This window comes from Eleutherodactylus coqui, chromosome 9 (assembly GCF_035609145.1).
Source record: "Eleutherodactylus coqui strain aEleCoq1 chromosome 9, aEleCoq1.hap1, whole genome shotgun sequence".
Taxonomy (NCBI): domain Eukaryota; kingdom Metazoa; phylum Chordata; class Amphibia; order Anura; family Eleutherodactylidae; genus Eleutherodactylus; species Eleutherodactylus coqui.
In genome coordinates this window covers 77,810,003-77,954,181 of record NC_089845.1, presented here as the reverse complement: position 1 = coordinate 77,954,181, position 144,179 = coordinate 77,810,003, and the positions used below count along the sequence as shown (strand labels likewise).

At 41.4% G+C, this 144,179-nt stretch overlaps 1 protein-coding gene across 2 annotated transcripts; it reads right to left on the bottom strand.

Moving 5' to 3' along the window:
• Positions 1–44,033: 44,033 nt before the first annotated feature.
• On the bottom strand, positions 44,034–96,228 carry TMEM200C (transmembrane protein 200C). 2 transcript variants are annotated; one of them, XM_066578966.1, is made up of 2 exons: positions 96,045–96,228; positions 44,034–46,190 (listed from the first exon to the last, which is right to left on the bottom strand). In XM_066578966.1, exon 2 carries the CDS (start codon positions 46,152–46,154, stop codon positions 44,523–44,525), a length of 1,632 nt encoding a protein of 543 aa, XP_066435063.1. In that variant the 5' UTR covers positions 46,155–46,190; positions 96,045–96,228; the 3' UTR covers positions 44,034–44,522. The 2 variants fall into 2 exon arrangements, with proteins under 2 accessions (XP_066435063.1, XP_066435064.1); XM_066578967.1 differs by lacking the exon at positions 96,045–96,228 and adding an exon at positions 94,803–94,871.
• Positions 96,229–144,179: the final 47,951 nt, after the last annotated feature.

The following is a 144,179-nucleotide window of genomic DNA, read 5'->3' as shown; positions in this document are numbered from 1 at the left end:
CATCACGCACAAACTGTACAACCAATTGACGTGAAATTTTGCACATAGTATAATCTCGACCCGGAGAAGGTTATAGGTTAAAAAATTCAGAAATGTTGTTGTCTTGACAACCTTATTTGCATTTTTTTGCCTTTGCTTAAATTTTAATGCCACAACCCCCAAATTTGCTTTCACCAATGGTTTCCCCAATCAAACCGTTGCTTTCAACGTACTCTATTTAGTGTTCCTGGTTATTTCCAACAAGTAATGCCCATTAGAAGAGTCATACTGAGCGTTGACTTTTTGTGTTTCAGGGCTGCTTTTTAGCCCCTGTCTAACCCTGGTGGAGCCACCAATCATTGGCCCATTTTGTCCTTCCTAATTCTGCCTTGGATGTCCACATGAATAACAATTTGCAAAAATGATGTCCCCAGACAGGAATACATGGAGCAAATTTATGAACACCGACTCATTTATCAAAACTGTCTAACAGGAAATCAACAAACAGTAAAAAACAGTTTGGGGGGCCCATAGCAACCAAACACAGCGCAGCTTTCATTTTACCTCATCATTAAGAGGATTAAATACTGTTGCCCATAGCAACCAATCATAGAGCGGCTTTCATTTTATCTCAGCACTAAGAGGAATAAAAGCTGTTATCTATAGCATCCAATCACAGTGCAACTTTGATTTTATCTCAGCATTATAACGAATGCAAGCTGAGCTGTGATTGGTTGCTATTGGCAACAAAAAATGCCAAATTTTATTCAATTCGGGCCAGAACTGGGGATTTGTATACGACACAAACAAAAAGATTTTATGCTTTAGATATAAGATGCCAAGCAAGCGAAGGACCTGTTTGTGTAGAAGGACAACAGACACACTTAAAGTAGCAGCGACCTTCGACGTATTTATGAGTACGTTCTGATATCCTCTTTTCTTACTTAAAATACACGTTTGATATTGCATGTTTTCTAAACTGGGTACCCGGGCTAGTATTGTATATAGCAATTACTTTTATGGGGCAAGTATTTACATAGTTACCCTAATAATACTAGTTCTATGAATCTTAATGGAAACTAGAATTAGCATGAGGTTAAATAGCTGTCAATCATTCAACAAGCTGAACTGAACACCTACATCCCCGTGATTATGGAATCGATAGTCAGCAGGTGCCGCGTTCATCTACTTTTGATTCCAAGCACAAGCTATTCCTATTCGCAAGCATCACCTGAAATATGAGTCATCACACTGCTGCATTTTACTTGGGCTTTATTTTAATCCAATTAGCCATTTCATGTTGTCATTTTGACCTACTGTGTTTATTACAGCAAGAAGGCAGTCATCAAGTGTTACAGCAAACTGAATTATTTATATCAGCCTCTAGCAGAAGCATAGCTTGCATATCCTGGGCATTCTACGGAACCACCAATGACTTCATATCCAGGGGGTTTACTCTTTCCAAAAATGCCAGGGCTCTAGGATCTGAGACAATTGTAAGTGGAACTAGCAGTGCAGATGAAGCTAATAGCTCAGTTAGAATTAGCACTGGAGGTAAAGTATCCAGTTAGTATCAGATTTCTGAAAATAAAGGATGTCATTATGTAAATGGGGATGATTATAAGATATAGCCCCATATAGTGACTATATAGTGGTAGATACCAGCTCTCCATTGGCACTTTATACACTATGTAGCAGATTACAGTACAGTTAAATCCAATGACTCACAGGTGAGGTCTCCTCTGATTGTAGACTTTCTCTTTCCCTTTATTCTCCATCTATCCCAGAATGCTATGATGACTTGCAGAATTTACTGCTGAGATATCTATGGATCTTTGCTTCTGTAGCCATTCCCAGCCTCTGCAGCAAAACCGATATATTCCAATTCCAGACCAGATGTTCTATATGTCTGTCATAGACTAGTGCCTACCAGTGCTCCTATAAACCTCTTAAACTTCTGTGATGTATGCCCATCTTGCAACCACCTATCATGTTATAGCCCCAGAGCCTTGCAGTACCTGCTGACTTTTATGCACACATGGCAAGCAGGGTCTAAATTCTATCTTCAGGTGCCGGTGAGCATTTGGTGACACCAAATATGCACTACGACTGCTTAGTGTTACCCAACAGCTTATCTGCCATTTATTTCAACAACATCCATCCAGAACAGATGCCCAAGCAATAACCCAGAGTCTAGAGGTAAGATTGAAATATAGGTAGGCAATACATGCATGTAGGGTTTACAGCAATTGTAACAGGTGCGAGATATGATGCTGCTTATGAAAAGGCTTTACACAAGTTTAGTTAAACAGCAAAACTTTAATAATGATCAAATAGAACTATAAGGGTGGTTTCACATCTGCGCTTGGGGTTCTGCTTTCCTACTCCAATCAGTGTGCAGCTCGGGTCCTCTCAGTCCAAAGCAACAAAAATCAGAGTGAACCAAGTCATGTGACTTCTCTCTAAAGTTCCTGGCAGGAACATAAAATAGAGCAGTACTACATATATTTGGGCATTTTACCCCAGATAGAGATCAGAAAATCATTCCTATTCTATTAATCACATAAAACAATATAACAGCATTCTGTAAATTAATTTAAAGGGGTTGTCCCGCGGCGAAAGTGAAATTTTTTTTTTTTCACTTACCCCCGCATTCTGCCCTGTTAAAAAGAAAGCATGGGTTAGTTTTTAAAAAGCACATTGCGCTTACCTGCATCAGCGTTCTGCAGCTTCTTCTTTTCTTCTTGTGAAGATGGCGCCGCTGGTCTTCTCCCACGGTGGAACGCAGGTCTTCTCCCATGGTGCACCATGGATTTTCTTCTCCTTCCTTGCGTTCCATTGCCGATTCCAGCCTCCTGATTGGCTGGAATCCGCACACGTGATGGGGCGGAGCTACGATGACGACGCGGTGACCAGCTCTCCGGCACGAGCGGCCCCATTCACCAGCCAGAAGACCGGACTGCGCAAGCGCGTCTAATCGGGCGATTAGACGCTGAAATTAGACGGCACCATGGCAACGGGGACGCTAGCAACGGAGCAGGTAAGTGAATAACTTCTGTATGGCTCATAATTAATGCACGATGTATATTACAAAGTGCATTAATATGGCCATACAGAAGTGTATACCCCACTTGCTTTTGCGGGACAACCCCTTTAATTGCATTATCCTGCCCTGTTCTTTATTGTGTCCTCCATATCATTTCTAATGCCTAAATAAATGGGAAAAAATATTTTTCTTAAGGAGGTTATGCCAAGAAATAAAGTTATCACCTGTTGACAGGTTGTCAAGGTTAATGATTATTGGCACTCTATAAGTCTGCAGTTAATGATGAGATGGGTGATCCCAGTACTGCTTGGAATCAACATGAAGCTTGTGTAAGGGGATTAAACTCCTTTGATGTGCCTGTCTGTACATGGGTGGACCTATGTATGTTCAAGGACCTTCAGAGAGAGAGAGAGAGAGAGAGAGGTCACATGATTGCATTCACTATTATTTTGAAGTTGTGGAGTAAAAGGATCTTTGACTCTGACCCAAGAGGTTAAATTTCAGTTAGTGAGAGGAATAAAGGACCATGAGACAGGGGGTTGGACCCGATGACAACTGAGGTCCTTTCCAACCCTACCATTCAATGATTCTTTGTGCCTTGCTGTGGCCTACTGGGAGAAGATGGAAAGAACATGCAAGCACCAGTGGGTTATGCTGAAGGATGTAAAATCTGATTAAAGTCTCTTTAAGAAAACATAGATGTAGGATGTGATGATGAGTTGTGATAAAATGTTCAAATATCTGAACCATCCTATGGAGCGACTTATTGTAAATAATGTTATAGTTCAGTAAAGTTTATTTTTCATAAAAATGTGCCACCTCCACCTCAGTCTGTCATCGCTGAGCCATCACATAACACCCACCCATTCCCGTTACACTTGTGAGCCTCTTTTGTGAGGCTCATGTCCCTAACCCCATGACAAGCAAGAATAAAATATTAAATAAGGCAGCCTTGGATTTTTGACACTTTCTGTAAATGCCACGTATGTGATAGAATAGATCAGTCATAGATTACTTCTGCTTCATGAAATTCTCTAACAGTAGGGAATGGCAAGAAAGATATCAGAAAATCGGCAACCTCCTGAATGTAGTTCACATGTAAATAACTTAAGTAGAAAACTTTATTTTCAAGGTCTTTGCTTTATTACTAATTGTGGGTAATTCTGTGCACTAAACAATAAAGCAGAAAGTGCGGACCCTATTTCAGCAGGCCAGGTTGGTATTAAAGGTACAGCTCCCATGAAATTCAAGGGGAGATGCACAGCAATACCAACCCAGACTGCTGCTTTATGGTCAGTGCTTTCTGCTTCCTCCACTGACCATAGTAACAGCTGCATCGCAATCAGATGATCAGCAGGGATCCGAGAGGCAGGACCCCGATGATCATCTATTGATGACCTATCGATCTTCAATAGAAAAAGTTTACAAAGTCTCGGAATACCTCTCTAAGATAAGATAACTTGTCTCAGAAAGTTTTCACAGTCAAGTAATACTGTGCTACATCTCTATATGTGAGTAGGTGTCCATATCTGCCCATGCAGTAGCTTGGAGTGAGTATATGTGTAAGCAGTAAATGTGTGTGTGAATATTACATAAATCTATTTTGCTTGTCTAAAGTGTGTGTACATATGTTGCTCCTCACTTTGGCTCTTCTCTTGGGTTGAGATAAGCAGAGATAGGTGGAGCGGGAAGACCAACCTTCTACCTTTGAAAAAAAATGCCCAACAGAATAATGTAGAAGTTTTTGTTTTCGGGTCATCTAGTGCCACTCATCTCAGGATATCTCCATACAAGAGCCATTGTAAGGGAGGATACATCGGTATGTTCTTATTGAATACATGTGTAGACTTTTAGAATATGGCATCCAAGGCTGGTTTTATTCCAAGTCTAACTTTGGTGGATATGCAACAAATGTATATGATGGGAAGAACCTTTTAAGTTTTGATATACATAGAGAGCAATTTTTAGACTATGGGATGATGTCTACAAGATAAAATGGTAAATTAGGGATCTCCTTCTACAATTTTTTTATTCGAATGTATCCTCCATTGATATTGTTTTGTTAGAACTCCTTCTCGAGACTTTTTCACGCTAACATCAGATGTACAACACAGATGACATTGTTATTCCAGCTGAGCAGTCCTTTAGTCTAGCACCTGATGATTCTGAAATCTGGCTCTCCTTTAAGTACAAAATATAATGCCAAATGACATTTAATGTGATAAATAGCGGGTTTAAATATGAAGGACACAAATGAGGAACAGATTACATGGCGCAATAATTCACGTGGTAAAAGTCTTTTGAAAGAAAAATATATATGAAAAAGTTCAGATATTGTATTGTATGCGATGCTACAAGATTATTACAAGTATAGTTCCAAATGTCCTTAGTGTTTTACATACTCCATCATTGGCTTTACATAACCATTCACAAGAGTAGGCCACCTTTCTATGCTGATTTCTGTACAGGCCAACAAATCTTTCCATTTTCCATAGCTCTGAACTCCTTCTCTACTGCATTGGACATCTTTATCCTTTTTCTCAGTAGTAGCCCTAGATACGATGAAGCTAGTGGAGCATTACCAATTCACATCACCAAAGTTTTGGATACTGGTAGGTGACCCTAGTCTTGGTCTCCAGCTTTACGTTAGATGGTGCCCTGTGCAAAAAAAATATTCGGCATCCCCCTTCCTTCCTATCCTAGTAATAAACACTAGGTAAAACAGTGTTGGAATGTTACTTCAGGCAACAAAGGCAAGTTGCAGCTGTGCTAGCTGATCACACAACAGGGGCTGGCTCACGAATTTTAGCTTGAAGGGCAAACACAAAACACTGGCCCACGAGTAGTGGGCCACATTTGAGGATGTTTACACATAATGGATTTGCTGCAGATTCTACAGCAAATCCACACCAAAATCTGAACCATGTTGTATGTACATTAACACGTATTTTGGTGTGGATTTTGATGCCGATTTGCTGCAAATTGTTCTGCTATGTAAAATCCACAGCAAATCCACTATATGTGAATGCATCCTCAGTTTGGAAACACACAGTGCGACCAGCCAAACCATGACCAAAATTGTGGGGCCATTGGCCACCGTGGATGAGCATTGTTTGGCTGTGTGTAGCCAGCCCGACTGTGTTTTTCCACGCTTAAAGGGAACCTGTCAGCATTACCCAGCATGTTAAACCATCTTTACCAACATGTTGGTGAAGTTTACCTTTTTCTAAAACTGCTTTATGTATAAGTAATGGCCGCGGCATAACTTAGAAAATTGTGCCCCCTTCCAGTGCAAAGTGAGTGATGCCTGCAACATCATTCAGAGGACAAATGAAGTTTTCTGAGATTGGTGGATGGCGCATACCCAAATGACAGGGCAGGACCTCCTTAGGAAGGGTAAAATCCTGCACATGTGCCGGTCTGCAATCTCGGGAGATTTCATTTGTCCTGTAGATGATGCCACAGGCTCCATCCACTTTCTCATAAGAGTGGGCAGAGTTTGTAAAAGAATTTAGCAGGAAAAGATACAGGCTTGCCCACCCATCGGACCAGTGGATTCTTATTAGCATGCTAGCTTGTTACCCGCGACTAAGTCTGTGTGGAATTTGTATATTTTTATCTAATCTATGTTTTGCTGTATATTGAAACATAAAAAGGTGAAATAGTGAAAGGAATGTAACTGCAATATGCTATGGCAGCACAGTTCTGTACACTACATTTTTGGTTTTGGCATTTTTTACTAGGATCACTGGCATAACTATAGGGGAGGCGGTTGCACCTGGGCCCAGTAGTCTTAGGGGGCCAATAAGGCCTCTCTTCTCCATATAGGGAGCCTATTACTATGAATAAAGCATTATAGTTGGGGGCTCTGTTACAGGTTTTGCATTGGGGCCCAGGAGCTTCAAATTACCCTTCTGGCAAGGATATAAAGGTTTTGTGGGCTGTATGCATGTGAGCATGCCCAACAGTTGCCCATGAGAAGAACATATTTTTTTCTAAATGTACACCTGCTACCTTAAGTGTTTACCCTCAAGCTTTATTGATCGTGATCGCAAATGCTATTTTTTTAGAAGGAATTGCAGCTGTTAATGTGTCTTTCGCTCAAGTAGTAAGGCAAAATCTGTTTGTTTGTGTTGTACAGCCCAACTTTCATTTGTTATACTGCTGAGGTAAAATGAAAGCTGCACTGTGATTGGTTGCTATGAGCAATACAGATTTTCTTGAAAATCTTAATCCATGCTAATGTGTCTTTCTTTTAAGTTTTAATAAGAGGGAATGCCGGGTATCCCTGCTAGCTTATTAATCGCATGCGTGCGGCAATGACGTCTGCCCTTGTGTCTGCCTATTTGAGCAGACATAGTTTATGATGTGCCCTGCCTTCTCCTTAACATTGCGGCACGGTGTGGCAACGGAGGCGGAGCAGAGGTGCTCCTGGGCAATACCAAATAAATCTGTCTTGTTGCGCTCCCTAGAGAACTTTATAGATTTTGGGGATAATACATAGCCTATGCCCTTCCTTAAAATGCCATGAAGAGGTAACAGACAGACAGACAGTTACTTTTGCGCTGATAATATTAGTATGGATGGCATGGGAATTTTTTAAACACCATTTTCTAAGGTTTGCTGCTGCAATTACTTATATGATGAGCAGATTTGGAACAAGCTGTACTTTACCATCACGTTGGTACAGACGGTTTAACATGCTGGGTACTACTGACAGGTTGCCTTTAACCTGTTTGTAAATATGGCATCAGAACTAACCACAGTACATAAATACAACCCCAGAACTAAACTCATAACATGAATATAGCACCAGAAGCAAGCTCATGACATAAGTACAGCACAAACCAACTTCAGTACATAGATACAATACCAGAACCTAGCTAAGTGCATACATACAGTACCAGAACTCCTGAAAAAAATTATATATATTCTATAAGACAACCTTTTTAATGCAGCAGGCTTAAAAACAGTGGCTCAGATCTAGTATACCTCTAAATAATGAAGTTACCATATAATTTACCAAAATACCGGATCTACACAGTTTTGAAGTTGTCATATTCAGTTTTCTTCTTATACCTGTGTGGTTATTTCTTAAGTATCAAAGCATTTCCTAGACTAAACCTCAATATTCCTCTAGGTAAACACTATCCTTTGCATTAAAAAAAAAAGTATTTTTCAGTAATATATAGCAATAATAGGTATGAAAGAAAGCTCTATTAATATTACTCTCTTCACTACACGTTAGCATTTATATCCCTTTATACAAAGTCATTTTTTCACATACACTCTAGCAACAATAACATTTGACGATCTACTTGGGTTAACTTTTCTTATCCCCCTTCCATATTGCTATAGTGTAATTGATGATTATCCGTTTAGTCGCATCCGACCTTTGGTCACTCTATGGATCACTGCTCTCCACGCATTCCTGTCTTTCATGGCTTCTATTAGTTCAGCGATGGACATGTTGGTGGTGGCCATGATTGTATCTAGCCATCTTGTTCGTTGTCGTCCCGATCTTCTCTTCCCACTGACCTTGCCAAGCATCAGTACTGTTTCCAGTAAGTTAGCGCGCATCACATGGCCAAAAAAAGAGAGCGGCTGTTTGATGATTTTGCCCTCTAGTGATATTTTCGGCTTGACATGATCTAACACTACCTTGTTCATTGTCATGGCAGTCCAAGGTATTCGTGACCTTATCCTCCAGCACCATAGTTCAAACGCATCAATTTTCCTTCTATCTGTTTTCCTGAGCGTCCAACTTTCGTAACCATGCGTCGTTATGGGAAAGACGACTGCATTGACCAGTCTGGTTTTTGTTGCAATGCTAATATCTTTGCTTTTCTAGATCTTTTTCATTCGTTGCAATGCATTTCTACCAAGTGTAATCTGTCTCTTGAACTTGGGTTCACATTGCCCATTGCAATAGATTTTGGATCCAAGGAAGATGAAATCTTGGACCGTCTCAACTTCTTCGTCGTTGATGTTTATGTTCACTGTACAGTTGCTTACCTTGGTCATGACTTTCGTTTTCTTTCTGTTGAAATACAGTCCCATGCATTCGCTTTCCTTTTGCACTCGTTGGATATGGTATTCCAGTGCAATTACTAAAAGGTTAATTTATTTTAGCTTTACCTCTATTCAGTTATTGATTTAGCGTCATGGCTCTTCACACTGAAAATTTTTCTGTTAAAAGTAGTTCTTTTTAGGATTTAATTTACTATGTGTCTATGTATATATGTATGTATGTATGTATGTATGTATGTATGTATGTGTGTCATATATATAAATATATATATGTCATGCATTGCTATACTAAAGGTCCCTATATCAGATCTGCATTTAATTTCTTTGCTACTGGGATTGTCCCAGAAGTTCCTTAGGCTGAGCCTCCAAGATAGAGCCTATGAATATTTATAGTGCACATTACTTGCCATGCTGAACTGCTTCATTATGCTTCACAGTAAAAAATAAATGCTATGAGCTATAAATCACACTGACACTGTCTATCCCAAGCTCATAACTTCATCCTATTCCACCTAGGCTGAAATGCTTCAAGAGTACAAATGCAATTTTCAGTATAGATAACTAGATGGCAACTGCCTCATATTGTTGTACGCAGGTAATTTTATACCAGGCACTAGGCAATGGCTCTTTTGGACACAGTTTATATTTTCAATGATAGACAATGTGATTGTCAGTCAGCATAGTATTTAGACAAGAATAATACACCCAACAGTTCTTTAAAGCTATCACTTCTGATTTTAACGGTCATTTGCAAATGTGGACTTTGAAAGATGCAATAGTATTACAATATTAAATAATCCAAGATAATATTATGAATAGAGATTAGCGGACGTTTGAACAGTTTGGTTCACTAAATTTTGATTCAGGTCAAATTAATTTATGTGTTTATAATAGTCACCTTTATTTATATAGTACATGTAGCACAAGAAATTTAAACCTTAGATTAGTGATGAGTGATTAGTGGGATAGTTGGTTCGGGTCAATTTCAGAACGATTTCACCAAAATCATTGTGAACCTGGATGGCCAATTCCAACTTCTATTAAAGTCAATTGGATTAAAAATTGGGTTCACTAATTTGCCCTCCAAAAGATGCTTAATGCGGCCAAAGCTCCCGAAATTTCATGGGAATACAGTCACACATCCGGAGAACACTATGTTCCTTCCAAAAGTAAGTCAAAATAGTGAACAGTGCTTTGGGGGTCACTTGTAGCTCAGGGGTATAACTGAAAACAAAAGAAGACCCACATAGGGTCTCTTAGATCAAAAATTATGCCAAGGGAGACAGCAGGTGTGATTCTTGTTTTAAAAGCAAAATCATACATTTTCAAAGAATTAATTCTGCAAGGTGAATAGAACACCCAAGCTTGGGCCTTCTCCAAGAAAAAGCTACAGAGTGTGGGAGGACAGCTCGGTAGAGTGCGGGTTTGCAGCAGTCAAAGATGGAAATAAGTTGGTAGAGTCCAAGTGCAGGCGTGACCTGCATTTTTTTTCAGTCCAGAAAACTCAACACAAATTCAGCCTTAGCTTCAGGCAAGAAAATAACAGTCCAGCAATAGGTCAATAGGCAGTCCCTGCTCAGGTCATGCTCAGCAGGTGCACCACACAGCAGGGCTTTTACCTCTAGCAGGTATCACAGGCTGCCAGGGTCCAGCAGCCATCTTATATCCCCCTGTGTCAGTGCACACTGCTATTTATATGCACACCTCCTGCTGGCTCAGCCTCAGCACCTGTGCTGATTGACTTCGCACACACCCTGGAGTGGAGGAAGTGGAATGGATGGCCCCACTACCAACCTGACATCCATTCCAAAAATCCAGGCCCAAAGACTTTTAAAGGAAAACCTCCAGCAACTACTTGCTGGAGATTACATTGCCCTCCTGGACTTTCATGTCTCAAACAGCGGGACATGAACTTCCTCCAGTCCCCCCAGGCATAATACCGGAACCTAGGGGAGATGTAGCAACCATCCACTATCACGCCCCTCAGTACCTCACAAGAGCTAAAGCTGTATTGTTCCCTCATCTGCAGATGGACAGTTCACCCCCAGACTCTTCTTCTGTGAAGCCATGCTGTTGTGATGGATGCAGTATGTGGTTTAGCATTGTCCTGCTGAAATATACAAGGCCTTCCCTGAAAGAGCCATTGTCTGGATAGGAGCACATGTTGTTCTAAAGCCTCTATATACTGCTCAACATTGAGGGTGCCTTTCAAGATGTGTAAGCTGCCCATGCTGTAGACACTAATGCAACTCTATACTATCAGAGGTGCAGGCTTTTGAACTGTGCGTTGATAACAAGCTGGACGGTGGCTGTCCTCTTGAGTCCAGAGGACATGATGTCCATGATTTTAAAAAATAATTTCAAATTTTGAGTCATTTGACCACAGAATAGTTTTCCATGTTGTCTCAGTCCATTTTAAATGAGCTTTGCTCCAGAGAAGACAAAGACTCAATGTTTTTGGATTGTGTTTACATATGGCTTCTTCTTTGTATGGTACAGCTTTAAATTGCATTAGTGGATTGCACGGAAAACTGTGTTCACAGACAATGATTTCTGGAAGTATTCCTGAGCCCATTCAGTGATTGGCATTACAGAATTATGCCTATTTTTAATACAGTGATACCTGAGCGCCCATAGATTTCAAGCATCCAATATTGACTGCCCTTGTGCACATGAATTTCTCAAGTTTCTCTGAATCCTTTGATGATATTATGTACTGTAGATGGTGAAATATTCAAAGTCTTCACAATTTTACACTGATGAACATTTTTCTGAATTGATTTTTTTAGATGCAGTTTTTCACAGGAAAAACGTCCGTGTGCAGCCGGGATCTTCCTCCCCCTTCCCTGATGTCTCCTCTTAGGTTCCATGAGAGCAGGGGAGGAGGTGTCCGGCAGCACACACTGTTGTCACAGTGTACACCTAGGATCAGCGCTGCTAGCAGCGCCGAGCAGAGGAGCAGCGGCGCTTCCACAAGGAGGAAGGGGTAAATATATGGGTCTCAGGGGCACTATTACTACTGGGGCCACTGTGGGATATTACTATTGGGGCCTCTGTGGGATGTCACTATTATTACTGGGGCCTCTGTGGGATGTCACTATTACTACTTGGGCCTCTGTGGGGTGTCTCTATCACTACTGGAGCCTCTGTGGGATGTCACTTTTACTACTGGGGCTGCTGTGAGATGTCAATATTACTACTAGGGCCGCTGTGGGGGGGTCACTATTACCGCTGGGGCCACAGTGGGGGGGGGGGGGGGTCACTATTACCACTGGGGCCGCTGGGGGAGGGGGGTCACTATTACCGCTGGGGACAATGTGGGGGGGTCACTATTAATGCTGGGATCGCTGTGGGAGGTAACTATTACTGCTGGGGCCGCTGTGGGGGGGGGGGGTCACTATTACCGCTGGGGCGGCTGTGGACGGTCAATGTTACCATTGGAGTATGTTTATAAGAGGTGAAAATGCTGCAGAATTTCCTCAGCGGAAATTTCCGTGGCAAATTCTGCAGCATTTCCGCATCCAAAAAACTGTCAAAATCTGCACACTGTGTATTTGGAAGCAGCCCTGTCCTTTTTATAACAACAGAGGTAAAAATCATACGTCGCGATAAGCCCTGCCCCCTGACGTGTTGGCACTTTGGGTTTTGGGTTGTAGTTTGGGCACTCTGTCTCTAAAGGATTCACCATCACTGTCCTAGGTAAGAAGCTAACCCTCCATACTGTCACAGTTGCTAAAATCCATGCTGCCAGTCATTCACTGAGAATCTCCTTTATATACTTGCAAGTCTGAGTTGGTCATGTGACAATTACACATGCTTGTTGCAGCACAGTTATCAAAACTTTCTCTCTAACAAACTGTGCAAAATTCTTTGGTTTTACTTCTAAGAATTTGAAAACATACTCTATTCTTATATAAAGCAATACTTCTCTGCAAAACCCCTATACTTGTAGTCTGGTATAAATAACAAGTAATTTCTAGAGACGAGCGAGCACCAAAATGCTCGAGTGCTCGTTACTCGAGTCGAACTTTCAGTGATGCTTGAGAGTTCGTTTCGAGTAACGAACCCCATTGAAGTCAATGGGCGACTTGAGCATTTTTGTATATCGCCGATGCTCGCTAAGGTTTTCATTTGTGAAAACCTGGGAAATTCAAGAAAGTGATGGGAACGACACAAAAACGGATAGGGCAGGCGAGGGGCTACATGTTGGGCTACATCTCAAGTTCCCAGGTCCCACTATTAAGCCACAATAGTGGCAAGAGTGAGACCCCCCCCCCGCACTGTCAGCGTAAAGATCGTTCTCCTCTGCCACAGCTGTAACAGCTGTGGCAGAGAAGAACGATGTTAGCCCATTGAATTCAATGGAGCCGGCAATACAGCCGGCTCCATAGAAAGCAATGGGCTGCCGGCGATCGCAGGATGAATTGTCGGGAAGGGCTTAAATATTTAAGCCCTTCCCTGCAATTCATCCAGAAATGTGTAAAAATAAAAAAAATATATACTCACCTTGTCCCGGCAGAACGATGTTAGCCCATTGAATTCAATGGAGCCGGCAATACAGCCGACTCCATTGAAAGCAATGGGCTGCCGGCAATCGCGGGATGAATTGTCGGGAAGGGCTTAAATATATAAGCCCTTCCCTGCAATTCATCCAGAAATGTGTAAAAAAAAATTTTTATACACAGTGTATATACTCACCTTGTCCCGGCAGAACGATGTTAGCCCATTGAATTCAATGGAGCCGGCAATACAGCTGGCTCCATTGAAAGCAATGGGCTGCCGGCGATCGTGGGATGAATTGTCGGGGAGTTCAGGAGGACTGCAGCCGGCCGCGCTGAACTCCGTCTGCCGGGACCAGGTGAGTATATGTATTTTTTTTTATTTTTACACATTTCTGGATGAATTGCAGGGAAGGGCTTATATATTTAAGCCCTTCCCGACAATTCATCCCGCGATCGCCGGCAGCCCATTGCTTTCAATGGAGCCGGCTGTATTGCCGGCTCCATTGAATTCAATGGGCTAACATCGTTCTACCGGGACAAGGTGAGTATATTTTTTTTTATTATTACACATTTCTGGATGAATTGCAGGGAAGGGCTTATATTGAATTGAATTCAATCGTCAGTGCTCGTTTAATCAAGACGAGTACCGCGTGGTGCTCATCTCGAGTAACGAGCATCTCGAGCACCCTAATACTCGAACGAGCATTAAGCTCGGACGAGTATGCTCGCTCATCTCTAGTAATTTCTCTTATTTTTGAGGATTATTTGAATCATTTTCTGTACTGCCTACTTTACATAATTGTTGCAGTGAATGATAGGCGACACAGGTACCAGCATATGAAAATACGGAATTACAAAAATATAATTTTTTATTATAAAAAACTGTAAATGAGAATCAGTTATGCAATTATTTAGAATGCAGTTGAGATAATATATCAATTCCACAGATCCGTTTCAAACCCAGACAGTCGCTAACTAGAAATAACGGCTTTTATATATGTAGTACAACAGCTATCGCTTATAACATCAACAATGCACATCAAATATAGAGCAAAAAATGCATTTACAGCCTGAGTAAATCAGTAGTCGTGGCTTGCCACACACAGTCCGTAAATGACCCCCAAACTGTCCACAATTAGTGAATTTTGTAAATGCTCAAGCAGAGTCTTTAAAAGACCCGGGCTCACTTACATTAAAAACTCAGTCTCTTCACTATGTGTTTGACCCCCACTTTACTAGTGTCCACAGAATAGCGTTGTATGACTATCGGGTCTCCATAGTCCCTAATGGTCAGTTTCCATAGGTACACATTTGGCTTTTATTGAGGCTGATCCTCACTTATGGTCTGAACCCGATGGAAATGCTCAAGGATCTTCTTCGATAACACAGCGTCATTTGCTCTCTAGCTGTTAGCCTCCTCTTTGTCTCAATGGCAATTCTTTAGCTGCAGTAGGCAGTTCCTTAGTTGTTTAGTAAAAAAGTTGAGCATGTCATTGGCACCTTTCTATAAAACTTCTACAGTGCCTCTGATCAGTCCTTGCGCTGACAAATTTCTGTCAAGACGAAGGAAATCACACAGGCCATAGGGCTTCTTTACTTTGCACAACAGACACAGTCCTAGAGTCCCAGCACAGAGGAACAGATTCAACTCGTACTATGTCCTCTTTTAGTTTTCTGCACCGGTCACATGTCAGCCCTCACCCAATAGCTGGCACAACACTTAGTATATCATTAGTATAAACATTAACCCATTTGGCCACAAGCTGGCAGTAGAGCCTCATTAATGCTGCAAACAGAGGGCATATACAATAATTATGGAACAGTACATTTCCCACAATGTTCTTATTTTCTAAGACCAGCATTTCCAAAGCCAGTCTTAGTACAATTTCGCCTGGCACACAGCTAAATATATGCACACCTTTTTATGTATTGTATGCATCCCTGGCACCACCGCACGCCTTCTCAGAAATGTATGCCAGGCCTGAACTAGCATAAATTTCTGGTATAATTTACATATGGCTTCTGGTGTAAATTATACAGAATTCTGTCGGCCCAGGGCGCAGCCCCTCCTGACAAACCCACTTTTCAGAAAAGTGGTGGGGCTTGCGCAGGATGAAGAAAAATTGCAAATTTTTGCACAAATCCCAACTTGCATAAATCTGTGCAACTTTTTACGCCAGGAGCTGGCCTAAAAAAAGTTTATAAATGTCCTCCGATATCTCTGACACATAGGGTATGCCCAGTGGGCATTCCAACAGTCTCTTAACCCTTTGCTGGCACTAAACTTTTACTTGCTGGTGCTATGTAGTTAAAACCAAGAACCATAGATGTAACAAGCAAGGATGGTGTGGGTATAGCAGCTGTACTTATACCATTCCTAGTAGGTGATAACTGTATATTACAGCCGATGCTCTACAGCAATGACCGGGATAAGTGATAACTACCATTCTGGACATTTAACTACTTAGAGGCTGCGATCAATAGAGAACATCCAAGTAGTTAGACAGAGGGAGAGGGCTTCCTCTGTTACCCTATCGATACCCTGTAATCATGTTGCATGGGTTTCCATGGCAGTCAGGGGTCTAAAAAAGTTCTGTATTCTGTACATGCCTATTAGGGTCTGCCAGACATGATCACTTTAAAAAAAAGAAGCAAACTGTGATATAATAGCATCTTTTTAAATCATCCAATCTCTTAAAAAAAAGAATAACTGTAAATCAATACAGAATTATAATTGAATGGACTGCAGTGCAAATTGTCTGGGCCCTAACGAATTACATTTCAGTATGCCTAATACTGGTGTCTGGCAGTGGCTTACTCCTCTCTCCACTATAACACATGCACATTCTGCTAAACTGAGTGTGCATTTGTATGGGGATGTCAGGAGCATGCGGTCGACAGCTGTTGTATGTGTATGGCCACCTTTAGAGCATGGCTAATTCTGTACTGACAGATTTTAATTACTAACCCGGTGTAATATACAGTAGCAGAGTGAGACATACTCACAGTACTTGATATTGTGCCTAATAGCAGGAATTTATATTCAGCTTTTTTTGCAAATAATGTGTTCCTCATGGTACTGAAATGATGCCCTCGTCAGGGATCAGGACACAGAACAAGGCTGCAGTACATTTATCCTTGATGACATGAACATCTGTGTACATTCTGACACCTGCTCTCTGTTACTAGATTAAAGAGACAAAATGGATCTTACTGATTTATGACTTTCTTCTTCTACATCTGAAAGATGTACACTTTATTTGTGTTGATATGTTGAAGTCTATAGATAAATCATATGCATGACTGAAGTCATAGGCTTGCTGCATTGTTGAACCCACAAGCGGGAATATCTAGCAAATCGGAATTCGGCTATTTCCTTGAAGAGGATGTATCAGAAGGACAAATAGAAGACAATTAGCTGAGAAAATTGTGCTGAATAGAATATGATGCTTGCTCTTTTTGGCTCAGTTGGTACAAGAGCACTATATGCTCAGTTTTGTTACGGGATCCGACTCTTGGCACCACCGCTAATCAGCTAATAGAAGGAACAGCAGCACGCCAGCCTCTTCACTGTATACCTGGCACAGCGCTGTACATTTTGTAGCAGCTGTGTCTGATATCGCAGCTCAGTTCCATGCACTTAAACGAGACTGAGGAGAAAATCTCATGTGAGCAATGAATGTGACATCCTTAGACTGAAGAAGAAGCTGCAGCACTTTCCTGCAGGGCTCTTCAGACAGCTGATCAGCATGGGTGCCAGGAGTTAGGCCATCAATATCAGATTGGTGGGGGGCCACCCTAAAGGCCCTTTTATACAGAAAAATAATCTGTCAAATGACTGAAAGATTTAGCGATCTATTTGCACAAAGTGTTAATGGTTATTAATGACCATTAATACTTCATCATCTTCATTTGCATGCAAAATGAACTCCAGGAGTTGTTTGCAGAGCCCAGCATGTGTTTAAAAACACAGGTCCAGCTGTGTAAACAGCTCCCAACACATTCCATTGTTCTTTTTGCGGCTGTCTCCAGTTCTCAAAGAGTCTCAGGAGCTCATTTAGATGATTTAATTCATATTCCACAGGTGCTTTAAAGTTTCTCACAGAAAATGGACATGTTCTGGTCACGTGGTCCCTCCTTCGGGCCCACCAGTCCCACAGTGGGTCTACTGTACCATGCTGCACCACTGCAGTTAGGCTCCTCGTCATTCTAGCTCTATTTACTGCCCACAGTGCACTACATGGTGACTGTACTCAAGTCTGCTACCCAAACACACTCTGAGTTGGCTTCTCAGACATCTTATGCAGTCTGGTCACACACTCTGCTATGGATGCCAAAATCTGCCTTTTTATCACTTCCTCTGGCCTCGCCTAACCAGTGTTCTGGTGTAACACTCAATGCCACAGTGCTTATCGCCATCTCAGCATTGCACTGCATAAGCCTACGCTGATGCCCGGCACCTGCTCTTGCGATACTGACAGGGTCTGGTGCTGATGTTAAGTACTGCAGCCTGCTAGCCAGGGGTATAGCTATAGGGAGGGCAGAGGTAGCAGTCGCTACCGGGCCCTGGAGCCTTAGTGGGCTCAAAGCCCCTCTATCATATAAGAAAAGACCAGTATGGATGGTTTAGGGGCCATGCTACAGATTTTGCATTGGGGCTTCCTACACTTAGCCTCTTCCTAATCTTTTAAGATTCTAGCAATATTCCTGGCTGCTCGTGTTGCATTGACAGGCTTCTTAAGAGACCCAACTTTTGCTTCTCTGCCCTTTGCAATGTAAAGGCTGACAAGTTGTACAACAAATGTGTGACATCACAATGCCTGTGACATGTTTACAGCTTAAATTTAACCCTTTCCAATCCACTGCCTGACGTCTGAAGACATTCTGATTGAAGGCTGTACAGCTGCAATGTCAGAAGACGTCCGGCAGGGTATTCTTACTGTATATTACTGGCCGCTCTGTTGTCGGGGGCTTCTCCAGCATGTCCCATACCGCAGTACTGGTTCTAGCCAGCAGATGGCACCATTGTATAATGGCAGAAAGAGAAAGCTCCCTAGAAAACCCTGAATCCAAAATTGGATGGCAAAGGGTTAAAGTGAAGCGCACACAATTCTACATTACAGGAAACTATGAAAGGTATACCACCCCCTACGTGCTCTATAATGGACTGGCAACAACTTCCCATGACAAGATCCGGTGCTTTTCAATAGTGCGAAGAGAGGATCCCTGGGCAATCGGCTGATCATCCCGGGGACCGCATTCTAATGAGACAAAGATATTTGTTTATAGTATTCTTTATTATAACAAAAACAAATAAAATATTTTATTACAGAACTAAAACATTTTTGGTTCCCTGAGCCTCTCAATGCACTTCAATGAACTATAAATACTCTTCAATGAACTATATATACGTTATATACTCTTAGCTGGATTGTACAACACAACTGACCGTAGTTCCTGGAAACCATATTTTGCAGCAAAACAACATTTGCCATAAATTAGACAATAAATGATTTTTCATGCATCATTTGTAATTTGCATTCATGTATTCATCTCTTCAGAGAAGGCAGCTGCACGATTTCCTGTGTAACCATTCTGCTCTCCATACTATTACGTTGTGTTACATATAAGTAAGTCATTATTTCCCTAAATGAATACTGATCAGAATGAATCAGAATAACATCTTGAGCAACAAATGAGAGTATAAATAGGCAATAGTTCATACATTTATACAATACATTTACTTAAGAAGAGGCTGTTGGCACCAAAGGATAAAAACAGCACTATTCTTCTGAAACCAATACAAATGTAGGTCACTACATTATCCATATGGGTTTCAGCCAATGCTCCCAGCCTTGTAATGCTTCTTCAGAGATAAGTGAATTACTATTATTAGTTAACACATCAGTCATTAAAGGCAGTCTGTCTTCCATTCTTCTTCATAACGGGGGCAATTATCGCCATACGTTTTCCACGTGACTGTTTGACATACTAAAATAGTAATTTAATAATCCTTTATATCTTGGTCTTTCATGAGTGAAAATATATCTCAATGGTGATATTAAAGATTGTGGATTTATGGAGGGATGTCTACAGAAATAATTATTTTGTACTGCTGAGAAATACAAGGATTCTTGGTCCATTTACTGTTCAATAGACAGATTTATCAATTTTGTTGAAACATTTTTCTCAGATTAAGGTCAACAATGATATTCTAGGAGTTTCTTCTAGCTTTATAGTTCCATCATTTCAGAGAGAAAGTTTAATTGCCTTCAAAGTCAAGTACAGGGTGATTACAAATGATCTTCCTGATCTGAAGCACTCATAACTCACATTTAATGACGCTCAGATACATATATTTCATATTAATGGAAACAGAAATGTAAAAATTTTTGCTACACAACATAAAAAATGTTTTCCATATCAGAGGTGATCATTGTGAGGACCCTTTGTCACCCCACATACATCGAGCCTGTAGTCAGCTTCCTGCCATACATGTTGCAGAGAATCACAATTGATCGATGCAATGGCTTCTGTGATGTGTAGTGGCAGATCATATATGGTGGGGGGTAAGGATGGCATGTGGACTCTCTCTTTAACACTCCCGAAGAAGAAAAAAATCACACGGCATAATATCCGGGGAATTTGGAAGCCAAGGAAGAAGTTCACTATTGTCATGAACTCCACGGCCAATCCATCTCTTTGGTGGTCTCCTGTTGAGCTCACTTCTGACTTCATTGTGAAAATGGGGGGATGCCCTGTCCCATTGGAAGATGAAACCTGGGATTTCCTGTTCAAACTGCAGCAGAAGCCATATCTGTATCATGTCCAGGTACAAAATCATTGGCAGCCATTTTGTCTCATATCCTTCTAGCAAAGACTAGGGTAGAACAAACCTTCTGGGCCTTATTTAACAAAACTGTCAAAGAGTAAGACTGTTCTTATTGCCCATTGCAACTAATCACAGCACAGCTTTCATCTTACCTTAACATAGTGAGAAATTAAAGCTGCGCTGTGATTGGTTCGCAATGGGCAACAATGCCAGTTTTACTATTAGACGGTGCTGCTAAATAAACATTTTTGAGTTTCTGTTTCCATTTAGATCAAATTTATGTATTGAAGTATCATTAAATGTAAGCTATGAGTGTTTCAAATTGGGAAGGTTATTTGTAATAACCTTGTACATTGTATTCCGTTTTTTTCCCTAGTGTCACAACAGCCATTAACATTGTTCCTAGTAGACATACTGATGAGCATCCATACATTATACTGTATAAGCAGCTAACCCTTAGTTGGTCACATAGATCCAATTACAGCACATTTTTCCAAAACCACGATGGTAACTGTATTTCAGGGACTACGTAGCTCAGAAAACTCATACATAACGAATGACTATGTATTTGAAGGGATTATGCAGGTTTTAAAAATGGATGGCCTATCCTATCTGTAAACATTGAAGAAGTTGCAGTGCTCAGACAAATGCTAGGGTCCCTTTAAAGAGTGGATAGGCCAGGAGTCGGCCTCCACTGATCAAATATTGATGGCCTATCCATTTTTAAAACCTAGATAACCCCTATAATGAGTGCATATCTCTTTTTCAAAGGGAATTTTGAAAGCAAAACCACAAAATTGGAAGACAAGAGTCTCTTAAAACAAAGTGAGAGGTCCTGACACTCCACATTATCCTGCTTTTCTTCAGCACTTAAAATAAGGAACATAATGAGGTAGCATAGGTCTAAAATTAGTGTTAATTGAACCAAAAGAGTCGAACTTGCGTTGAACTTTACTAAAAGTTCGATTCCACACAAATCCGAACCTCGAGCAGTTAATTTCAAGCGAACGCAAAAATTTTTTCTTCTCTTTACTCTTCTTTTTTTCCTCTTCCTTCTTTTCTTCTTTTTCTTCCTCATCTTCTGCTTTTTCTTCTGCGTTTTGTTCTTCCTCTTCATTAACTTTTCCTTAAAACAGTTCAAAAAAGTACTGGTTATACTCCTAGGTGACCTAAGCATGCTATACAAGGCTTTTATGGCTCATAGTGTTATAGACTACTTTTTGGGGTTACAGATTACGGTAATCAGTTCAAGCTAATTTGAACAGAACCAAACTTTTTACCCAAAATTCCACAAACCATCCAAGCCAAATTTTTGGAATTTTGCTCATCACTAGTCTAGATATACCAAAAAATAGTCTGAATAATAAATACTTAGTAAATGTATCCAACATTACTGGTTCTAAAAATGCCACTTACAGTACCTTCCAAGTAAACGGGTATGGGGTATATTGTTAAATTCGTACAGCAGTATACACAGTCTCTACAGTTCCATATAACACAGTTGTCATAACTTTCTGTGCTGCCATATAGCGCTATCCTACAGCACAATAAGGATACATCCACGTGTACCATAGGTGCTGCTAATTTTTATATGGTTTACTCAAGGAAAATCTTGAGCAGATTTCAGTACCAGACAGATTATATTATTACAAATCTCATCCACATAATGCACGGTTTTTACACGTTAATTGACCTCTGATGAGGATTTTTATATTCACATTACAGGTTATATTGTCAATTTACACTGCAGATTTTCACAGTGGATTTAATTTCTTTTAATTGTATAATCTCTGCAAATCTTCACCAAAATCTGCATATTACACATACAGATTATGCTGTGGATTCACTGCGGATTTGGGGTAAATTTTCCTACCATGTGTAGACCTGGTCTAAAGCTTCTAAGGATCCATACCTTGATAGTATTGCAAGAGACGGGATAGTCTGTAATGATTTTTTTTTCACAGATTTCATATGAAATAGGAGGCAAACAAAGGAACCATACGGACCCAGATCTGGAATATGGCAATATACATGAGCCCTAACAAAGTCATTTTGTGATCTCCCGGATGAAAGTGTTACAATTATGGTACTGACAGGTGGTCTTCACATTAAATACATTGCCAATATGTTTTTGTTGCATTTTTTTGTTGAAACAACAGAATTTCTGGCATTTATGGAAGAGAAAACCTGCTGCGAAAAATGTGCACATAGCCTTAAGCTATACAGCTGTGCTAAACTCCGAAGAAGGTACTACGTATGCTACAGTAATTCATCGCTATTGAAGAACAGTCTTAGAGGAGAATTTGGACATGTTCTAAGTTTCATCCAACCGCCTTTGCGATATGTCTTTTACAATACCTCTCTGGGTTTTGGGAGGGACTCTAGAAGTTTTGTGAGAAGTCCATTACCATGGAAACCCAATGTCATTATTTTGGTCTCTTACCTGTTACCACCAGGGCAATAGTCAAGGCAGAAAATACTGCACCGAGCTGTAAATCTTATGGCTGGAGATAACTAGGTTAATTGCAGGATGTTCAAAACATTTTGAAACAATGTTTAACAACTACGATGTGAAGGGTTCTTTTTAGGAGAAAACATTTTGCATTTCTAGACACGGCCGGTTTGGCACAGCAGCAAGATCTCTCTAGACTTCTAGTGCAGTCATGGGAAAATCTTTCTGCACTGCATATTTAGTACTGCATTGCAGGCAGCCAAGAGTTTGTAACATTTACAATTCTTCCTGCAACAACCAATTGCTCATCACTGTTTTCTAAAGGCCCGTTCTTCTTGTTACTAAATAGATCACAATTAGATTTCACTTCATATAAACCGTGAACATAACTGGATTTATCAAAGTCATTATTTAATAAGAAATTAAAATGACTTTAGTTTAACATTTTCCGAAGAGTAAGTATTTTATAAGCCGTGTTTATAGGTTGAGGATTCTGTACTTAAAACCCATAATCTGCTGCAATTCCTTAACAAAGCATGTACGGGCCAATCACATGGCTGTGTATTTGAGCCATGAACTTTTTGTGCATTCCCTGGACAGCACATGGACTCGTAAAAAGCCAGAAGGCTATTTAGATGGTCCATGGAGATCAGACATGGACTTGTGTGCATGTGCTCTTCGATGCGATTTGTGCATCATGCATATGGGTGTGTATTTCCAACCAAAATATTTTTCACACCCACTAATTCTACAGTACAAAGGTGCATGGATTAATGAATGCAGCATGGATTTTTTTTTAATCCACAGCCGTTTTTCCTTCTGCAAATGCACATCAAGTAAACATAACCTCCATTGGGCATGTATGTAAATTATATTTCTCCATACATACAGTGTGAAGTCTAAAGGAGCATGTACAGCAGTGCATAAAGCCATATACCCCACAGTACTGGAGGCAATGGAGCCCCACAGGGCTTCATGGCCTTCTGCACCGCTGCACAGGCTCCATCAGTTGCTTTATGTACAGAGATTTTCTCCCCTAGAAAGAAAGCAATATGTTTAAGGGAGAATACCTCCATAAACATAGACTCTGATGGATACGGAATCCTACAGAAAATAAAAATGTATTTCTACATATGAAACTGGAGCCATACAGAGGTACGGTGGAGGTCTAATTCAGCTATAGGAAAGCCATATTATGGCATGATTCCAAACATACCATTAATACAGTGTGTCTGACAGCTCTCTCTTGACCTTCAATCCCATACACATGCATGCGTTCTTGGTATAGGAGGAGAGCAAGCTGCTGCCAGATAACTCTGGCAGTAGCTTTTTTTCTTCCTGAGAACATAAGAACCTTCTATCCAACAGCCTAATCCTTATTTCACTCCAATATCTGCTGTCACAAAGACTGCGGAGGTCTCATACACATTAGATAGTTGTCCAGCTCTGCCACAATGGCCATCTTTAGGCTGGGGCTCTAAAGAGAATCTGTTACTTTTGTTACCATATGCAATGGAAATCTTCTACCATACATGTAATAATGATACTTAATAATCCAACTGGAAAGAGCAACAGTTAAAGCATAAACTCACCTTCAGGGAATCTGGGGGTCAATATCTATAAAATATAGAAATATGCTACTCTAAAATCTATGTACCATAGGTTGGTTAATTTTTTATTGAATTGGTCCTAATATGTGTGTGTTTGTGTCTCGGCCCACTGCAGAGCACTATAGAATATGTTGGTGCTATGTGATATTTTCTAATAAGTAAATAATCCGCCACTCTTGTTAATTGCTTTGTTCATTCCATTTCTGAGTGATTCACTGAAGCTTTTCATTTTTATGAAAGCATAGAGTCCATTACAGAGCACACGTACCCTACAGTAGTTACCTATGGATAAAAAAGGATTACTACTCAAGGTTAAAAAAGCCTAAATAATTTTAATCTGTTTCATAATTGCCAATGCCATGGTGAGCTGGAAAAATAATGAGCTATGAATTTAGTGTGATAGTTAATCATAGTATGAACACAACCAGGTCACTCGCGCCTACAAGGCTTTTACTGTACATTCATATAGCATTATTTTTGAAAGCATATAAAAATAGTCACACATCTTGACTGGTCTTTGAAATATTGACATGAGAACTATATGGGAAATGGGTCACACTATTTTCACAACTAACATATAATGTATCATTAAATTGAATGGCTGTCATTAAATGTTTCTTTATCCTAAAAAGATTCACAATGGTGAATTTCTTAATATACTTGTTTAGTAATTGGAGCACCATGTTTCTGTTCCAGTTTTCTTGTGTGGACTTTTAAAGAGGGTGTATGTCCTGTCCTGTTTTTGTAAATCTGTGTATTCTTCATGAAATAACAATTCTAGATCATCATTACTTTGATCTCGTTGTGCTGTTCCTCTGTTTTGCCTCCTAGAATATGAATAAATTAACTGGGTATTACTACTCGTCTTGTCAAAGGGGTGTGTTCTTACATCTTCAGCTCTGTGTCAGACTGTGTAAGGACACACCTCCAAGTGGTAACACCCAGGTGCCAATTAAGGCCCCCTGTCCACAGACGTGATTTTGCCGGCGGTAAATCGCTGGCAAATCACGCCTTCTGAAGCTTTCCACAGCATTGGTATGGAAAGCACCGGCCCCGTGTCCACGAGCAAAGAATCATTACGATTCTCCGCTCGCGGCCGGCAATTCGCAGCATACTGCGAATTGTTGCGATTCTCCGCGGTCAGCCTGTCAGATAGGCTGACCAGCGGAGATTCATCTGCCGGCTCCTGCTCCCGGGCGGTGGCTCACGCGGCAGAGATTCACAGCGGGACTTCGCAACGCCCGTGGACAGGGGGCCTAATTCATAAAGCTCTAGAAGGAATAACAGAAGAACCACATAATAAAGAGTTCTAAGAAAAGATGCTCCAGAATTGTTATATTATGAGGAATAAAATTATTTCCCAAAACATACATGCTAGGAGAGCCAACAAGTCCCAATTAAAAGATAACATATAGGTTGCTAGCAGCTGCCACAAGAGGGAGCTTAGGAGCTCACTGCACACACTATACAAAGAACTGAAAAAATAAGACAGTACTGTATACACTGAGCTTCTAAGCTCCTTCTGTGGCTTAGGGGGGCACTAAACCATCCCTAAAGAGGTGACAGGTTTTGTTTGTATCAGAATCATAAAGCTCCAATCATTATAAAGATTATCAGCACTAAATTTTGGATGTAAAGTAATTGTCCTGGCATCAGCTTACAGCAAGTGAGGCCCTTTCTCTGATGACTACTTCAACAAGTTTGACTACTTTAACCAGTTTATTTTCGACAGAGCTTGCTGCTTGGCTGTTTGTTTGTTTTTTTATCTGAGCTCCATTAGGGCAGAGCTGTGCTCTGTGACTACAGCTTAGCTGCAGTGTCTACATGGAGTCTGAGGTAGTCTGAGACACACCCCCTGTCTTATCATTGGTTTAAGCTGCTTCTTTTTTCCAACCTCTGTAGCTCTAACTCTTTTGATTGCCTGCTGTGTATAAACACAGATCTATGCAAAGTTCATCAGGAAGTCAGTACACAGAGAGCTAATTTATATTACAGTAACTGTAGACCACTAAGAAAGAGAAGATTATCAGGTCATATGTGCACATACAAATGCAGCAATGCCATCTTTGAAGGATGATGTGCTATCTCTGCACTGAGACCGTGCAGCGCCTTTAAGCCCGGCTACACTGATTGCATAGGGTGGTGGCTGCTGGTGACTTTCTATTTGAAACACTGAGGGGGAGTCTTTAGCCGTAACGAGAAGTGAGCAAGCCGCCAATTCCATTAATATAAGAACGTCCTTCCAGTAGTCTCACATGACACCGCAGTCCCAGAACATGTGCATTATTATATCTTACTTTACATATGAATTTAAGTATTTTTACCTGGGAAAACTCTTATTGATGACCTATTCTCCGGCTAGGTCATCAATAATTAATCAGATGGGGTCTGCAGCTCAGGACCTCGCTCAGTCAGCTGAAATCAATAGGAGTTGTGCCAGCAATTACAAGCACTGGCTACTACACCAGGGTATTAGCAGAAGCTCCTGCATCAACCCTTGTGTCTAGTGGTGCTAACAGCAGGTTCCCAATCAGCTAGGATCCTGAGTGGCGGACCACAGCAGATCAACTATTGATGACCTATCCTGAGAATAGGTCATCAATAGTATTTTTACCTGGAAAAACTCTTTAAATTCATAAGAAAAGTACGATATATTCATGCACATGTTCTGGGACTGCGGTGTCATGCGAGACTGCTGGAGGGACGTTCTTATATTAATGAAATCTCACCTGGGGGCCCCGAGGATCATGCACCCTGGGGTGTGCCTCTTGGGGCTTGCTGGAGACCTACCAGTGGCAGCAGCAACCTGCACTTTATATAAGCTACTGTTTTTCTATGCTAAAAGGGTGATTTTGTTGAATTGGAAGCACCCTGGTACGCTGACCAGGAACTCATGAATCCAGGTGGTGAACTTTGTGCATTCAATGTATAAACTGACTTATATGGCAAGGGGATGCTTGGAGAAATTTCACAAAGTTTGGGGAGGCTGAGTGAACTGTCCTGCAACGGCAGCGGAGATGCCTATCTAGATACTGGGAATGGATATGGTGAGGGACCCCCGCTTGAACCAATCTACCGTTTAGGCTAATCTTTCTTATTTCTTTAAGAGTCACGCAGGGTTGTTATTTGGGAAGCGGTTGAAGTTTTTTTTGTGGAGGGGGAGGTTTCTTTCTATTCTTTGTCCCTTTTTTTTGGTTTTGTTTTACCCTTCTTTCTTTTTCTCCTGGTGTTTTGGAACTCCGAGACTACAATCCCTCTTTGGTTTGTTCCATTATGGGTAATTGATAAATAAAAGTGAAAATGAACAGCCAAGTATAATGTCTTATGAGAAATGCACACGAATATGCGAGACATTCAGTGTTTGCACTTTTGTTGCTTCTTTTTTCAGTTCTCATGTACTGTAATATATCAGCAAGGTGTGCATTCTTTTTTGTGCCTGTTGTTTCTGTATATTTGTCTATTTTTTCTCTCTCTCTCTCTCTCTCTCTCTCTCTCTCTCTCTCTCAGACAAAAATTTGCAAATGATGCGCAGCAGGGAGGGGCCAAAACAGGCTTGTCACAGCGGGGAGGAGCCAGAAACTGGGGCGGGGTCGAACACAGCTTGATGCTCATTCGAGTAAGGAGCACCATCGAGTACGCTAATACTCAAATGAGCATCAAGCTCAGCAGAGTATGCTCGCTCAACTCTAATCAGTATGCATTGAAGATTTCTAATTGTTTATTGTATTTCACTCTTTTCTTTACTTCTCTAACTCTACAAACCAAAATTTATTGTTGAAAGAGGAAAACTTATGTGATTTACAGTGCTGGTATACAAAAATATCTGCTTAAACCATCAAAGAATATCTAACTATATATTCTTTAATTGGAGTTTTGGAGAAAAACTGCGCTTGTTTAGAAGAGAAGTACAATTTTTCTCAATCCCTGATTTAACATTTCCAATGATAATCCCAGAGTATGGTAGAATCTTTGCATCCTATACTTTTCTGCCACTATCAGAATTCACTTCTTGCTGCATGCCAAATACATGCTAAATAAAAAAGGAAACAGCCATAAAACTTGAGTAGTAGCAGGGGCAATATGTGGGAAATAAAAAAAAAAAAAAAAAACTATTTTAGAATCATGGAAACTGGGACAGTGCACATTGGGTATCTTTACAAGTGCTAGAACCTAAACAGTAATAACGTCCATATAGATATTTTCCACTGCATGTGGTTGGGGTTCCCAATGCAGAATGTGATGTCATTACATAAGGATTTTACATACAGTGATGTCATAACATGAAGATACTACATTTAGTAATGTCACACTAAAAGTATAATTAGCAATAACTAATGACAATACAGCATAGGAATTGTTCCCACAGTCCTGTCACAGTAGTGGGATAATTGGCGTTGGGTAGTATCAGAACTTTGTAGTGTGAAAGAAGTTGGAGTAGAAGATTTGACATGAGGAATTAAAAATTAGTTTGGTTCCTGGGCATGGCTTCTCAGCCCTCGGGCTCTGGAGCAAGACGTAAGGCTCCTATGACTATAGTTACGGCCATGCTGTAAAGCCAACTGTCTAGAGATGAGCGAGCATACTCGATAAGGCAAACTACTCAAGCGAGTAGTGCCTTATTCGAGTACCTGTCCGCTCGTCTCTAAAGATTCGGCTGCCGGCGCGGGTGAGAGGTGAGTTGTGGCAGTGAGCAGGGGGGAGAGAGAGATCTCCCCTCCGTTCCTCCCCGCTCTCCCCCATCGCTCCCCGAATCTTTAGAGACGAGCGGACAGGTACTCGAATAAGGCACTATTCGCTCGAGTAGTTTGCCTTATCTAGTATGCTCGCTCATCTCTACAACTGTCCATTTAATCCATGATCCCCAACTTGTAACTCTTTGTATACTACATTAGGGCTCAGAGCAAGAAAAACAATAAGTAATAATACTGCTTCAGTAAAGAAATTTAAACTGCACCTTCCGCAAAAAAAAAAAACGACCTATTTTTTTTATATAGCATTTTGTAAGCTCTGCTACAGACTTCTCTTGCCAAATTAGCTCTCATTACTCTTTCCACTCATCTTGGCACCTATAAAGAACATTGATATTGCAAGTGATAATAAATAGCATCATAATCTGTGAAATATCCTCTTTAATGTAATATACAAATTGTATTACAATGAGCATTATTCATAAAATACTGTGATTAAAAAGCAAGAAAATATTAATCTGGTCTTAGTTGACCCAAATGACAAATATGGCAGAAACTCCATTGTTTTTTGAAAAATCTTTTACAACCTCTTCCCTCAGACAATCAATTACTATAGGGTGTTCAGAGGACAATATAATGGAAACTGGCAGAATTAAAAATGTTGCCTTCTACTGATAAAAAATGTATGTACTGTATTTTTTACTTTATAAGACGCACCTGATGATTAGACACACCTAGGTCTTAGAGGAGGAAAATAAGACAAAAATACTTCAAACTCCCCCAGGGACTTTAGGTAACAGTGCAGGGGATAGTACTGGGCAACGGAGGGACACTTTTATGCCTTTTCTTTCTCTTCCACAGAACGAGCAGCAGAACTCTGTAACTGCGGCGCTTGTGTACGGTGGAAGGAAGGGGAGAAGCTGATTGGTGGAGGTGGGGGGAGCAGCAGCCGTTCCCACCCGCGCTCACTACCAATCAGCGGTGCAGAGGAGAACTCCTAACTGATCGTGAGTTTGTTTGCATGACTGCGATTTAGTTTGCTCGATCCCGCGGAAAAATGCCCAATCACGATGGCCAGCTTGAATTTCAGCATGTTCGCACTGCCTTCCCCCTTCCACTTTGGGGGGAAGAAAAGTGCGTCTTATAAAGCAAAAAATATGGTAAAGCAGGTGATTTTATATGTGCTGAAAAAAAATGACATTAAATAATATACATCTAAAATAGTACATACAGAAATGCAAAAATTAAGATCATGCACATCGACATCAGCAAAAAACAAAGTTACAGTATGCCTCTCACAATGTAGTGAGGTAGAGATGGGAAAAAAACATGCTGCATCGTGAAAGCCAAAATTAGCCACCGGGTTATTCTTCTATAATAAATGAAAAACATGCCTATCATTGCCTGGCATTCTTATAATCAGGGCAACCTGGTAGGTACGGAAGGATTGATGACGGTATATTAACCCTTTCCAATCCACTGTCTGACCTCTGAAGACATTATGATTTAAGGCTGTACAGCTCCGATGTTGGAAGACGTCCGTCGGGGTTCTCTTACTGTGTATTGCCAGCCTCTCTGCTGTCGGAGCCTATCCAACGTGTCACCTCATGCAGTACTGGCTTTAGCCAGCATATAGCACCATTGTATAACGGCAGAAAAATAGTAAACGCCCCCCTAGGAAAACCAGGATACAAATTGGATTGGAAAGGATTAAAGTATGTTTGGGTATTTTGTCTAACTTAACGTTAATGGGACTGGCTAACAAAAATATTATCTAACATAAATTAGCTGCAAGTAAGTGACAATATGATAACTAGAATGGATCAACAGGTTGATCAGAGAAAACTGGAATGTGTGCTGTACTTTGTTAATAAGATAGTAAGTACTACATATTTGACAATGCAACATTTTTAGTCTGTAGAGTTACTGTACAAATATTCACAGTTGATGTGATGACCAAACTTTTGGATAGTTTGGTTTGGCAAGTTAGCTGAACCCCTACAAAAAGTTCAGTCTGAATTAGTTTTAACCAAACAAGAAGTTCACAAAACCCCATAAAACTGGTGTATAACACCGTTTAAGAGCCATAAAAGCCCTGTATAACACTTTGAGAGCAAAGTTTGACCTAAAGCAAGGCTCTACTGCTTCGGTTTGCTCAGCACTACTTAAGCATTCAGATTCCGGACATTGGGCATTTTTGTTTAATAATCAAAAACCTATATCACACATCTGTAGAGGTCTACAAATGTAATTTACAATTAATTCAAGACTTGCAAAGTCTCATTATTTTATAATTATCTTGTAACCTACATTTTTCTTCTATTGTGACTTAAAAAAACAGCTCATTGTGTTTTGGCCTCACCAGCATTTATACCCAGTATATGCTGGGATGTGCAATGGTAAATTATTGGTGCTCTGATCTGTACCACACTTACTAGGTGTCATTTATAATACGGCTCTTGCTATGGGACATAAGGGCCTTGGGCCCCTGCAGCCAACAGGGCAAATGAACAACTGCCCTCTATAAATCTGCCCCTGGATTACAAAATGTCAGCCAGGTCATCCATTCAGGCAAATCAAATAGAGTACCAGAAGACAGGAGGAATGGCGCTAGTGACCTTCAGGGGTGAAGCCAGAGTAAAATGATAAGATTATTTTTTTTAAGGCTACACGTTAAGGAGCCAGACAGACTCCTTTGTTAGGCCTCATTACAAAAGCAGGGAATCAGAGAACATTTAAGTGGGCAATACAAGCAGAAAATTAGAGCGTGTGAGGTCATGTGGATCTCCACCAATCCGCACGTCAGCGGTCATGAGATGTAAAACAGATAAAGTATACATCAAAGTTCCTAAAAAAAGTGAAAGAAAATATTAAAAATAAGATGATAATGATTAAGTCAGAAAAAAACAAATTAATAAGACTAAAGTCCCATTTACATGGCCCAATGATCGCTTAAAGATCGCTCAAATGACAGTTTGAGTGATCATTTTGCATAAACTTTCAAGTAGCTACTCAGCTACTTAAGAGCAATTAAGTGTGCAAATGAAGCCTTAGCTGAAAGCATTTAATAATTAAGCCCGAGGGCTCTTATCTGCATTCAGATCCTTTATTCTCAAGCGGGAAACAATTCTATCAGCACTCCCCATGGAGAACTGCCGATAAGGCTGACTGACGATTTTTAGGTTGGACTGAATTTAACGATTAGCTAGCAGTGCATGAAACGTGCTCTATGGGCATACATTTAGACGCAGCGATTATCGCTAAAACGATCGCCTCTTAGCAATTTTTTTTTTAGAGATCATCGCTCCGTGTAAATGGGCCTTAAGTCAGCAGCCTGCATAAATACTTAAAAAACAATCAGTTAAACTGAGTTAATCACAGAATAAATAAACAATATATAAAAGGAATACAAAACATTAGATACAATTGGTATCCATACAATATTAATCATAATACCTTGAATAATACTCCTGAATAAGTGAACAGTCTCAATAGATAATTTAATGCACATAACAGTATTGTGAAATCTGGTGCAAAAAGCACAGAAATTAGGGGGGGGGTGCACTTAACAGGAAAAGAAAGATAAGAGAAAAATCAAGTGGTTTCAATTAATTCATTAGGTCCAGTGGGGAATAATTTATTTAGCGGGTAGATTCGAAAATTGTGCAAACACAATTCTGGGATGTATTAGAAGCATAGAGTCTAGATCACGTGAGGTAATTATTAGAGATGAGCGAGCATACTCGTCCGAGCTTGATGCTCGTTCGAGTATTAGGGTGCTCGAGATGCTCATTACTCGAGACGAGCACCACGCGGTACTCGTCTCGATTAAACTAGCACTGACCATTGAATTCAATGGAGCTGGCAATACAGCCGGCTCCATTGAAAGCAATGGGCTGCCGGCGAGCGTGGGATGAATTTTCGGGAAGGGCTTAAAAATATAAGCCCTTACATGAAAATGATCCTAAAATGTGTAAAAAAAAAAAAAAAAAATGTATACTCACCTTTCCGCTGCAGCCGGAGTTCAGCCGCATCTGGCCGGCAGTTCTCCTGAACTGCTCTGAGTAGTATTCAGCAGCCGGGGATTTAAAATCCCCGCCCGCTGAATAAGCTGCCTCTGATTGGTCACAGCCTCACCAATCAGAGGCAGCTCTCACTCACACCCATTCATGAATTCATGAATGGGTGAGTGCTGCCTCTGATTGGCTCAGCGCAGGGACCAATCAGCGGCAGCTCTCAGCTGTCATTCAGCTGAGAGCTGCCCCTGATTGACTCAGTGCAGGGACCAATCAGAGGCAGCAGTCACTCACCCATTCATGAATGGGTGTGAGTGAGAGCTGCCTCTGATTGTTGAGGCTGTGACCAATCAGGGGCAGCTCATTCAGCAGGCGGGGATTTTAAATCCCTGGCTGCTGAATACTACTCAGAGCAGTTCAGGAGAACTGCCGGCCAGACGCAGCTGAACTCCAGCTGCAGCGGAAAGGTGAGTATACATTTTTTTTTTTAATTTTTACACATTTTAGGATGATTTTCAGGTAAGGGCTTATATTTTTAAGCCCTTCCCAAAAATTCATCCCACGCTCGCCGGCAGCCCATTGCTTTCAATGCAGCTGGCTGTATTGCCGGCTCCATTGAATTCAATGGGCTAACATCGTTCTTCTCTGCCACAGCTGTGGCAGAGGAGAACGATCTTTATGCTGACAGTGCGGGGGGGGGGGGTCTCTCACTCTTGTGGCTTAATAGTGAGACCTCAGAGCCTGAAATGCAGCCCAACATGTAGCCCCTCGCCTGCCCTATCCGTTTCTGTGCCGTTCCCATCACTCTCTTGAATTTCCCAGATTTTCACCAATGAAAAACCTTAGCAAGCATCGGCGATATACAAAAATGCTCGAGTCGCCCATTGACTTCAATGGGGTTTGTTACTCGAAAAGAACTCTCGAGCATCACTGAAAGTTCGACCCGAGTAACGAGCACTCGAGCATTTTGGTGCTCACTCATCTCTAGTAATTATCCCCCTCTACCCTTAGTTAGTCAGACCTCATCTGGAATACTGTGTCCAGTTCTGGGCACCCCACTTTAAAAAAAGGCATAGACAAACTGGAGCAAGTTCAGAGAAGAGTTACCAGGATGGTGAGCGGTCTGTAAACCATGTCCAATGAGGAATGGTTAAAGGATCTGGGAAGGTTTAGCTTGCAGAAGAGAAGGCTGAGAGGAGACTTAATAGCAGTCTACAAATATCTGAAGGGCTGTCACACTGCAGAGGGATCAGCCCTATTCTCATTTGTGCAAGGAAAGACTAGAAGCAATGGGATGAAATTGAAAGGGAGGAGACACAGATTAGATATTAGAAAACATTTTCTGACAGTGAGGGCACCTCCACACTTGCATTTTTTTAAACATCAATAGGACTTTCTAATGTTAAAAATGCATCGCAAGTTTGTGCTTTGCAATTTTTGTGCAATGCGTTTTTAACATTAGAAAATCCTATTGATTTTCGCGTAAAAAAAATGCAAGTGTGTGGGAGCCCTGAGGGTGATCTATGAGTGGAATAGGTTGCCTCAAAAGGGGGGTGGGGGGTGGGGGGAATTCTGTCTGGGATCATTTAGTGAATCCTGCGCTGAGCAGGGGGTTGGACCAGATGACCCTGGAAGTCCCTTCGAACTCTACCATTCTATGATTCTATGAAATATTCCCTCAGTTTAGGGTCGGAGTTATGGGCAATAGAAAAATGTCTGGGCAAACTATGTAGTCAATTTTGTTGACTATATTAGATCTATGTTTCTTCATTCTATTATTAAATAGCTGGATGGTTCGGCCTATGTATTGCACATTGAATGGGCATTGGATGAGGTAAATGACATAATCCGAACTACAATTTAGAAAAGATTTAATAGGGTATTCATCCTCGTGACTAGCAATGAAAACCTCTTCAGTCTGTGTGAGATTATTGCCACTTTTAAAGTAGCCCACTTTCTAAAAACTTCAGAGAAGATTAGAATTTGAGCAGAGGCATAATTTGAAGCTCTTTAGCTGCCAGTGCAAAATATGTAATAGAGTCTGAACTGTTTTGGGTGATTTATATTAATGGAGTCCTTTTGTTTGGCAGAAAAGCCTGTGTCCCTCTCTGGACTTGCATGTGACCTGAACATTTGCATCTATTATTGTAGCACCCATGACATTGAGGACCGGTTCATTCATCAATAATAATAATCTATATTTGTATAGCGCCAACTTATTCCGCAGCGCTTATTAAATGTATATTCCAGCAATTTTAATGCTGCTTCATTTTCTGTACTGCCAAATTAAAAAAGTTCTGAAATACAAATAATTTTTTACCAGCTATTCTTCTGTGGTCGGCATCCTTTTTGTTCTATGTACTGAGATGGTGCATGCATGGCTGTGCCACCCTAAAAAAAAAATCCCTTTTTGAGAAGAAAAAAAAAGTAGATTTCGTATGACTACGAAAGGTAAGAATCACTACAATAGCTTGAACTCAGTTTTTATTCCACATGGCAAGCACCCTAAAAAAACAAATAATGGATTGGTTGAAGGATCTGAGAGTGTTTAGCTTGCAAAAAAGAAAGCTGAGAGACTTAATAGCTGTCTACAAATATCTGAAGGGCTGTCACAGTGCAGAGGGATCAGCCCTATGCTCATTTGCACAAGGAAAGACTAGAAGCAATGAGATGCAACTGAAAGGGAGGAGACACAGATTAGATATTAGACAGTGAGGGTGATCAATGAGAGGAACAGGTTGCCACGGGAAGTGGTGAGTTCTCCCTCAATGAAAGTTTTCAAACTGAGGCTTAACAGACATCTGTCTGGGATGATTTAGTGAATCCTGCATTGAGCAGGGGGTTGGACCCAATAACTCTGGAGGTCCCTTCCAACTTCTACCATTCTATGAAAAGCTAAAATGCTTTGTTGTTCATTTTGCCCCCCAAAAATGCAATAAAAGTGATCAAATTGTCATATATATACACCAAGATGGAACCGGTAACAAGTACAGCTTGTCATGCAAAAACAAACTTTCACACAGCTCTGAAAAATGGAAAAATAATGTTATGGGTCTTTGAATACAGTGATACAAGAAAAAATAATCTCTCAAAAAAGGGGTTTTGTTGTGCATAAGGTGAAAAACCTAAAACCGTATAATTCTGGTATCTTCATAATCATATCAACCAGCAGAATATAGTTATGTCATTTATACCGCATAGTAAATGCTATAATACCAAGCGCCCCCCCCCCCAAATTGCAAAATTGATGTATTCTTTCACCCCCACCTAAAAAAATTATTAAAGTTTATACAATACATTATATGTACCATGAAATAGTTCCAATAATAACTGCATTCTGTCATGCAACGAACAAGCCTGTATATGGCTATAATGATGAAAAAATAAATAAGTTATGTCTTTTGAAATGTGGTGATGAAAATCCAAGGAAATTGCTACATCGTTAAGTACCAAACTAGTCCTTAAAGGGGTTGTCGGACTCATTTAAGGCTGCTGCAGTTTGTAAACATTACATCAGAGGAGAGACCCCAAGGAGCGCTGGAGAAAGGGGGGAGACTGGAGAAGGAAGTATAAGTGGACTTTTTATTTTAATACATGGGGAGTAGGTTCACATGACATATAAATAAGTCGGACAACCCCTTTAACGGGTTAAATAAAAATATCCCATCTTTTATATGTCACCATTGTTGTCCCATTTTAGGTCACAGGTAGGATATAGAATACCTTTTGTAACAAATTTATGTAGCAATCATTTCTGTGAGTGTTATAAAAGAATTGTCCATATTTCTTACCAGGTATCGATGAATTCCTAGATATCACTATTTAATATATTCTGTAGGTTATACAAGAGCACCAGGTGTGTGCATTCCACACAAGGTATTATAGCGTCCAAGTTGTTCTAGCAGCTTTGTGTTGAACAAACAACATTTTGTTCGTACAGACCAGACAGCCAGGAACCACGATAGATGTTGATGGAGCTTCGTCTGTCTGCAATGGCCTAGGTAAGTAATGGCTTTAATTTACATCAGGACTGTAGTTGAATAGACAGTAAGGTTATCAATATATGGTCCATGATGATGCGGATTACCCATTCAGTCGAGGCCGACTTTTGGTCACTTTATGGATCAACATTCTCCACGCTTTCCCATCCTTGACCACTTCTTTCAGTTCTTCCATTTGCATGTTTGTAGAAGCCTTGATTGCGCCCAGCCAGCATGTTCTTTGCATCCTCTTCTTCATGATCCACTTACTGCTCCGAGCATCAATGTTGTTTCCAGAGAATTAACTTGCATGACGTGTCCAAAGTATGAAAGCCGCTGTTTGGTGATTTTGCCCTCTAGCGATATTTTTGGTTTGATATGCTCTAGGACCATCTTGTTGGTGATCATATGGTCCATAACTAAAAATATAATCTATGCAAAGAGTTGTCTGTATAGAACTACCTATAGGTGTATGCTAAAAAATATGGTATATCCTTATCCTTCTCCTTATGAAAAAGAAACTCCACCTCAAAACTGAAATCTCTGGCAAATTTTCTGTGCCAGTGTCACCTCCACTAGATGAGGTGTCACCTTCATCTAGATGTAGATGGTAACTCTGTAATTGATGGACAGAAGTGTGGTCATACAAATCCAAGATCAGGGCTGGCTGAGCTTGTAAAACATAAGTCAGATATAAGTCAATGCAGGCATTAATCCAAAGCCATAGTCAGGAAACTATAAAGTTCACATCCAAAATTGCAAACCATAAACAACTCCGCAAATGCACACACCATAGTTGCTTAGGCAAAATGTGACTGAGCATCAACAGCTGACATGTGTCTATAAGATGTTGCCCAGCACAATTGAGAGCTGCTATGGAGAACCGGGTGGCAGGGAGATGGGAGGGCCTTTATGTGCAATGGCCGGCTTCCTGTTATATGGACCCAACACATATTAAAATACTGTCTCATGCTTATAATGGAGTCAAGAGGAATAGCCTTTTGGCCAAGATTCATCTGCAGTGTATGGGAAAGGCTTACCAGTGTTGTCCACTACATTATGCAGCAGCACCCATGGACATCAGCAGTAACCCAATTTTGCTGAAAATGGCCAGATATAAATGTGAAAAATAAATGTAAACAAACAGGTTTACCTTTACGTAACAGAATTATAGAAAGAAATACAGTTAGAATGACAAGAAGAACAAATGTGGATCCCTAGTGCAGTTACTGTAATTACATGAGTATAATTACATCAAGGTCAATTGTGACTTACAACCTATACTAGACAACAACTTGTGCAGCCATTTTACTAAATGACATTTGTATATCAATGATAATATATTTTTTATTTTATTAAACTTTTCTCACAGTTGTATATAGTAGAGTACCCATACAAAGCAGAGGTCTGTACAGTTGCAAGAAAAGGGGAGAGAACCCTTTGAAATTACCGGGATTTCTGCACTGAGTACTAAAAAGATGTGTTCTGATGGTTATCTAAATCCCAATTATAGGCAAACACAACCTATCTAAACTAATAACACTAATACTTGTATCATTCATGTCTTCTATAAAACATATTGAGTAGACATCCACAGTGTATGCAGTAAATGGAAGTGCACCCTTTTGTTAATGACTTCTCCAAGAACTAATTTGCAAAATGTGTTTCAATTAGGCAAATAAGATCCAAAGTCTGAGTTTCATAAGTACTTTGTCCATTAAATAAAGGCACACAAGCCTAGTTAGTGACATTTATTTCTTCTCAAGAAAGATTGGTTAGTGTGAACCATGCCTCGAAGATGTGTCATAGAGATGCATGAAGCTGGAAAAGGCTACAAAGTCAAAGCTAAAGACCTTAGTGTACATCATTCCACAAGTAGACAAATCTATATATTGAGAAAACACAGGCCCTGGAGCTAACGTAAGATTTAGACCAAGGCAGGATTGCATAGAGAACGTCTCTACGTGTCTGGAACAGAGAGGGGTGTGTTGGGGAGGTACGCAAGGCATCAGAGTTGGTTCTGCCAGCCTACCAGACCGCCAGACCTTTATTTGCATGAGGGACTAATCAAACCCTGATTTTTTTTTACCAATAACCATTTACAACAGAGTAACTTTGTGAATACTTTTAAAACATTGTTGTTTAAGCAGTATAGGTAGCTTATTATGTAAAATAACTGATTGCTGGTTCCCTTTTACCCTATTCAGAAGCTGTGGTATGACCTGAAGGGGATAGTACATCAAGGCATCCCAGAAATACTGATGAACTGAAACACATTTGCAGGGAGGAATGGAACATAATTCCTTCTCAACGTTGTGTGAGTCTTATTTACAGCTACAGAATAAATTTAAAGTATTTTCTGCTGAAGGGAGATTTACAGGTTATTAAATTTAAGGGTTCGCTTACTTTTTCTCCATTTACTATGGTTGTTTACTCAATGTGCTCAATAAAATACATGACCAGTACAACTGCTCATGTGTTATGAGTTTCATTAAATGGAAATTTTCCGCACCATGTGATGGAGATTTTTTAAAATTCCCTACACATGGCTTGTACTGTAAATGCTTTGGAATTTCCACTGCAAATTCCGCCAGTTTGGAAATTCCTCAGAACTTCCAGCCTGTGTGAAGGCAGCCTGAGATATCAATCAGATAACTGTTTAACCTTCCGTTAGGTGCAATGTCAAAGTCCGCCAGTTCGAGCACAATATGCCTAACAGGCACGTGTTTTAATAAAGGTAATTAAAACCTAAATTGTTAATTCAAGCAATCTGCAAGTAATCAACAACATTTTGTTGGATTTTTAAAAAGGAAAAATCCAAATTAAAAAAAACTAATATAATTAATTTTAATTATTAGTTATTAGAAAATTGTAAGTAAAACTGATACTCAATACTAAATACCATTGTCATGTAAAAACGAATTAAAGTTAAGAAAATGGTCAGATCAAAACTTGAATAACTTCTCCTAGGAAAGACCGGGAGCAAACTGGTGAACACGATTATAAACAGCAAGTAAAAAGGGAAAGCTACCAGACGCAACAGTCGCAATGCTGCCTAGCGAGGGAACGCAAAACTAAAATGGGCACACTGTGCCTGACAGATCGGCTGCACCTGACCGAAGGTTAATAATCATCAATGCAGGTAATTCCAAAAAGTTTGCTTACTTTTTCTTGCAACGGTACATGTTTAAAGGCACAATATTCAGCTGAAAACCTTGTGATTAAAATACATACGCTGTGGAAATTTTGTGAAAGCCCATTTGTAGAGATAAGCGAATCTACTCGGACACGCCCCTTTTTCGCCCGAGCGCCACGATTTTCGAGTACTTCCGTACTTGGGTGAAAAGATTCGGGGGGCGCCGTGGGTGAGTGGGGGGTTGCAGCGGGGAGTGGGGGGGAGAGGGAGAGAGAGAGAGCTCCCCCCTGTTCCCCGCTGCTACCCTTCACTCCGCCACGCCTCCCGGCGCCCCCCGGCGCCCCCCGAATCTTTTCACCCGAGTACGGAAGTACTCGAACATCGCGGTGCTCGATCGAGTAATTACTCGAAACGAGTACGTTCGCTCATCTCTACCCATATGTTATTTACAGAATTTTCCGAAATTGTAATACGACTAGGTAGGTGTTTTGCATGTAAAGAACAATATATGATATTACAATTAGCTGATAAGTAAACATAATATATATATATATATATATATATATATATATATATATATATATATATTTATTTATATATTATGTCAACTGGCATCCCTATATGTATGGTTGACATAAGGACACAAGAGCACAGCCTCCAATAGCCATTGTGAGAAAATATTCTAAATCTAGTTATTTACAATAGCTTCCAAGTTGGATACCCGAACAGTGGAAATAAATCTCTTTCCTTCAGGGGCCAGCTTATAGCATATATCCTATGTGTGCAAAATTTCACCACTCACAAAAGACATAAAAAGTTGAAAAATTTTCCATATACTTTATTTTCTTTACTGGCTTTGTTCTGGTTTTTAGCTTTTTATCCATTCGTACTGAAAGTGAAAATTAAAAAAATCTGCCTGTTGCTTCTCTTATTCTATCTGTTGTTCATCTGCATTGGATACAGTCATGCAATGTAAAAGCTTAGTACAGTAGCTGTCATGTGAGTTCACATAAAGTTACTATATTCCGGTAGCATGAAATCAGTAAAAATGTGCTGTAACTTTGGATGTGACCGGAGAACCTTAATGAGGATTTAGCTACCTAACCTGGCACTGACGCTTGTACAGATTTGCTGCTGTACCCAAGTAAACAATAAACAAAGCCCTTAATTGTCTTGATTGGCCGGTGTCCCAGAGATCGGAACATAACCAATTAAATACTGAAGGCCTATAGTAAGGATAGGCCATATGTATTTAAGGCCAAGAAAGCTCCTTTAAGAAATTAAGCTTAGTACAGTAATGTATTTCTAAACTACATTGCTTTTTATTATTTACTCAAGTGTTAAAGATTAACAGTGTGAAATGTTTTATTCTAAGCAGGTTTATTTTCAAGACTGCAACTAAGGGTCTAGAACTTGGGGAAGGAATTAATTTGAGGCATATATTTACTCCAGCGGGGGGTTTAGGGAAAAATATATGCTCAGAAATCAGAAAATTTAGTTATAAGATAAGTGATGGAAAATAAAATGGGTACCACCTGCTGATAGGGAGGTTAATCCTCAACACAGAGTAAACTTTATGTATAAATTATACATTTTAAATTACTGCCATTGAACGTTCTATGACAAAACATCTAAATAAGGAGCACATTTCAGGGAAATGTAAACAGAAAATTTACTTAAAATTATATTCCATTTGATTTGAATTTTCCGGTGCTTCAAATTATGCACAATAGTAATATCTGTTTCTTCTAGGCCAACATATGATAACTATTGTTCCCACAAGAGGTCTGAGTTGTTGTCTGTTCTCTCCACTATATTCATAGTGATGGATCATAAAACATCATTTGAGAAGAAATTCTTAAATAGGTTCTCCACCTATTTTTACAAATGTATGGTTAATACAGCAGTAAAGCAGAGAAAAAGAATTGGGATCCCCCTTCTGGTGGTCTCAGCAGTCTGACATCCACCGATCAGACACCTATCTCCTTTTCTGTGGATAAACTTAAATGTCTTCTTGTCTCACAGCTTCTACATGAAAATAGTAATAGGGAAGCAGAATCACCTCTATTTTCTGTATGCAAAACATCATAGAAATTAGTTTCTACCTGCTAGTTGAGGGGAAAATTAGAATTAGAGATGGAATATATAAAGGAGAAAACTGCTTGACATCTCTAGATTCCTTGGACTGCACATAGTCTCTAGCTCAAGGGAGCTGAAGATTTCTATCACTAGGCAGGAGTTGGGGTTTGGATCAAACAAGAGGGCGAGAGACCTTGGGCAGGTCTCAGTGTGTGAACCACCTAGCAGATAGTTCATGCCTCATTTCTTTACTACAAAAAAGCCCATTTTGGTTCCTGGTGAGCAGTGCCTGTTAGTAAAAGTATGGTTACTCTTGTAATCCTATTTTACACCTATGGTTGCCATGGTGCAAAATTTCCTAATCGACTTCCTTTAATGGAACCATGACTAGTATGACTCTTGGGTTTTGACCAACAAATCTTGGTGGATCTTAATGACTTGTAATAGGGCACGTCAGGATTCTAGCATGCTTGACAGCAGTAATGCTGCTGACTATGCCACTCTTCTTATCAAAAACACTGCAAAACTGACAAAATGTAACATAATGTCAATGTGAACAGAGATTAAATCTTACACAGCCTTTCTTCTATGTCTATAAGAAAGAATGTTTCTATACCAACATAGAAGGGGTTCTTTACTGTAAGACCAGTAAGACTATGGAACTCTCTGCCTGAGGACGTGATGATGCTGAAGCCATGGAAGAGTTTAAGAGGGACCTGGATGCCTTTTTGTAGTGTAATATTACATGTTATAGTCACCGATTACTTCACAATGGTTGTTGATCTGGGGATTTATTCTGATTGCCAGATTTAGAGTCGGGAAGGATTTCATTTCTCCCTAAAATGAGGAAAAGTGGCTTCTTCCTCATGGTGTTTTTGCCTTCTTTGGATCAACATTGGTGGGTAATAAGCTGAACTACATGAACATAGTATGTAAGACTGAAAAAAAGACCTATGTTACTATGTTAAAATATGGTCATCCTATAATCGCTTTATCAGCCTGATTAGGTAAATAGTACACTCCACCTAAAATAAACCAAAAGCGGCATAGAAATAAAGAAGATATTTGTCTAATTAAAGATAGCGATTGACAATGTTTGCTCCAGTCTATATGTCATAAATATATTTCACATAATGCTACTGTATTACAAGTACTTGAAAAGGAAAACATATTTTTTGCAATAATGTTTTTGTACATTTTGTAGTAAAATGATTTCCTTTATTGTTATTATAAAGAGTCTTGATAATAGAAAACATCAAAAGGCTGACATTCCGACAAACGGGCCAGTGATGCAAATCTACATTGAATAAATATGAACCGTAGCAAAAATACATTTTATCATGCAGATCACTTAATTTCCATGTAAAGAAATTAAAGTCTATGGTAGCTAGCAAAGAGATCTCTAATTTATTATATACTCTGCATTTCAAGTTTGCTTGTTTGAAGCACGATTGTTTGCATGCCATTATTAAAATACTGCAAGAGGTTAAGAAAAGGAAAACAAAAGAAAGAAATACATTTTGGTGCATGTGATATAGTTAAATGTAAACATTTCTTAAAATATGTTTTTATTGTTATTAATGCTTTAGATTTATAACCGTAACACCCAATACAACAATGTATTACAGGAGTTGCAAAATCTTTGAAAATAAAAATCTGAATAAATTTAACAGTCCCACAAAAACAATTTAACTCTGTCCTTGGTCCATCTTTAAAATGTATTTGAATATTCTGTCAACAAAGCAATGATAAAATAGCTTTTCCAAAAAAATAAAATAATTCAGTTAATCCAGTAGGTAGACAGACTTGCTGCCTAAGCGTTTGAGTAAGCCAAACTAAATTGCCATAACCAAGCAATTACAGTACTGACATGCCATCAGCAGGAAAAAAGATCTACCATAGCCGAAAATGAAGTACACAGCTGTTATCAAAATAATCTATCTCATTTCATATCAAGAGTTTAAGGTGGGCTATTTCAAAGTTTATTAACACAGTTTGGTTTCAATCATACATACAGTTACAATCAGATGTTTGTGACGGTTATCAATACGTATGACAACTGTTGACACTGCAGATCTTTGGATATTGGCAAGCTCCATGTAAAACAGCATATTCCGGAACTTTGTGTGAAATAAGTCTCAATGTGAATTTTGCTATAATTTCATTTGTGCCTTAAATACTTGTGTTGTCTAGATCATCTTCTTCACACTTAGCATGAGACCTGGAAAGCATCAACAGTTTTTCTTTATTCGTATACTGCTTCTGAAGATATACTACATGTTCTGTGCTGGTATCTTCCAAGGGAATGTCTATGACTATAGTCTCAACATCCTCACAGTCCTCCTGGGTTTTATTGGCTGAGGTGTCTATAGACTCAAAGGAGGTTCCTGCCTCCTCTAGATGAACATAGCCCTTATTGCTTGATTGGTCAGATCCTGAGCTCTGGGAATCTCTTCTTATTAATGGTGCTGTTGTAAGAGAATCCACAAAAACTGCAGGTTTTGTTTTGCTAAATGGAGAGGCCTTCACCAAAAGGCTACAGTCTAAATCTGTGCTACTTAAAGACTGGCTACCTAAGTCTGACAGTAGACTGGGTGACATAGGTCTCCTGAAGTCTGGCAGACAGCTTGTGCTCTGGCGTCTTAAGGGTAGTTTTCTATTGGTTTTGGGAATTTCCCAATTTAAGTCTGCATGGCTAAAATTTTTCAAACTTAATTCAATCTCCCCTTTCTGTACTTCTTTGGCACTTTTACCTTCCCCACATTCTTTCTTCTTCTCCAAAAGACAGTTGTCTAACTTCACAATGGGCAATGTAAATGCACTAAGGGAATGGCTAACAATGGAATTTGTGCTGCTTCTGCCCCACCTTAAATCAGGTGATCTTGAAAGAGAATCATTGTCACACCCTCTCCCAGAAATTCTGTCAAATGGTAAAGCAGAATTTGACCTCTCCCTGTAAATACTGTATACGGCCTCGTTCATGTTGGAGTCCTCTGCTGCATAACGATGTACCTTTGGAGAAGACGTCCTTGCTTCCCTAGGATTTGGAGGAGAGAATGAAATTGTACCACCAAGAGCAGAGTTCCAAGAGCTCTTGGCTAACATTGCAGCCCCAAAGGAGTCTCCACCTTTCGCATCCATGCCCCGTGATTGCACATAATTTACGAAGCCATTCAGTGGACCTCCATCCTTACATTTCATGCCATGAACATCAATCACTGTAGAGTAAAGATCCCTCAGGTTGATAATCTTAGTTTTCTTGTCTCTGTTTTCATGAAGAACTGCATTTGCACAAATAAATAGAAATATTCCAATGCCCATTATTAGAGGACCAAAGACTTTAAGATTATCCGAATGTAAATATCCAGAAAACAGACCTTTGAGAAAACCAGAAGACCCAGATGTTTTTTGCTGACGGCTTCTTAAGTTTGTGTTATTTACTTTGAAGGTATTAGCTCCTTGACTGTTGTGATGGCTCCAGGATAGGTTTCTATTAGCACTACTTAGATTTGTATCCCCTGATGAAAATTTGGCTTTATTTGTCCCTAGACCTCCATGATAAACTGAATGACTTTTTGGCCAATATCCCATAACAGCCATAGCAATTCCAACAAGAAGTACTAAAATTCCACATAGCGCAATCAACCCAGAAACAGAACAAAGTTTAAGTTTGCCTTTAACTACCACCACATCATTCTTGCGCTTCTTCTTTGCTTTTCTCTTGCGCTTTGGATCTTGGCTTTTTGTTCTGAGAGGATCCTGTTTCCGTGCAGAGATCCTCAAAAGACCTCCAGTAGCGATCATGCCGGCCTCAGATCTCCTGATAAGTTACTTCAGCTCCTATGGATTAAAAAAAATATAAACCGTAATTAAAGTTTTGAAACTCTAAAACAGTGCAAATGATAAATATACTCCGCCAGTAAAAATAACCTTTCTATACTTCAAACATTCGTAAACTGTAGCACTTTAAAATTCAGTATTTAAATATCACCCATGCCACCTACATTGTACACATTCAAAAATGGCCAGAAGCTCAGCTCAGAGTCTGACCTGTATGTAGATCACTGTCCTAAAACAATGTTAGGTTTTTAGAAATTGCTGAGCATATTTTAAAACTATACATGGAACAAAAATATGGAAACCCTGTACAACATACATGCCTTATGCTACATGGGATCATTAATCAAATTTCAATAAAACATATAGAGAAGGATTTTAAGTGGAGGTAATATGACACAGATGCTGCCGGGCAGAAGTGAACATCTACCGGAGTAACACGGTTCTATTGGTCAGGAGTTTAAGCCTCTCAGCTGCTGTTTCCAACTGGCTTTCAAAACTACCCAGAGCAGGGCAAGAGGTGAAGTAAACACAAATTTGGCAGGAAAGCTCTCAGCCAAACAGGGGTCAACAGGGCAGCTCAATGCTGATGACTAAAATCCCATGCATTAATAATGTTTCCATATTTTTGTCCATTCCCTGTGTGTGTGTATGTATATATATATATATATATATATATATATATATATATATATATATATATATATATATATATATATATACATACACACACACACACATATATATATACACACATATATACACACACACACATACACACACACACATTTTTGCATAAACAAAGCCTCAAGAAGTATTCATTTGTGCATAAAGTTACAAGCTGGCCATAGTATTCATTTTTGCATCACACTTGCCAAAAGTTGGAGGAGTGGGTTTGGTGTACCAAGAGGGGCATGGCCAACAACTTGTAGACAGATTAAAATGGTATTCTGATACTTTGTTTACTTTTCTATTGATGGGAACCCTGCTAATCTGCTGATTCCCGGTACCACTGTCACTATGGTCAGTGCAGAAAGCAATGACAATAGTGCAGGCACAGCTCTGCAATACTAACCCAGGCTGCTGTGCTAGGGTCAGAGCTTTCTGCTTTCTCCACAGATCATAGTGTCAGCAGCATCGGGAATCCGCTTAGTCCCGGGAATACTCCTTTTAACCATAAAGCTTGAAAATGGCACAAATTAAACCTGTTCAGAACAGGCAGGCAGAGATTTCATTGTCTGACTTTAGGGCAGTCTAAGATGTGCTTAATTTACTAAAAGCCATACACATTTTAATACATTTGCCACAGTTTATTCAACAATCCTTTTAATTTAGACTGGCCCATTAATGTTGTCTTACATAACTGAAGAGCATGTACTTTAGAACAAGGCCTGGTGCAGTTTGTGGCCATTTTAAAATTCTCTTTAGTATTGTAGACACATTATGGGAAATTAATCAAAGTTGTATGGTAGTTGTCTGTTAAAATATAAAATCACAAATGTTGCGTAATTAGGGTTTTGCTCAAAAATTGTGACTTTTTGCTTTTGTACATGTCTCACTCCGCTTTTCCAAAGTTTTTTTATTTTTTTCAAAAAGGAGGGATTGTTTGAGTGGAGTGAGATTTTTAGACACATTAAAGACTTTTAAGAAAAAGTCATAAAATTTGTCGCAATCTCGCTCCAGCAGCAGGGTGGAGTAAAAAGTAACACCACATTTCTTGACCTATTTAAAGATGTGACTAATTCATCATCAGCGTGCAACATTTGATAATTTTTTTTGCAAATACAGGCAACGTGGCCTCTAGCAAAACTGGCTTTAAAAAAAAACGCAAATGATACAATTCCCCATGGTTTGTGTGGCATTTTAATAGATAAGACACAGACATCACTGAAAGTGACAGTTGCCAGGACTTGTCCCTGCAATACTGTTGAACAATCTGTCACACCGTCTATAGCTGTACTGCCAACATCTTTGCACGAGCCAACTAGCAAAAATGAAAGCCTTAGCAGTTATGCTACTGTCACTTATATGGTGCGCTTGGAAAGTAATCCCATCACTCCTACCTACTGTACTGTATGTGGTCAACTTCAAACTGTTGCAGACAGTCCAGCTGCTTTCATAAAGAACAGTCATGATTATTCCAATACAGTATATTAGAGATATAGTTATTGCTCTATGAAGACAAATGGGAAACCCAACTAGTTGAGATATTGTCAGCCTATTATTTCTTTCTCTGTTGCCTGTTAATGAAGTTGGAAGAGGTCTGCACTCAGGCCAGTTGCAATCATCACGAAGAACCATTTTTCACGATGCCTGATAACTGTTGCAGTTTCAATAGGATCATTATTTGGCACAGTGGGTGTTTTCAGGTTATGTTCCCCATTTCCTCGTCAATTACTGGATATCAGTTGGTTCATCATAATATGTGTGGTTAGCTTGAGGTTTCAATGTCAGTCTTTTAGTTGTTATCCTTTACTGGCTGCCATAGCAACTAAAATGAACCTGTATATAAGTTCAGATGCATCCAAACTACATTACTGTTCAGTGTTTTGTTTCTTTACATCCTTTCAGTTCCCTTTGTTTCTGTTCTTATAACAGATCTCGGATCAGCTATTACCTTTTAATTGAAAAAAAAAAAACCTATTAAAAGCTCGTTCACACTAGCATTTTCATTTCTGTTTTGCTGTTCCCTCGTGGGAATAGCAAAACAGAAAGAAAAGGTTTCCATTTTCAAGAACTTAGAAGTGGAAGATCTTCAGTTTCAATCCGTTTCTCTATTTACCGTTACAATTCCATTTTTTACACCAGATCAAAAGTGTAGACCCTTGGGGGGTCTATAAATGTGGGGTAAAGAAATGTAGGTGCTGAGACAACATCCAGTATGGCAGGAAAGATATTGATCTTGGGAAAGGGAAAAAATGTCCAATCAAACAAATCCTTAATTGCAATTAAATATATAGGGCAAACCACCAATCCCCTCCGAATACGGGCTACTCAGCACAGACTGTATATTTATGTCATTTCAAATTTTTTGTTCCTATGGAATTTATTAGTAGTCACTCCCAGTGTTACCTTTATTCTTTCTTTCTTTTTTTTTAATTGTACAAACTTGTGTGAAATAATGATTTATACCCACCATGAATACCTCCTTTTAGGTTTTAAACAACTTGGTACTGTTTCCATGGTTATATTCTATGTTAAAAGCCTTTTATGTTGTTCCTGAGGCTCCCTCCTGCCTTTGGAATGCACAGCCATTGGATTTGAAATGCATATTGACATCACCTCTGGTTTTCCCGGTGACGCGGTAATTTACGTTTTCCCACGAGATCACAGGGTTTTCTGGCGTCCCAATGCCATCTTTAAACATAAATGCTGATCCCCTTAGTGCAGATCTTTACACTGGAGTGAAGAGAACCTAGGGTAAGACTCCAGCATTTTCTCCTTTCTCTCAGAACCATGCTTATCCTTTGGCTAGCTTTCCTCAGTGAATAAATGTATGTATATACCTCTTTCTAACGTGTATGTATTGTAATATCTTTTAGCATACCCTCTATGTGTTCTCCTCTTTTTATAGTGCATTTTGTGAGAATATCGATTTGATTGTTGTTATATGGAGCAACGATACACTCCCACTATAGATCCCTCTGTTCTTTTCTGATGACTTCTATACCAACATATATTTCTATACATATCTATATCATAAGACGTGTAAATCCAGGACCAACCATACATTCATAGATATATATCTGATATGATTTATGACTGATTATCTTTTCAGAATCTATTTATTACCAGTTATAAGTATGTATACTTTTTTCTGTTTCCTTTTTTCCCATATGTATGTATGTGTTACTACTTCTGCCCCTCATCTCTCTTCCCACTCTATGCTACTAACTGAATTTTGTTCTGTGTTTGACTCCCAATAGACTTGTGCTTGATAAAGGAGCAACTAGAACTCTTAAACGCATTGCACCTTTCTGTTTGTCAATAAAAATATGTTTTTTGACCCTATCACGTAGATTCTATTGTTCTTGATGACCACTCTGCGATGATTGCACAAGAGGTCTATCAACACATGCAGTCCCTCTTAGGCTGCCTGTCCACGGGCATTGCGGTATCCCATGGCAGATCTCCACTGCGGGAGCCACCGCCCGGGAGCAGGAGCCTGCAGGCGGATCTCTAACAAATAGGCTGACTGCGGAGAATCGTGGCAATTCACAGCATGCTCGTGGACAGGGGGCTGCGCTTTCCATAGCAAGGCTATGGAAAGCGTTCGTTGCGTTCCCTGCGGTCGGATTATCGCCGCAGGAAACGCAATTACAATCGCCCGTGGAGAGGAGGCCTTATTGTGTCTGTATGTTCTGGTGTGTTTTCGGTTCCCTGAGCGCAGGAGTTCTTTTCTCCTTTTTATCTATACTTCATTACTTCTAAAGGTGTTTGACACCCCAGTCTTTCTCCTTGCATGCTCTCCCTGGATAACCCATTGGGACAGGGTTTCCTTCACCTACGACACACCCTTTATTCCCATTCTCCGTTCTTTGTGTAATAAACTGCTACAGGATCACACCTGCAAACAACAGAGGCGCTGTCATGACCATCCATTTGCTAGCACATGTTACTTTTGTTTGATTCTCACACATAGTAACATAGTTTGCAAGACTGAACAAAGACATATCTCCATCCAGTTCAGCCTATATCCTGCCATACTGATCTAAAGAAAGGCAAGAACCTCCATGAGGTAGAAGCCAATTTTCCTTTCTAACACAAAATCTGATAAAATGCCTGAATCAGCAACCAATCTTCAGTAATTCAATGACTATAATATGTAATAATGTTGCACTTGAGAAAGGTGTCCAGGCCCCTCTAGAACTCTTTAATCGAGTTCACCATCACCATGTGCTCAGGCAGAGAGTTCCATAGTCTCACTGCTCTTAATTCCTATTTTGGTAAAACCATATATGTCTTGCTTGATTCAGATGGTTACCCCTACGGATGCAGCTTAAAAACAACAGCTTAAAAGGATTTACTGGTGACAGGTTCCCTCTAAAGCATACAGGCCATGTTAGTTTTTACCATATTTTGAGATGTTGGGCATAGTTGACTCTGATGTCCTTTATACTTTATAGTTACCTCACCTTTTGGGATTCTGGACAGTCTCTTTGACTCATTGAGTAAAGATGAGAGGTAGAGGTCTGAAACCAGAAACCAGAAACCGGAGGGCGGGCGGGGTGATTGATCTTAACTCTATATAGTAGCCTATGTAATTGATGTGCAGCCTTTGGCTGCCACTTGCCTGCGGGCCTACTCGCTGCCACTTCTTTACTAGTTTTAATAGCAAAGACTCCTGTGGCACCTCAGGCATATGACTCCTGGTCCTCTTTGCAATCTCCATTGCTGATAGGTAATTATTATGATGTATAGTAAAATAGAGTGGTACCATGTTAGCCAGAAAAATATATGTGATGTTAAATAAAGCCAATAAATTTAAAAAAGTAAACAAAAGTATTATAAAGGTGATACAAGACAATTTAACATCACAAAGGGTAATTATTTATTACTATTAGTAGTACAGTTTATATTAAGGAATTGCTGCCAGTATTTAATGCGGTACGAAGGTAGTGCTTGACTTTCCCTTAAGACCCCATATATCTAGTACAGTCTGCAAGAGACATATAAATATGTAATCAGTTTTTATTTTAGTAGCAACTCTGCATTATGCATTCATGGTTGATAGATCTTGACATTTAATCATGGACTTCAGGAGTCTATTTATTAATCTGAGAGTCACTCAAAATGTTACTTTATATTTTTTACCAGCTCTCTAGAGTATTAATAATCACATTTTTAGGTTACCTTTTTCATATGTCAGATGGAAATAGTGTAAAAGCAAAGACCCCTGTTAAAATTATTATATTGAGTCCTCAAGTACACAGCAGCGCCATGTACAGGAGCTTGTATAGCGGCAGCGCCAACATTAGGCTCTGTACTACGAAGCCCTAAGGAATTCATGTGTCGCCATACCATATATCTTCTAATGGAACAGGTCATGATTTTTTACCTGTCAGATCCATATGGAATTCAACAAAGAAAAACCTCTATATGCCTCTCTATACGATCAGAGGCATATGAGGGTACGGTAAAGCCTTATACCCCTTTATGGAAGTCCCATTATAAGATAAAGCAGTGACAGGGAAGGATGTACTACGAAACAAGAGTCTCATCCTGCCATAACATGCTCTCTAGGGCGCCACATCAGAGACAATCTCCTGAAGAGTTTCAATTTGTCTGAAATTAAATTTACTTTTCCTTCCCCAGGCAAAAGGGGCTGAGGGAGGCAATTTCAGGGGCAAACATATTATGGTCAGCTGCACAGAGGCTCAGGAGGGGAAGGGGGTCCCGGCTGCTGGGCTAGGCACAGAAGTCGGGCCCCTCTCGACTTTTTGTTAGTCTAATGAATAAAATAAAAAACAGTACATACTCACCTGCTCTGTCACTCCCCGGCCATTGTTGTTGTTTCCACTGTCCTCCGCTGACCTCCTGGTTGTGCGATCATTTGATCTCCTCTATGTAAAAGAGGGCACAATGTGGCACATATAGACAAAAAGAGGGCACAAGGTAGCATCTATAGGTAAAAAGGTGGCATATCTAAAGTGGTGAAAGCTGGCATATCTAAGAGCGGGCAAGAAGTAGCATAATATCTAAAAAGAACAAAAGGTGGTATCATATGTAAAAACGGCTAGAGGTAGCATTATATCTGAAGGTGTCAGAAGTGGTGTTACATCTAAAAGGGGGCGAACGTAGCATATCTAAAATGAAGTAAAAGGTGGCATATCCAAAAGGGGCAAGAAGTGGCATCATATCTAAAGGGGCAAATGGTGGCATCATATCTAAAAGGGAAAAAAAGGTACATTAATTCTAAAAGGGGGCAAAAGAAGGTTTTATTACTGACCATGGCAAAAGGGAACATTGCGGCTAATTAAGGCCCAACACCATTGTTACTGACTGGAAACAGAATGGAGTATTATTATTGAATGGTAACAAAAAGGGTATTATTACTGACTGGAGGCAAAAGAGGAAATTATTACTGAATGGGACGAAAGGGGGGATAGAATAGGGGGATAAAAAGGCATTACTAAATGGGAGTCACTACAAGCAGCACTTATTTTGTGACAGGGGGAGCACAAAAAGGGGGATACTGTTAGTATGTGGAGAATCACAAGTGGCATTAGTAGTATCTGGGGCACTGCTATTGGATTATATAGAAGTATGGAAGAAGTAGGGATGATGCTGAAAAAGCCAGGAGCCAAAGATATCTGTATGGCATTCTGCAGAGACAATTTGTGACTGGGAGAAGTCATTATGGTGGTTTGGACTGGATGGAGAAGAAAGGGGAAATTTAATGACCACAACCACACAGGAGGTCACTTATGATCACTGAAGGTAAATGCGCTGTAATCACTTATACAATCTGCAGAGTGTCCCAGTAGAGTTGGTATCTAGCACATGGTATACATGATCTTTGTATAGTGTCTTTTTCTGGAACAGTATGGTGGTATTCTGTCATTATGTGATGCTAATATGTGCTTATTGTTAGGCAATATTATTTGGATATCAATGCTTAACTATTTGTAACACTCTTCCTAAGCCTGTAAATGTAAAGACACACTAGTGGCCTAGTGTTCTTTTTTTTGCTATGCATGGGGCAGCCGGAAAGTGGGTCTTTATCTGAACTTGGGATGGGGCTAGTAAATGTTCATGCTTTAGGGGGGCTCATTTAGAAATATTGCTATGGATCCATCCCAGACATCCATCTAATTTTGTTTGGGGGGGTGCGAGGGTCAGGCACACTGTTTGCACAGGGGCTCTCAGCAGTTTGTCAGCCTCTGTATAAATTATATACACGTTATATAAATAGCTGCAGAATATGTTGCCACTATATAAATAACGGGAAATAAATCTTTTATAGTAGCTGTGTTAAACTAGGAATAGTCAGTTAATCGCAGCCTCTTTTAGGTGCACATGATCTATAATTAACTATTTTATAATGCAACTAAATAATTTGTGATCCTTTTAGAGTGCTATAGAAGACTATTATCATAATCTGTTTTTGTTAGGGTGCTCATTTTCGATACAGATGAAAACGTATATTCTTACTTTCAGTCTGCGGCCCTTCCTTTAGTTACCATGACAACCAGCATTGGCCTGTATGCACTGTCAGATGCGGCCAAGATACATTGTAACCCTGATCTCTCTCTACATCTGCTTTCAGCACTCTCTTAAAGGGATTATATCACCATTTTCTTTGTATTAATTAAAACCAGATGATGAAATATTTTCCACCCTTAATCCATTTTTTTTCTGATTTGTAGATTTTTCTTAACCTGTTGCCTGTACATGACTATGGGGGGCAGCCATCTATCTTAAGCTACATTTAACAGCATTAGGAGAATTTAGAGATATGCTTTACAGCAGCTTCATGGGTCATTCAAACAATGAATAGGAGAGGACCCATTGACTTGTATGGGAGACTGTTGTAGACATGTTCTGTGCCTTGTGCAGAGCTCATTGCAGGGATGGGGAAGAGATAAACACACCTTATACCCATTGTATATGAAGTATTCTGTGTTATCTACATAGAGGCGTTTACCTTTCAGTGTAATCCTGCCTTTGATGTTAGGGTGCTTTTACCTGGGACGATCTGTTGTGTACAGAAGTCCGACAGGGCATCCCACAGATAATCGTGCTTTTATACAGGCATGATTATCACTAGTGAATGAGGCAGAGTGGGCCGGAGATCATTCTGACCCACCCACCTCGATTCACAGTAAGAAGGCAGTTGTTCATAAATGAACGACTGCCAATTTACATGATCCGATCCGTAGTTCAGTTTTGTACATGCAGAAACTGAACAATGGATGGGAAGCAAGAGAGTTCTCGTTCATTGTTCAGTCGGTGCATGCATTTACACTGAACGATAATCGTTCAGATTCTCAACGGATCGTGGGAATTTGAATGATTATAAGTGCAAAACAATTGTAGCTTACGGAGAAAAACTTATTTCAGATTTGAGATCAGCACACTCAAATTAAGTAAGAACAAATGTTTTTATGGATGCAACAAAACTTTTGTTCCCCCGCATAAAAGGGCCTTCAGTGAAAGGACTACTGAAAACATTTCTCTACAGATCGGGAAGTGACAGACTAGTATTTGGCTCTATGATCAATGTGAAAAATGGAGGATTTTAGGACTTTTAAATATAGATTGTGACAGAAAGTTAAAAAGAAAATCACCAAAAATTTTTGAAAACAGTTTAACACAAAACTGTGATGTATATATATATAACAGGTCATTTTCTGATGACACATTTAGTAGGTTTACGAGAGCATTGAACACATGCAGCATGTAGCAGATTTACTGTTCTTGCAAGACCGTCGTCTTCAATTCATTATACTTCAGTAGTCTGAGATTGGCAAAAAATAAGGGAAACTCCAATTACCTTCCATAATCATGAAATTAAAGGGATTGCTGCGGCAATCGTAGGTCATATGGACAGAGGTCGCCTTAATCTAAAGTAACAGCATTTCGGTCCAATTTAATATAACAAAATGGCCAACAAAAAGGCGCGCTGATCTCAAACCTTCTGAGCCACTTAGCTCTATTCGGAATGTATGCAAATTAACAGGTGATGTTCAATGAAAAAGACTACATGTAAGCGTGTAATCACGTTTACAATCCAATACACGCAATGTGCTCTAAAATAGTCTTGAAGTCCCAATTGGGGATTTGACAAATATGTGCTGGAAAACGTTTTGGCTCTATAAAAACTGCCATCAGCCAAAAGTAGTAACATCCTTTTATGATTTATTCTCTAGTTCGTTTTCTCAACAGAAAGCCTTTATGCTTTGCTTTAATCTCTGTTCTGTTCTGCTATGCTATCTAAAGAAAATATGTAGACCAATCAGTCGTAACAGTAAAACCAGCTGCCTAATATTGTGTAGGTCACCTTCATACCACCGTAACAGCTCTAACCTATTAAGGCATGGACAATACAAGACCTCGGTGGTGTTCAGTGGTATCTGACCCAAAGATGTTAGCAGCAAATCCTTTAAGTCCTGTAAAGTAGAAGGTGGGGCCTTCAGCACATCACAAATGCTCGAAAGGCTTGAGATTTGGGAAATTTGGAGGCCAAGTCAAGCCCTCCGCTCTGTGTAATGCTCATTGATGCCTTAGTATCAAAGACTGTTTGTGCCTTAATGACCAACTCATTTTTCTGTTTTTTTGTAGCGACATTCCTAGAGGCATAGCTTGTTAATTTTTCCATTGACATAGCCATAGAGGCTTGTTTTTTGTTGTTTTTTTGCGGAACAAGCTGTATTTTTAATATTAATTTGAGGTACATTAAAAGTAATACGATACATTATTTGTTTTAGGGCGATTCAATGTTTAGGTAGATGGTACATGTCAAATAACATCCATAAACATGCCAGGATCCGGCAGAACATTGCCCAGTGCATCAAACTGCTTGTGTTGGCTTGTCTTCGCTGTGCGTCCTGGTACCACCTTTTCCCCAGGTAAGCAATACATGCACCCACCATCTGAAAATGCAGTTCATCAGACTAGGACAACTTCTATTGCTTCAGGCTCCAGTTCCAATACTCAGGTACCCATTGTGGGCACCTTCATCGCTGTACAGGGGTCAGCATGGGCACTTTGACTAGTCTTTGGTAATGTAGGAAGCTATTATGTGTTCTGACAACTTTCTATTATAGCCAGCAGCAAATTTTTCAGCAATTGGCGCCATAGTAGCTCTTATGTGGGATTGTAGAAAATGGCCTAACCTGCGCTCCTCACATACATCAATAAGCCTTGGCTGCCCAGGGCTTTGTTGCCCTGGAGGCCAAGGCTTCCCTGAACTATTGTGAATGATACTAACCACTGCATACCAGAAACACCACACATAACCTGCTGTTTTGGAATGTGCCGACTGCCCTTTTTTTTCTGCTTCCAACACATCAACATATAAGCCAACTCCTTGACAGGTGAACCGTGACGAGATAATCAATGTTGCTCACTTCATCTGACAGTAGTTTTAATGTTTGGCTGATCAGTGTACTTTTATTTTAAGCAATTCAGGAATAGTTCACAAATTATTCATATACTGCACTGAGTTGTCTCAGGAAGATAACTCCTTTTTAACTCGAAGCTGACATTGGTGATTGCCACGGGTCCAATCTCTCTATTGACCCATCTGGTTATACGTTAACCTTGAATGACCACCCATGTAATGCAAGGATGTGTTGAGTCTGCCACAGAGGAAGCCATTCTTAGTTCTTCTTTCGGACAAACAGCGGAAGGGGTCACTCCCTTTATGACTCCATGTGCCCTAATAGTGTAGAGAATTTGTTCGGGTCACTTGATAATCACAGATATGAAAAGTTGGTTATAGTTACACCTCTTGTAATGAGCCGTACGCCTGTATGTCCATCATACAACCAAGACACATTTTCATCTTCTTGCAGTAAACAGTGTCCTATATAACGGCAGCAAACCAAGATCTTAAATCCTGTGAGGAATTAAGTTTTATTTGCTGAAACTGAAATACACCATTAAGCATTCGAGAAAATGCAGTTGTCCCTTTTGGCCTTCTTAAGACATCACAAGCATTACTGTTTATGATCTATAGCCATGGCCCTTGAGGACAACGGCTTACGAAAAGAACAATATTTATGGAACAAAAGGCTGCTTTGGCAAAGTACAGGATATGTGCAGAGGCTAATTGGCTAAGTAGTAGATCAATGATTGCTGTGACTAATGCATATTTAGGGTGTCTACGTTTCCTATGAGGAAGATAGGTGGACCTGAATGCAGCACAAATTTTCTATCTAAGCTATTAATTTTATTGAAGCAATGCTTATAGATAGAAATGGCTTGTTGCTAAGCAAGACTTCGCAAGGATGCAAGAATGCCCCATAGCCTCTGTTCTTTTTTAAGACGACATTTGACATTGAGAGATGTTGAAGGATCCTTCAGTGCTATAAACAATCAACTCTGTAATGGAAGGTCAAAAAATAGATGCAGTCATAGTTATACAAGCATCAATCCTTCGTGACTAGTTAAACCCACATTCATCCCTCTAGTAGGCTATTTATTTTAGGTATGTAGCTGTTCCTCAGAAGAAAATGTGAATTATTAGAGTTGTACAAAAATTAAATGATTCTTAATTTAATTGGTAAGGTAGAGGAATGCATACATGTAAAGGTGTCCGTTCAGTGTGTCCGTTTATCCTTATTATGGGACCCCACTGAAGAATGTGAAGAGGCATACAGGCAGTAATAAAGTTGAATTAACTTAAACAGGGGTGCAAGGCTTAACCCTTTCCAACCCACTGTCTGACGTCTGAAGACATTCTGATTGAAGGCTGTACAACTTCGATGTCGGAAGACGTCCGGCAGGGTATTCTTACTGTATATTACTGTCCGCTCTGTTGTCAGGGCCTCTCCAGCATGTCCCATACTGCAGTACTGGCTCTAGCCAGCAGATGGCGCCATTGTATAAAGGCAGAACGAGAAAGCCCCCTAGGAAACCCTGAATCCAAAATTGGATTGCAAAGGGTTAAACGTTACAGGCATAATACGGTATAAGGCTTGGTGGTTACTGCTGACAATGGAACAGTCTCTCAAGAGGGCACACAGCATATTGGTTACAGTCTGTTAATATCACAGGACAAATCAACTGCGCAGAACTCGGTAGGGCACTTTCGATTGGGTACACTAACCGTCAATGTTGGACTAGGTAGCTCAGGAGCCACCAGTAAAATTCATCCTGGGGGCCAACTGTGCAGGTACATGCAAATATTACCTGATCCTCATTCACAAAGTCCTCACCACTGCATTCTCCATATACTTCAATAGAAAGGTAGCTGCGCTTGCATGTGGCCACTGAAGTATATGGAGAATGCCTTAGGCAGGCATTGGTAGACTCCCGTTGACTCAATATGTGCAGATTCTGTGTGCATCTCATGAAAGGATGGGGGCTGGAGGCTCACGTTGGCTCAGGGTACATCAGTGGCTTCACCTCTTCCCTTGTGGACCAGTCCGAGCCTGCTAACAGTTTCTGGCCACAACAGTAGTATTTGCTAGGGCTTTGTTGAGCCAAGAGTTTATCTTGCCAGGTAGCAGTTCGAAACTGTCCCAATTCTCTAGAGACATTTCCAGGAAACGGATACTCCTCAAACCCAGTGTCCCAAGCAAGACCTCAGCTGACATGGGTCAAAATGTAAGGGTAGTGGGTTAAAACTAAACATCACAGGATCAACACCTGGCTGACCACAACTCTACTCTCACAGACCAGGCCAGATGATACTTGCTATTTCAAGTCAGTCTTGTGTAGCCAACTCCACTGCTAAGCACATCACAACACACTCGAGGCACGCAAAGCAGTCCCTATATGCAGCATCAGCTCTTTTTACAGTGTGAGAACCTGCTCACCCAAACATGTAATGCTAAGGCCTCTTTCACACGATCGTATGCATTCTTACGCTTGCCAGATCACGCCATAAAATTGCGTGAAAAAAATAGCCGTGATCAAGTCCCAATTTTAATTAGCATTTTCTCATCCGTTCACAGGTGTGGCTGCAGCACGGAAATCCTTTGGTCGGCAGAAATCCTCAGAATGACTATTAATGCTTAAATATAGGCAGCTGTCTTCATTTCCTAGCGTTCGATGCAGCTAAACTTTCCCCCATCCCTCTTTTTTCAGCTACCATAGAAGTCTATGGGAGCTTCCAGCGAATCTCGAGAAAAGATAGGGCAAGACCTAATTTTTCACACGCTGTCTAAAATCGTTTGCCGTTTTCGTTCGCCAATGTCCTATTTTTGCTGTTGCGATTTTTTAACGCGCCTAAAAATCACTCATCTGAATTAATACATTGGAATCCAATTCAGGGTTTCCTAGGGGGCTTTCTCTTTCTGCCATTATACAATGGCGCCAACTGCTGGCTAGAGCCAGTACTGCAGTATGGGACATGCTGGAGAGCCAGTAACAGTAAGAATACCCTGCCGGACGTCTTCTGACATCAGAGCTGTACAGCCTTTAATCAGAATGTCTTTAGACGTCAGACAGTGGACTGGAAAGGGTTAAAGAGGTTGTCCAAGTTAAAGACACCAAGTCACCAGGTCCCCCTTTGCCTTAAAATAAAAAAATCAGCGATTACTCACCTTTCCCTGCTACTCTGTTCATCTTCCGCCACCAACTCTGATGTCCCTTTAGCTGCTGAGCCCATCTACAAACAAGCTGCAACAGCCAATGACAGTGCTCAGCAATTGTGGTTGAGCGCTGGCATGGGTATATATATATTATATATTTAAGCCCTTCCCGAAAATTCATTGTGCGATCGTCGGCAGCCCATTGCTTTCAATGGAGCCGGCTGTATTGCCGGCTCCATTGAATTCAATGGGCTAACATCGTTCTGCCGGGACAAGGTGAGTATTTTTTTTTTTTTTTACTTTTTACACATTTTAGGATGATTTTCAGGTAAGGGCTTATATTTTTAAGCCCTTCCCGAAAATTCATCCTGCGCTAGCCAGCAGCCCATTGCTTTCAATGGAGCCGGCTGTATTGCCGGCTCCATTGAATTCAATGGTCAGTGCTCGTTTAATCGAGACGAGCACCACGTGGTACTCGTCTCGAGTAACGAGCATCTCGAGCACCCTAATACTCGAACGAGCATCAAGCTCGGACGAGTATGCTCGCTCATCTCTAGTAGTGATATATAGTATCAATGTAAAGAAAACAGTATCTGTGATTAAAGAAACATTCCAACATTACATAAAACATGACAAGGGTGCCCAGCTCACTACACTTCATAATACAATTCAGTGTAGATACATACTACGGGGATTTGGTTCAGGTTTTCTTTCTTTATGATGTCCATATGTCGTAATGAAAACAACCCTTTTAATGATTGTACAATACTTTGTATTTCATTTCCCTACCATTTTCAAGATTCATGTTTGCTTGCTGAAAATAGGAAAACCTGTGAGCTAAATACCAGTCAATGTACTTGGTATAGTAGGTACCCGATACTTGGCATGCAGAAGATGAACAATATGTCTATTTGACATCTCCAGATTGTGATTGTAAACACAATGATAAAATAAGATGCCAGATTAAAAGTTAAAGGGGTATTCCAGTTGATGCAAAGATCTTTGATATCTGGACTTTTGAAAATTCACTCAACATGTTTATGCCCCACTTGTTTTGGGTATAAATTGAGCAGCCATTGCCTTCTTATCCTGTCTTCCGTTTTTGATGTTTACCTGTATAACTATTTTTCAAGATGGCCACCACATTCATAGAATCATATAATGGTAGAGTTGGAAGGGACCTCCAGGGTCATCTGGTCCAACCCCCTGCTTATTGCAGGATTTACTAAATTATCCCAGACAGATATTTGTCCAGCCTTTGTTTGAACACTTCCATTGAAGGAGAACTCACCACCTCCTGTGGTAACCTGTTCCACTCATTGATCACCCTCACTGTCAGAAAGTTTTTTCTAATATCTAATCTGTCTCCTCCTTTTAAGTTTCATCCCATTGCTTCTAGTCTTTCCTTGTACAAATGGGTAGCGACTTGATAAAGGCCTTTTACTAGGCCAAAACGCGTCGCATGTTATTAAAAACCATTTCCTTGCTGCACCTGTGATAATTGCCTGCATTCTGGGATTCAGGGGTGCCGATTACAAGGCACCCCTGTGAAGTAAGTGGAAATCTTTCTCTATAAATATTTCTGCATCACTTTGTTCCTAATTACATCCGCACTGGAGCGCTGGTAATTTTTGTTTTACTTTGCCGCTACCTATTTCCTATTCCTTGGTTGCAATTTTCACCCCTGGAACCTACCACGACGCTCTCTGGATGATGTCTTAATTTGACCAGTGCTGGCTGCTATATTTGGATTTAGGCGGAAAACTTCAGACACCAATTGGAGCCACACGCCATCTCGGATTGTGACAAACCAGCTCTTTTTTTTATATTGGCCCGGTGTCGTCGGGTGAGTTTATTTCTAGTTATTTCACCCTCACACTTCTCTCTTTTTCCACCTTCTGGAGCGCTACCCACGTCTTACTGTTATATCTTTTCCTTGTACAAATGAGGATAGGGTTGATCCCTCTGCACTGTGACAACCCTTCAGATATTTGTAGACAGCTATTAAGTCTCCTCACAGCCTTTTCTTTTGCAAGCAAAAACATTCCCAGATCCTTTAACCTTTCTTCATAGGACATGATTTGTAGACCGCTCACCATCTTGGTAACCCAACTCTGAACTTGCTCCAGTTTGTCTATGTCTTTTTTTAAATGGGGTGCCCAGAACTGGACACAGTATTCCAGATAAGGTCTTACTAAGAAAGAGCAGAGGGGGTTAATGGCCTCATGTGATCTTGACTCTATGCTTCTCTTAATACATCCCAGAACTGTGTTTGCCTTTTTGGCTGCTGCATCACATTGTTGATTCATGTTCAGTCTATGATCTATTAGTATACCCAAGTCTTTTTCACATGTGCTGCTACATACAGCTTGAAACTACTTTTCACACAACTCCCTGCTCTGTACTTCCTTCCTGTGGGCGTCCCTACTAAGCGCTGCCATGTTATTGGTCAGTAATCCAGCCTCAAGACCTCAGGGGAAAAAAAGCCATCCGTGATTGTTCCTACTCAGCAAGCCTGACCTGTAGCACTGGAATACCTACAGGACGTATCCAGGGGCAACCTGTAAATAAACACTTCTGAAGTGCAGGAGAAGGTGATGGTTTCTAGAGCTACAGACACCAAAGCAGAACCACATTGCAAACTTCAGTAACTTTTGCTTATCATTCATTTGACAGCAACTTTCCATAACCGGAATGCTCCTTTAACTTATGGTTATGGCAGTGGCTCAACTACAGTATAAATACTCACAGAACACATACTATATATGTCTAACATTATGAATGTCTTATGTTCATGTATGTAATTACAATATCTCATTATGTTTCCGTGTGGTACTCTTAACTAATGTCTTTCATTGAACAACACATAATAATTAGACCTCAATATGCTACCAGATCCTGCAAATTACATTAGAATGTATTAAAGAGGAGAGCTGCATAATACATCTGCTGAAATGTGGTATGTACAAGCTGCGGTAGAAGCTGATTATTGTCTGCATACCACGCAGAAAAATCTGCAAGGTGAACAGACAGCAGAAAAAAATTGTTAAATGCAATAACAATATAAAATCTTTTCCCTACAGCAAATGTGTTTCTAAAGGGCCTTTTACATGGCTGGATTATTGGGCACATTTACCCAAATGTTCGTTGTCTGGCTGTGTAAAAGGGACACTGATCAGCTGTTTGTTGGCTGATCGAGTCTTTTAACCCTTTCACTTTCAAGATACTTATTGCTTTTCCGTTTAGTTTTTTTTGCCTCCCCGCTTTAAAAAAAAATTACTTTTTAAAAAAATTTTCCATCAACATGGGTACATAAGAGCTGTTTTTTGCAGGATGAGTTGTATTTTTCAATGGTGCCATTTAATGTACCATATAATGTACTGAAAATAGGTAAATGTAATAAAAATCCCTCAAATGTTACCATTTCTGGGAGGGTCTTGTTCTTACATCATACATGGTACAGCAAAAAATATGTTAAATTTATCCTGTGGGAAGGTACAATTGCAGTGATGCCAAATTTAGACAGATTTGCTTTTGTTGTTCTGCTTTTAAGAAATATAATATCTTTAAAAAATTAGCTTTTTGTCGGCATCATCTGAGCGCAGAAACGTTTTTAGTATTCTGTCATTAGGTTTGTGTGAAGGCCTGCTTTTTGTGGGACAACCTATAGTTTCTGTTGATTCTATTTTGGGATGCATATAACTTTTTGATCACTGTTTATAACTTTTTTTTTTCTTGGAGACAGTATGACCCAAAAAGCACAGTTTTGACATCGTATATTTCCTTTCTCATGGTTTTCATCGTGAGAAATAAAAAAATACACAAATTTTAATACATCAGACTTTTATGGTCTTATCAATACCAAATATGTATTTTTTCTATTTTTTTTGTTAAAATGGCAAAAGGGTTTTTTTTTTAACTTTAACTTTAAAAATTTATTTTTTAGCCTCCATAGGGGACGTGAACTTGTAATCATCTAATGGCTTATGCAATATACTACAATACTTCAGTATTGCTGCATATTGTATTTCTGCATGCAGTGTACTAAGACATGCCACAGGCATGTCTTCATAGGCAGAAATACATGGAAGCCCTAACAGCCTTCACAAGGCCCCAGACTGCTATGACATCCAAACTGTACCAATTTCATTTTGCGGGCGCTGTTTGAGAGACAGGAGAAGCTTACTCCCTCTGTCAGGGCATTTAAATGTCGCTGTCTGATTTGAGTCGCCAGGTATGGAGCAAGCTTGGCTCCTGGTTCCACTCCATACAAACCCCGTCGCTGGAGGGCACATTTAGCGTTAAAAAGGTAAGAAAACTAAAAATGCTCACTCCTCAGATACACAACACTCCATGTAAACAGGAAGATGTGCATTCAAGCAATGATAGCTGTATGGGGATGATCATATTAACGATTGTTCATTCCCATACAGGCATTCAGCTGCCATGTGTGAACAACAGTGAACAGGCACTGATCCACATGTTTTGTCAATCAGTGCTCATTACAATGGGGCAAGTTGTTGGTCTGTCAAAAAAAGACTAACACTAATGCTCTTGTTATTAAAACATTATAAAAACATATTATCCTCCCAGTTCAGATGTTGTTTTAAAGCATACATTCAGCCAAAAATTAAATGTTTGCTACTCGTTTCTTAGGTGTAGTAACTTGGGCTTGGACAACTCAATTTTGTGCCCTAGGCAGATATGGTAACATGCTCCCCTCCGCCACCATAGAATCAATTCAGAATGTTAGTCATTGGCTCATTAGTAGTGAAGGGAGTAAATGACATATTTCTGAGTCAAGAACTTGGTGTTCAGTGGTTTCCTTATTACCTCAAGCTTCAGCACTGTCTAAACGAAAAAAAGTTTAGTACCGCATTAGCCAGTAGAGCAAAGTGTGATTGTTCTCAGTAGAAGAAACCAAGTAAATCTTGTAGATATGATACTTTTTAAAGGCTAACAAAAATGCATGATGCTGTAGCGAGCTTTCAAAACCTGAGGAAGGACCCTGGGAGGTTTGAAAGCTCACTATAACATCATGTATTTTTGTTAGCCATTAAAAGGTATCATATCTACAAGATTACTTAGTTTCGTTTACTAAGATCAATTACACCCAGCACTGTCTGTCACGGTCCATAACTACATGATACGTGCTGAGTGTAGAGAGATCTTGCCATACAGACAATCTTAGTACAGAGCTGTGGAACATGCATGAACTATATGAATAAAATAAAAATAAAATAAATGCAGACAGCCAGGGGTAGACATAGGATCACTAATAGGGATGAGCGAGTATACTCGCTAAAGCACTACTCGCTCGAGTAATGTGCTTTAGCCGAGTATCTCCCTGCTCGTCCCTGAAGATTCGGGGGCCGGCGCGGGGAGCTGCGGGAGAGAGCGGGGAGGAACGGAGGGGAGATCTCTCTCTCCCTCTCTCCCGCCCGCTCTCCCCTGCTCCCTGCCGCGACTCACCTGTCAGCCGCGGCGGTCCCCGAATCTTCAGGAACGAGCAGGGAGATACTCGGCTAAAGCACATTACTCGAGCGAGTAGTGCTTTAGCGAGTATACTCGCTCATCCCTAATCACTAACATTCATGTGGAAAGCCAGGAACAGGCTTACATTTGCAACACAACACATAAACACGCTCCTTTTTTCGCATCCATTGATTTGAATTGGAGATGATCATCTAAGAAATCGGATCAAAATAAGACATGCTGACATTTTTTTTACACAGAACATTGGTCTTTGTTGAAAAACATGCACATCTGAATACATAGGATTGTCTGTAATCGATCCATGTGCTGTCCGAGTGCAGTCAGTTGCACCCATACAGCACACAGATGAGAATTACGCCTCTCTGAATAAGCCATACGTTTTAGCAACTATCCCCTCTGAGATAGACTTGTATGATATAATAGAGCATATGGGAAGGGATTGTTGAGATGAGATGACTTCCTTAAATTCTGTATGTCTAAAGTGCACTCACCATGAAACTGAAATCTTGTACTATCTCTTTGTGACCAATTACTTTTACAAAATTTTCTAAAATCAGCCATTCAGACACTTTGGTTTTCTAGAAACCTAAATAAAAATACTATTGGATGATCACATGAAGTAATTATCCCCTTCTACTCTTCCTTGGTTAGACCTCATCTAGAATACTAAGAGCCTTGTGTGGTGCAGAGTGTTAAGGCAGCAGAAATGCAGTTATAAGCTCTCACGACCTGAAGGTTGTGGGTTCAATCATCGCTTGGTTCAGGTAGCCAGTTGACTCAGCCTTCTATCCTTCCGAGGTCGGTAAAATGAGTACCCAGCTTGCTGGGGGGTAAAAGATGACTGGGGAAGGCAATGGCAAACCACACCCACAGAAAACGTCACAATGTGACGTCACCCTAGGTGTCAGGTGCTTGCACCAGGGTATTTTACTACTTTACTCTTTCTTGGTCAGACCTCATCTAGAATACTACGTTCAGTTCTGGGCACCCCAATTTAAAAAAGATATCTACAAACTACAAGTTCAGAGAAGAGTTACTTAGATGGACAGAGGTCTACAAATCATGTCCTATAAGGAACGGTTGAAGGATCTGGGAAGGTTTGGCTTGCAAAAAAAAAAGGCTGAGAAGAGACTTAATAGCTGTCTACAAATATCTGAAGGGCTGCCACAGTGCAGAGGGATCAGCCCTATTCTCATTTGCACAAGGAAAGACTAGAAGCAATGGGATGAAACTGAAAGGGAGGAGAAGCAGATTGAGTGGAACAGATAGGGGGTGCTGAATTCTCCTTCAATGAAGTCTTCAAACAAAGACTGGACAGACATCTATCTGGGATGATTTAGTAAATCCTGCACTGAGCAGGGGGTTGGACCAGATGACCCTGGAGGTCCCTTCCAGCTCTACCATTCTATGATACCATATTTGCTTCCTTTTGACTAGTGACATCAGAGAGATTCCGAGAAGCCGTCTGATAAGTCATGCACAGAATATTTCACCATATGTGTTGAGCTCAGGCACTTGCAGAGTGTAGGATGATGAGAAGAGTGGTATATAAAATTAAATGGTGTCACAGCAGCTATCACCACAGCTCTTCAGGTAGTAACGTCTGCAGCTGAGCCCAACAAATTTTATGGCATTGTAGATAATGTGAAATGACGTGACGCCAGTGCTATATAACACAATAGTTAGGCGTGAAGAGTCAGTAATACACGGAGGCCAGTGGTTATGAAAGTATTAAAATAAACTTACTGTAATTTCATCAGAGCAAGTAAAACAGCATTTGTCTGAGTATTAGGTGAAGCTAGGCAGCATTTCTCCATTGGCATTGGATTGGCATGTCAAATAATTTGCATGGAAGATGGCCGAGGATATCTGGGAGAGATGAGACGGCAATATCATCATTTATATATCCTGGCCTTTTGACCTATGTTATTCTTCAACAGGGCCTTCCTGTTACCAGTATTAGACAAATTCTGGCCTTGACTGCTGCGCTGTCTCCGTCATTCAGGAGAACTTCACTAGGCCTCTGTCACTTCTGAGTTGTCTCCCGGCTATCAGGCGTCTTTACACTTTACCTTCTGTGTGCAGAATCACCGTCAGGGATGACCGCTTGAAGAGGGGCTTTGGTCCTTCTCTCTTCACAGCTCTCACCCGCTCTGCAATCTATCTCACGTCGTCTCCTCAGTCCGCCACTGCTCTTCACCTGCTCCTCACTTCAGCGCTGTATCACGGCAACTCACTCCTTTCCACTCACAACTGACTGACTAAACTCAAATGCTCACCCCAACTGCCCTCTCTAAACTAACTGACATTACCTTTTGTGTCTTCCTGAGTGGGCTCTTGCGCTGCTTAACAACTCACTAACCAATCACGGCCTGCCTCTCAACTGTCGCCCCACTGTCAGATAGCCAATCCTATTGTTAAACTCTCCAAAAAGGCTGGCCAATTAGAGTTCAGACTAAGCAGATTAAGTTTAGCTCTGTTGTAGGGCAGATTAACCCGGAGTTAACCCTTGCATGCCCTAGGTGAATTGCAAACCTACATGAAATTAGCGGTAGTGTTTTTGTAGGACCCTTCTGGGCCACTACATAGGTCTGTCCATTTAAATAGGCCATGCTGTGAATACAACCACTATATCACATCCCAAACTCAATAAACCCTAAGCTTAGACCCCAAAATAAGTTATGGAATCAAGACACCAAGATAAATACTGATCCCTGAGCTCAAAATAAGTACAGAACCGTAGGTACAAAATAAATCCAGAGAGCAGGCAAAATCCCCCCAAAAATATAGACTTCAGACCCTTTTAACAAATACAGACTACAGCTTCCCAAACTATTAGGCTAGGTTCACATGGGTGGATTTCCAGCGGAATTCCCGCGGTTTGGCCGCACTGAAAAACTGCAGGAATTCCACTGAAAAATTGCAGCTTCAAAACCCACAGCATTTCGCCACGGGTTTTGGAGTGGTTCGGCCACCGACATTCCACTGTGGCTTTCTCTCCCCATTGAGAGGAGCAAGGCTGCAGCGGAAAAAAATGACATGCTGCATCTTCTTAATCCGCGCCACACACCGGATCCGCCGAATCTCGTACACATGGCTGGCTAACCCCGGGACTAGAGGCCGCAGGCAGATGTGCCGCAGCGAAATCTTGCACGGAAATTCTGTGGCAAATCTACCCTATGTGAACCCAGCCCTAAAGTCATCAGACCAAACCCCTCTAAACAAATACAAATCCCATAACAAGATTCCAACCAGACTTCCTAAATACAGTTACCATAGAGCAACCGCCAAAATAAATTCAAACTATGCCTCCTTATTTTAAATACAGACCTCAGACCATACCCCCTTATCAAATACAGAACCAAGACTAGATCCCCTATACAAATACAGACTCCAGATTCCCTAAACGTATACAAACCCCAAGCCAGATCCCTTAAACAAATACATAACCCAGGCCCTTTAAACTAATGCATACCCGTGATCAGACCCTATAAATACAGACTGCTTATATACAGAACTCGATCAAACCCTTCAATAAATTCAGATTCTAGAGCAGACACCTAAACAGATACAGACCCCAAAGCAGATCCCCTAAATACATACAGACATCAGACCACCTAAATAAATCCAAACCCCAGATGAGACCCCACAATTCAATGCAGATGACAGACCAGACCCTCTAAGCAAATACAGATACCAGACCAGATGCCCTAAATAAATATAGTCACCAGATTAGACCCCCTTCACTAACACAGACCAACACAAGACACTTATATACCGTGGGTAACACTCCGAACCTCTCCTCCTTTATAGAGCCTTGCTGCTCTATCCTCAAACTTGAGAAGCTGCCCAGATATGGTCATACTACATCTGCGCAGGTCTTTCTGCAGTAGCAAGTCCTGTTCACATTGCAGTCTTGCCACGGTTTTGTTGTAATTTATGGTCAAAATCATAATGTCCATCGAATCTTTAGAATTCGTTTTTTAACAAAAATTGTACATCCATATCTCTGTTGCGAGGTGGCACCCTACGAGGACACCAACCCCACCTTATCCCTCATCTCGGTCATGGTAATAACTGTTTTTAGCCCTTCTGTAGTTAGATAAGCCAGTTATGGTCCCATCTTCTGAAAAAAGAAGTAATTTCCTGACCGCAATATCAGCTCTAATAAGGTTTATTCTCCTCAGCCAGCTTAAGGCCTCCTTCCCATGAACGGATTTACGTCACGTAAATTTGCGGCAAAAATCCGCTGCATTGCCCCCTGCTATTAGGTTCTATTGAACCTAATAGCTCAATGCTCACGATGCGGAATTCCACCGTGGAATTTCGCACCGTGAAATCTCCCGTCCTCACCCGCAGCATGCTCTATTTGCCGCGGGTGTACGCGCTGACGGCTTCCATTGCAGTCAATGGAAGCCGTCCGTTCACGCTATCTCCCGCTGTAACACAGCGGAAGATAGCGTAAAAACGCTTTCCCGCCTACCGCCGCCGCGTCATATGACGCGGCTGGCGCGTCACGTGACACGGCCGGCCGCGTCATGTGACGCGGTGGGCGTGTCACATGACGCGACGGCGGTGGGCGGGGAAGCGTCTTCACGCTATCTTCCGCTGGTAAGTATGGGGTCTCTGGGGGGCGCCGTGACGGGCTTCACTGCGGAATATTCCGCGGCGGAGCCCGTCACGCTCGTGTGAAGCCGGCCTAACTCTAGCAAGCAGTAATTGTGACACAACTCTCCTCCACCCATCTCTCTCAATACAGAGGGACACACCTTACTTAGGCTTCGAGCACGCGGACGGATTTTTGGTGCAGAATCTGGAGCAGGCGTGCAGCTGCAGATTCCGCGGCAATAACCCTCCATAGCATGCTATGGAAAAAGGATTCTTCATGCACACGAACGGAAACCAATTGCGATTTCTGCTCGCGGATGAAAAATCGCAGCATGCTCCATTTTGCGGTGGTTCCCGCATGGACGGCTTCCACTGATGTCAGTAGAAGCCGTCCGATCCTCGTCCCTTCCGCAATTGACTTTGCCGATGTATCTATGGTGCACTCATTCCAAGGCACTATAGATATGAAATTGGGTTTAAATACATTATATATGAAAAACCAACAAAAGCAACCATGATTTAAATGAATTGGTAACGAACACAGAGGAAAGAAGAGCCTGCTCATAACGCTTACACTCTACAATGTACAAGCTTACCGTGCGTGCCAATACAAGATACCATGAATAGAAGATCCAAGATGTCATTAGCACCACTTTCTCTGATGAATAGCTCAGTGCAACTTGGTAAGGGCACAATACATTCTCCAAAATCAAATAGACGCCAAGGCACCGGGATCAATACAAAATGCTAACATCATACATGAACAAATTACAGACAACTGTAATTACATGCTGTAACTTGAGGTTGGAATAGGTCAAGCTTCTCCTTGGGGAGAGCACCAAGTCGGTGTGAGGAGACTTATTGTTAAGGTTGTGCATCTGGGACCTGTGGTTCTACAGGCTTCCTTGTGCACACCTTCAAAGGTAGGGGTTAATAGAGCTGGCTGGGTGTGGTATTCTCCAGCAGCCAATCCCTCTGGTCTGCAGTAGATAAATACCAGCAAACTCTTGAGAGAGATTGCTGGTCATTTTAATGATTTAGTCTGTGTTGAGCCCACTCAGAGCTGGTGTGTGCATGCTTTGTCTGAAGTGTCTATCTCCTTCCCTAAAGACGGTCTGGGCACCTGCTGTCCCTCCCCTCCTTGTGGTTTCTGGGGTGCATGCATTGTGCAGTGTGTGGTACGGTGACCACACAGATGCAGGCACCCGCAGCTTACTCTTTATCCCTTGGCAGGTGTAGCCTTCAGACGTCTTATGTCCTATGTGTGTGTCAGATGGGTGATGCCTGACACTATTCCTGGTTGTATCAGCATGGTGGCTGACTCTCTATTCCCCGTGGAGTGAGGGAACTTGGACTAGCTATGATTTACCATTTTTATGCATGTGAGCTCTGGGATAGCCAGGTCCTAGAAGACGACAGTGGGGCTGACCTTATCAGGACGATTACCCTGCTTTTAGACAGGGGTTCCCCACTTTCCCTGGTTAGTAAGGGACAGGGGTTCTTCAATCTTGCCTGAGAGGTGTAGTTTGTAATTGCAAATACTATATAAGTGTCTTTGCAGGTTTTATATGGACATGCTTGCATCTGTTTTGAGGAGTGGCGCTTTATTGCGCCGCGTAGATGTAACACTTATAAGGCCTTCCATGCTACTCTGGGAAATATATGCAAATGGGAAGATGAAATAATGCCTCTGCAGCACCAACGAAAGACAGCGTTCCTGCAAGTCTATAGGCCCATTTAGAGACAACGATTATCGTTCAAAATTCGCTCAAAAGCCATCTTTTGAGCGATAATCATTGTATCTAAATGTGCCCATCTTTCAGTTTTCTGCCAAACAACAGTTTTCAGTTCTGCTTGAAAACCATTGTTTGGCAGAACAGGTAATAAGCAGGACCGCACACTGCGTTCTGCTGGGGAAGAGTTGATTACAGCTAATTGCTTTGTCTCAGCTGTCGGCCCTGCTGGCAGAACAGCTGATAAGCAAGACCACAGGCTGTGTCTGTTGTCCATGGTGCTGAATTCTCCATGGCCATGTAGAGATAACATTGTTTTCTCTTAGCAGTCCTTAGCTGAACAATGGAGCTAAGTACAGAACTCAGACCTTCTGCTGAGTTCTGCAACAGCTCCCAGAAGCTAATTTGCATTCAAATGAAGCTGATAAAGTACTAATAGCAATTAGTGCCTATTAGTACTTTATGCAAAACAATCGCTGATCTTTCAATCTTTTGAAAGATTATCTGTGTGTGTAAATTGGCCTGAAGTCTGACTTTTAACTGGCCTTGTAACTATGACTGGGAATATAAGTCAAATTCCTCTCCAGAAGGAAAAGCTAACGATGTACACGCAGCTGTTTCAGGGTCCCTCATTAGTGTGCAGTAACTTGCTGACTACCTATGGTTGCCTATAACCCACGTCATAGGCCTCTCACCCGCCAAGTTAGTAACCTACTGCACACTGATGAGAAACAAAATCCCTGAAACAGTCTGTCTGTGCATGGTTGTCTTTTCCTTCTAGAGAAGACTCTGCTTTTGGTTTATATTCCCAGTCATTGTTACAAGGTCAGTTAGAAGGTCTAACATTGACTTGTATGAATGTTGCCTTCTAATAGGTGGTGCTGCAGATGCATTGTTTCATCTTCCCATTTGCGTAAAGGCCCATTTGGACGCAACGATCATCGCTCAAAATTCATTAAAAATGTCGCAATTGAGCGATAATCATTACGTGTAAACATGCGCCCATCGTGCACTTTTCATTAGACATTCATTCATCGTTGTCTTTCAGTCCGCTTAAAATCCATTGTTTGGTAGTTCGCTTATCGTTTGGTTTAAACGAAAATCATTCAGTCGTTTAACAATTTTTACCTCATTTTTTTAACCTTCACTGATGCACATGCCATTCAAACAAACTATCATTCAATCATCATTTATCATCAATTTTCCAACAACAATCGTTACGTTTAAACGGTCATATTTAAAAGCAAGACCATTGCTCACTTTCAACACGTTTAACGAATTTTGAGCGATGATCGTTGTGTCTAAATGGGCCTTTACTTGAGGTGCAAGAACAGCTGAAGAGCAGACAAGTAGTGTAGATACAGTATATACACATATACATATAGGAGGAAACTAATGAATTTGAGCATTGATAACACCAAAAAAAAAAAAAATTATCTGAAACAAACACGGCAATGAGCCTATTAGCCCTTGTATTGTAGAAGTCAGTAGTCCTACATCCTGGACTTCATTAACATGATTATCAAGATAATCCCTTCATCTCCTAGTTATCAAGGACCAAACAAAGCTCTCAGAAGAAGGGATACATTGCTATTTGTGTTGTTCAGATTGAAAGGAGATAAATTGGACTGACAGGATGATAAGAAAATAATATAGACATCATTTTGTTGCATTTTTGTCAATGTCACAGACTGAAAACATGTCCCAGTATATCGATCAATATTCTTCAACCTGCACTGTTTATTGGTGGTATTGAACTGGAAAACAATAAGACTAACTGCTTGTCCAGATCATGGAATCATAGAATGGTAGAGTTGGAAGGGACCTCCAGGGTCATTGGGTCCAACCCCCTGCTCAGTGCAGAATTACTAAATCATCCCAGACAGATTTCTGTCCAGCCTCGGTTTGAACACTTCATTGAAGGAGAACTCACCACCTGTTCCACTCAATCTGTGTCTCCTCCCTCTCAGTTTCATCCCATTGCTTCTAGTCTTTCCTTGTGCAAATGAGAATAGGGCTGATCCCTCTGTACTGTGACAGCCCTTCAGATATTTGTAGACAGCTATTAAGTCTCCTCTCAGCCTTCTTTTTTGCAAGCTAAACCTTCCCAGATCCTTCAACCGTTCCTCATAGGACATGATTTGCAGATCACTGTCCATCTTGGTAACTCTGCTTTGAACTTGCAGTTTTTATATGTCTTTTTTAAATTGGGGTGCCCAGAACTGGGCGTAGTATGGGAGATGACATATGACCAAGGAAGAGTAAAGTAGTAAAATCCCCTGGTGCAAGCACCTGACTCCTAGGGTGACGTCACATTGTGACGTTTTCTGCAGGGGTGGTTTGCCATTGCCTTTTTCAGTCATCTTTTACCCCCTACCCTCCATCAGGCTGGGTACTCATTTTACTGACCTCGGAAGGATGGAAGGCTGAGTCAACTGGCTACCTGAACCAAGCGATGATTGAACCCACAACCTTCAGGTTGTGAGAGCTTATAACTGCATTTCTGCTGCCTTAACACTCTGCACCACACAAGGCTCTTAGTATTCTAGATGAGGTCTAACTAAGGAAGAGTAGAAGGGGATAATTACTTCATGTGATCATCCAATAGTATTTTTATTTAGGTTTCTAGAAAACCAAAGTGTCTCAATGGCTGATTTTAGAAAATTTTGTAAAAGTAATTGGTCACAAAGAGATAGTACAAGATTTCAGTTTCATGGTGAGTGCACTTTAGACATACAGAATTTAAGGAAGTCATCTCATCTCAACAATCCCTTCCCATATGCTCTATTATATCATACAAGTCTATCTCAGAGGGGATAGTTGCTAAAACGTATGGCTTATTCAGAGAGGCGTAATTCTCATCTGTGTGCTGTATGGGTGCAACTGACTGCACTCAGACAGCACATGGATCGATTACAGACAATCCTATGTATTCAGATGTGCATGTTTTTTTTAACAAAGTCCAATGTTCTGTGTAAAAAAAAATGGCAGCATGTCTTATTTTGATCCAATTCTTTTAGATGACCATCTCCAATTCAAATCAATAGATGCGAAAAAGGAGAGCACATAGATTTAACTCTGTGTGTACTCCATTTTTCATGGGTCATTGCTAAGCAACACTATAAAGAAATTGGGCCTCCTTCCTTTTTTTCTGTGTATAAAAAAAAAAACAGTTACACGCAGAAGTAAAAAAAGGATCACTTGCTACCTATATGGACATACACAAATTAAAATTAGCCTGTTTTTCATGGACAAAACATTGGGCGTGCTTGTGTGAGTAAGTCCTTAGGCTAGGTTCACACAACAGTTATGCATTTATGTATATTGTATCCCAGCTCCATCATGGGAGTACGGAAAGGAAATACAAGATCTGTCCAGTGATGGAAACAAGTGACATTGGATGAACCCCTCCACCAAAGCTGCATCTTATCCCCTACATTGTTGAACCTGTAGGCAGAGGTGACCTTCAGGCAATGCAATTTAGACTAATTAAACATCAAATCAAGATCGGTGGAAGGAACATCAACAATCTCAGATATGCAGATGATACAACCTTGCTGACAAAAAGACAGGAAAATCTTGGAACAACTGATACTATAAGTTAAAGAATGAAGTATAAAAGCAGCCCTATACTTGAATATCAAGAAAACTAAGATCATGACAACAGCTGGTAGCACTACAGGAAAAATCAAAATCAACGATGAAGAAATCAAAGCAGTTCAAGGCTTCATCTTCCTTGGATCAAAAATCAACTGCAATGGAGAATCAGGCCCCGAAATAAAACAACGAATCGCGCTAGATTGCAGTGCAATGTTAAATATGGATAAGATCTGGAAAAACAAAGACATAAGCATTTTAACGAAATGCCAGATAGTCAAGGCAGTCATCTTCTCAATCACAAATTATGGCTGCAATAGTTGGACACTGAAGTAAATGGACAGAAGGAAGATTGATGATTTCGAACTTTAATGCTGAAGGAAACTCCTAAGAATTCCTTGGAATGACAAGATCACCAACAAAACAGTCCTAGACTGCATCAAACCAAAGTTTTCATTGGAGGGCAAAATTACGAAACAGAGACTCTCATACTTTGGCCACATAATGCGAGCTACTTCCTTAGAAAGACTGCTAAATATTTAGAATGGTCAATGGCAAAAGAAGACCTGGCCCAAGAGAATGTGCTGGCTATCAAAGCCAACACCAAGATACAAATGATCAAGGTGAAAGCAATACAAAACAGAACCTCGTGGAGAGGGCTGATGCATAAAGTGTCCCAGAAGCGGCTCCAACTAAACGGATAAAGATAGATAGCCAGACATTCACTGCAACAGTGAATCAGAGTGAAGTTTATTCTCCCTGCTCCATGGAGAGCCTGATCTCTTGCCGTTGGTTGGAAAACTCAATATTTTAGTGAATAAACTTCAGTCTGATTCACAGACAATGAGTGATTAAGCATTACTGATACTGCAGGTGGTCATTGATGCTGCTCTGCACAGCCCGCAGTTATTTGGATATACACAATGTGTTAAGCGTTGGTATATTGTCTCACAACACTGAACCAGTCACATTGAATATGAAATATTTAATGTTATTAGAAGTCATTACAGTCCATTAATGCACAGAAAAGCAAATATAAACAGGCAACCTAATGACAGGGTAAAAAGGCCGTCACCTTAAGGCCGCCTGCACTCCCACGGATTCCGCATCAAATGCTGCCCATAGCATGCTATGGAAACACATTTTTTTCCTGCACACAGGTGGAAATCAATTGCAATTGTCTGCTCACAGGGGGAAAAAATTGCAGCATGCTCTATTTTGAGGCGGATTCTGTGTAGAAGGCTTTCATTGAAGTCAATGGAAGCCGTCCGACCCATGGCATTTCTGCAATCATCATTGTGGAAAGGTAGCGGGATCCGCGGCATCACCTAGCGACGGCACAGCATTATCTGTATTGCGCATGCGCACCGGCGTGCTGGCTGGCACATCCGCAGCACAGATGAGGAGAATCCGGACAGGTATGCATGGGTCACTGGCCGGGCACAGGGTTGGATTCTGCTACGGGATTCCACATGGGGAATCCAACCCGGTTGTGTGCAGATGGCCTACTCTACTGAAGGACTCACATAATATTATTTTAAAGGCAGTGCCCATGACTGAAAAATAAAGTTTTCTTTCTTTTTTTCGAAACAGTACCGCTCATGTCCGTGGGCTGCGTCTAGTATTGCAGCTCAGTCCAATTTCAGTGAATGTTAAAGTGCAATCCTGGACAACCCCTTTAATTATCACTCCAAACCCAATTACATTTGAAGGCTCTACTGCACCCACGTGTATGCACTAATGTAAAGAGATTTCATGCTGACAGGGTCATTATTAAGGCAGGATAAAAATATCAATTAGCAAGTAACAATTATAATCAACATATCTCACACTATGTGGGTCACTGCTCATTGAGGGATGCCATTTATACACAGCTAACAAACAGAATGACCAGTCCACAATTTACATCTCGGGCACGTGTTGGCACAAAATGCTGCCTCTATAGTCATCCATCATCTTGCTGGACAAGGACAGTATATTTGTAACATAGAACACAGTTCACACACTGTCCATAGCATTGTCCATCTACTTTATACCTATAGTAATGAACTACAACTTTTATTAGGAACCATCAGCCCCTTTTATCAGAGAGCTTTGATGGCTCTCAGTGCTTGCACATAATAATATGTAATAGGACTGTTGTTCGTTATACACTATGTTTAGGTTCCAGAACCAGAGGCTTAACTCTAGGAGGTAAAGACATTCCTGAGCCTTGGAGCTTGAGGAGGCCCAAAGGGCCCTCTGCCACATTTAGAAGATACCAGAATAATAAATAGCGTGTGGTCGGTCTATTTAGCTTTAACTGTGGAGATGGAGTCTCACAGACCCTTCTCCATTCTAGATTTCTGAGAATCGTGTACTTCCCCGCTCCCCTGTGACCAAACAGCTCAGTAGCTTTTGTTTTAGTTGCAGAAAGACCGGTACGAAAAAAAGGCATATATAACCTGAAAATTAATAAAAACGAATTATTGTAAACATCCAGTTCATTATTGCAGAAAAAGTCTACCACAACATATAGGAGACCATCTACGGAAGTGTAGCAAATAAATCACGTGCACAGCTGAAGGTTAAGACTTTGCACTGGGGCCCAGGAGCTTCAGGTGGCATCTCGGGGCAGCACCATTTGTTAAAATTGATGGAATGATTATATTAGTAGTAAGAATGTGCTGTGATGGGATGGGCTGAGGTTCAGGAGGAGTCTGACTTTCAAACCTATGTGACCAGTTAGTGATGTTCTGCGGAAGAGGCTTTGCTCCAGAATCCCCTACAGGCTTAAGCAAAAATTGCTCTCCATCGCCATAGTCTAAGATTCGTAACTTTTTTATTTTTTGTCAATCGGGCTGTGTGAAGACTCGTTTCTAGTGGGGTAAGCTGTAGTTTTTATTAGTACCAGTTTGTGAAAAATAAGTCTTTTTGATTACTTTTTTTTCAAATTTTGGTGAGCTGGGATAACAAAAAAGCTCAGCAATTCTGCCATTCTGTATTTTTTTAGTCCCTCACTGTGCAGGATAAATATTGTGATATTTTAATAGTACAGACTTTTATGTACACGGCGATACCAAATAGGTGGCGTTTTTTAATTGTTTGGATTTTTATGGGAAAATGAGGGCTTTTTGAACTTAATATTACTGATAAACTTTATTAAATACTTTTATTTAGTCTCGACAGGGAACTTCAACTTGCGATCATTTGATCGCTTCATATACTTATATATTGCAGTATATAACTTTAATTTTGCCTATGAAGCCTTGCCAATGGGTATCCGTTTCTGTCCTAGAGAGGGAAAGAAGAGGAAGCAGAGACTCTTCTAGGCACACTGGACCAGATGAGGGTAGACACAGGAACCGCTCTCCACATAGATGGCTCCCTGAACATCCCTTTACTGCTGATTTACCACCACTGAGCAGCAGGGGTAATATGAGTGAAGGAGGCGGCCAATAACACCAACATCCCACCATAGTCTGTTCTTCCTGGACTCGGTAGTGCAAAGGCGACGGATAAGGCCAGACTGTCTGCCCACCTGGAAACATCACAGCTGCAGCCGGTACCACCACCACAAGTTGCGCAGAAGATGGCCATCACTAAGCATTAGGATGCAGCAAAAAGAAAGTCATCCTGTGTGGAGTACAACAAACCAGAAGAAGATGAGATTATGTCCCATCTGCCAGTATCAATGCTAGACTGGCAAGCAAGTCAATGTGTTTCCCTATGAGCACATTTACTATCAGGGCTGCATTAGACCATGGCTCAGCCGAAACCCTTGCTGCCCCATGATTATCTGCTTAGCTCATTGCTAACTTGTTTCTAGAGCATATTCTCCATATTTATTACTCACGGGCACTGTGCCATCCTGACACTGATGCACACTACGTCCTGACATAGGCTGCATCAGAAGTCATTGCAGTCCCAGCACAGACCAGGACCAGCTTGGAACAAGGAGCGGTGAGCAATACAAACCATGCTCAATGCTCCTGGGAACTCCCATAGCAATGAGCGCTCCCATCACTGATGGAAGTGTTCATTGTACAGAATGTTAAGCACTACAAAAAGAACCAAAAAATGCCAATAAAATTGCGCCCCCCTCTTACCCATGGTAAGTTGGCGCCCTAGACTGTTTCGACTAACCCTCGTCCCCGACCATGGCTGTAATAAATTACAAGATTTTGTCTTCTATAGTATCTGGAAAAAAATCTCTATATGAAAAAAAGACATGGGGAAGCAGGAAATCAATAAAACACATCAGCGTACCTCACAATACTTCTCAATTATCTGATGTTGCATCTGTAAGAAACACAAGCAGCGGGTCCAGGAAAGCATTTTGCTAGTGATTGCTTCCTTTCACATTTTTCATCGGCCTGGGATAAATTATCAACTGGTACATCAGTAAACATAGGTAACCATTCTTATGGCAGCTCTTTAACCCTTTAGAGGCTGGACAGGTCAAGAGCTAAATCTCCATATTCTCTGCAGCAGATTGACACCAGAGGCTGCTCTTCAGTTTGAATCCATACTTAGGGTATATGTGTGCACAGAAAATATATGCAACGCTATAACAATTAACATGGAGAAGTAAATACTGCATCATTACAGGCAGCGGCTCATACAGAACACAGCCAGAGGCGGTATTCAATTCTAATGTAAGAGTAATATTACAACAAATGAAATAGGAAGTCTGCTTGCTTTTGGAATGCAATTGAGTGCTGCATAATTACCGCGAATAGGAAGAGTTTACATTGTTTTTCTATCCAAATCGATGCTTAATGAACAGCGCCACAGATCTAGTTCTGGGCACTGTACCAACGCCAATAGTCCATTCATAGCTGAAACAGAGAAGCAGATGGTACCCATTCTCCCAAGTGTTTTGCAATCAATATCAAAAACACAAGTGGCTGGTCAGTTATCAGAGCAGATTTGATGAAAGAAAATATACAAATGTAATTCTGTTTTGCCACAAGCATATATTATAATTTAGAAGTTTTATTTACTTTTCTTTCTTTTTCACAATAATATTTTCTTTTTGTCTTTTATTTTCTTTAAGCACAATAAGGGCATTTGCACCTAACATCTTTAAAAATATGTAAATTCACATCTGCTTTTCTACCTTCCTGTTTTAGGTCAGTTTCAGTGTCTGTCTATGCACTTACTTCTATACATGAAGATTTTCCTCTAGTATGCCAAAAATACCCCTTCATAAAAGAGTAGCTAAATCTGTCTAATTTTGCTATAATAGGGCAGGTTTACTAATCCTGTCTAATATCTAGATGGTGTAATCTTAAGGCCTGTTTACATGTGAAGATAATCTTTCAAACAATTGCAAGATGGAAAGTTTTATTGATCTTTTTGCATAAAGTGTTAATGAACACTAATGTCCATTAACACTTTATCACTTTCATGTAATTGGGCCTACAGGAGCTGTTTGCAGAGCCCAGCGTGTGATTAGTCACACGCCCAGCTGTGTGAGCAGCTACATAGGTCTCCTTGGGGCTGACAGCAGAATACAATGTAATCTGCTGGCTCCCCATAGAGAAAACAGCCTGCAATCTACTGGAGATAAATGCAAACTGCTTTATCTCCAGTAGCTGAATGATGGATTTTAAGTTCACCTTACAATCATCGTGCAAACAAAAAATGAACAATGCCTGCATTTACATGTAACGATTATCGCTCAAATTCGGCCGTTTGAATGAATTTTGAGTGATAATTATTACGTGTAAATGGGCCTTAAGACTGGAGAGTCTGAAAATGTGCCACATTTATCACATTTTTAGAAACTTTTGTATAACTTTATACCACCTATTGTCTAGCTTACTTTTGCCATTCTGGGCTCTAGGAATGTTAGACGAGGCTTCTGTGGAAGATGTAACAATGGCTATTCTGATAATCATGCAGCTTTCCCAGAGAGATGTATAACTAAGAAATGGATGGAAACATGACAGAAGAGAATTGAAGTTGCAAAGCTGGTCATAGACCACAAGATAGCTGTTTTCTGACACTCACTGTAGGTAAAAAGTTGGTATTCTTACTCTATGAGAAAAGTTTTAAAACTCAATTACAGGAAGCTTAAAATGCTGAAAAGTTTTTTCTTGTGAGTCTTAAGTTTTTCTAACTTCTAGAATAGTTGGTTATACACGGAAAAGTCCTCTTCGTAATTATGGTATCGGGCAAAAATGATCACACTGTGCACGGACATCTTTATATTTATTGACTCACTGTAGAGGAAAATACTATCTGAAAAACCGTCGCCCTTCCCAAATATCTAAGAGGATAAATTAAATCACCACGTCAGATGCACTTTGAAGCTATAGCTTAGTCACTAGTCTGTACGGCATTAACAATTCAGAATCTGTTCTCTCTTACCATCTTCATTTTAGAGAACTTTGTGTTTTCTCAGCATGCTAAAAATTCATTAAAAAGATTTGTAATATGCCATAACTATATGTTAGAGATACTGCTTATATAACTGTCTTGAATTATTCCTAGTCATTAGGACATGTACCTGAAAAAACAAGCGATGTGGTCATTATCTGGTGCATCCGGCCATGTTTTATCTACAGCAAAAAAAAAATCAATGTTGCAAGGATTTTGAAGGATCTTATGTTATCTGCATATGCCACACCAGCCCCCTATTTCACATTGACACAGGCATACATAGGATTTTGTTAAGGGGTCCTCCACTAAAACGTGTACACAACTTTGGTCTCATTCCAAGCATACACTCAAGGGGAAGAGGTTATAATCAGCAGGGAAAAGTGTCAGCTCATCTTACCTGCCTGGACACAAATCTTATAATGACTCCTATCAGAGGAGTAGTATGTTCTCTGACTACCTATATGGTTTGGGGATATGTAGTCTTTAATCTACAGTCACTTGGTCCGGGGCTTTAATCCCGGACGATAGCAAAAATACCACGCAGGATTAAAGCTCTTGCTCCTGCAATCCAGCAGCAGTAGATTTGGGTCCTCGGGTGTCTGGCAGAAGATGGAGAAGGTAGAAATGGTTTTTAATGGCTTCTGCCTTCTCCTTTTCAGGCTACATAGAGCTTAATGAGTGCTATGTACTAAAAAGTGAAAGTGGAAGAGTTTCTTCCACTATGTAACTTGGCAATCACATGACCACGGGCAGATGCGTAACTTGAAGCTCCTGCGCCCCGATGCAAAACGTTTAACAGGGCCCCCAACTATAATGATTTAAAGTACCCATACTCATAGAACTGGGTTCCCTATATGGAGAAGAGAGGCCTTATAAGCCCCCTAAGGCTCCTGGGCCCGGGTGCAACCGCATCCCCTGCATCCTCTATAGTTACGCCCCTGACCACGGGTTGCCCACTGTCACAGTAGAGCTGCAGGGTCCTAGCTGACCCAGATCAGCTCTCTGTTAGAGACAAATTGTCCCTACAGGGGGATATTGTAGCTTGTTGGTGATCCAAGGATGCTCCAGCTACAGTGGAAAAGTGTCATATAAAAAACTATTTTAAAAAACCATGTGAATGATCCCCAAAAGGTCTTATATGACATCATGGGTGACATAGATGTTAAAATAATAGTTACAAAAATAAGATAAAAAATAAAATTACAGAATATAATAATAACATTTACATGAAAATGACCCATCACCGCCAATCAAAACCGTCACTGTATGTACTCTATAATCCAAAACTATACAAATTATATATCAAAACATCTGAAACAAAATAAGGAGCCCATTGCCATTACTTATATTAGCGTAAATATACTCATTTTAAAAATGAACTATAAAATTTTAAAAACTTTTTTTTAGTTTTTTAACCCTAATAAAACTGAAAAATGGACAAAAAAAGGCAGTGAAAATAAGATATAAAAAATAGCCCTATATATTACAAAAAAATTGAGTAGTAAAACCATCACGTGGGTAAAATCCCTAAAAAGTGTCAAAACAGCCTGGTCTTTGAGGGGCTGCATAATGAGATGAAACGAAATTATTGATTTCAATGGCTTAGTTTTCATTAATGGTATTCTTGCGCACTAATAGTATGGGCGAAAAAAGAAGGCCTTGCCCTATCTTTCTTATCTGTAGTTAATATTTTCTGACTTTTTTTTCAAACTCACACACAAGTGCATGGAGTTTGAATGGTCCGAAAGAAAAACAGAAACGCTTCCTGCGCTAATACGCTCCGTAGTGGTGAGTGTAGTTTCACATACACCCATCTGTTTAAGCCCATAGGCAGGTGACAGGTTCCCTTTAAATGTTTTTTCTTTAGTAGCGCATTACAGCAGACTGTGGGCTGCGACATTATAGTATTCCACACTATCAGATGCCAAGTCTCATTTAGTCAGCATTTGAGGATTACAAGATTAGCATTTACCCGCAACATAAAATAAAGTAAATGGATCAAAAGCATCCCGGCAGAAACTGAGAAAATATTACTGTCAGTATCGCATGTAATACTGCTTACAATAAATACTTTTTACGGTGCGATTCATCAATATTCATTTTTGCACATAAAAGATCCATTATTATTTAAACAGCTAAAAAATAGAGAATTTGCCCTTCCAAAAGTGAGATCGCGGATGTATTACATAATGAATGAAAACAAGGCATGGATTAGTCAACAAGCTGTTCAAAATAGCAGAAATTCATGAAAAATGTTGACATCATTAGCTATAAGGCTGGAATCACACATGCAGGTTGCATGGCAGTTTTTGGTGCAGTTTTTTGACCCAAAGCCAGAATTGGATTTGAAATAAATAGAAAATATAAGAACAGGACATATAATACTCCTTCCTGCGGGATGCTAGATCAAAACCTGCATGTGTGTATCCGGCCTATTGTAGCAAAAAATCCACTGCAGATTTTGGTGATGATCCACTTCAAAAATTTTAACTCAGATTTCACCCCCACCTTTGAGGAGGTCGCTAAACATCCACAACATACATTGCCATACTGTAGATTTAAAATACGCACTGGGGGTCAATTTACATTTTGGATTTTTCTGCACTGTGTGGATGAGTTTTCTTGAAATCTCATCCACACTGCTGGTCAGGGATGACAACCATTCCTGGACAGGCTGTTCCAGCTATGATCGTTCCTGTGCTTTTACATGGGAACGATCATTGCTGATTGAATAGAGGCAGAGCGGACCTCAAATCCATCCGGGCCACCCACCTCCATTCACAATAAATGGGGCTGTTCACAAGGGCTGATCTGTCGCTCAGTTTTATGCACGCACAAACTGAACAATGGACGAAAAGCAAATTCTCGTTCGTTGTTCAGTCTCCTTGGCCCTTTTGACTTCAGTACCCTTGAAGGAGAAATACTTGGCCTCTTGGCCAGAGGCCATCTCACCACACAAAAGTCCATTCTCTCACATGGTTCTTTGTGGTTGCCCCCATCAACGGCACTCCCAACTGGATTTTGAGATGTCACGTTGACTCTTTGGCTTGCAGCTTGTAACATAGAGTGCACAAATTAAAGCAATCCTTGTTTTATGCAGTCTCCACTGTGTTTAGCATTCTGTATACTCTCCCTCACAGTCTCACAATCAACTTCAAACTGTGTCAGTCCCCACTCAGACCAGCCTCTTTCTTTGGCAATGTTTTCTTGCCACTTTAGTTTGTAATTAGGCTTTTGACCTTTTAAGTGCTGAAATTCCCAGCAGCAGACTTTTCTTCATGCAGTTTTATATAGAGATATGTCATGGAGGTTCACTCCGCACTCCAGGGAAAAGGACCATTGCCTATTTTTTATTTATTTTTTCCTTTTAACTTATTATTTTGCCCGAAACAGGTTTTATCCTGTATACAGGCTGGCGTCACGAGCTTAACAACATTAATAACACCATACCCTGCCCGACTGATGGGTAGCACCGAAACACCATACTTGGACTTAATTTTTACACTGCTGGTAGCCGCCGTTTGTGAGGGGTAGCAGCTGAGCCACTGCCACCATTACCTCACTACTAAACCACCTCCGCATTCGTGCGCACCACACAGAGTCTGGTCCAAGCTAGATTACAGCATAAATGTTTGTAGAGTAACGGGTGGGGCGCACATAGTGTATGCGATACTACATGAAACTTTATGAGTTGATGCAACTGTAGCCACCAATGTGTTAGAATACTCCAATAAACTTACATTCTATATGTGTTAAGAATTCAAGGACTGTTTTTGTGCTTCCCTTGTATACATATGTATACATACACACACACACACACACACACTCTTTTGTAACACAATATCCGAAGTGCATTTATGCTATTAACGTACTCTGTTACTAGGTACAATTAAGGATTTTTTTTCAAACAGAGCAGCATTCCGTCATCCTTAGGGCTTATTCACAGGAGCGTATATTGGCCACCGTTTTCAAGGCCGGCCAATATACGCTACCATCTGAGCTGTCTTCTGCCTTCCCTTCCCCTCGCCAGCTCTGCTCCTCTCTCCTCTCCTTCGGCTGTTTGTAATGGGAGAGGGCTGGACGAGCGTGGAACTAAACTCCGCCCTGTCCCGCCACCTCCCATTGCTGGCTGCAGACAGGAGGCAGGGAGGGGGCGGGAGCTTAGCTCTGCCCCTGCCCCACCCCCTCTCATTACAAACAGCCGGAGGGGAAGAGAGAGGCAGAGAGCCGGGGAGGGAAGGGGGAAGACAGCTCAGATGGTGGCATATATCAGACGGACATGAAAACGACGGCCGATAAACGTTCCTGTGAATTAGCCCTTAAATTATGCTAAAATAATTTCTTTTTCCATTTCTTAAGTATCTGACCTTATCTGCAATGGTCTACAATGTTGTCGTTTTCAATGCAGGTAACTATTTCTCTAGATATATAAATTTACTAACATCTAGTGGAAATAATAGATTTTGTGACTGCAAAACAGTTCAGCTCATAGTAACATATCTACTAGGTGGTAGTAACCTAAGGAAAATTATACAACACTACAGTAGCCTTCTTTGGTCTCATCTACACAAATGTTAATTAGTATTCAGCTCATTAATGCTTCATAAAAGATGGCTTTATTGGAAATGCTACAGTGCACCATTTAAAATGAATGGGCTAACCAGATACTACTTCATGTGAAAGCTGCTGTCACTGTTGGTTTTGCTGAGACTTGGCACAAAGCAATGGTAACTCTTAATTACACATATGAGAAATAATTAATAACATTGGATACTATAACCCCAAAGCATTTATTTTATGTAAATTCCCTGTTTATACATCCTGCAAACGTTTCACATTTTGTTTTTTAATGTTTCATGAAAAATGAAAGAAATTACCCAAAACTTTTATTTTTTTAGAGCTCATTGAATTTTTTTCTCACAACGGGCTTTATTGCTAGTACACGCTTTGTAAAAAAAATAATCTGGGCCCTAAGTAGTTTTTGCTCCAAAACTCGGCATGCAGTTCCATCTCAGGCAGATTTGCAAATGATTAGAGTTGTGGCATGAATAGATGAATGGTCTTGCCACCGGAGGCCCTAAAAATGGTTCCCCCCTTGGCCTATAAAAAGGTGCTCACTTTTGTTTAGTGGACTTCTTTTTCCGCTTGTGTAGAGCTTGTTGACCGCTAGATGCCTCTACGACACAATCCAAGAGATTTCGCCCAGTTAACAAGAGTTTAAGAGAGATTTCGCCCAGTTAACAAGAGTTTAAGAGGGGGTGCATTATTGGAATGTGAGAAGCTGGATGGTTGTATTGACAAATTGCCCGCCATCTAGGTTATTGTGATCAGACTATTAGAAAGTGTTGGGACCAGTGAATGCTTGAGGGCAGCAACATAAGGCGACTAGGCTCAGGACACCCTTAACAGACCACCAGTAGAGAAGATCATCTGATCATCCAACAAGCACGCGCAGCGCTAACTATGTCATTGTACGCCATCCAGAGACAGGTGACACCATCGTTACAGGGTCCCTATGTCTGTTAGAACCATTTCCAGGCACTTGGCTGAAGAATATTTGGTCTAATGGCGCTCATTACATATACTGTCTTTGACACCCACCACCACCTCCATTTGCAGTGGTGTTCTGAATAACAAACTTGAACTGATATGGAGTGGAACTATTTTTTCTTCAGTGACAAATCCAGGGTTAGTTTGGGCATGGACGACAGCCGTGTTCAAGTCTGCAGACCTGGCTGTAAGCGCCTCAATCCTGCCTTTGCTGTGGAGTGGCACACTACCCCCTGCTGGGGGGTCATCGCATACAACAGTTGGTCACATCTAGTAGTGGTTTGAGGGACAATGACAGCTCAACAATATGTTCAGGACATCCTGCAGCCACATGTGTTCCTTTTATGGCGGCTTCCAAGAGGCATTTTCCATCAGGATAATGCTCGGGCACACACACAAGGGTGTCACAAGAATGTCTCCACAACATTACCAATTCCAACAGCCTAAGAGTTTGCCACATCTAGAGGCTCACTTACAGCAAATGTGGACCGATATGCTGCAGGACACCATACAGAACCTGTATGCCTCCATGCTTGTCCATATCACATCTGTATGCAAGCTAGAGGCGGTACAACAGGGTACTAGAGCCTCCATGCCCGCCCGTATCACATCTGTAACTAAACTAGAGGCGGCCCAACAGGGTTCTAGATCCTCCACGCCTGCCCGTATCACATCTGTATCTAAGCTAGAGGCGGTACAACAGGGTGCTAGAGCCTCCCTTCGCGTGTTTAGTTTTATATAATAAATTCTCCTTTGCTCTGATATTGTAATCACTTACTTATGTCAATGTTACAATAAGGGCAATTTCACGCAGTGACAAAGTCACCCGATTTTTTCGTGATGCGACAGTGATACAAATCGCATGTATGTGTATAGTTTCCAATGGGTTCCTTCATATTAGTGATGTTTTCACTGATGCTATGTTGTGAGAAAAAAAAGTCATGGCATGCTTTACACTGCTGCAATTTGCGATGTTTTGTATCCCATGTTTGTATCCCATGTTTCTCCTTGTTTATCGCATCGCATCTCACGAACTAGCAATTTTCTTGAGATGCAATGTGATTCCCTACCCCTGAAATAGGGCCTAGCTGCATTCCCACAAAGGATCCCTTCCTGGTTGCGGGATTCAAATATCCCACCTCCAGGAAGCGATGGCTCTGATTGCTTCTTTCAGCACTACTCAGCCAATTAATACAGTGCTCGATGAACCAATGAGAGGGCTGTGATTGGTTCATCCAACTCTGCATTGATTGGCTGAGTAGAGTTTGAAGAAACAATCATGTTGTGGAGGTAGTATCTATGAATTGGCCAACCAATGCCACGGCTCAATGAATTCTTAACTCCCGCCTCCACAACGTGATTGGTTCTTCAAACTCTTCTCAGCCAACCATTGCAGAGCTGGATGAACCAATCACAGCCCTCGCATTGGTTCATCGAGCGCTGCATTGATTGGTTCATCCAGCGATACTCAGCCAATGAAAGCCATTGCTTTCTGGAGGCACAATTGTTTGTCTATATCGCAGAAAAATGCACATTTGCGCATACACTTGTTCAAAGCCGCCCTTAGTCATCCTAAATGTAACCCATTCTGTTAATCTAAAATACAATGGCTGAAACCAGTCAAATGTATTCTAGTGCAGATAAAAATTCAAAAGCAGCAATTCCAATTGGCCGTTTTAGGCAGCTCCGCCCATCGTTGGCAGACTTTATTTTTTGACAGGTAACTTCTGCCCTTGTTGTCAGATGTTGTTTTGTTTTTGTACAGGTACCAAAGTTTTGCACTAGATAAAACATAACTCGGCTACATCAATAGGAAATCTCTTCTGAAACACTACAATAAGGCCCAATTCACACAAGTGTAAGCATACGCGCGTATTTTTGCGCTGCGTGTTTGTGGTATGGGAAACGGCCAATTAGTTTAATGAGTTGCTTCATAAAAGATGGCTTAATTGGAAATGCTACAGAAAAGATGCGCAGAAAAATAAAGTGTGCTGCCTATTTTTTTGGTACAACCGCATTGCGCATGCCCAATGCACGCATACGAACGAACCCGTCGAAATCAATCGTTCTATTTTCTGCACATTGCACACGCAAATTATTCATGCGCAAATACGCTCGTGTGCATCCGGCCTAATGGTTCTGAAAACCACTGCTGCTGTTTGGTAATTACACAAAGCGTACAGAACATTTCTTTCGCCGTGAGGAGCACTTTTCAACAATTTATCAAGGAGAAAAGCTAGAAGTAGCATTTGGAAAGAATAAGGAAATAGAAACAGGATGCTTAAGACATGCTGCTCCAAATGACAGGAAACTAGCAGTCCTGGGCATTACGGAAAGCATATCCCATGCTCCCGCTTGTAATGAGCCCTAGTACATTGTGTTCAAATAAACCATCATCTCCGTGAAGATAGTAGATGATACACGAGAAAGGAAGCAGGAAATCCATTTTGCGTTATTATACGCTGTGAGGGCTTTAACACATGGGCGTGTTTTTCTCCCGTTATGCGGATGTAACAATCACAGCCACATAATGGGACAAAACAAAACCACTGATTTCAATAGATTTGTCTTTGGGCGGCCATGATCATCATGGTTGCCACAATTTTCTAACAATCTTCTAGACACTGTGACCTGCTCTGTGATTGGCCATCGCTGATCATGTGAGCAGCGCTGCCCAGTCACAGAGCAGCTACAGTGCATTGCTAGTTCTAACACTACTCATGCACTATGGATGCTCTTGTAGTCTAAAGATGGTAGAGGCCATCTTGGTCACCTATAAAGTGGTGAAGAGTCAGGAAGAGAAGATAAAGTACAGGTAAGATACCCCTCTACCGTCCGGTCCTGGAATAGCATATTATCCCAAAAACAGAGGGTCACTTTAAGTCATATACAGTTGGCTTGAGAACTACTTGGACAGTGATACAATTTGACAGTTTAGTACATCACCACAATAGATTTCAACCAAAGCAACTGAGGAGTATCTCGAGGGAAGAAACTGAGCATATGATGATGTTCATGAGTTGCGGGCTTCATGGTATCATTAACTGAAAAGTATTTGCACCCAGGTTTTACAAATATTCCTTATGTGTATAATTACGTTAGTTTGTTCAGTTACTATTGAGCTTGAGAAAGTACAATAGAAAGGCTATGTAAAAAACTGCTGGGATCTTCAGCATTGGTCACTAATAACTGATCAGAGGTAGTCCGCCACTCGGAATCCCTATCAATCAACTGATCTTCTGACTCACTATCAGTGCATTGGGGTGGGATGTCAACATTGGTGGTCAAAGTCAGCAGTGAAGCCCTCTATTACATTTCTGACTTTGACCACTGATGTGGACGTCCGGCGGTGCTGCAGTAGCAGAGGGTCGGAGGATCAGCTAATTAGCGAGGATCCGGATCGGCAGACCCCCGCCGATCAAGTATTGATGAAGTATCCTGAGTATAGGTCATCAATAGTCAATGCCTGACATACCCTTTGAGTCCCTTGAAGTAAATCTGAAAGTCTACATTTCCATCACTTATTGACAGCTTTCTTCAATTCATTATGCTGGTGTATAGAGGCTAAATTCTGAACATTGTGTCACTGCGTGACTACTTCTAGAATGGACTGTACGTATTATTAAGGGTCACTTTTGGTGCAGCTATAGTAACAGATAATAAATAAATATAGTCCGTTTTCAGAGTCGCTCATATCAAAAGCAGGAAAATTTTCACAATGCAGCAGGACAACAACAGGCAAATAATATCAGCGTCTGCTGAACTGTCAGCATAATAGAAGCTGGTAGTCTGCATTTTTTTGACTATACACCAGACAGGCTGCAGTAAAAAATAAATGTTAGTTGAAGGGCTAAGAGGAAAGCAGACTATGCATTCCCTATTGATGAAACACATTTCTCATTAGAGCATCACAGATATTGGATATATGCAAGGAAACTGGAAAGTGTTATTTCCTAATGTGGTAAGATTTGTCTGACCAACTCTAAACCGCCAGTCTAGTTCTGCACCTTCCACTACCTGCACAGTACTTTACATGTCACAGACTTACCGGTACTATAATCCATAAGGCTGTGTGTGAAATTTGCTATAAAAGCACATATTGTATTCAATATAGAGCATTGCCCTCAAATAACAGTATAAATTAACTTGGCTTCCATGACTTCTATCCAATTTTTAGTCTCAGAGTTATTCTAATGTTAACCCAAATTAGTTTCCAGACTATAAGAAACAACATATGGCACTCCTGTGGGAAGCAATACGCCAATGCCATTACCTGGCTTCTTTTTTGTGTGCCATAATAAGCAGTAAACTGCTGGAGTGCAGGGGTCTCATGTCACCCACTTCAGCAAAACAGCTTCCTCGCTGCAGCAGAACATGCTAATTAGACAGAAACAGGGCTTAGTACAATTACATACGCTGCTAGAAATCGCTCTGCTCTGCCATGCCTCTGTGAGTTTCTTGAGTATTTCTTGTGTCAGTTCACATTATTTCAATTTGACTCAGTATATGGAAATAACCAACTCTTCCAGGTAAACAGTGAACGTGAACACACAGAAGGATCATATAAAGCACACGAAGAATGTGCAATACGATGTCCAGGACAATACCAACTCTAATGACCTGAAAGTTGTGTATGATACTTTGTGTCCTACAGATGTGATGGGTATGGATAAAGACATCAAAAGAAATGCTTGGACCCCATGAAAAGAACGAATACCGTACTTCAGAATCACTGCAGTTAATTCATATGTCATGTACACAGGCATTTTTGGCATTTTTTTATCTACCCATATGGCTCCCCAGCTGGTGGCGGCTCTAAATACCATTGTGCCTTATCAGTCTCAACACGAATGTCATTACATTACTGAAATGTGGCACTAGGGTCAAAATCATATAGCTGCCAGTTAATATTGGGACAATTTTAATGTATTTTGATTTTAGCCTTAATACATTTTTCCTTTGGGACCTTTTAAAAGGGATGGAATATTCAGCATCGGAATTGATGCAGAATTTATAAAAAGGCAGAATTCTGCCACCAATTCCACATCAAAGTCTTCAATTAGACATGTGGATTTTGGTGTGGAATTCTGGGGCGGAATATTCTGCAACGTTGTTGCATAAGATTTCAGCCTATGATAAAAGTCCCTTAGGCAGGACACACATGCAGTTAAAGTGAAGTAATGGATGCAGCTTTACAAGCTAAAGCCATAAGTGGATTCGGAAGGGAGGAGATGTATATGGGGCCTTTTACACGGCTGTATATTCAGGCTGTGTGCTGTCTGTGAACCGCACTGGCCCCAATAAAGTATATCAGGCTATTCAGATGTTTCACACAATGGTCCATGGGCTAAGGGCCCATTCAGATGAGCATATATCCTGTCCGTGTGCGGTCCATGTATTTCACGGACAGCACACAGGCCCATTAATGCCAATTAGGCTACTCACATAAGCGCTTTTTCACACTGATTGATGGTCAGAGTGAAAAAAAAATCACCACTTGTCCTTTTCTGGTCAGTATCAGAGATAAAAGTAGAATCTGCAATGTCCACTGTCCCTGTCAATCGAATAGCACATGGACATGCATTCATGCCCCGTCCAATGTGAGTTGCACCTGAGAATCTCGTGCATGATTCTCCTGAATGGTTTCTGTCACAAGACCGCATATGAGATTCCAGCATTACACTTCTGAAAGCTAGAAATGGTTTGGAATCTCTGGGTGGCCCGTCATTAACCCTTTCTCGAGGTTCAAGTGTAGCAAGATTATAAATATGTTGTAGATTCCAGGAAGTCACAATTAAAACAAACTACAACACCACCAATGCAACATCCAGATTTTGTGTTCTGTGTCTTACAAAGGACTGCAAGTAAACCCACTCTTGCAAATACTCTTGCAAATCTAGAATTTAATGGAAAACTGCGCTCTTCTATGTATATAAAATCACAGAGAAGATTTTCACAGCTATTAAGTCAGGGCCCATGCAATGTCACAAAAACCTGTTTGTTGGGACCCGACAAATGTTTCTCCTGTAGACTGTGTAATTAGAAAACATACAGATACTTTGGTGACTATGAAAACAAAAACCCAACCAATACGTTAAGATAATTTGTTAGGTAAGTCACGTTACATCCATATTGATACATAGTCATGTCATATTTGAAAAATCACATAAAAACACGTGAACTCCAATTCGTAAAGCATCCCATTATCTGAATACAATCTATTGGAGAAATATGCAAATTGTGTTATTCATTGACATATAGGTTATTTCAATATTAGCCCTATCATTAACTCAAAACTGAAAAGAGATCTAATGACTGAGGACTGCCGGGGGAGTTCACTGGGCCTCGTGGTGCTGTCGTGCACGTGTATGTACATGTGTGTGCAGATAGTGTAGACAGATGAATACATTTAACCTCTGCATGGAGTAGGGCATACTACTGTAACACTGCTTCATTTGACTACTCCAATGACGAAAGCTTGAAGTCTCCACAGTGCACATGAAATATTACTATGTAGTTCATAGTATCTATGGGTTGACTTACTGGTGTTAAATATAAATTACAGTCAGAAGTACAATGATATAGTCAATGGAGCCAGTCATTGATGTTTTTTCATCACTGGAGCATTGACTGCTTGCACATTAGTACATCATAGCATAATGTGGTGAGGAATGGTGTTTATATAGTAAAGCCCATTAAAATGACCCCGACTGTCAGCTCCAAGACTTAAATAGGAAACAGTTACATGAGAAAAATTACACCAGCACTTCTCACCTTTCTATAATACAGCTGTCAATACTAACAGAATGCCCATGTAGATTCTTGTGTCATATACTATGAACATATCCGACCCGTGCTTTAATACACAGTAATTACAACAACTAAAGGAACAGATGAAGCTATTTTATCTGATCATTATTACGGCTTTACCAATAAAAAAATCACAATATTGCTGAGTGCTTAATTCCAACAATGTACGGAAGGATATCCTAAGGCTAGAAAGCAGGATGCACACTCTGGTTCCTAGCACTGCCACTGTGCCAGCTGCGCCTACTCACCCCTAGTGACATAGTCTCCCAGTCCTTGAAATTTGCAGGAACACATCAGAAGCTCTGGAACCTGCAGAACTGCTCCCAGCTGCAAGCCTCTGTGTATATGTCACGTGTGCTCGTCTACACATTACCATAGAGATTCAACATAGATACAAATGTATTCATGCAGCAGAAGAGCCAAGGCTCAGTTAGAGCACTCAGATGTCACAGAGGCAAATACAGTGCATGGAGGAATACATCAACCTACAGTATATACTATACAGCTGCTAGTATACTCACCCTGCATCTCAAGAGCCCCCTGCAGGCTGGGTTATATGTCTAAGCAAATGGAACAACCCAATGATACTATTAGAATAACACAAGAAAGAAACAAATAATAAATAAATAAAATCAGTTGTGAATTGCTATGAAATCTTCTGTGGTTTGATGTATGGCCGGCCATGCAACAGTTTAGTAAACATGTAGCAGACATCTGTCACATCAATGGCAGGATTCACATAGAGCCAGAACTTGTCCTTGCAACATTATTGATACATCTGCTCCAGAGTGCATTCACATATAAGAGTCCCCAGAGGCTTGCAATCTATTGTGCCTATATTACACACAAACACTGGGGCCAATTCCGGAGACAAGTGATTAACCTTGTCTGTAGCAGCCATTTCAGGCAGGGGAGAGGCGCACTAGATTTATTTCCAATGGGTTTATTGACAAGAAGTCCAGAATAATGTCAGCCCCCGCGATCCTTGCTCTATGTCATGTATCTTCAGTTTTTATATACATCGGCATATGTATCAGTAGTAGCTTTTTACTTTTGTCATCTTTACACTTTAGGTTTACTGTACCTTTAAAAACAAAACAATAACAAAGGACCATTCTGCCCTATTTATGGATCACCCTTAGGTACAAATGGGTTCAAGTAGACCCCTTAAAGGGACTCTGCCAATATGTCATTATGAAACCACTATGTATCCATTTTACATAGAAAGCAAACTCTAACCATAGCGATAAAGCTCAAAGGAGGAGAACCTGGATAAAATGCCAGTTCTCATCATTCTCATAAGGGGATCAATACTGCAGAGAGTGATTTATACCAGCAGCACATCTACTGGGCATCTTTGAGGGGTTTCTCTTCCACTACTCAGCAAGTAACATTTTGACTTTTGCAAATCAGAGATTTTTGCAAGAGCTGATGAAGAAGACAACAGCTTGCTCTAGCTGATGGGGAGAGAAATCCATTATTGCACTCACCAGTTTGCTGTGCAGTGAATTAATGCCCGGTGACAGCACAGGCACTAAATCCTGAGACGTTCCTGGAATCGGATGTTCATCATGTTCCTCCATTGAGCGCCTCCTGGCACTATCGATCCGGCTCACATGCTTGTGGCGCCGCCGCTGCTGCTGCTGCCCGGGCTGATGCTCTGCCTGGAGCCTCCTTCCCTCCTTCTGCCGGCTGCTCGCTGCTGTGACAAGCTCAGGCTGGAGAATGTCTATTGCCCGCTGTACCCTGCTTCGTCCAGCAGGGGCCGCCACTGAGCTTTCGCCTCACCCACAATACATTATTATTACACCTGAGATACAGCGGCTCTACGGAAACTTCTCTACAATCACTGTAAATAGTAGTCTGATATTATATCAGTGAGCTGAGATACTCAAAAAACATTCTTATTAAAGACCAAATGCAGATTTTTTTTATTAGAGAAATTTGATCTGTTGATCTGCAATGTAAAAATATATAGAATGTTTAGCACTTTTATTTTATTTATAAATATTTTATTTATATACATTTTTATTTGTAAATATTTTTTTACTACTGTAGTTACAAGACTCCAAATGAAACATGAAAGGGAAATTCAAAGTCAAGAATCATACTGTACATTCCTAGGTATGGAATGAGGAGTATTAGCGCTGTATATGCATGTAATATCGAATTCAAAGTGTTCCACCAAGAATTAATGCAATTTTGAAAACTTGACCTCTGTCAGTCTTTTAATCAGTGGCTTAAAGACCTTTTACACACAACGAGAAATTAATGATTCCCGTTCGTCTGAGCGAACGCGCTAGTGCAGCCTGTTTAGATAGATAGAACTTCATTCAGAATTCTTCAGTTCTCGTTCCCTTCTTGTTCACAGTTTCAGATTTTTAGGCTTCATTTACATGGGCGTTGCAATCTTCGGCTGCCTGCACCGCAGCTGAGAATCGCATGAATGAGAGAAAGCCACGACCAAGTAATGGCTTTATCTCACATTTTCTCGCCCATTCACATGGCCAGATGTGGTGTATATATATATATATATGCCGTAGCCTGGAATTCTGTCAGCCGGGTGGAGAGAGTTTAGCTGTGCTAAGCTTTTTTATTGCAGCTAAATTAGCCACATACAAGCAATTGTGTGCATAAGGGCGGCTTCAGATGACCGTATATCGGCCAGGTATTCACGCCGGCCGATATACGGCGTCTCTCTCTGCAGGGGGAGGAGGCTGGAAGAGCCGGGAGCAATGCTCTGAGCTCCCGCCCCCTCTCTGCCTCCTCTCCACCCCCTCTCCGCCCCTCTGCACTATTTCCAATAAGAGGAGGTGGGGCAGGGGCGCAGCTAAATTCTGGAAATTAGCTCCACCCTCATCACGGCTTCCCTCATTGCAAATAGTGCAGAGGGAGGAGAGGGGGTGGAGAGTTGGCAGAGAGGGGGCGGGAGCTCAGAGCACTTCTCCTGGCTCTTCCAGCCTCCTCCCCCTGCAGAGGAGAATGCCGCATATCGGCCGGCGTGAATACGCGGCCGATATACGGTCGTATGAATAAGTCCTAATACTGCCTTAACAGAGCCGAGAAAATTGCATGAGATTTGTGTGTTGCGAGACGCACAACTATGAACCCCATTCCTTTGAATGTGGTCATACACATGAGAATTTTTTTCCTGCATAGCACTGGGATGCGATGCGAGAAATAAATCACGTCTTGCTCTATCTGGCTACGTGATCTTGCATCGCGGTCACATTGAAAGCAATGGGAGACCTCCGTAGCCCTCCTGCTGAGTGTTTGATGGCCGTTGTTGGCAGAGGTGTAACTTGAAGCTCCTGGGCCCTAATGCAAAACCTGTAATTGAGCCCCCAAATATAATGCTTTATTCATAGTACTGGGCTCCCTATATGGAGAAGAGAGGCCTCATGGGCCCCCTAAGGCTCCTGGGCCCGGGTGCAACCGCATCCCATTCTTCCCCTATAGGTGATGAGTAAGGATTTGGCGCTCACTAGAAGGATACTGAAAAGTGTAGTAGGTGAGTGGTCTTGATTGCCAGGTGAAGACGAGTATTCCTAGGTGCTGTAAACAATCTCATAAGAGAGAGCGGCTAGAGGGAAACTCCGATCATGGCATGAAGGAGGAAGATATAAATGAGATAAAAAGAAAAAAACCTCAGCGCTCGCACCGTAGAATAGGTGGAAATAGAATATACTGAAGGGACTAAAGTTATATCACTTACTTCAGGGAGGCGCCTTTAGGGTAGGCGCCTCCTAATCCAAATAGGCGTATCAAATATGGTGCCGATCAACAATGGTGAACAGGTTCCACGATTTTAATAAAACAAGATAAAATATAATACACAACGCGTTTCGGCCGCACGGCCTTTTTCAAGTGACACTTGAAAAAGGCCGTGCGGCCGAAACGCGTTGTGTATTATATTTTATCTTGTTTTATTAAAATCGTGGAACCTGTTCACCATTGTTGATCGGCACCATATTTGATACGCCTATTTGGATTAGGAGGCGCCTACCCTAAAGGCGCCTCCCTGAAGTAAGTGATATAACTTTAGTCCCTTCAGTATATTCTATTTCCACCTATTCTACGGTGCGAGCGCTGAGGTTTTTTTCTTTTTATCTCATTTATTCTTCCCCTATAGTTACACCAGTGGTGGTGGGGGATTCCCTGCATCCCCAAAGTGATGCGAGACAGGTTTTCGCATGAAAAAAGCCTCACATCTACAGGGCTTTCACATGGATGGCAAGCGCGATATCAGGCTGTGATTCGCGGCCCGATATCGTCCTCACCCGTGTGAAGTTAGCCTAGGGCCCATATGGTTTGGTAACCAGCCTTTAGACATACCTATATTATGGACATTGCATTCTTTATTACAAATTTCTGCATCTAGTTTTAACTCTTTGTGTTACTGTGTTATTTTGCTTTTTTAGACTATGTGCTTTTCTGCCCTGTGTGTGGATTTTATTTGGTGCTATATATGTATGTATCCAAGTAAATTATATATATATATACTGGCTGTTTTTTGTTGGTGATATATCGTAAAGTAAGGGTATATTCACACGCGCATTGTTTTTGGCTGACGAAAAATCCGTCCAATTTTGCTTGCAATTTTTGTGCAAATTTCCCTCTTTTCTGCATGTATTTTTCGAACTTGTATAAAAAAAACAGCTTCCTAATTCTTATTGTTTTATTGATAGCCTCAATGGTTACATTCATTTAATACATATTGAACTTGCCTCATTCCTTTTTTAAACACACGCATAGACTTGAATGGGTGATTTTCGTATGAGTTCTACTCAGACTGCTTGCCCAAGTAAAAAAAAAGCACATGTGGGTATAGCAATTCAAATGAATGGTTTCTATTTCCGTGTGATTTTAGACCATTTTTTTCAGTCCACAAATTGGATAGAAAAATCGTCTGTGTGAACGGTCCAGATGGTCCAGATTTTCACAGCGGCATTCACTTATTACATTGCATTGAATGAAATCTGAGGTGAAAATCTGCGGCACTTTTGCAACAAATGGAGCGTCCTGCAGACTTGAAAATCTGCAACGTGATTATCTTCAGCTGCAGATTTTGCTTTGCTGTAAATGAATGGAGTTTGTCAAAACCACATTAACTTACATTGTACTAACTTCAGCTTGTATTCTACAGCCAAAACTATAAAGCAATTCTGCTATGTGTGTGAACTCACCCTAAGGCATTTTCTGGGACTAAGATATTGATGACTCAACAATATCAGTTCATGGGAATGAGGAGAGGATGATGAGGGGGGGGGGGGGGGGGGCGACTTCTGGCACTCCAGTCCACAAGCTGTTTGAAGAAGACACAACATTCATTTAATAGCGGTGGTGTCTAGTAGTGCAACTCAGTTCTATTTATCTGAATAAGAATGAGCTGAACAAAGCCATGTTATCAATGAACATGATGTTAGAGGCCAAGGAGAAAGCTGCAGAGCTTGCCCAAGTGCCACACAACTGATTGATAGGGTGCCGGACGTTGGCCCCTTGCCAATCGAAAATTGAGGACCTACCCTAAGGATAAAGTCAACAATAGTTGAGTAGAGCTGTGTGCATGGAGCCTGTAAGACAGCACATGGAGTCTTTTCACAGTTCTCTGTAAGAGTTCCCATGAGAACCAGGCCTGGTGTCACTTTGGACACCCCTGGGACGAGATAATGTCTCTTTTACAAGGCTATTAGGGCATACCAATAATTGCCCTAACAGGTGTTTTTGCATACTTCTATGCACTTGCCTAGTAAATGGCACACATTTTGTAATTGGAATGTTAATGGAAAATTAAAATTTCTTTGTGGAATTAAGAAAAAGTGAAAAATAAAAGAAAACTAATAAAATATGTCCATGTTGCAGTTGTTTATGCTGATGTACCGTGTTTCCCCAAAAGTAAGACAGTGTCTTACTTTCTTTTTATCCCCAAAAGCCCCACTATGTCTTAATTTCGGGGTATGTCTTATATTGGAAAAAATAAATTTTTTACATTTTTCTTTTTTTTACATTTTTCTTTTTTTTTTTTTACACTATTTGAGTCCCTCTGAGGGACTTGCAGCAGTATGCCTATGATCGCTGTGATAAGGCATGGCAGAGCTACTGCTCTCCCATGCCTTATCGCCTATACAGCGATTATAGGCACAGGCAATACAGGACGCCAGTGTCTGGCGTCCTGTTGCCATGGCGACAGGCCGGGCTCTCGCGATGACACAGAAGGATCGCGATTCCTCTGTGAACTCTTTCCCTGCCGCGATCTACTTAGATCGCGGCAGGGAAGGGGTTAACAGCGGGGCGGCGCATCTCTGATGCCCCCCCGCTGTTGCAGCGGGACGCCGGCTGTGAGTGACAGCCGGCTCCCGCTGCGGGATAGCACGGGATCTTATGTGATCCCGCGCTATCTCCAGGACGTACCGGTACGTCCTGTTGCGGGAAGTACCAGGCTCCCAGGACGTAACGGTACGTCCTGGAGCGGGAAGGGGTTAAGATCAGAGGGAGGTGGCAGACGCGGCGACGTATGGAGAGGGGGACGGTGCGGACGTGGGCAGGAGGCGCCGCGCAGCTAGATGAGAGGGAGGCGGCAATACCCCCGTGTTTCCCCGAAAGTAAGACATACACTACCGTTCAAAAGTTTGGGGTCACCCAAACAACTTTGTGTTTTCCATGAAAAGTCACACTTATTCACCACCATGCGTTGTGAAATGAATAGAAAATAGAGTCAAGACATTGACAAGGTTAGAAATAATGATTTGTATTTGAAATAACATTGTTTTTACATCAAACTTTGCTTTCATCAAAGAATCCTCCTTTTGCAGCAATTACAGCATTGCACACCTTTGACATTCTAGCTGTTAATTTGTTGAGGTAAGCTTGTGAAATTGCACCCCACGCTTCTAGAAGCATCTCCCACAAGTTGGATTGGTTGGATGGGCACTTCTGGCGTACCATACGGTCAAGCTGCTCCCACAACAGCTCAATGGGGTTCAGATCTGGTGACTGCGCTGGCCACTCCATTACCGATAGAATACCAGCTGCCTGCTTCTGCTGTAAATAGTTCTTGCACAATTTGGAGGTGTGTTTAGGGTCATTGTCCTGTTGTAGGATGAAATTGGTTCCAATCAAGCGCTGTCCACTGGGTATGGCATGGCGTTGCAAAATGGAGTGATAGCCTTCCTTATTCAGAATCCCTTTTACCCTGTACAAATCTCCCACCTTACCAGCACCAAAGCAACCCCAGACCATCACATTACCTCCACCATGCTTAACAGATGGCGTCAGGCATTCTTCCAGCATCTTTTCATTTGTTCTGCGTCTCACAAACGTTCTTCTTTGTGATCCAAACACCTCAAACTTGGATTCATCCGTCCACAACACTTTTTTCCAGTCTTCCTCTGTCCAATGTCTGTGTTCTTTTGCCCATCTTAATCTTTTTCTTTTATTGGCCAGTCTCAGATATGGCTTTTTCTTTGCCACTCTGCCCTGAAGCCCAAAATCCCGCAGCCGCCTCTTCACTGTAGATGTTGACACTGGTGTTTTGCGGGTACTATTTAATGAAGATGCCAGTTGGGTACCTGTGAGGCGTCTGTTTCTCAAACTAGAGACTCTAATGTGCTTATCCTCTTGCTTAGTTGTGCAACACGGCCTCCCACTTCTTTTTCTACTCTGGTTAGAGCCTGTTTGTGCTGTCCTCTGAAGGGAGTAGTACACACCGTTGTAGGAAATCTTCAATTTCTTAGCAATTTCTTGCATGGAATAGCCTTCATTTCTAAGAACAAGAATAGACTGTCGAGTTTCAGATGAAAGTTCTCTTTTTCTGGCCATTTTGAGCGTTTAATTGACCCCACAAATGTGATGCTCAATCTGCTCACAGGAAGGTCAGTTTTGTAGCTTCTGTAACGAGCTAGACTGTTTTCAGATGTGTGAACATGATTGCACAAGGGTTTTCTAATCATCAATTAGCCTTCTGAGCCAATGAGCAAACACATTGTACCATTAGAACACTGGAGTGATAGTTGCTGGAAATGGGCCTCTATTCACCTTTGTAGATTTTGCACAAAAAACCAGGCATTTGCAGCTAGAATAGTCATTTACCACATTAGCAATGTATAGAGTGCATTTGTTTAAAGTTAGGACTAGTTTAAAGTTATCTTCATTGAAAAGTACAGTGCTTTTCCTTCAAAAATAAGGACATTTCAATGTGACCCCAAACTTTTGAACGGTAGTGTATGTCTTACTTTCGGGGTACGGCTTACATTGGCCGACCCCCCTGAAACCCCCGATACGTCTTACAATCGGGGGTGTCTTACTATCGGGGAAACACGGTATATAGTTAGAAGGTATATCCATACTGAAGGATGTGTCCATGTATACATTTTGAGGTTAGGCCATATACACAGGTGGAGGATATACCCATGCATACAGTTGGAGGATATGACTCTAGATATGCATTTTGCCTTATGCATAGCCATATAGATATTTTGGTATCTCAGCCTACGATATGGCTGCCAGGAGTTTGAACTACAATTATTGTATTTCTCCTTGTGGGTTCCTTTGGGGTACTATTTGTTTTACACATAGCATAGATCTTTGGGGTTTGTGCTTATTGCACATAGACGTAAAATCTTTCTAACAAAAGGGCTTTTTATGATTGTGAGATACCTATGACTTATGAGGAATTATTGGAGCTGCTCATTGTGGACAAGCTGACCAGAGAACATAAGTGAACCTTTAAAACTGAGTGAGCTTTGGGCAGGGGGATTATATCAATGGGGTCTTCTCATGTGTCTTTAGGTCAGAGGACTCAGGGAAGAAGAAGGCAAACTGACAGGAGGCACCAAATACAAGAGGATCATGTTAACTGTTCTGTACCTGCCCCAAAGAAAGAAAGAAAGGGAAGCAGAGACCCTCAGCCTTCAAAGATATGCTTTTAAATCCATGTATCGTTCCCTCTATTGATGCGCAGGGAGAGAAAATTGTTATATAAACGTAGAGCTGTATCTGTTATTCATGACAATTTGCATCAGTATGAACTGTTTCATTAGATCAGAGCATTATAGTTGGAAGACTCAGGTCAACTCAGTGGAGGAATTGATAGGAGGCATCAAAGACAAGAGGATTATGACGGTTCTATAACCTGCTCAAGAGAGGGGTGAAGAGGAACCAGGAGCCCTTTAAAGCACACTGGACCAGATGAGGCAGATCACACCTTGAGACATCACAGCCACAGCCGGTATCGCAGAATGTGCAGGGCAGAAGACGGCCATCGCGAAGCAGGAGGAGGCGACAATAAAAAGATTTTCTGTCTGGAGCACAACAGACCAGGAGAATAGGATATTGTGCCCCATCTGCCAGACCGAATACTAGACTGGCAAGTAAGTCCTTATGAAATTGCATTAGTCCATGGCTTTGTCAAAATTCCTGCTGCCCCATGTGCCACCGCCATTGCTTCCAGCAGAATATGTGGAGTGGCACTTAAAGCTTTCCCTACAGTATCTTCTTTTAGAGGGAAGGAAAATGACAGCATGCATAAGGGGAAAAAAAAGCAGAAAAACCTGACTGTCATCTACTAACACATTTAAAAGTAATTTTAAAAAAACTTTTAAAAAGAGATTTGTGTTATTTCTGATTTTAATGCAGTGTTATGTGGCTAGGATGAGATTACACGTGCAGTGTCTTAAAATGTTATATATATATATATATATATATATATATATATATATATATATATATATATATATAAATAGAATCTGCTGAACTCATTTAGCCCATTGACTATTTATCTATGTTTTCCATAGTCATTACAGGCACAGGATGGGATGGTTGGACAGCTTAGTTCCCTAGCTCCTCCCTCCAGTCTCTTGCTATTAGTAGTGTGTCTGATGATGGAGGGGGGAGGAGGAGCCAAATGATGCTGAGTAGAGAGAGACACACTGTCTGGTAGTCCTCTCCTGTGTGAGTAATGAATATGAATCTCGGGCATCGCTCCCAACCATTCTGGAAGAAACAGGACATTCCCAGATTTGGATGTTGCCCTATTATACTGAGAGGGCATGCCACATATCGCGCCCCACCACCAAGCCCCTGCTCCACTAACTCCTATCTGTAGTAAAGTCAGTGTTGCCATGATCACACTCGTGTGGAAGCTCGGCCATGGGAGGAAAGGCCCCATGGGGTCACTATAACTAAGTGGGGCTACAGTTGATCACTATACCTAGGTGCAGCCACAGGGGGTCTCTATAAGTACAGGAGGTAATAGAAGGAGAACTATAACTTAGAGAGGCCACTTTTACTTTGTTGGGCCATAGTGGAGTCAATATTACTTTGTGGGGCCACAGCAGGGTTACTATAATTTAGTTTGATCACAGAGGAGGAACTATAACTAAGTGTGGCTACAGAGGGGACACTATAACTAAGTGCCCCATAGAGAGGGCACTGTAGCAAAAATGGGGGTACTACTGTTTTGTGTGGCCACAGAGGAGGCACTCTTACTATGGGAGGGTTTCCTGCAAAGGTTATTGGGATTATAGACTGGATTGGGAGAATGTACAGAGAGAAGTAATGGCTGGAAGATATCTTCAGTTTTGGGCTGTGCAGTGACTGCTACATATGAACTCACCCTTCACTGGATATGCCATAAATGCCATCTAAGGAATCCTTCCTTATAGTGAGAACAGGGGTCCACTTCCTGCCAATACATTCTCCAAATACTTCAGTGGAGATGAGGCTGAAAAAAGGCAACTATTTCTCCATCTTTCCTTTGACATATATGGAAAAGGCAGCAGGTAGGAACTGGCGAGTGAGGGTCAAGTAATATTTAGCTGTACAGTGGACCCCAAAATCATTTTTACTGATAGGCCAACTTCATATAAGAAGAAAAACAACAGTTATAACAGACATGTTGAAGGACAAACAGTGTCAGGCAAGTGATGACAAGGCAGATAACATCATGAGATGCATTAAAGTTGCATTGATGTTCATGATGAGAAAATATAGATATAGCAGTTGCCAAACCAACGTCCAGCTCGGTATTTTAAAAACATAGCATGTGTAACATGACTGTTCTAATATAAAGTGAATGTGCAGCTATAGTTCATAAATCGTTGAATGAACATTACATCTGTAGTTCTACTAATTTTCAAATGGCTGGTCAGATAAAACATATTTTGGACAGTTCTGGGCGCTGTTGCATATGAAAGACATATTCAAGCTTGAGCACGTTCAAAGGTGGGTCCTTTTATGATCCATCAGTGACAATGCTTGCCCACTTTCATGCCTAATCAGTCATAATGCTACCTGAAGCTGTATATTTATATTTTCTTGAAGGGCAGTACAAAGAATGACCTAAAGGGGGCTATAGACAGGCATTCGGGTACTAGAAATGAAAGAGAACACCTGTGGTTGTGGCAGGAAATAAGATAAGAGTATTAGTTCCTGACACACTCAAGAGGAATTTGGCTGAAAACCAGAGAGAGAGGCTGCAGAGGCAGCGACAGGAAATGAGAGCCTGAGGTCTGGCGTGGACCAGACTGGCCCTATCATGTGTCTGTTAGGAAAAGGCGAACCCTAGACATCCCAGGTGGGGGATAGTGATGGGGAACCTGCGGGTTGTAAACACTGAAGGTTGTATCAGTTTGTTGATGCTGTAACCTGTTGCCGTGTTAAATAAGACTGGCAAAACCAGATATTCAAGCAATCTGAGTCAATGTAATGGTGGTGCCAACCCAGGTTACCACAAATATATACTCACCTTGCTAACTCCATTGCATCACTCGAATCTGATCCTTCTTTACTATATTGGGCAGCATTAGCCAATTCCTGACTTCAGACACTGATGATGGTGATGTTTGCTAGACTCACCTTCATCTACTTGATAACCTGCTGTGCTGCCTGTTGTGAAGACTGCGTTAGGAATGAATAAATGACATATATCTTGCCAACAGTCAGCCCAACTCTCACCTGACTCCTACCTTCCCTCTTGAACCCACCTCACCGCTGCACAGTGTACTAGACTGCTGCCCATATGATACATTGATGGGTCTCTCTGTGACCCATCAGTGCAAACAGACAGCTGAGCTACAGAGCAAAGTGTGGTGAAGGGAGCCTTTGGGACCCTTTGGCTTAGGGGCCTGGTCACAATGTCAACCACTGTGAACCCTATAGCTACACCACTGAATGTAGCAATGTTTATCCGAATACTCAATACATTAAGAAAGAGTTCTGTGTCACAGTTTACTTGCCTTTTCAATAGTTTTTGAATGGCTTTGTTGTGTTAAGATAACTAATGGCGTGCTGCAGAATCATAGACACTGTGTGTGGTCTTAGGGGGGCCTCCATTTTTCCCTGTATTTCAGAGGTATTTTTCCCAACAAGCAATGCTGTTAGGGAAAAATATCTCAGTAGTATGCTGATGGAGCATGCCCCAATGAAACTGAATGAATAGTGTAGCCTCATAGACTTTTGTACCTCATCATTTTTTTAGGCCTCAAGTGGATTTCACACTAGTATATTTTTCATCGGTATTACTTTTGTATGTTTCAGTGCTTGATATGGAGCCAAAGTTGGAGTTATTAATTTATTTAGGTGATACTCAACTTGTACCTGTCGCGGCTTGTCGGTCATGACAGCGTCGCGGCATGGTAGCCTCGACGCAGGCCAAGACCTGTTGCCTTGTTATGCAGGACAAGGGTTAATGCACCATGTGCAGAGACTGCTGGTGCTGTCTTTCTTTGTTGCATGGATGCATGCTGGATTAGTCATGTCTGGGAGAAGAGTGGAGGTGTGCTTCTCTAATTGCTGTGTTAGTCCTCAGGTGTGGAGTAGTTGTATATTCTCACCCTTCCTTGTGCTCAGTGCTGCTCATTCCATTCCATAGTGGAGTACTTGGAGCTCTTCTGTGCTGGGTTTATTGCTAGCGGCAGATAAATTGCTGCGGGTTCCTTTTCATATTTCTGTTTTCATTTCAGCTTTCTTTGCTGTTCGTTTAATCTCTCCGGGAGCCTCTATAGGGGCAGTCAGGGCCCAGGATAAAGACTGTGGGGCCGCCTCTATCTATCGCCTCTAGGCAGGGAGCCTTCACCCACCTGCTAGGTTAGGGCTAGGCTTCCTTCTACCTGGAGTGGTGTTACTGTTCAGCATAGTGTGGTGTGCGTCTATTTTCAGTTGTGTGTACATTCTCTGATGCCGTGCTAAGCGTAGTACTTTTTGTGTCGCACGGTCTTTTCCTACTGGTTTACATACTCCTGTCGTGGTGAGCACTGTTCTACAGTGCATAGTAGTATCAACTGCAGTAGTTGTGAACGTCACCCAGCGTCCGTGCTGAGCGTTGTGCTTGTGAGCCACACGGACATGACAGTATTGTACCCTTATCAGTCAGGTATGCCTAATTATTATTCGATGCATCAAAGAAAACAGTGAGAAACACTAAAGTGCTGTTTCCAAGTTTTTCGGAAGTGCTTTATTATTGCATAGTTTATATTGGAACATTTCTAGCAATTGTTAGGAGTTGATCACAAGCTAGCTCGCCCCATCAACATCCAGTAATAACTCAACAAGCATTTCATAGCGAATCATAGTAAGTTTTCCTCTTGTGCACATTCAAGTATCTATAGCTGCATAAGTATAGAAAATTCTTTGATACATTATGTTCTATTTCAAGGAAAATAATCCCTGAAAAAGACACTCAGTACATAAGCACAAAATGATGCCAAAATATCTAGAAGTATGATTATGGATACAAAGAGAGAAGAATTTACTATTATAAATTGTATTTTTCTATCGCTTTTTGTGAGCGTATAAACTGGCTGAAGGAATGATGTCCTTTTAAACCAATATTCTTGAGTTACTTTGACAACTGTATAAGGCTATTCACATGGATGTATTAAATATGTTCATGTTTTAACTAGAGATGAGCGAGCATGATCGGTAAAGGCAGATAGTCGAGTGAGCATCGCTCTTCTCGAGTAACTACATACTCTCCCAGTAAATACAAGGGGCGGTGGGGGTGAGCGGGTGGAAGCGGGGGGAGAGAGAGATCTCTCTCACTCTCCCCCCCACACCCCTCCGCTCCCCCCTGCCGCCCACCCCCCCGACTTTGCTTGGACGAGTACGCAGTTACTCGAGAAGAGCGATGCTTGCTCGAGTATCTGCCTTTACCGAGCGTGCTCGCTCATCTCTAGTTTTAACCCCTTAAGGACACGCCCCCTTTTTCTGCCACCATTTTCTTATAGCTATAACTTTTTGATTTTTTGATCAACATAGTTGTTCAAGGGCTCACTTTTTTGCAGGATGTCCTGTAGTTTCTGTTAGTACCATTTTGGACTACATATGACTTTTTGATTGCTTTTTATTACAATTTTTCTGACAGAGGGTGTGACCAAAAAAAACACAATTCTGACATTGTGTATTTTTTTCTGATGACATTCGCCATGCAGGGTAAATAATGCCAAATATATTTTAGTTTTTTTTATTTAGATTTTTTTTATTATAAATATAGGAAAATAATATTTTGGTTACTTTTATTTCCAATAATTTTTAAAATAATGAATAAAACTCTTTTAAACTAGTTTCTTCCTTTTTATTTTAATCTCCATAGTTGACATGAACCAGCAGTATGATGTAATACCATAGTATTACATGATACCAAAATCTGACAGGCAATCTATCAAGCCACACCACAGGCATAGCTTGATCCCACATCCAACGATCAGGAATTGACAGTAGCATTTAAAGGGTTAAAAGGCCCCAAAATCAGTGGAAGTGCTGATAGCAGCTGTTGTGGGTGGGTGTCAGCTGTAAGAAATAGCTGACAACCGCAATATATGGACCCCTGATCCCCCTCCATACAAACCCTAAACCTCCATGATGTACCTGTACGTCTTGGAGCCTTAAAGGGTTAAAATCACAACTTTTTTTTCCATTCATTTTACAGACGAAAAATGCCTGTGGGAAGGATTGAAATCTGGATTCTTCCTTATTGCAACTAGATTTCAAAGGGGCTATGTCATTGTATAACTGAACTTCCTGAGTATAAGACAAACACAGATTAGCTGCGGTAGTATTATTACAGCCCCAATTCTAAACAAGTTAGGATGTTGTGTAAAATTTAAATAAATTTAATAAAAAAAACATGCAATGATTTAGAAATCTCATCACCATGTTTCATCTACAATAGAACATAGAACACATATCAGAAGGGGAAAGTGTGACATTTTCCATTTCATTAAAAAAAAATTAACCCATTTAGAAATTGAAGGCAGCAACACATCTCAAAAAAGGAAAGGCCTGTGCCAGGTCTACCATTGGGTAGTATCTAGAGATGAGCGAACACGTTCGGCTCCGCCCCTTTTTCGCCCGAACACCGAACTTTGCGAACACTTCAGTGTTCGGGCGAAAAAGTTCGGGGGCCGCCGTGGCAGCGCGGGGGGGTGCGGCGGGGAGTGGGGGGGAGAGGGAGAGAGAGAGGGCTCCCCCCTGTTCCCCGCTACTGCCGCCCGCGCCGCCGCGCATCTCCCCGCCCCCCGGCGGCACCCGGACACTTACGCGCGAACACTGCAGTGTTCGGCAAAGCCGGTGTCCGGGTGCGGATGTGTCCGTAACGGACACGTTCGCTCATCCCTAGTAGTATCCCCTCTTCCTTTTACAACAGTCTGTAAATGTCTGGAACGTGAAGAGACCAACTGCTGGAGTTTTGGGAGAGGAATGCTGTCCCATTCTTGTCTGATGTAGGATTCCAGCAGCTCAACAGTCCTGACTCGTTTTTTCCAGATCTTTGTTTCCAAATGCATCAAATATTGTCTCTTGGTGAAGCCCCCGGACTCTTCTTTTATGAAGCCATACTGTTGTGATGGATGCAGTATGTGGTTCAGCATTGTCTTGCTGAAATCTACAAAGCCTTCCCTGAAAGAGACGTTGTCTGGATGGGAATATATGATGTTCTAAACCTCTATATACTGCTCAGCACTGATAGTGCCTTGCAAGATGTGTAAGCTGCCCATGCCATAGACACTAATGCAACCCCATACCGTCAGAGATGCAGGCTTTTAAACTGTTTGCTTAGTAGCAAGCCGAATGGTTCCTCCTTGAGTCCATAAGACATGGCGTTCATTGTTTACATAACTCCTATTCTGATTCATCTGAGCACAGAACAGTTTTCAGTTTTGCCCTAGTGCATTTTAAATGAACTTTGGCCCAGATAAGACGTCAGCATTTCTGAATTGTGTTGATATATGGCTTCTTCTTTGCATTATGCAGATTGAACTTGCATTTGTAAATTGCATGGCAAACTGTGTTCACAGACAATGATTTCTGGAAGTACTCCTGAGCCCATGCAGTGATTTGCATTGCAGGATCATGTTTTTAATGCAGTGACGCCTGAGGGCCAGTAGATCTCCAGCATTCAATATTGATCGTCAGCCTTGTCCATTGTGCACATGAATTTCTCCAGCTTCTCCCAATCTTTCGATGACACTATGTACTGTAGATGGTGGGATATTCAAAGTCTTGGCAATTTTATGTTGAAGAACATTTTTCTGAAATTATTCTACAATTTTTGATCACAGTTTTTGACAGATTGGTAAACCTCTAACTATATTTGCTTCTAAAAGACTCTGCCTCTCTAACATACTCTTTTTATAAATTGACTCTTCAGCTGCTCTTTATTAGTACCTCTTTTCCTGCCTTTTGTTAACCCTGTACCAACTTTTGTAAGATGTATTGCTGCCATTCATTTCTAAATGAGCTATTTTTTTTTCAAATGAATTGGAAAAATGTCTCCCTTTCAACTTCTGATTTGTGTTCTTTGTTCTATGGTGAATAAAATATGGTTATATGAGATTTCCAAATCATTGCGTTCTTTTTTCTTTACATGTATTTACATTTTACACAGCGTCTTAACTTTTTGGAGTTTGGGGTTGTACATAGCATTACCAGTATACTGGATCTGTAAAACCCCACAAACTCCATGCTGAAGTTACTGTTTGTTGGGTTTGAACACAGGACCCTAGTGCTGCCAGACGGAAGCACTTTCCACTCATGATACCATGCTGCCAAGATCACATTTGCATTGTGCGTTTGGCATACAGTTGCACATCTTTGGTAGCAAGCTTCACACGTGCATGCTGACCATATAATGCTCCTTTTACACTGAACGATTCTGAACAAGAATCATTCGCATGACAGAACGAACTGGTGACAGGCAGATCATCGTTGAGAATCATTCACTTCTCGTTCAGTGTTTCACATTCCTATGTACAATACTGAGCGGGGAGTGTTTAAATGCAACGATAAGTTAACGAGCCATCAATGATTTTTATGACGCCTGAAAATGAACAACGAACGAGAAACGGCCGTCGCTCAGTTATTGGCTCGTGTTTAGGCTATCTAGTTAGAACAATTAATTCTTAGAGCAATCTATTGTTTAATCTAAACACAGCATAAGATTTGAACAAAGCCTTAGGGCAATGCCTGTTCCAAATTCCTTATCTTAAATGGCTGTTTGCTTTAGCTTAGTCAGCTTGTAAATGTTATATTCACTAAAAGCAAGAATTTTAGTCAGGGGACAGCAAATTGAAATTAATGTAGATTGATACCATTTGATTTGATTTTAATTGGAAGCCCGTAAAGCTTAATTTTTCCTCCAACGCATCTTAACTTCCAGCACCTTTAAAGCAGCAAGAGCCTTCATCTCCTGTTCTAACTCAAGTTGGCTCGGACCGGTCACTAAACTATCAAGGCACCTCTTACTGTATGCCGCTAAGTTTATTCTGTAGATGAGAGATTCTATTTTAGTTTCTTAGGAAATGGGCAGATTGTTGAATATATACTCTAGCCAATTCACCTTTATGTAATGTACTATAATTACTTGTGAATACTGTCATTTTCCATCAAATTGAATACACTTTAGACCAGTAAAAACTATCCTTGGGATTGAACATAGGGGAGGATTAGAATTTTACAGATCAACATTTCTCTGTAGAGTCATATATTTTTTTAATGAAATGAAGGGAATGGTGAAAGGTAAAGGGCCTCTGTGGAAATGATTGCCTTTTACCTTCTGCTGAGATACACCATCAATAGAGGACTAAATACAATTGAAAATATGGATTCAATGAATAATGCACAACAAAAAGAAAAATGATCCACATAAAATATGAATATATTATAAAATTTAACTATGAATACAAATATTACAGGGGGTGTCTGAGATAAAGTTTTTTTCTAAGGGGTCCTCCAGTGTGTAAAGCTAATGAAAAGCTCATAGAACTCATACTCACCTCTCCCTGCTCCCCGTTCAGCGGCACCGGTCACCAGACTGCAGTCAGCTTGTGACGTCCCGTACACCTGCCGCTGCAGCCAATTTCATACGTCACTGCTAGCTTACCTTTGCTACTGTGGGTTTTATCCTGATTAGCTAGGGTTAATATCTTCAATGCTGTCTAGTTATAGGGTTAATTAGTCCTTCCACTGTTAGCTAAGGTGATGGCTGGTGATTGACAGCTCTGTCAGCCAATCAGTTTCTTCCCACTCCCTATATAACCTAGCCCTTTTTGGCTGGGAGCTGCCTGTTATATTTCAGTGTTCCTGATCGAGTAAGCTTGCTTAGTGCTCCTATCTGTTCCTCTCTGACCTTGGACCTGTCCTTGTCGTAGTAGTGGGGTTGTCCCTTTCAGTGGATGGGAATATATGATGTTCTAAACCTCTATATACTGCGCAGCCTGATGTCCACGAACAGAGAATCATAGCTATTCTCCGCTCACGGGATTAAAATCGCGGTATACCGTGATTCTCTGCGGTGAGCCTATCAATTAGATAGGCTCATCGCGGAAACCTTACAGTGCTCCCCCGCTACTTTCAAGTGTAGCAGAATGTCCTCAGTGGAAAATCCATTGTAGATGATGTGTATGATGTGGAAATGTGTTAAAATCCCCATGTATTACATGTGGATTTGACACCGATTTCACCCTCTCACTGAAGAGATAAAATCCGCAGCATAAACTGACAAGTTGTGGATCTAAAATCTGCATCTCAGGTAGATTATGCTGGCGATTTTCTTAATATCATGTGGATATTTTTTGAAATCTCCTTCACACTGACTGTACTGTAAAGTGCTGTCAATTTTCCACACCCAGTTCTGCTGGCAAAAATCTGCATCATTTTCATGTGCGAAGAATCCCTTCTAAAGGAAAGGGTTAACATTTTTTATTTTGTTTCCTTTTCTCGCACCTACTACAATTCTTGATTGAAAAATAAATAAAAAAGGGGAAAGCATCCTCTGATTCTTATGAGAGCTGAACATGACGTCTCTGTATACTATGGGAAATCCTCCCTTTTTTGTAGGAAAAAAACCCCCAAATTGTTAAAATTCATATTTATTATAACAAATATAATAGTCTGAACTTTTTGTGAAATTTGTGAACAGTAAGCGTTAATATGTGGAGCTACCTAATTCTAACACTTGGGAGTGATTGGCCAAGATCAATTACAATTTTTAGTCTGTGTTTTATATATCGATTGACTCCTGACTGAGTCTTTAAAGGTAGATGGCTTGGAAAGGATTTCATGGTTACGGCTCCTGCTACTTATGTAATAAATTGCTTCGTTATCTTCGGCTGTAAAAAACAAATGCAGTGAGTAGAGTATGTTTGCTTTACTTGTGGTTATCTGGTCACTAGATTGCTGTCAACGTCTGTTCCTCTAATGTGTTCCTCAGTTATTTTATGTCTCACCCCTAATGCACTATTAAGTTGTACAGGTTTTATTACACAGTGACTCATATAGTACATTCCCAAATGGCAACATTAGCTAAACTATCATGTTTGCTTTCTATCCCATTATACGCTGGACACAAAACTGAAGATGTCCCGTAAATTGGTAAAATAGGGAAAAAAAACTCAATTAAGACTGTTTCAGAAATAAAATGAATGAATACATAAATATATATATATATATCAGTGTAATATACAGAACGAACTCAAAGGCTTATTTTATCAATATGTATATTCCAATATGAAAGATTCCATTGGATAATTCTACTGTCGTTACAGGTGTCATAGACGAATTCACTGATAGCTAAGCAATGGGATGATGAAGATGAATGTCTGAACATCTTGGCTGGTCAGATCTGCAATGACCACTAATGATAAAATATCACATGTTTTAGGGATTATCTTGGCACTACCAGAACGTTCATATGCAGTTCACTAAATCCTTGACTGTGATCCCAGTGCCAAGCAATATGTCAACCATTTGTTAGACCAGCCATATGACCAAATGAAGGCAAGCTTAGCAAAATATATTTCATGTTTATAAAGAAACTGTTCATTCATCAAAACTGCAAGCAAATAAGGTTTTTGTTTCAATGATTATTTGTAAACAGAAGTTTTATAAATTACATAACAACATATCTACAGTTTGAAAATCAAATTTTAAGCAATTGAAACCTCCATGCCCTTATCCAAACATTCAAAAGTGTCCCCTCTTTACCACTAGTGATTTTTGTCACTCATAAAGGCTAATTTCGACCACTTATTGCTGTCTGTTATTCTTTTTATTTGACATGAAAACCCCTTTAAATTCATGTAACCCAGCAATTTCCCCTCCTGTAGCTGCTGGCAGGGGATTCCTATACAATGAAGTAAAGGGTACTTTACATGGGGCGATTATGTTCCGAATTCTCACTGTAACCTCAAATTCATATAATAATCATCCTGTATATAAGTGATTGCCGTCAGGACGCTGAGCGAGAAATAGTTCACTTGTCAGAGTTGCTGAGGTGTTAGCAAAAGTAAAAAACAAGTGATATCGGCTTGTGTTAGTGGTAATGTTTAATATTTGACAAACTCCTATTAACTGTAAATGGAGATGGGCAGCCCCGAATGATCCCCAGCCCACTCAGCCTCCATTTGCTTGAATGACTACCGCTTCTATGTAAGCACAGGAGTGATAGTCGTGCGGTAGTCTGTGGGATGGCTGTCGGGCGCTAAAGTCGTCCCATGTAAGGGGACCTTTAGTCTTGCAGGTTTGGTGCTATGTTGAAGTTACTGAGCGTAAGTGCTGAGCCATTACCAGGAGAGAGACCACCAGCGAGAGCAGATAGACCAACAGCCAGTATTTGGATATTCAAGTTTCGGTGAGCACCATCGCCCAGGCTCTATACCAGTGAAATAGATTGTTTTGACTTCATCCCAGTTCAGCCTCCCTAAAGGTACTGTGCTCATAATTTGTTCATGGGCCAGTGACTGCACTTTTCAGTTTGCGGATTTAGTCAAATGGTCAACCAAACTTTCTGCCATATTAAGCTACTTTACAGGAGACTCCTATTTTCAAACAGCATCCGTGGAGCTATTTGTCCCTTCCAGGGTACACTATTAATGGATAATTCTATATTATGTGCATAATATTAAGTATACCCTATTCGTAGAGTATGGACCAAGTCATTGGATTAATCATAGGTCGGTAAACTGTTTGCATTGTATATTACTGCCATATTACTTTTATCGTACATTCAGTAAAGCATTCTTTGTTCACCTGACATGCTGTAAAGCTTCTCCATCATCAGCGTCATATTCTGTACCTGCCACCTGTTACAGCAGCACTTCAGAAGCATAGAAGAGATCTGTGGGCTCTGCAATCCCAATTCTGCAGCTGTTACTAACAGCCTTAGGCACCAAGCTCTGATTAGAGACCAATACTGTTTGTCTCTCAGTGACAAATGTTGCTTCAAGTCACCTAAGGGACAAGAAAAAAAGTAAAATAAAACAAATAAAAAATAGTTTAAAGGCAACCTGTCAGCTTGAATATGTTGTCCAAACTGCAGGCATGATGTTACAGAGCAGGAGGAGCTGAGCAGACTGATACATAGGTTTATAGGAAAAGATTCAGTATATGTTGTATTTTATTCATTTATATGTCTGCTCAATCTAAGCTTAGAAGTCCAGTACAGCTGATAAGCAGGACCACACATTGTGTTCTACCAGCAAAGAGCCGATTACAGCTGATTGCTTTGTCTCAGCTGTTCTCAGCTGTCAGCCCCAATGCAGAACAAAGCGAAAGCAATCAGGAAACAGCGGGAGGTCTATTCCCTGATTACAGCTCTCAGCGGCTCACACTCTACTACTTGGTACTAATAGGCATTATACCAAGTAGTAGTTAATGCAAAATGATTGCTCAAAAGCATCTTTAGGGCTTATTCAGACAGGCATATATCGGTCAGGTTTTCACGCCCAACCGATATACGCTGCCCTTCTCTGCAAGCGGAGGAGGCAGGCCGGGAGCTACTGCATTAAGCTCCCGGCTCCTCTCCACCCGTCACCACTGTTTGCAATGGAAGGCCCAGGATAGGGCGGAGCTAAGTTCTGCCCCACCTCTTCCATTGCAAATATTGGCGAGGGCAGAGAGTGTGTTGGAGAGGGGCAGCATATATCGGTCAGGCATGAAAACCTGACCAATATACGCCATCTGAATAAGCCCTTAGGCAGTATATTCAAGCTGATAGGTTCCCTTTAATGGAACCAAAGAAAAGTCAGTGCACAATATGCACAAAAATAAGTTCCTGGGCGCTCTTGCAGGACTATCCAAGGGTCCCTTTTAATGATTTTTTTTTAAAAAAGATCCCTGCAATAAATAAAAAGGCAACATAAAAATAGATATGTTGTTAGTACTAAATAATCTACTTTGCTCTTACTGATTGTTTTGTGTCTAGGATTGCTTTATGATAGATCATTCTATCTATTATTTCTATCTATAAAACTATTAATTCAGCAAGTACCGCAAGTACCTCTTTTTATAAAATTTAGACTTTTAGGTAAATTTATACCAAATATAGTTCTTTGAGAATTCTTATTGATTAATGTTCTTATTGTGATGGGCGTCTCCAGAGCTTTTATCGATTTTCTTCATCAGCTAAAGATGATTCCATTACAATATAGCCCCCTATGAGACAGTTTATATAGCTTTCAATATACTACAGACTGACAATCAGACCACTGGGAGGTGATTATATACTTATACCCAACTTTCTATAACTATATCCTTTGCCGGCACATTCCAAACTCCTAATACTCTGTTTATCTGACAGTCAATGCCAAAGCTGGTAAAATGATTCCTATCTAATTGAGCACCATTGCTTTTTTACATTTTTTACAGCATTCAGTCAAAAGGGGGCATTACCTTATTGTGTAGGTCAAGATGAGTATAAAGATATATAATAAGTACATATTATATTTGTTTTTGCAACTTTGATGAAATAACCTTCTGACTAGACAGCCCTGGGGGTCTCTATTAGCCTCAGAATTGTCATGATTTGCTAGTCAGCTCTGGCAATTGTTTTGCTGGACTGGCAGGGATAGGATAAAGGGAAGACATTTTTTGTTTGCACCAAGTTTGGCACTAGTCATGGTGCTCCAGCGGTTAAATGTCCAGGTTTTCTCTGATCTCAGCCTTTAGTGCTGGAGTGTGGCAGTCAATCACAGCTCCTGCTCCTGAATGCGTGGGAACAGCTGTTGTGCCAGTATGATCAGGGATGATGTACATGAACGGCATTCTGCGGAAAGCGATTAAAACCTTTGACAGGTGAAGTGAATAACATTGATTATCTTGTTACAATAGGACCTGTCATGACAATGGTAACTGCCATGAGGTGAGATATATTAGGCAGTAAATGAAAAGTCAGTTCATAAAGTTGATGTGTTGGAGCCAGAAAAAATGTGTAAATATAAGGATGTGAGTGAATTTACCAAAGGCCAAACTGTAATGGCTAGACTGGGTCACAGAATCCCCAAACAGCAGGTTATGTGGGGTGTTCTCAGTGGTTATTACCTACCAAACGTGGTCCAAGGAATGCTAACAAGTAAACTGTCAACAGAGTCATGGGAATTCAAAAGTTCTTTGATGCTCTTGAGGAGATAAAGGTTGGCCCGTATGGTTCGATCTCACAGTAGAGTTGCAGTAACAGAATTTTTTTAAAAAGTTACTGCCGAGTATGATATGAAGATATTAGGACACAGTGCTTCATAATTTGCTGCATAGGGGGCTGTATAACAGAGTATTAGCTAATAAGATTAATGCTCAACCAACCCCATTCAACTAGAACACCACTTGGCTCACTAAAGAACTGTGTGCCCAGTAGCCACAATTTCCCCATTTAAAATATTTTTAATGGATACATTGACATGCTTCATAATAAATAGTACTATAGGACAAAGAGTTTTAGAGATTTCCAGTCTGATACTGACTTTGCTTAACCCCTTCCTGACATATGATGTAACTGTGAGTAACTTAGGAGTGGGAGGTACTTCCCACAAAATGTTATACATGTATGTCATGGACATTGCAGGGGCACAGGAGTTATGATCTTTTGATCGCTGCAGTAGGTCAGCTGTGACTAATAATTGGGCTTCTGCTTTGCCTGCTGATCAATGCTGACTGTGGAATCAAAGAATTTGGAGGTGGGAGGGGGCTCCCTCTGCCACCCTATTGCTCCCCTTCCTCACACCCTGCTTATGGGATGTTGATGGTTTCTTTGGCAGCCATAGGCCTAACAATGGCCCCTAAGTCTGCCATCCTAGTACACCTATTAGACCCCTCAAGAGGCAGGGCCTAATAGGATACCTTTTGGCATTATGCTGACAGATATAATACATTGCAATACAGAAGTATTGAAGAGTACTATGCAGGCAATCAAGCAATTACATGTTAAAGTCTAGTGGGGCAAAAAAAATGAAAACTGAGTTGTATATATTTTATAAGTATTATAAAAGAAAAACCTAAGCTCTTCTTTCCTGTCTCATGGAAAAATTAAAAATAAATCCCCTCTGTCTAACATAAATGGTATTGCAGTATCGACCTGTAGTATAAGATTATCACATTTTTACAGCAAATTTAGTTAAAACACAAAAAAGCTAGAATTGCTATTTTTACTTGGGGCTCCTGTAAAAAAAAAGAATCAAAAAGATTCCTGTCCCCAAATATGATACAAATGAAAACTACTAGAGATGAGCGAACGTACTCGTAATGAGTACTTACGCACCCGAGTACCGCCATTTTCAAGTACTTCAGTACTCGCGCGTAAAGATTCGGGGGGCGCCGGGGGGCGGGGAGAGGCGCGGCGGTGCGGGGGGTAGCAGCGGGGAACAGGGGGGAGCCCTCTCTCTCTCCATCTCCCCCCCACTCCCCGCTGCAACCCCCCGCGCCGCCACGGCGCCCCCCGAATTTTTTCGCCCGAGTACGGAAGTACTCGAAAATCGCGGTATTCGGGCGAAAAAGGGGCGGGGCCGAGCACGTTCGCTCATCTCTAAAAACTACCTCTCACCCCGCAAGAACAAGCCCTCATACAACTCCATTAACACAAGAATAAAAAATGTTACAGGTCTTTGCAAACACAAAAAGATTTTTAAAGTGTTTTTAGTTTGCTAAAGCAGCAAAAGATTTTAAAAAAATGTATAAATTTGGCATCTCTGGAATTGTACTAACTTGCAGGAAAAATTCTAACACATTCTTTAAATTGCATAGTGAACACATGAAATAAAAATAACTAAGAAACAAATCCAAAATTACAGCTTTTTGTTCATCATCGCACTTCCAAAATATGGAATAAAAATAGACAATGAAGAATGTGACAACACAAAAACATATTATAAGTCCATTTATTGAACCAAAGTAGTAAAGCAAACAGAAAACAAACCCAAAAAAAACTATAAAAATTTTGGACCAACATAATTGTATCAAATAGCAGAATAAACGTCATATGCCCCTTATATAGCAGGGTGAATGCCATGGAAGACAAAAAAAAAACTGTTGCAAAATTCATTCCCCCAGAAAAAAGTAAAATTTTTTTCAATACATTACATGCACTCCAAAATGGGGCCATTAAGAACTACAAGTAGTCCCACAAAAACACCCTCATATGGCTACAACGGGGGAACATGAAAAAACATGGCACTCTGAAAGTGGGGACAAAGAGACAGAAATAACGGTTCATAGAGGACAAGCGGTTGAAGGGGTTCAGGCGATTTATAGATCTTGGCAGAGCCTTTAATATCAGAATCAGCCTTGGTCTGAGCTCACAGACCACCTAGTGATTCCACTAATGATTACGTCTTTATGCTGGGACTTCTCAAAAGAAGGCTTTCAGCTGCATATTCCTTTTAACATAGTTGTTCATGCAGCTGATCAGAAACCATTTGATCTCTGTAAGGACAGTCTTAAAATGGATTGTGACCTAGTATTTAGGCCTTTATTCCTAATTTTAGCATGTATACGTAATAGACCAAATTTAATAAATATAATATACACTTTCTTCATTTTCCTATACTAGGAACAAGAGTATAATAGCGTGTAATTCCTGTCAGAGTACGTATGTACTCTGCACAACTTTTTGAGAGTTAAATATCTGAAAATGGCAGCATAAACAGAAACATATAAGATATACAAATATATTTAATAGAAACAAGAAGATTTTCCTAAACTACTAAAGTAAATTCAAAGCATCACTGAATAGCGTAACAATTAAATACAGTAGATGCCTTATAGCACTAATTAATAGATCCCAAATCGCCAAATCCCAGATAACACCAGACATAATCTTGATATTATTCATGTTGCATACAGGGAAAAATTGCTAATGTTATCTGTATACATAGAAAAGACTTTTGATACATTGTTGTGGCCTTTCCTGTTTGCAATTTTGGAATAGTGTGGTATCTCCTCCTACAATATAACTCATCTACTGCAAAGCTCACACTACCAGCCGCTCGCTCATTACTTATTCATATAGCTACAGGCATCAGGTAAGGTTGCCCTCTATTGCTGCCCTTATTTGCTTTAGCATAGATAGTTATTACCAACAGACTCAATGGTATTAAGTTGCAGTATAATGTGATTGTTCCCAGCAAGAGAAACCACGTAATCTTGTAGATATGATACCTTTTAATGGCTAACAAAAATACATGATGTTATAGTGAGCTTGCGAACCAACGCAGGGTTCTTCTTCAGGCTTAAATGAATTGGATCTGAAGAGGCATGGATATTTATACACACTTATAACATACATACTTATGACAAGGCACAGATATGGATGTGATTGGTTTGCACTTAAAAGGAATTCTGCAACAGCAAACAAACTTTTTTTGTCTAGGTACTGATAGTGGAGTGAAAGTTTTATGGTCCCTAAATTACTGTTGGGGGGAGGGGGGGGGGTCATCAGGCCAGGAATGCTACAAGAGGTACACAGACATTTTTAGCTAAACACTGATAAGGGAGTGAAAGTTTATGGTCCCTGAATTACTGTTGATGGGGGTCTTATCTGTGCAATAAATGTCTCACACTTCCCATTCACGCATAAATCCTGGGGAATAATTTAACCCAGTATTCAGCGTGTCAAAGGTTGTTATCAATTTATATTCCCAAATTCTTCTGTGGTTTTGTGACTTGAAACCACCCTTCAATATCAAAACTCTCATATCTCCTATGTCATGTCCACGGTTAGAGAAGTGCTCGGCCACAGGCAATTCTCTTTTTCTGTGTTTAATTGTGTGGTAATGAGATCCCATCCTCGCTTTCAGTTTCTGTCCTGTTTCTCCAACATAAAGACCCCCAACAGGACATTTACTGCACAGGATCAGGTACACAACATTGGACGTGAAACATGTGAATGTCCCCGGGATCTTATAGTCCTGCTGTGTGTTGGAGATCCGTATCCTGTCCGCAGTCAGTATATGTGAGCAGGTCTTACAGCTCCTTACATTACAGGGATAAGTTTCTTTTTGTGTGTCAGAGGGTAATACACTCCTGATTATAAAGTTCCTCAAGTTAGGAGGTTGCCTGTAACACAGAAGCGGAGGGTCCAGGAATATGGTTTTCAGACGGTCATCCTTGTGTACAGTATGGTGGAGTTTCTTTGCAGTTTTCCTTAGTACCTCTAGTTGCGGATTGTAGGTCACTACTAGAGGCACACTATTGTTTCTTTCCTTCTCCTTGTATTGGAGTAGTTGATTCCTGGGTATCCTGGTGGCTCTGGTGATTTGGTCATAAATTGAGGTGGGATGGTAGCCCTGATTTATAAATGTCCTTTTAAGATGGTACAAATGTTCCTCTCGGTCTGTTGGGTTGGAGCAGATCCGGTTATACCTGATGGCCTGGCTGTAGACAATGGACTTTTTGATGTGTTTAGGATGGAAACTGTCCCATCTGAGGTATGTAGGCCGATCGATCGGTTTTCGGTACAGGGATGTCTGTATTGAGTTGTTTAAAATCTTTTGGTGGTGTCCAAAAAGTTGATTTCTGTGTGCGAGTAGCTTAATGTCAGGTTTATGGTGGGGTGGAATGCATTGAATCTTTCATGGAATTTTATTAATTCTTGTTTGGTGTGGGTCCAGATGATCATGATGTCATCAATGTAGCTGAAGTAGGCCAATGGTTTGCTGGTGCAGGAGGCCAGAAAGTCACTCTCCAGTTTTGCCATAAAAAGGTTGGCATATTGCGGTGCCATTTTACTGCCCATGGCAGTCCCCGTGAGTTGCAGGAATATCTCTTTGCCAAAGGAGAAATAATTGTGTGTGAGAATTAATCTTGTGAGTTGTAGCGCTGCATCAGAGGCGACTCTATTGGCCTCAAGGTGCGCCTGGCAGGCACTCAGTCCATCCTCGTGTGGGATGTTGAAATACAAGGATTCCACATCCATAGTGGCCAGGATGGCGCCATTGGGGAGAGGACCTATGGTTGACAGTTTGTTCAGTAGGTCCGTGGTGTCTTGCAGGTAGTTGGTTGTGTTTCTCACCAGTGGTTTGAGGATGCCTTCCACCCATCCCGAGATTCCTTCAGTGAGGGTTCCCACACCTGAGATAATCGGCCTTCCTGGGTTGCCAGCTTTGTGTAGTTTTGGAAGCATGCAGAATGTTCCAACCTTTGGGTTCTCCGGTATCAAGTCCAGAAGTTTTGTGGAGCCCACAGACAGGCTTCTGATGACCCTTCTCAATTTCCTCACATATTTCTGAGTCGGGTCTTGATTCTGTTTGGTGTAGTATCTGGTGTCTGTTAGCTGTCTGTCTGCTTCTTTCTTGTAGGCTGATGTATTCATGAGGACTATAGCACCACCCTTATCTGCAGCCTTAATGGTGATTTCCTTGTTGCTCTTAAGTACAAGCAGCTAAAATGGTTACACTGCCAATGTTTGTGTAGTTATTTTGATCTTTGTCTATACCCATTCCTAGTCTCCTCCATAATATGTTCGATCATTTCAAAATGCATGTAGATCAAAAAAGCCCCCAATTGCAGGGTGCATAATGTTTTATCAGAAAAGTCTGAGAGGCCTATCCTTCTCTAACTTTGTGCTATGTTAAGGCCTATTTAGGCAGAACGATTCTCGATTCTCCCTCAAAATGTGCTCAAAGCCATCTTTTGAGCGATAACCATTGCGCCTAAATGCACAGACATTGTGCAGTTTTCGTGCACGATTTGTTCCTCACTCAATTCTAGTTTTCTAGAATCGAGCGATGAACACTATAAGCGGTGCAGGCTGTAATCACAGTCGGCAGCGCTGATAAGATTCTTTTAGCTTGTGTCCTGCTGGTAATTCACAGCTGGATGCAAGCTGTTAGCGTGGAGAACAATGCAGCTGTTTGCTTATGCAGAACAGCTGTATTGTTCGCCGAGCGATAGCGGCGGTGTTCTACTCCACCTGCATAGCTCTTTAGTAGCTAATTAGCTACTATAGACTATGCAAAGATGATCGCTCAAAACTGTCACTCAAATAGAGATGAGCGAATATACTCGTTTCGAGTAATTACTCGATCGAGCACCACGATTTTTGAGTACTTCCGTACTCAGGGAAAAAAATTCGGGGGAGCCGGGGGGCGGGGGGAGGCATGGCGGAGCGGGGGGTAGCAGCGGGGAACAGGGGGGAGCTCTCTCTCTCTCCCTCTCCCCCCACTCCCCGATGCAACCCCCCACTCACCCATGGCACCCCCTGAATCTTTTCACCCAAGTACGGAAGTACTCGAAAATCGCGGCACTCGGGCGAAAGAGGGGCGTGTCCGAGTAGGTTCGCTCATCTCTACACTCAAACTGTCGTTTGAGCGATTTTTGAGCGATCATCTTTCAGTGTAAATGGGGTCTTACAAAGCTTTGCAAATTAGACAGTTGACCACAATAAGAGACCTCATTGGCCTCCCTAAGTGGGTCTCTTTGGAATTCGCATTCATTAGGCCTTAAACAGTGGCTATTCTTGTGTCAATGATGGATACATTTCCATCAGCTCTGGTTAATGAATCAGCTTAGGGTACTTTTAGACCAACCAATTCTCATTTAACAAGCAAACGAGCAAGTGATGTTACCACTAACTCATTCACACTCTGTTACCATGCAGGGCGGCGCTGGTTCCCACGGCCGGCGCGCGGCGCTCCGATGTCGGCTCCGGCGTCCCAGAGCTCTGCTGTCGGGGCTCCCCCGGCGGCGTGGAGCAGCCAGCGTGCAGCGGCGTGGAGCAGCCAGCGTGCAGCGGCGTGGGCGTGTCCGCCCGTAGGGTGCCGGCCGCTCTCCTCCACCTTCCTTATGCAACAGTGGGAGAGTCGGCTCCTCCCACTCTCCGCCCCTGGGCGGAGGCTTTTAGTTAAAAGGCTGGCAGTGACCTGAGCTCACTGCCAGTTATTGGTTCTGCTAGCCTCTAGTCAGGTCTGTTCCAGTCTGTGCTAGTTGCTCCTCAGTAGCCTGTCTGTTTACCTGTGAGCTCCATCTCCAGACGTACTCTGCTTGTAAGCTTTGTTGGTTTCTTCCACCTGCCTCTTCTGTCGGCACTCTGTCCCCGGTTAGTAGTTCCATCTAGGTAGTCGCCAGGTCCCTAGCCAGCGCAGGGACCGCCGCCCAGTTGTCCGCCTGGGGTTAGCCAGGACCGAGGCAAGTAGGCAGGGACAGTGGGGTGCGGGAAGATCAGGGCACCCCACCTGGCGCTCTGGGGGGCAGAGTGCCGTAACATAATAACTGGCCCTTAAAAACCGTTTGTCATGGAGGCGATCAGTTCCCTCACAAACCGGCTGCAGGCCCTGGTGCCTGTGATCCAGGATTTATCTGCCCGCATGGTGGCCCAGGAGCAGCGGGGGGTGTTGCAGGGATCGGACGCCGCAACCAGCCCCGAACCCAAGTGCCCTCTTCCCGAGGCGTTTTCTGGGGAGAGGAACAAGTTTTTTGTTTTCCGACAGGCGTGCCGCCTGTTTTTTCGGATGCGTCCCCGTTCTTCCGGGTCAGAGGCTCAGAGGGTCGGGCTGATAATGTCCCTGCTGCGGGGCTCTGCCCAGACATGGGCCTTTTCCATCCCCGAGGGTTCCTCCTGCCTGCAGTCTGTGGACTCCTTTTTTCAGGAACTCGGGGGTATCTTCGATGAACCGGACCGAGCGGGGTTGGCGGTTTCGCGGTTGTTGGCGCTGCGGCAGGGGTCGGCTTGTGTGGAGGATTATTGCTCCAACTTCAGACGCTATGCGGGGGAAACGGCATGGAACGATAGCGCGCTGAAAGACGTTTTTCTGCAGGGCCTCTCGGACGCAGTTAAAGACCTGTTAATTTCCCATCCCGTTCCCGGGTCCTTAAGGGAGGCTATGGAGCTAGCAGTGAAGGCAGACAGGAGGCTCAGGTCTAGGAAGCAGGACAGGCAAACCCGTAGAGTCAGGGAGGTCGGTTGTCCTGGTCCCTCTTCCTCCTTACCAGTCCCTGTGTCTGAGCCGATGGAGGTGGATCCGCTGGACCCCAAAGAGTGACGCCGGATCCGTTTGTTGCACCGTCTCTGCCTCTACTGCGGGAAAGCTGGACACCAAGTGATAACCTGCCCACTGAGGGCTCAACGCTCGCAGCCGGAACCGGCGGAAAACTCCGAGTCCTAGGCGATTGCAGGGAGGATCGCCTAGGACTTCAGGTACTTCCTAAACTTTTGGTACCGTGTCATGTTAAATTCCGGGATTTTTCCCGATCAGGGCGGGCGTTTATTGATTCTGGAGCAGCCGCCAACTTGATAAGTCTGTGTTTTGTCCGTACTCTGATGGCGGAATTTGTGGCGCTGAAGACGCTAATTCATTTTACCAGTATCGATGCTACCCCCCTCTCTACAGGCCTGGTACGATGGAGGACCCCAAGATTACAGTTCACGGTGGGGATCCTCCACTCGGAAGAACTGTCCTTCCTGGTTATGGAGAAAATGTCGGTTGATGTGGTGCTTGGTATGCCCTGGTTGGCACTGCACAATCCCCAATTTGATTGGTCCACCCGGGAATTGACTCATTGGGGATCATCCTGTCATGACCACCTGTCTACCATAGCTGTGTGCTCCGCAGATACGGTGCTCATTCCGGAGTATTTGTCAGACTTTCAGGATGTATTCTCCAAAAAACTGTCTAAGGCTCTGCCTCCTCATAGGGAGTGGGACTGTGGTATTGATCTGATTCCCGACAGCCCCATCCCTAAGGGAGCCATTTTCAATTTGTCAGGCCGTGAGCATGAATCCCTCAAGTCCTATGTCTCGGAGGCTCTGGCCAACCGGCATATCCGGCCGTCCAGGTCCCCCGCCGGGGCGGGTCTCTTCTTTGTAGAGAAGAAGGACGGGACACTAAGGCCTTGTGTGGATTATCGGGCCCTGAATAAAATCACTGTGAAGAACCAGTGCTCCTTGCCCCTAATTCCTGACTTGTTGAATCAGGTGGTAGGGGCCCACTGGTTCTCCAAACTGGACTTGCGGGGGGCTTACAATTTAATTCGCATTAGAGAGGGAGATGAATGGAAGACGGCGTTCAACACCCCGTTAGGACATTTTGAATGTCTGGTCATGCCTTTTGGACTTTGTAATGCCCCCGCTGTGTTTCAGGGTTTTATGAACGCGGTCTTCCACGACTTTCTGGGGGTATTTCTGGTCATCTATCTTGACGACATTCTGGTGTACTCGCCTGACTGGGACTCACATGTGCGGCACCTGAGGTTGGTCCTGACCCGTTTGCGCGAGTATCAACTTTTCGTCAAGTTAGAGAAATGTACGTTTGGTTCTAAACAAGTATCCTTCCTTGGTTATGTAATCTCACCCACAGAGATTCAGATGGAGTCTGATAAAGTAGCAGCAATCTCCCAATGGGTCAGACCAGACAACCTCAAGGCTCTTCAGCAGTTCTTAGGTTTTGCAAATTTTTACCGCAAATTCATTAAGAATTACTCAGTTATTGCTCAACCTCTGACCGACCTGACTAAGAAGGGGGCCAACTTGGGTAAGTGGTCGCCTGCAGCCCTTGAGGCCTTTAGCCGTCTAAAAAAGGCATTCACGACTGCCCCGGTGCTAATACAGCCGGACGCACAACTACCCTTTTTTATTGAGGTAGACGCGTCTGAAGTGGGGACAGGAGCAGTATTGTCGCAGGAAGTCAGTGGGAGGTCTGGGTATAGCCCATGTGCGTTCTTTTCGCGGAAGTTCAATTCAGCAGAGCGCAACTACGACGTGGGTAACCGCGAACTATTGGCTATCAAATGGGCCCTGGAAGAGTGGCGACACCATCTTGAGGGTGCTAGACACCCAATTACCGTATATACTGATCACAAGAATCTGGTATATCTCGCCAATGCTAAAAGACTCACAGCTCGTCAAGCCAGGTGGGCGCTGTTCTTCGCCAGGTTTAATTTCGTCGTGACATATATCCCAGGAGAGAAGAACGTGAAGGCGGACGCCCTGTCACGGAGTTTCGGGGTACCGGATAGTGAGACCATGACTCCCGAGAATATCTTAGCCCCCGGCGTGGTGGTGGCAGTTGTGGAGTCTAACTTCGTCCCTCAACTACAGGATGCTCAGCAGGACGCTCCTTCGGGGGTGCCGGAGGGCAGATGGTTTGTGCCTGAGACCCTACGCCCTAGAGTCATGGATGAGTCTCACTCGTCGGTTCTCGCCGGGCATCCAGGGTTCCAGGGGACCCTGGAGCTTTGTTCCAGACACTTCTGGTGGCCAGGCATGTCTCAGGAGATCCGCAACTTTGTGAGGGGTTGCTCGGTCTGTGCTCGCAATAAGAGTCGGCGGCGTCCTCCGGAGGGTCCTCTGAGACCGCTACCGGTTCCTTCCACCCCATGGTCGCACCTATCAGTAGATTTCATCACTGACCTTCCAGAATCCCAGAAGTGCACCACTATCTTAGTGGTGGTCGACCGGTTCTCCAAGATGGCACATTTTGTGGCGTTAAAAAAGCTACCCTCGGCAAAAGAATTCGCCACGATTTTTGTAAAGGAAATAATTCGCCTACATGGGGTTCCCCAAAATATTGTATCTGATCGCGGGGTTCAGTTTGTGTCGCAGTTTTGGCGTGCCTTCTGCAGAAACCTGGGAACGTCGCTTTCCTTCTCTTCAGCGTTCCACCCGCAGACTAATGGTCAGACTGAGCGGAAGAACCAAGATTTAGTGCAATATTTACGGTTGTTTGCTAGCGAAAAGGCTCATCAGTGGGCAGAGTTCCTGCCCTTGGCAGAGTTTGCACTAAACAACCGCCTTTGTTCTTCCACTGGGGTGTCTCCATTTTTTTGTGTATACGGTCAGCATCCTCGATTCCTTACAGCAGTCCCTACCCCGTCGGTCTGTCCTGCAGCGGATGTCGCCACGGATACGCTTCAGGGGGTATGGAAAGAGGTACAGAGGAACTTGGAGGCAGCGGGGGCCCATATGCAGTTGCGTAGTGGGAAGAGTCTGTCTGTGTCTGAACCTTACAGGGTGGGACAGAAGGTATACCTGTCTTCTAAAAATCTCAAATTGCGGGTTCCGTCCTTGAAGCTGGCGCCACGTTACGTAGGGCCGTTTGCCATCACACGTGTGGTGAACCCTCTCGCCTACGAGCTGGGGCTGCCACCCACATGGAGGGTTCACAGGGTATTCCATAAGTCGCTATTGAAACCTTTTGTCCCTTCGGTGATGAACGAAAAGCAAACAATTCTCGTTCGTTGTTCGGTCGTTTACTTGCATTTAGACTGAACAATTATTGTTTTTTTTCGATCATTTGAACAATTTTTTGAATGATAATCGTTCCATCTGAAAGCACCCTTACACTTTGCATTCCCTGGCCCTCTAGAGACCAGTTCGATTTTAATACAAGGTCTAGACAAACCTCTCACAACACTATTGTGCCTCCTTGGATCACTTGCTTAAGGCCCAATACTATTGCTTCAGCTGTATCCCGCTCCTTGATAACAGGCTGGGTATGAAGAACAGAGAGGTCCAGCTCTGTTTTCCATACCCCGCATGGAGCGCTCGGCGGGTGCTCCATGCAGAAAACAGCTGGATGCAGAAAACAAGCGGGGACACCCAGCTTGTCTTCTGCAGCCTCTGCTCCAAGCGCACGGCTGTATGACAGCCGGGCACTCGGAGCGGGGAACAGCTGAATGCAGAAGACAAGCAGGGATACCCCGCTTGTCTTCTGCATCCTCCGCTCTGAGTGCTCGGCTGTATGACAGCCGGGCGCTCGGAGTGGGGAACAGCTGGATGCAGAAGACAAGCGGGGACGCCCCGCTTGTTTTCTGCATCCTCCACTCCGAGTGCTTGGCTGTATAACAGCCAGGTGCTCGGAGCAGGAAACAGCTGGATGCTTGTCTTCTGCATCCTCCGCTCGCAGCGCAAGGTGATCGCTCATCTTGCGTTGTAAATGACACAACGATTATCGCTCAAAAGTCACTCAAAGGACATCTTTTGAGCGATAATCGTTGTGTCTAAATGGGCCTTTAGACTTCACATGTTGGCTGCAAAAACAAAGCTGTTCCACTTCAGGTCTGGTTCTTAATTATTAACAGTAGACTTATAGAAAATTGTAATATTTCACCTAGGGAGCATTTTTATTTAACTCCAATTCCAATCACTTCCTGCACTTCCTGCTCCTAACATTTACTTCTACCTATTTTATTTTTTGAGTGCATATATCAGATTTGTTTAGTCCTGGAATAATATATATTTCATACTTCATCTTTAATCCTCCTCCTCCACAAATTAAATTGGAAGTAGCGCAACAATGGGAAGCAGACTTGGGTGCTCCTTTTCCATGGAATGATGGCTACATTGCTGTGACAATATAACTAAGGGTAGCCATCAGACTTCCTTAACAGAAACCTGCATTAATCTATTCCATAGAGTGTATCATGTGCCGAGCTATTTGCATACAATATATCCAGTGATTTCAAGCACGTGCTTTAGGGATGCAGCACACCAGGAGATGTCTGTCATACATGGTGGTCTTGCCCGACAGCTGCCTCTTTCTGGGGACAACTAATCTCTATGATGAACGTAATATTCAGAAAAAGCTTCATCTCATTCCCTATAGCGATGCTACTGGGCAACAGGCTCCCTGGAATCAATAACAAAAGCCACAAACCTATATGATGTCTTACACTGACAGCTAGAATACACATAGCTGCCAAATGTAGATCAAATATTCTGTCTTTTCATGCTGTAAAACAACGAATAAACCCAATTCTGTTTTTTGAGAATATTGAAGCCCTAAATGGTGTGTTTGTGTTGGACGTAACACAGAGGTGTCCATTTACACTTTGCACTTACTATATCTCTCCACTATGGAGGCAAAATTTATTTTATCTAAAACCAATACAACATTTCACTTTGTTTTACTTACCGATGTGTGCAAATAAATTGCATCATATGCTCTATTCGGTGTTTGGTACTGAAAACGCACGACAGACGATGCCAACAGCCTAATGATTTGTACTGGGCCACTGACACCAGAGTTTTTTTCAAATGCGTATTACTCGCACGAAAAAAAAAATCACAGCATGCTCTATCTTGCCGCGCATGCACGCCAAGATACTGCATGGGGATTGGCAACACACAGCAAGTACCTGCTGCATGCGAGAATCTCGCTCATGGCTCGCAAACTTACAGCCTGGCCTAAGTATTCAGCATAAAACCTCTGTGAAATGTTTTTTTAATTAAATATAATTAAAATTTTTTATTTTTTTTAATTCTAGCATTTACAACAGTTCATAGAGATTTTACGCAGCTTAGAGCCTTTTCAGACCGGACATCTATCGGCAACTTTATTGCCCCACAGTCGTCCCAGCAATAATTGCTTCTGTGCTTTCACACAGGAGGGGAGATTGATCAGTGAATGGAGTGAGCCGGAGATCGCTCTGACCCCCCGATCCAATTCACAGTAAACAGGTCATCGTCATTCATAGATTAACGACGACCTGTTCACAAGCCGGTCGTCATTTGATTTTTATGTCTGCAGAAACTGAAAGACAAACAAATTGTCTTTCTTCGTTCAGTCGCTGCCGGCATTTACACTGAACGATTATGTCAGCGCAATGGGGCGCTACAGGTATATTCTTGTGTTCCAAATTGAGGTTAAGTACGAGCAGCTCATGGAATCATTGACAAGTCACACAGCACTTTATGTAATCATGACTGATTCTCCTTTATTTGCTAAGATACAGAAGTAATCAGTCTAGGAGACCCCTTACTTATACATGTGCAGAACTTGTTACAATGTATTATTGTCATTGGCTACTAAAGCTTAGTACGTGCAGTGACGCTGATCTCCAGGCAGAACTCCTCCCAGGTCATGCATTCTAGGGTTCTTAATTAGTTAATCTATAGGCTTTTCTGAGAGAGAGAAGCATACATATCAATAGAAAGAACTATTTATCATCTATTTTACTAAACAGACTAATTATGCAGGTGAATATATTTCTAAACAAAGTTCAGCATTAGGCCTCCTGCATACGGGCAGAAATTCCGTGGCGGGATTTCCTGCGGAATTTCCGCCCGTGCCTGCTTGCATAGAATTGCATAAGATAATGCAATCCTATGCAGACGGCCGCGATTTGTCCGCATGAAAACACACATGGAAAACAAATCGCGGCATGTTCTAATTCTGTGCGGGTCTCGCAGTGGCCCGCACAGAAATGTCACTGGTGACTGGCTGGCTCCGCTCTGCGCATGCGCCGACTGGGCAACAGCGGGCACATAGTGCAGAGAGAAGACGTCAGAAGCAAGTGAGCCGCAGGGCTGTGCAGGGGCACGGGTCCGCATCCCGCTGCGAGAATTCTCGCAGCGGAATCCGACCCAGCTGTCTGTAGGCGGCCTTAATCACTTGTCCCCCCCACCCCACCCCTACATCCTAACTGTGGTCTTTGTGCAGTTTACTCCTGTGTGGGAGAAAGTTAACTGTTGCTTTCTTCAAGAGGCCTTGTAAAATGACCTTGCCTACCCCTGATTGTCCTATTCATGTGCCAAGACATCTGCATACATGTAAGGGCTCCTGCAGACAGCCGGGTTGGATCCCACTGAAAAAATTCTCGCAGTGGGATGCGAGCCGTGACCCACATGGCTCACCTTCTCTGGCATCTCCTCTGCTCTGCTATGTGCCGGCTGTTGCCCGGAGCAGAGGCGGTGCATCAGAAGTGACGTTTCTGTGCAGGCCTCTAAAGCATTGGTTTCCAATTTATTCATTCAGAGGACTGATTTTTAGCTGTGTAAAAACGTTGCGTCGGAAATAATACGGCAACCGAATACGGCGGCCAATTTTATATGCAGCCAGAAAAGATAGATCTTGACCTTTCTTTTTCACGATATACACTGGAAACTCTGATAGACTCCTACAGGAGCTGAAAAAAAAGTGAGGGGGGGGGGGGGGGAGTTTAGCTGCATTTAACACTGGGAAAGGATTACAGCTACCTCTATTCATCCATTAGAAGGCATTCCAATGATTATGCCAACTGAGGGATTTCCACGCTGCGACATATACTTTCGTTAATATGCCGCAGCTGGACGGTAAATTGCTAATTTTGACTGGAACGTTATTGTGGCTTTTTCCTTTTCATGTGCTTTTCATCCGCGTTGTGACCAGCGTGAAAAAATAACGCTCGATTGGGCCTTAAAGGGGTTGTCTCGCGGCAGCAAGTGGGGTTATACACTTCTGTATGGCCATATTAATGCACTTTGTAATATACATCGTGCATTAAATATGAGCCATACAGAAGTTATTCACTTACCTGCTCCGTTGCTAGCGTCCTCGTCGCCATGGTTCCGTCTAATTTCGGGGTCTTCTTGCTTCTTTAGACGCGCTTGCGCAGATCCGTCTTCTCCCTTCGGCTCCGCTCGGCAGCATCGGCGATTTGGCTCCGCCCCTTGTACGCATCATCGCGTAGCTCCACCCCCGTCACGTGCCGATTCCAGCCAATCAGGAGGCTGGAACCGCCACACATCATGGGGCGGAGCTACGCGATGATGCGTACAAGGGGCGGAGCCAAATCGCCGATGCTGCCGAGCGGAGCCGAAGGGAGAAGACGGATCTGCGCAAGCGCGTCTAAAGAAGCAAGAAGACCCCGAAATTAGACGGAACCATGGCGACGAGGACGCTAGCAACGGAGCAGGTAAGTGAATAACTTCTGTATGGCTCATATTTAATGCACGATGTATATTACAAAGTGCATTAATATGGCCATACAGAAGTGCTTAACCCCACTTGCTTTCGCGAGACAACCCCTTTAAGGAGATACAGAACAATGGAAAAAGACAATAGGGTGCAAGAAAAACGGATAACGGAAGACATTATGGTTTCTCTTACAATTATCATTCAGATTCCTGCAATTATTGTTCGGTGTAAAGGGTCCTATCTTAAGGCCCATTTAAACGGAGCGATGATCACGCAAAGATCGCTCAAACAACAGTTTGAGTGACAGCTTTGAGCAATCATTTTGCATAAACTTTTAAATAGCTACTCAGCTACTTAATAGCTTATTAGCATGCAAATGAAGCCTAAAAGACCATTTACACAGAGCAATGATCGCTTAAAAAAATTAAAAAAAAATCGCTAAAAGGCGATTGTTTTAGTGATAATCGTTGCGTCTAAATGTGCGCCCATCGTGCATGTTTCATGCACTGCTAGCTGATCCTTAAATTCAGTTCAACCTAAAAATCGTCGGTCAGCCTTTTCAGCAGTTCTCCACGGGGAGTGCTGATAGCATTGTTTCCTGTCGGAGAACAAAGGAACTAAAAGCAGATAAGAGCCCTCGGGCTATTAACTGCTTTCAGCTAAGGCTTGATTTGCACACTTACTTGCCATTAAGTAGCTGAGTAGCTACTTAATAGTTTATGCAAAATGATCACTCAAAGCTGTCGTTTGAGTGATCTTTGAGCGAACATCGGGCTGTGTAAATGGGGCTTTAGCTGAAAGCAGGAATAGCCTGAGGACTCTTATCTGCAATCAAATCCTTTGTTCTCAGATGGGAAACAATGCTATCAGCATTCCCCGTGGAGAACTGCTGGTAAGGCTAAACGACAATTTTTAGGTATGACTGAATTTAACGATCAGCTAGCAGTGCACCATGGCCGCACGTTTAGACGCAACGATCGCTTTTTAATGATTTTTCAATGCTCATTACTCTGTGTAAATGGGCCTTTACCGTTTTCAGTATCAAACACCAAATGGAGCATTCAATGCAATACTTTTGCACACTTCTGTATTTTCAACCTTTTCCTTGCTGTAGTTTTAGATTATCTGTACAATTTAATATGTATCCTCTAGCCCCTGTAAGGGGTCTTTTAACTTGTTCTGTACTTTGAATGCAAATCTTTCTGGGAAACCAGTTCATGCCAATACAACCTTTTTAAAAATAAAAGAATCATTGATATTACAAATAGATTTCCATTACATGCCATGAATTCATTATTTCATGTTATTTGTAAACTAGTTTAAAGAAAATAAACAAGGAAAAGGGTAATAATACAGTTTCCTGACAGTTTCCTCTATTTAACATTTGCATAGCACTCAGTTCAATGACACAATGATATATTGGATATTCTACCAAAATAGTGTATATTCAGCGTGCTGTAACCAGAGGCTATCTCCAAACTCAAGTAATTATTTGACTGACATAAACTGCAATATGATTCAGAATATTAATGCGTTCAGCTGCCTTCTAGAGCATTTCAGTTTTGACACAAATTAGCTCTTTGAGTAAAGTAAAAAAAAATACAGTGAACTGCAATTAGTACCCAATAAGTAAGACGCCATAATAATTCTGTATAATTATAGAATATTCACTGTCTTCATGTTGGTTTATTAGTATTTAGAGAAATAGTTACTGCTTAATGCTGTTTGGTAACATTGTCTGGTGTGAACTCTGCCAAAGGCAAATATACTGTTATGAAAAAAAGGTTACAAAAACCACTTAAAGACTTACTAATATTCAAGCAATTACTAAGTAGAGAACTAAAATATATACCCTTGTCGGTTACACAATACAGGGTGGGTCACAAAAAAGTAGCCAAGCACCACACTGTTATGAAAGCTGTCTATTAGAAAATCTGTATTTGTTGGCCATAGCAGCCAATGACAGCGTAGCTTTCATTTTTTATGCTATTGAGATAAAATGAAAGCTGCACTGTAATTGGCTGCTACGAGCAACAAAGATATTCTTTAAGGGTATGTTCACACAGAATGGAAAAGCTGCAGAATTTCCGCAGTTGAAAATTCCACGGCAGATTCCGCAGCATTTCCACATCCGAACTCAACCTAGCATCTGAAATCAGCTGCAGATGCACAGTTGATTTTGAGTCAAAATACGTATCAATGCAGATTTTGACTCGAAATTAACTGTGCATCTGCAGCTGATTTCAGCAAATACAGCGCTCTCCCCACCCCGCCATGCTCGCCCTGTTAGTATGACCCAGCAGCTTCTGTTGAGCGCCAATCTGCTCGCCAAGTGATGGGGTAATATCATGACCTAATCAGTGGCTCTGTGCTTGCTAGAGGCTGCCCGGTGCCAGGGCGTGCTGACAGCACAAACATTGTAAGGTGAGGGGAGCGCTGTATCTGCAGAAATCAGCTGCAGATAAGCAGCTGCTTTCGAGTCAAAATCTGCACCAATTGAATTTGAAAGCAGAAATGCTGTGGAATTAGCAGTGGAGCTTTCCGGAAATCACAAATCACATCCGCACGTCTGTTCGAAGCTGCGGACGTTAATGCCTTGCAATGGGCGAATATTACCACATATTGTCCATGTGGGTGCCAATCGCAGATTCTGCAATTCAAATCCGTTTGTGCGCCGCCACCCTTAGACAAATAGAAAAAAATGTAAGTAAACAGTACCAAAAATGTTAGGTAGAAAACTTAATTCAAATCCATATATTATGAAAATTATGTGAGCTTGTTTGAAATGTGGCGAGGTCTAGTGGACATTGTTGGATCACTACTTTCAAAGCACAAGATACAATATATGAATCTAGCTTGGTGCCGTCAAGAAGAGGTGATCCCTCAACACTGCAAATAAAAACACTGGTCAAAAAAATAAGGTAAACCAAAGTAAAATAATTGATTCAAAGCATCATTCTAACCAAAAATAAAATCTTGACTGTGTTTCTGAATCAGTACATGTGGTAACTGCGCAGTTATTTTATTGTTAGGTCATTCCATGCCAGATCATCACAAAAATAAACTTTTCAACCCAGCTATTTCACATTTTCATGTAATTTAGTAGGATGGCATAAAATGACTTTCAGATGCAAAATTTTGGCCCTCGGTGATATATAGTATTCATACAGCAGGGTTGCAAACCTGAGAAAAAAAGTGAAATTTATACTTATCAGGTCAACAAAAAAAAAACATAACCATGTTTCTAGTTGTGGTAGAAATTTCAACTTGGGCTCATTATAATGCTAATGGTGCGTGATTGTCATTAAAAAAATGTTTTATAATAAAATATGACATTTCAAGGTCACAAAATGTAAACTTTGACCTTGAATATCTAAGATAGTGTACCATCATATTTGGGGGAATAAAGTACTTAATACAGGTAAATGTAATCTCTCCTTGGTGCAAGTTTCATTTTGGAATGGCCTTACTGAAGTAGCAACCCAAAGAAGCTGGGGATCTGTAATCTCTCCTTGGTGCAAGTTTCATTTTGGAATGGCCTTACTGAAGTAGCAACCCAAAGAAGCAGGGGATCTACTGTTCGAATGCACCGAAGAATAGCCAAAAAAGACTCAGCCAATGATCACCTCCAGAAAGATCGAAGAAGATGTGAACTTACCAGTGAGTACTGTTACAATCAAAAGATGATTAAGTGAAGCTATCTTACCAGCAAGAACTCCCTGGGTCTAGTGGCCGTAGACAGTATGTCAGGTGACCCCCAAGCACAGAATTGAAGCCACAGTATGCTGTGAAGACAGTAAAGGATGGTGATGCCAAAATCGTGATATGAGGATATTTCTCACACCATGGTGTTGGGCCTGTTTATTGCATATGAGCGATAATAGATCAGTTTGAATATATAAAAATACTTGAGAAGATCATGTTGCGCCATGCAGAAGAAGAAATGCCCTTGAAATGGATGTTTCAACACAACAATGACCGTAAACACACTAGTAAGCGAACAACATCTTGGTTACAGACAATCAGGATTAAGGCAATGCAGTGGCCAACCTAATCCCCAGACCTCAATCCCATAGAGAATTTGTGGTTTATGAAGCAAGACCAAAAGATGTAGAAGAACTGTGGAATGTAGTACAATCCTCCTGGACTGTGATACCTGTTCAGAGGTGCCAGAAGTTGGTAGACTCCATACAACATAGTTGTCAAGCAGTTCTCAGAAACCATGGTTATGCCACTAAATATTAGTTCAGTAATTCAAAGTAAAGTGAAATCTTAAACATTTTTTCAGTTTATACATTACATTCTGGCACTGCTATTTTTTGAACAGCCAAACATGATTTTTTCTTTACTTTCTGTAAAGTATTAACACAAACTGAATACATTTAGTTTTTGTTTTGATTCGGAATTGAATGTGTAGTATTCCCAGTGCATTTGCATTTATGGAAATTAAAGTTTTTAAATATTTTTGCTGTATTTGCTTTTCCATACTCACTGCTATTTTTGAACACTACTGTACATTTATTCTAAAGTTGTGGCATTAAAAAATACAACTCGTTTTGCTAAAAACAAGCCCTCATATGACTATGTGACAATTGACCAAAAAAAAACAAAAAACAATCAACAAGCTGTTAAGGCACAAAACAGGGCAGTTTATAAGGGGGTAAGACAAAGGCCCTACAGTCTGGCTGGCTGCATGCAGCAAAGTTGTGTCCACCCACAGCCCAGAAATGCATCTACGTTTTCCTGCACCCTGGGGCGGAGATTCAGTTCGGGACCCCCCTCGAACTTTAGTGGAACTCCATTGGCTGCTATCCCTCCCCACCACTAGTTAATGTAATATGAAATTCACACATTGGGACACACAGCCAGTTGTCATCTATCACTTATCCTGTGGATCATAAATGCCGATTCTGGGAATACCCCTTTAAATGTGGCATGTTTTTCCTTAATATTTCATATTGGTAATAGGTACCTTTACAAAGGACCGACTGTGGCTTAAAAAACTGAATCCACGCAATAGTCGTTCAGCATAAACATGGACACCAACAAGGTGACAAGCAATAAATAGTTAGTCATTTTGTTTCAACTCACCTAAAAAAAAAAAGAAGCTGGTTGATCAAAAATCATCTAGTGTAAAGTTGCAGTCATTCGTATTTGAATAACTTGCAGATGAATTAGCATGGAGATCCCCTCTATGAACGATATCTCTGCACACAACTAATAAGCAAACATCACTCTCTGTAAATTACTTTGCATAGTCTTGAATCATCTGCACACATTGACATTTACTGTGCAATCTTTCTACCAGGTAGAGGCTGATCAGATTGGTTTTACAAGAGGGACCCCATATAAACCCACGCTGATATGGAGTTATACAGCTCTTTTCCTTGAGGTACTACTGCAGGACAGCATCTCTTAGAAACCCTTCAAACCTTTTATCCACAATAGAAGTAAGCCTTACTGGCCTGTAGTTTCCGGGTTCACTTTTCAACCCCTTCTTGAATATTTACACCACATTGGCTATGTGCCAATCCAGTGGAACAGACCCTGTCACAATAGAATCCTTAAATGTTAGAAACAATGGTCTGTTTATCACATTACTTAATTCCATTAAAACCTGGGGGTGTATGCCATGAGGACCTGGGATATTTTAATCTTTTTTAAGGCAGCTCTGCACTTTTCACCGAGTTAAACTGGTAACATTTAGTGGAGAGTTTACTTTATCACTCTGCATTTCCTTTTCCTCTGTGAATACACTGGCTAAAAAAAGTACTTATTACCTGATTTGCTTTCTCCTCATCACCATCCACTAATTTCTCTTTTCAAAGAGTGAACACTTTCAGTATTAATCTTTTCACTAAATATAGAATTGAAAAACAGTTCAGGGTTAGTTTTACTCTCTTTGGTAATGAGTGTCTTTGTCTCCACCTTTGCTGTTTTCCTCTTTAACAGTAATACAGATCCTCCATCCTTATACTAATTGCATGTCATTAGCTCTTCATTTATGACAAACTATGAAAGTGATTACATTCTAAGGAACCATGTCATATACATATTGAACTTTTCTGTATTATTCCAGAACTGTGTCTTCCCTTGTTTTCCATCTTGCGTTGCATGGAGGAAGGGTCAGTGGGGAAGGGGGAAGAGAGGGTGGGGTGGTTTGGGGAGGAACAGAAGTGGGAAGAAAAATAAGTGGTGGGGGAAACATAATTGGGGATCTAAACACTTAAAGACCCATTTTAACAGTCAGTTTGCAATGAACTAAATTGACACCTTCTTTGTAAATAGTTTGATTTCTTGCATCTCTCCTCTCTCGCTTATTCCCAGGTTATCCTGGATGATCTCTCTGAGTCGTGCGCCTCGGCTATGGCACGCAGATCTATATCACACCCACTAAGTCTCATCACACCCCTTAGATTGGGGGGTCCTCTGACATATATCTCTACATATAAGATGGGGACATTCTAAAAGATTCATCTGTGGCCCTCTTCACTCGATTTGGTAGAATATCTAGATATCTCTCCCATACCTCTTTATCTGCATTTTACATAATTACATCTTTTACTCATAGCTTCTAACGCTTCTTTGCTGCCTTCTTGTTTTAGTAGTTTAAATGCTTTATTTTTGCTGTTTATTGCCCCCTATCCATTTTTTTTGCCACATTGGTTTTCTCCTGTTTCTAATTCCTTTATTCTTGTAAGGTATGAACCTCTCACAGGGAGTATTTAAGATGTTTTTAAACAGTTACCATTTACTGTCTGCACTCTGATTTTTGAGGAAATTTTCCCAGTCCATAAGAGCTGCTCAGGCTTTCTCTTCCTAAAATTTTTGAATTTTTGTAGTTCCACAATAAAACTGTTTTTTGAAAGACAAGTGGCCCTCAAACTTGCACCCCTTTTATTCTGTCAGATCTGTTGGTTAATACTAAGTCCAAAATGGCCGTCCTTCTAGTCGGGTCCTGCACAAGTTGTCTAAAGTAATTATCTTTAGTTACTGACAGAAATTTGTTACCTTTATGAGATCCACAGATTTCAGCTTCCTAGTTTATATCTTGATAGTTAAAGTCGCCCATAATAATTACCTCATTGTGATTTGCTGCTTCATCTATTTGCCTCAATAATAGATTTTCACTGGCTTCTGTTATACTTGGTGGCCTATAAAAAACTCTTATGAGGATTTTATTATCTTTTTCTCTTAGTGCCCAAGCACAGTAGCTGCAAAACAACCCTTCCACCACTGTGCTTGACAGTTGGTATGAGGTGTTTGTGCTGATATGCTGTTTTTTTTTTCACCAATAGGTGGCACTGTGCATTGTGACCAAATATCTCCACCTTGGTCTTGGCTGTCCAAAAGACATATTTCCAGAAGTCTTGCAGCTTGTTCAGATGCAACGTTGTAAAAATTAGCCATCTAGCCAAGAGACTTTCTCCTGGAAACCCTTCCAAGCCAGCCATACGTGTTTAGTCTTCTTCTATTTGTACTGTCATGAACTTGAAGGTTTTTTCTCTTAACGCCACAAGACGTACAGTTAAGTATTGAGGGTTTTGGGTACACACAATACCGGTCCACACAATGGGGGTGCCACCTGTCTTTGACAGCTGACATCTGTGCGCAACAGTTGTGATCAGCATGAATGCTAATCAAGGCTGTTAACCCTGATTGGTGTTTTGGAATCTCAAACAACCCTCCCAAAATGAGATTACGAAGTGCCATTTAGGTGACATGGCAGCCTGAAACCTTCTGAAGGCCCCCAGGCTTGCTATGGCTTGTTGCCCATCATGCCATGCCTGTGGCATTGCCTGTCAAAACTCAGTATAATATAAAACTATGATATTACAGTTTTTCATGTGGCCAGTGTGAGGTACTGAGGCCCTGTGACAGGAGGGTATAGTACATACTAGTTTGCCATAGGTGTCACTCACTTTTTATAAATAGAAGCATAGCCTATAAACTAGTAATGAAATGTATGCTTGGACTAGAATGCATTCAAAATGATACATTATATTGTCCTATCTAGGGGACCCATCTAGGTGTATGTGGGATACAGCCAGTGTGAAGGTAGTCCTACAGTCCCAGACCTCACTTAGATGCAGATCAAAGCATAAGTAACTAGAAAAGACAGACGTTTGTCCTTGTCGACTGGATGCACAGATCCCAGTGGTGCTTATAATAATATATATAGATGTGGCCATGAGAAAAACAAAGAACACCCTTTATGAATTCTTTGGTTTCACGTGCCAGGACATAAAAAAGCTCATCTGGTTTGTTGGTTTGTAAAGGGTTTGAACTTTAGGTAAATACAACCTCAGATGAAGAGCAAACCATGACAAATTACATTGTGTCATTATTTACTCAACAAAAAATAAGCCAACCCACAGAAGCAGTATGTGAAAAATTAGGTAAACCCTTACTGCTTCCATGGGAATTTAGAGGATACGTAGCAGTCAGGTGTTGCTAATGAAATGCTCTTGATTAATTGATCATTATTGTGTGACCACTGACCAACTCTATAAAAGTAGAAGTTTTTGCATTTGCTGCTCTGGGGCATTCAGGTGTCTGTTAACACAATGCAAGGAGGAAATACATTGGCAATGATCTTAAGAGAAGCAATTGTTGCTGCCTATCAATCTGGAAAGGGCTATAAGGCCATTTCCAAACAATTTGAAGTCCATCATTCTACAGCGAGAAAGATGAGTCACAAGTCGAAAACATTTAAGACAGTTGACAATCTTTGAAGAATGGATGTCCCAGTAAATTCACTCCAAGATCAGACTGTGCTTTGTTGAGAAATGTGAAACCCCCCTAGAGCTACATATCAGACCCTAGAGAGTTCACTTAGCATATTAACCACTTAACTACTCCCTTTTTTTTTCCAGTTTTCCCTCCCCACTTCCGAAAAATCATAACTCTTTTATTTATCCTTCAGCACAGCTGTCTGAGGGCTTGCTTTTTGCAGGACAAGTTGTATTTTTTCAATATTAGATTTATCTACCCCAACACAATATATGCAATCCATATATGCAAGACTTCTACAGTATATAAAGGGATCCGTTTAAAGTTTTGCTAATAGTAGATACAGACATAGATACTCCTCTGGAAGGAATTAATTAGTCAGGGACTATCGGTCTGATTGATGGGCCATTTACACAAGGCGATTATCATTCAAAATTCGTTCAAACGAAATCGCTCACTTTTCGCTCACAGGTTTTTAAGCTTAAAAACCATTGCTGGATCACTGGCTTGTTGCCCTGTGTAAATGCTCCCTGCTCAGCGCTTCCCATAGAAGGTGAAGCGCTGAGCAAGAAGCTTGCGATTAAATTTTCCAATGTAAATGCTCTCACGAGTGCTGATGACCTTAGCGGTGAGGTCAGCATTTGTGCAGTTGTTTACTTGACTGTCGGCCCATGTAAAAGGGCCATGACTGAGTATTACAAATGCAAATGGATTTCCCTTCGCCTAGTTTTGATCGTTTCATGTTTGAATGTATTATAGTATCTTTGGATTTAATATCAGCTCAATTAGATTTTAATTTATAAAATAAAGGTTATGTTTTATTATTTTCCCATTGCAAATTAGGTTTATTTGCCAAATTTACAAATTTTCATCTGTTTGCAGAAAACAATCAAACAAAAACAATTTAAATAGCTTAATACAACTAATATAACACGTGGTTCCTCCAAATTTATTACAAAATGCCACTTTGAATGACTCCTGTAGTCAGATTCTCACAATGTACTTGCATTAGCACCACATATTTGCACATTGGGCATTGAGTTTTTCCGGGCACCTCTGCATTTCTTTTTACTGTACTTTTTACATGCTAATAATTTAGGCATGTGATTCCGCCCTTAGAGTTATTTAACCCCTTCATGGCAAGCATCTTTAGTACTTTAAAAAGCACCCTTTTTCTACTATGACTTGGAACAAAAGTGATGCATAGCCAGATACCAGCTTCTTCCAGCATTCTTGAGGACTCTTAGCCCATCCCCCATAGATAATGGTCCCCTGTTCACTAAAATTCTGTGGTTTGAGTGCTGTAGCTATTTTCCTCAAATCCCACCAAAGATTTTCTATGTAGTTAAAGTCAGGTGACTGCGACTGCCACTTCAAAATCTTCCAGTTCTAATTTTGAAACCAAGCCATGGAGGACTTTGAGGTATGCTAAGGATCATTGTCCTGTTGGAAAGGCCAATGACGCCCAAACATCAGCTTCCTCACAGAAAGCATGATGTTTTCTCCAAGGATTTCCTGAAACTTTAT

Coding starts and splice junctions, on each gene's coding strand:
- TMEM200C (XM_066578966.1), bottom strand. CDS start 46,154: ATGATCGCTACTGGAGGTCTTTTGAGGATCTCTGCACGGAAACAGGAT.